The 118,762-nt window shown below is 36.3% G+C and overlaps 5 protein-coding genes across 16 annotated transcripts; 4 read left to right on the plus strand and 1 right to left on the minus strand.

Moving 5' to 3' along the window:
* Positions 1-2,214: 2,214 nt before the first annotated feature.
* On the plus strand, positions 2,215-6,286 carry LOC127803247 (probable receptor-like protein kinase At2g23200). Of its 10 annotated transcripts, none has more exons than XR_008023477.1 (3): positions 2,215-5,058; positions 5,277-5,342; positions 5,447-6,286. XR_008023477.1 is itself a non-coding variant. In XM_052339342.1 (2 exons), the coding sequence occupies exon 1, from the start codon at positions 2,359-2,361 to the stop codon at positions 4,924-4,926; it is 2,568 nt and encodes an 855-aa protein (XP_052195302.1). In that variant the 5' UTR covers positions 2,215-2,358; the 3' UTR covers positions 4,927-4,970; positions 5,277-6,286. The 10 variants fall into 10 exon arrangements, 3 of the variants coding, with proteins under 3 accessions (XP_052195302.1, XP_052195304.1, XP_052195305.1); XR_008023476.1 differs by having other exon boundaries at positions 5,281-5,342; XR_008023478.1 differs by having other exon boundaries at positions 2,215-4,970.
* A 10,045-nt stretch (positions 6,287-16,331) lies between these two features.
* Positions 16,332-67,811, plus strand: LOC127803248 (protein MRG1). 2 transcript variants are annotated; one of them, XM_052339347.1, is made up of 11 exons: positions 16,332-16,723; positions 18,559-18,612; positions 18,746-18,759; positions 19,391-19,536; positions 31,424-31,459; positions 43,792-43,844; positions 53,670-53,771; positions 55,319-55,398; positions 66,062-66,204; positions 66,430-66,514; positions 67,380-67,811. In XM_052339347.1, exons 1-11 carry the CDS (start codon positions 16,589-16,591, stop codon positions 67,489-67,491), a joined length of 960 nt encoding a protein of 319 aa, XP_052195307.1. In that variant the 5' UTR covers positions 16,332-16,588; the 3' UTR covers positions 67,492-67,811. The 2 variants fall into 2 exon arrangements, with proteins under 2 accessions (XP_052195307.1, XP_052195306.1); XM_052339346.1 differs by having other exon boundaries at positions 16,334-16,723; positions 66,062-66,231.
* Positions 67,812-68,521: 710 nt separating this feature from the next.
* On the plus strand, positions 68,522-88,337 carry LOC127803843 (probable cadmium/zinc-transporting ATPase HMA1, chloroplastic). 2 transcript variants are annotated; one of them, XM_052340412.1, is made up of 13 exons: positions 68,522-69,250; positions 71,584-71,734; positions 71,836-72,020; positions 73,327-73,473; positions 75,226-75,421; positions 77,752-77,864; positions 79,101-79,339; positions 83,173-83,278; positions 83,977-84,144; positions 85,939-86,290; positions 87,070-87,257; positions 87,363-87,449; positions 87,929-88,337. In XM_052340412.1, the coding sequence occupies exons 1-13, from the start codon at positions 68,750-68,752 to the stop codon at positions 88,103-88,105; spliced, it is 2,610 nt and encodes an 869-aa protein (XP_052196372.1). In that variant the 5' UTR covers positions 68,522-68,749; the 3' UTR covers positions 88,106-88,337. The 2 variants fall into 2 exon arrangements, with proteins under 2 accessions (XP_052196372.1, XP_052196373.1); XM_052340413.1 differs by having other exon boundaries at positions 68,525-69,250; positions 85,939-86,155.
* Positions 88,338-91,512: 3,175 nt separating this feature from the next.
* LOC127804171 (transcription factor MYB44-like) lies at positions 91,513-93,310 on the minus strand. The gene has a single exon (XM_052340965.1). It carries the CDS (start codon positions 93,095-93,097, stop codon positions 92,021-92,023), a length of 1,077 nt encoding a protein of 358 aa, XP_052196925.1. The 5' UTR covers positions 93,098-93,310; the 3' UTR covers positions 91,513-92,020.
* A 23,195-nt stretch (positions 93,311-116,505) lies between these two features.
* LOC127804773 (putative oxidoreductase TDA3) lies at positions 116,506-118,719 on the plus strand. Its single transcript, XM_052341776.1, has 2 exons — positions 116,506-117,481; positions 118,145-118,719. Exons 1-2 carry the CDS (start codon positions 116,641-116,643, stop codon positions 118,525-118,527), a joined length of 1,224 nt encoding a protein of 407 aa, XP_052197736.1. The 5' UTR covers positions 116,506-116,640; the 3' UTR covers positions 118,528-118,719.
* Positions 118,720-118,762: the final 43 nt, after the last annotated feature.

Genomic DNA, 118,762 nt, shown 5'->3' on the forward strand with positions numbered 1-118,762 from the left:
AACATTAGAAACACCTTTTCAATCATGTGTACCCTGACCAGGGGTTTATACAACCACAACTGTCGCTGATTGTATAGGATGTTCACCTCACGTCGGAAGTCGACGAATCCCATTAGCTATCACCTACCTTTATATACCACTGCACAAGAACCACAGAGTGCATCTCCCACTCGATAACCGAATGGTTCTTATTAACAACAAGTCCCTACCACCAGCATACAAGAGAACTATGTTACCTTCGGCTTAAAAACCAGTAACACAATCGAAATCAGTGACAAATCATAGATCATCTTAGCCACGTGATCTATCACATGTGTCACATTCAGTATATGTTCAACTAATATCTATTCACATATTTACTATATCCATCTCATAAATTATGGTATGCGACTCACCATCTTTTATCATTAATATCTTATACTAATCAAATACAGTAACCCATGTACCAGTCCGTAGTTGATTAATCATAACCTTCTTATGAGAAATCTAAAAACTTGGAATACTTTTAAGAAATCATTAATCTGAAAGTCCTTGTCACATATTCTTAATACTCAATAATAAGACTATCATTAGGAAATATAAGGACTCATTCATATAATTGATTGGAGATATATGAATAAAGATATAGCCTTAAAATATGAAATTATATTTTATTATATTTACAAAAATTATATCATTAGACCCATAAATACAATTTTCAGATACCATCTAAATTTAGCATAATAACACTAACACTGAGAACCACATCTTGAAGTGGATTCAGTTTCAATACAAAAATAGTTTTTGTACTTCATCCTTATATTGGGCAGTAGATATGTATTTATTTATGTATTCAATTATTAAATATGTGTGTTGTTTAAATATCCAATCTATATACGGCGTATATATTAAATTTTGTTGCGTGTATATGATACAGAATAAAAATTTTATTATTACCTATACCGTTGTACTAATGATTCCCTTCGATTATCAAATATGATTATTATATATTTTTATTGATAGCACCGAAAAATTATATATTAGTTAAGTTGGTTAGTGTTGGGGTTTTTTGGGGGGTTTGTATGTGAGAAAGTCCAAAGCCTATGTCTCATAAGGGTGAGGCCCAGTAGGATTTTTTATTTTCTTTCAACTATTTAGTTAAAAAAAAAAGGATCAATTTTTCTTTGAAACAAAAAAAAAAAAAGAAGAAAAAAATCAATATAAGGAGTGCAAGGTTTTGATCGAGTTAGTGATCAAAGTGTCATTCGTGGTTTGATTTTATTAATTTTTGATCTATAGTGAGAGGACATATGTTCTTCATTATGAATGATTGGATTGACAAATTGAGGTTTATATCTTCAATTATAAGTCATAGAATATAAGGGTTTGTAATTAAAATTTTTGATTTAAAATTGTCGAGCCCAATTTTAAACATCCTAAAAGTTAGAGCCCAATTGTAAGAGTTTGATTGTACTGATTTTTTTATCAGTAGGAGAGGAGTGTTGGACTTTGATTTGTATAGTTGAATTGTCTATTTGTGTTATACATCTTCTTCTATGACTAGTAGTCTTTTCGTAATAATTTTTATTATTCTTTATTATTATTTTGAAATTATTCAAATTAGTTGCTTAAATTATGATCATGTACCTATTGTTACGGTAAGATTTGTGGTTATAATTATCTTTTATTCATAATAGAGATTTTTGAGTGGTTTGAATTTTTCCTTTTTACATTGGGAGGATTTTTATGTAAAATTTGTGTGTCAAAGTTTACAAATAAAAAAATATAATTCTAGATTGAGGTTTTTTAAGGTTATTTTAAAAATTAAAAAGTACCCAATTAAAAATTAAACATTATTCAGTCATTTCCCTGTGGGATCTCTTTTTCTATTTTATTCTCTAATGGTGGGTTCAAAATATAAAACTGCCAAACGAATGACTAGTTGGTTGAAGACTGACTAGTTGGTTGAAGACTTGGAAGGAATTGTTCATTCGTTCAATAATTTTATACTGGTCAAAAATTTCCACAAAGAAAAGGCCAAAGTTGATGGGTGGCTAATATTTTTTCATTTCCAAGAGGATAATACAAGGAAGTTAAATTAGTGAAATATCTAGTACTAGCAAGTAAGGAAATAAATAAATAAAAACTAATTTTTCTTTAATAATAAGAGTCCTTTTCTCCTTTTGGCAAGGAGGAGCCTAGACGTGTACTTGTCAATTTCATGGCACCACCAATTATTCTGCGTGGGATGGGCACAGTCAAAAAGCTACAAGCTGATGCAAGTCAACTTCCAGTCAATGTCGTCATTCGTGTCATTTCCAGGATATATGCGCGCGAGCCTCATTGCTCCGATCACCCTTCCCGCAAGGCGCTGATTCCATGGCAATGGCAAAGCTTCGCTGCCCCAAACCAGAATTGCGCTTCTCTGTCTGTCTCCTCCTCCTCCTCCTCCTCCTTCTCCCCCAGCTTTCACTTCTCTCATCAACCTACACTGCACCTGACAAGTACTTCATCAACTGCGGCTCAGACTCCAACGTCACAGCCGGTGGCGGCCGGATCTTCGTCGGAGACGAGAAACCCGGTTCCTTGGCCCTCTCCACCGGCAAAAGCAGTTCTGTAAATGACGCCAGCTCGTCGAGCGCCGCCTCTCCTCTTCTGTATCAAACGGCAAGAATCTTCACAACCCCTTCTTCATACGACCTAGAAATCGACCAAAACGGCACTTACATGGTCCGCCTCCATTTCTACCCTTTTTCATCTCGCAAGAATCTCTTCGATGCCCAATTCAGCGTTTCGGCTTCCCGGTTCCCTTTGTTATCGAATTTCAGCGTACGAAACACTAGTACCTCGCCTGTGATTAAGGAATTTCTGCTGCCCAATATTAGCGCGGGAAAATTCAGAATCTATTTCACTCCTCAAGAACCACCTCTGGCCTTTGTAAATGCAATAGAAGTGTTTGTCGCCCCCGATGATTTCATCCCAGATTCGGCCACTCATGTCACTGCTTCAGGGGGAAACAGTAAACTCGGTGGCTTGCTTTCTCATGCTTTTCACCCAGTTCACAGGATCAACGTTGGGGGCGAAATTCTCACGGCTGATAACGATACTTTGTGGAGAAATTGGGTTCCTGATGATGAATATCTATTTTCCTCTGAGGCAGCAAAGAACAGTAGGCGCAGTGATCCGCCCAATTACCAGGATGGAAGAGCAGATAAGTACGATGCTCCTGATCTTGTCTATAATACTGCTAAAGAAATGAATACAAGTTCTGATAGGGACTACGACTTTTTCAATATAACGTGGCGTTTTGGTGTGGATAAAAATGCTAGGCATCTTGTTCGAGTACATTTTTGCGACATAATAAGCAAAAGCGTCAATGATACTCAGTTCAATCTCTACGTTTACAGCAACTTCAGTAAGGTAATAGATCCATATGAGGAGATTGGCCATCTCGCGGCTCCTTTTTACTATGATTTGGTGGTTGAGTCTGATAATTCTGGCATTATGAACATAAGTGTTGGCCCTCGGAATGGTACCCATGTTCAAACAGCCTTTCTGAATGGGCTAGAGATCATGGAGCTTATACAGGAATCAGGATCGGTGCCTGATGAAAACGAGTCATCGAAGAACTATTTGCTTGTCATAGTTGGTTCTGTGGTTGGAGGTGTGGCTCTTCTGATCTCATTGGCGGTGGTGTTCTTGTTGTGTTTCAAGTATAGGAAAGCAAAACCTGTTGAAGTTTCGGATTGGCTGGCCATCCCTCTGTTTGGAGGAATGCGTTCACCTGGCGAGAGTAGGGAAAGAACTGCCACTGTCTCCCGCTCCCCTGTTTGCAATCTTAATCTCGGGTTGAAGCTATCTTTTGCAGACATTCAGTATGCAACTAATAATTTTGACATGAAGTTGTTGATTGGTGAGGGTGGATTTGGGAAAGTTTACAAGGGAACTCTCCGAAGTGGTATAAAAGTGGCTGTCAAACGGAGCCAGCCAGGACATGGCCAGGGCTTCCCAGAATTCCAGACAGAGATCACGGTCTTGTCCAAAATTCGCCATCGCCATCTTGTTTCCTTGATCGGATATTGTGATGAGAGGTCTGAGATGATACTTGTTTACGAGTTCATGGAGAGGGGGACTTTAAGGGACCATCTCTATGGTTCGAATCGTGACAATGAGAAATCAACAGTGAGCTTTGAATTGTCTTGGATCCGAAGGCTTGAAATTTGCATTGGTGCTGCAAAGGGTCTACATTATCTTCACAGCAGTTCAGACATCTGCATCATTCACAGGGATGTTAAGTCAACAAACATCTTACTTGATTTTCATTTTGTGGCTAAAGTTTCTGATTTTGGCATCTCAAGATTAGGTCCTCTTGATCAAACCCATGTCAGCACGGTTGTGAAAGGCACTTTCGGTTATCTAGATCCTGAATATTTCAGATGCCTACAGTTGACTAAGAAATCGGATGTATTCTCATTTGGGGTGGTTCTCCTGGAAGTGCTTTGTGCAAGACGACCCATTAGTAACTTGCTTCCCGCAGAGGAAATAAACTTGGCTGAATGGGGCTTGTCCTGGCATAAGAAAGGGGAGCTTGAGAAAATTATCGATCCTTTGCTTGTGGGGAAAATCAATCCCAACTCGTTGAGAATGTTTGGTGGAATAGTGGAGAAGTGTCTGAGGGAGTACGGTGTTGACAGGCCGAGTATGCATGATGTTTTGTGGGATTTGGAATATGCGCTGCAGCTCCAACAGACTGCTAGGAACCGAGAACCTCATGAAGACAGCACGCCAGACCCGTCATGGGTGCTCCCGGTGCCTGCATTTGCTCACCTACCTTCTGAAAGCATCTCGATTAGCAACGATGAGATACCTATGGCTGGTTTCTCAGATTCAAGTCATCCAAGTGCCAGTGAAGTTTTCTCCCTGATAAAAATTGATGAAGCCAGATAATCTTGCAGTATGAGGTCTGACTTCTGGTCTTCTAAGTATGTTTGGTAAGGAATTGCTGGAGTAATCTTGCAATACTTTGTCAAATAGCTTTTGCTTCTTTCTATGGTTCAGGTTGCGAATTAGGTGAAACAGGTAAAATGTCCAAAAAAGTGGATTGTCGAAATCAGCTTAAGTATCCATAATCCATGTATTATTTGACTTTCATTGTGTCAATGTTTGGTATCTAGATGTTGAATTGGACCATAGAGGCAGCTGGATGAGATTTTGCTTTTATATTATCATCCTAGTTGTTCTTTAGATACCCTCTCTCGTGTAGTTATAACCATTATTTTGCAATCTTGTGTGCTTAGCCAGATGTTCATGTTTCCCTGAGGCTGATTCTTCGGCAATTGTGGAAAATTATCTGTGGCAGACAGGTCTAGCTTTCTCATTATTTTGGCGCTTGAAGTTATCTATCAAGGATGTAAAGAAGAACACATGTTCCTCAGAAAATATATATCTCTATTGCTGTATTTTTCAGCTGGAAGAAAAGAATTTTCCTTTTTACAATATGAACTGCCTAGAGGATGGACAAGAATTACATCTACTAAGAAATCAATGAGAAAAACAGAGGAAGAAACTGGAAGCGAATTCCCTAGTGCCCGTTGCCTTTCCTGCTCGGTCCAGATGCCAACGGGTACAATTCGTTTCCCCGCAGAAGCCGGTTATTTGAGTTGCTCAACGAGCCAGAGGGCGCAGCCTGGCCAGCAGACTCAAGTTGAGCCCCACGAACTGATGATAATGAGCCGGCGATGTCAGACTTGAGCAGCCTGGAAGAATCAGCCGGAGATGACAGAGTAAGAACCAGCAGCGTAATGGCCATTGCGACAAGAAGAGAACGCCGTCTTGCTGTCGACCTTGTAGTGGTGGTGCTTTTCAGCTCCATCTCTGGATTTTGGTTGAACATCGAAGGAATTAGCTCCTCTGCAGCAACGTTGGAAGGGGAAGGCTTGGTGCAGCGTCTCTCCATCGCCTCTGCTTGTTGAGGCTTTATATCAGGAGGCAGGGGCTCGCTAAGGACGGTGAAGCGCTTTTTTTCTTTTTTCAAATGTGGGGCCTTCTTGGATGCGTTTGACCGAAATTCTGTGTTAGGTGATTAGACGGTGAAGATGGGATCATCTCTTCCTATTTGTATTTCACATTTGAGCTCCCACAGTTCCGCCCTTCGCATAATGGAAATGCCAATCTGAACACGAGAAAGTTGACACTCCATGCGATATTAGGTAATCTGTGCATGAGTCACTTGGAGTGTGCTGTGATATCGGTATTAATAATGTGTTGTCTATTCACTTTTACACTCAGTAATTTTTGTTTTGAGTGACCTGAGTATCACAATAAGGATAACTTTTATGCATTCAATTAACATTTTTGTTCTCAAAAAATAACATGGACTTAACGCATGGAAGTGAATTTTTTAAAAAATGTACATCTGGGTGGTAGCCCAGTGGCCCAAGTGAATCGACATGTCCAACTTTGTCATTTAACCCGTGGCCAGTTGTATTAATGGGCTAAAAACGTTGTCACTGTATTGTATCGTTCTTATAGTAGCAAAAAATTATAATTTATTTTTAACAGAAAACATTAACTAATAGAATAATGGGGGTAGCGGGACATCTTTGGCCGCCCATAATGGCGAAACCTACGCTTAATCGAGTGATCTGAGGCAGCGTTAAGCTGTAAAGAAAGAAACCAAGAAGGATCACTTTTGCAAAAATGCCCTTTGCTTGAGAACCACCTGTGTTTGAGCGCTATATTCCAATATTCTGTTCTTAGCGGACGGCATAGGCGGGGACTGGACTGGCTTAGAATGAAAAGGCATTGGCTTTTTGGCATTTGCTTCTGGTCCTCTAACCTCAACTACCAAAGAACGGTTCTCAGTCAGATTCAGCTCCACTTGTCGCGATGGCAGTGGATCGCAAATGTGTTGGAAAAGGCAGCGGGAGATGTCGGGAATGGAATCTTGATGGAAAGAGCGTCCCCCAAAATGGGCTTTCGCTCTCCTCGACCTGGACACAGGAGGAGCAGTCTAGATTCGAGTTTCAGGGCTAATGCAACTGGGATGATTATTATTGAATGGTTGGCGTTGAATTACTTGAGGAATAATTAAAACAATTTTGGTTTCATGGGTTTGCAGTTACCGTTTAGTTTCTACTTTAAATTTGAATATAAAAAGGTCATATCGCGTGGAGGTAAATGTGATTATGGATATATATCTCTCGAGTTCTATTATTCGTGTTTTTTTTTTGAGTTTATGAGATTAATTTTGTTATAATTTTTTAAAGACGAATGTTAATCATTGTTATTAATCTTGGATAAATGGATTTTTCATTATTTTTAGTTATTGATAAATATATAATATCTTTAATTAAGACATTTTTTTTAAATTAAAAATAATATACCTTATCTAAAAATAAGATAAATTTATCGAAGCTTAACCATACTTATTACTTATTAGGTTATCCTTTTTAAAAATATTTTAAGGAAAAATAAAATTAATCAAATGTCACTTTATGTTTTCGCCATAAAAAAAAATACGGGTAATGCTAACAATTATTTTAAGGAAAATTATTAAAAGGTAATAAATGAACTTTATTTCCAAACAAAACACAATTATTGTATCTTATTTTAAGCATTCAAACAATATGATTGATTGATTAAAGCATTTAAAATACAATACATTTATTATTAACTAATCAGATTATTTAAATGTTAAAAGTAATATATAATAAATATATTTTTATCTAAAAAAAATATTGTTAAGTTCAATGATAGGATAATATGATTTTAATGATAATAAAATTATTTCATTGACATAAACATAAAAAAAAATAAAGAATTTCAATCAATTTAATGTGAAGAATAAATAAAATTCATGACTAAGTAACTTAAATCGACTGATGGTGAAGCTTAAGTCGATTAAAGTAAGGTAATAAATTGATATTTGATATTGCGCAAATATAGTCAACTTAAGATGAACTTAAGTTGATTGAACTTAACCAAAATTTTGATCTCTAATCTTAGGTTGATCGAGTTTCAATTGAAGTTGCGCATAATTTTTTTTAAATAAGTTAAGTCTATCAAAGTCTAACGAACATCTCAAACATACTTTGTTTCTTAAATTTTGTAGTGCATGTTCAAAAATAAAAACAAATATGTGTTATTCTCTTTTTTTTTTTTTTTTTAAATGATAATTTGATAAGTTTATATTTTCTATTTAAAAATGTCAGAACAAAAAGTAAGATCACTTTTGAAGATAAAATATAGTTTGTCTTAAGACATGTCCCTTTTGCATATTTAATTTTTTGATCTTATTGTCTCTTACTCTTATAAACTTTTTGTCTCCAAAAAATTTGTATGTAATTACATCTGGTGGTCTTCCTATACCTTTTCCTAATTTTATTTGATTTGTCTTAAGAATTCATTTTGATCCATATACTTTTCTTGTACATTACATTTAAGATTTTTTTGCAATCAAAAGTTACTTACAAATGCTAGAATGAATAGGTTGTAGCATTGAAAATCCTAAAAAAAAAATTAAATTTCAAAATTACTTTTATCCCTTATTTGTACCAGCTAGATTTTAAAAAAATAATATATATAGATTAAATATGGGGTCTCAAAGAAAAATGAACTGATTGAAAAATGATTCAAATAAAAGTGAGAGAGTTCAAGAGTTGGAAATGTGTTGGGTGGTGAAATTATAAGAATTAGTGATTTATTTGGTTTGTCTCTATTTGTAAGTTGTGTTTTTACTTATATGTTGTGTGAGAGTTTGTATTTTCTAGCAGTGTACTTATAGTTTTTGCTTAGTTAAGAGATTGTATATTTGTTATAACTCTAATAAAAAATTAGTGATATATTTTATCTAATAAAACCTCAAGTATAATCTTCAGAGATATGATTAGATTCTTAAAAGTCGACTCTTTATAAAAATTCTCGTGTTATTTATAATTATTACTGTTATTATTGCTCTTATTCTAATTGCAATCACTAAATATTAATATTATAATTTAGGAGTTTTTAACAATAATTAAAATCTTAAATTTCTGAAAAATCTAATTCACCTCTCTTAGTATTTGTTTTGAACAATAAATGTGCACTTATTATCTCTTAATCATTGCCCTTAAAACAATATAATTAACATTACCCATAGACTAAGTGTGTGTAAAAATAGAAGCCCCACTTAATACCATAGACTAAGTGTGTGTATTGATCAATTTGAATGACTTAAAAGGTGTGTTTTCAAACCAAACCATTATATATTTGAACTTATCTAAACAATAACTTATTGGTTTGTTCGATTTTAACTATAACAAATTAACAACAATTAATACGAAAAAGGATAAATATACTTGATATTTTGTTGGTTTAAAAAAAATAACTTAAAAAAACTTTAGAATTGTTTGTTAAACCAACTCAATATGGTTGAGAAAAACAACAAAATTAATGACATTTTTATTGTTTTAAATGCTATATTTTAAATTATTAAATAACAAAATTATAAATTTATTATTTACTAGACAATCAATCAACATCCATAATTTTATGACTAAATGCAAAAAAAATAATTAATAAAAACTATAGTTTTATTTTGAATTTGGGTGAACAGTTAAAATAAATAATTTAACGAGTAGCATCTTAATTTACAAACTCAAATTCAAAATACCACACACGCTAATACAATCACTTATCGTTGGTAAAAATGTAGACAGTTTATAAATCATGATTACGTTTTATACTGAATTGATAGCATCATTAGTAATACTGTTAAACTTCGCAATCACCATAAGCAGTGAAATTTAAAAATCGTCTAACATACAAACCATTCAAACAGTACACTGTTGAATTCCCCTAGTGATAGAGAGGCTGTTTGGCTTAGCCTTTTTTTTTTTTATACAGCTTACAAGTAGTGTAAACTTTAAAAATTATCTAACGTTTAGTTTGCGTTCTCTTCGGGTGCGTTCTTTTTGCTTTTTAATTTTTAGTTTTGAGTTTTGAATTCATTTTCAGTTTTCTATTTTGGTACTCTATTTTTAGAAAATTGAAAACGCGTTCTTTTTGTTATTTTGAAAAACTATTTTTCAAAATAGAAAATTAGAAAACGCGTTCTTTTTGAAATTTTGAAAATATTTTTTTAATAATATTTTATTCAATAAATTTGATTATTAAGTAAATTATAAATATTTAATGTTAATATATTATTAAAAAAATATATACATTTTAAAGTTAATGGATTTTATAATATTTTTTCCTATTACAATAATAAAATATGAATAAATAAATATGTTTTGAGTTTTGAGTTTGTTATAGATGAAAATACTCAAAACAATTTTTTGTTGTTTTGAGTTTTCTTTACAATTTTTTTTTTATTTTCAAAAATATATTTTTAAAAACAGTAAAGAGAACGCGTTTTCATTATTTTAAAAAATTGAAAACTAAAAATGACTTGAAAACAGTAAAGAGAACGCAACCGAACTTTTCAATTTTCAATTTTTAGTTTTAAATTTATTTTCAATTTTCTGTTTTAATAGTCTTTTTTTAGAAAATTGAAAACGCGTTCTCTTTGTCATTTTGAAAAACTATTCCTCAAAACAAAAAATTAGAAAGCGTATTCTCTTTGAAATTTTGAAAATAAGTTTTTAATTATATTTTATTCAATAAATTTGATTATTCAATAAATTAGAAATATTTAATGTTAATATATTATTAAAAAAAATATATATTTTAAAGTTAATGAATTTTATAATATTTTTTTCTATTTCAATAATAAAATATGAATAAATAAATAAATAAATGTATTTTGAGTTTTAAGTTTGTTTTGGTTGAAAACACTCAAAACTATTTTTTGTTGTTTTGAGTTTTCTTTACAATTTTTTTTTTCAAAAATGCATTTTTAAAAATAGTAAAGAAAACGCGTTTTCATTATATTAGAAAATTAAAAACTAAAAATACATTGAAAACAATAAAGAGAACGCAACCTTAATGTTTGAATAAATGTGTTTTAAACTTGATAAGGGAAAATACCCTTAGGAAGCGATTAGATAATCTATATCGGTAAGATCTCAATTTCGCGAAGAACAGGATAAAGATCTCGATAATTTGGAGGAAGATCCTTATCTTAGTAGGAGGATAAAAGGAAGAGGACCAGCAACGAGTATAGGATTCAATCTTTATTTTTCTCTAAGCCTGAAACTGAGATATTTGAAACTTTTGTTCATCCCGTAATTTGACTTGAACGTCATCGTAATTCCAGGGGAACAAGTCCTCGACTACATTGCAGGTACTACTTGGTCCCAGGCACAAGGAAGCTAATCGGCCACCGTATCATCAAAACTATTATTTATATAATTATGTGTTTAATTTGAAAAATTGACAAGTTATCAAAACTTAATAAAAATATTAAAATATATATGTTGCTGAATAATATAAATAAAATTTATAAAAATATTAATTTTTAATAAAAATAAATTATAAATTGATATTCAATTGATAAATTTTTTACTATTTGACATTGATAAATTATATATAATTATTAAAAAATATATAAATATATATTAAGACATTAAAAATATATATATGTTATATATATATAGATGGAGGAGGTGGAGGACACGTAAACGACAATGGAGACTACGAACGAAGGGTATGACGATGATAATAGGGATAGAGATGAAGACAGCAGTTGCTATGGAGGAGTTGGAGACATCAACGACTATGATAAAGAAAGCAGAAAAATTAAAAAAAAAGAGATAAAGTTAAAAATATTATTATTGTTTGAGGTTAAAATCATAAATTATTTAATCAACGAAATAAGTTGATAATATCATTTTATAAAAACTTAAATAATATTAAAATTTGATAATATTTATTGTCTTAAATTTTTAATAAATATATAACTAAATAAATTATATAACGTTTAAAGTTAAAGCAATCAAACAATATCTAACCTACCACAACTAAAAACTAAGTCAACCTAATAATCAATTCAAACAGCTGCCCTTGAAATATTAAATATCCTCATTCTCCGTGGGACCAAAATAAATGCGACATTGGCACTGCGGCCGCATGCTTATTCCCCCTGCGCCATCACATTATATACATACGGTAGTCGCATTTGCACTATTTATTTTTTAATTTATTATTATTATAAATATATACTAATATAATATAATGTAGACGCAATAAAATTTCCCGTGTCCTCCTTGAACACTTGTGAGCCTAGATGTTGTCAACGGTCAATGAGCCAATTATGGGTTGTCACGTGGACAGGCTTGAGGAGGTTTCGGCGTTTACTTTTATTTTTGCCTTTTTCAATCACGTGCAATGCTTCTAAATTTGGTGTAGATTCTGGCTGATAGTAGTTTAGTTTCTCAATTTTTTATTCAATAAATTGAATAAATTTAATGATTAAAATTATTTTTAAGGATCTTGTTAACTGAGGTTTATTTCTCGTTTTTAACATCCTAACTCTTCTATTAATTGGTAAAATATACATTAATGACAGAGCACTCGTTAGCAAACTTTTTATTTAGGATTCTATTTGCTAATGGAAACAAAAGAAATTAATAAACAAATTAAAATATAAAACAAATAATTTCAATTATCTTATAATAGTAAAAAAATTGTCTTCACAATATAAATAACATACTAGTATTTCAACATATATGTTCTATTATAATATGGACGCGTTTCGTATCCATTTTTATGTTTTACTCAAGTGCTTAATCAATTTATCTATAAATGTAATCTCCTTCATTAGGAGTAAAGTCGTCATTGATGTTGTACATCTTTCTAATTTCCTTTGAAATCCTTTTCTCGATTGCGTTTGTAAATATTTGATATGTTAAAATTAACAATTTTTAAATGTTGAGGGAATATATTATATTTCAAGAGCTATGATTATTACTTATGACGAAAAGAATATCCATGATGTCCTGGTAGCACGAGGTAGTGGTGGCTACCCTCAAGATTTGGAAACTCTCTAAGCTCTTTTCTGGACCAATTACAAGTAGATAATGGGTTGTCCAGAATTAAGGAATAATTCAATGACGACTTTTTTTTTATTCGTCTCTAAGCTAAAAATAATTGTTCACTCGATATATAATTACTCAGGCATTTAGCTTTGTAAATGTTACACACTGATTAAAAAAAAAAAAAAAGAGTTAGTGCCATTTGTTTATATGTTTTCAAGTTCTTTAATCATAGAACAATAGGCCTCGTTGCCTATTATTTGTATTAGACCAGTTGACAAATGTAGAAGGAGAGATGGAGTCAATAGTTGAATTTTGAGAGCTAAGTTATTTCTCCTTTTGTGTGAACCTTAAGGAAGATTTAAATAAATAAATCATTGTCTCTTGATGTTTCAGTCTGACAAGTTCATATTATACAAGGAATAGGAATTGAGAAACTGATGATATAAACACACATTTACTTGTACAGAATACAAAGAAGCTACAGACAACAGCAAGTTCGCAGTAATCTATGTATGGTTGAAAATTTTTCTATGCTAGGATCGGATCACACATACTGAATACAGAAATCAAAATAAAAGAGAAAACATAAGTTCATCATGGATTGTTGATCTCAATATACCTATGTCCACAATAACACAACAATGGGAAAAATCCACTTAACCAATAAATGATACAGATTTTGTACAAACAAGAGCTATAAACCCTCATTGTTTGTTACAAGACAAATAGGTTTTGGGAGATCTTCCACGATGAGATATCATAGGCTTTTGATTTTAGGACTGTCTTCTCCTATCATTTAAGATATGAAACTTATTATCTTCAAAATTTTTCTCATTATTAACAAAAGTTTTCGCATTATTTTCAAATGATTCTGCAAACACAATGTTTTTTCATGAATTAAAACAAGGTACAATCAAATGAGATTATAATGTTAACTATATAATTTGCATTATCCATATAAATTATGTTTTTCTTATTTTATATCAATAATTTTCTAATAAATTGAGCAAACCACATTTAAATAAGGCATTGCCAGTACAATACATTTCGTATACTTTCTGTGTGACCTACAACAATAGCAATATGATATTCTGCGTACATATATGTAAGGCATTACGTCTTAAAAGAATTATCCTTCACAAAATACATCACTTGGAAATACATTAAGAATAACAATAACTTATTGTCAATAGAAAACATCTTAGGCTTAATTTAACAGATCACATTTCAATTATAGTTTGCTCTTATGCTATTTATATATGTACTTCTTAGTAAGCTCATCAAAACCAAATAGTAAGCTATTATTTGAAATATTTCTACTGCTTATTGTCCCTCCAAATATGTGACAAGCTCTATAAAATATGGTAATTTTCTATTGCCAACATGTTGATGAACTTGTTTCAGGAAAAACAACTTTTAAATACCAGAGCAAAGATTTACCCACTTTGCTGTGCAAAACCCGATATTAACACAAACTGAAACTTTGGTTTAGTTTATTATTATTTTTTTGTGTTGTTTCATTTAATACGAATTAAAACTTAAATGTAAATGTCTCCGTAAGCTATGGTAAATTTGGAAAAAAAAAAATTATACCTATGTCATTCATTATTGGGGGTTTCCTTCGTCTTTGAGCTCGTCAGAGGCGTAGGTGACTTCTTCATCTTTGACCTCGTCACTAACGTAGGCGGTGACCGGAGGAGATACTGGATAAAGAGAGCGGACTAAGGGACATTGCAGAATACATCAGATCCAGACCGAACACGTCATCAAAATTTGACTGGAGAAACGATGTCACAATCGCCTTGATTGGGGATTCGAGAGAGAGAGATTGTACGGCTCAAGTGGGGTATTCAATTTGGGCATGAAAAGTTAAGGATAAACTAGTCATTTAACCTGAGGGTAGATATGTCATTTTTGCTTGAATTATCAAATATCTCGTCAAACCGATTGTGCGTCTTGCATTATCCTTAGCGGCCAAACTGAAATCAAATAATGCGTCGTGGTCCACCTTCACGAACTTGGCCTCAAAACTATTCAATTCTTTCACTGTTGTCTTGCATATATACAAAAGTGTGCCTTTTATAATACTGAATAACATTTACAAGAATTTTACTTGTGATATTGAAGAGAGGAATGAATAATGATGTCTGCATAGTTATCTTCAATTATGTATTTGATCATATACGATTGTATATATTGTGATTAACTCATTCACCTCAACCTCAAATATCTTGTCATTTGAACTCTAAAATAGAATCACCTTTCATGTCCACGTGATTTTCACTTAAACTTAATAAATAATTTCTAAAATCGATATTCACATTTATGTAAGCTTTCACTTAGAATAATAATAATAATAAATAAAGGAAGGAATAAATTCTCAAACTTTCAAAAACTCCAATATACCCAAAATTGTGATTCTCTAAGACCCACTAAACTTCACTAATTGATGTGGGAGCAGCACCAAAACACAAGAATAAACAGAAACTCACTCAGTAAACTCAAATCAATTCAATATAATTGAAACACTATATATGAAGGAAATTAATAATATAATCCTACCACCCCTAAATAAGACTTTATAATTCCAATCCAATTATGATCCCACGCCCACGAACCTTTTCATTAGAAATTAAAAGATAACTTAGGAAACAAACTGAAATGAAAAATAAACAAAAAGAAACAAATTAAGCAGTACGTTCCTAAAATCTAATTTCCTATCTTATACTAGTTAAATAAATTCATTAAATTTAATTTCTATGGTATGAATTTTAGATAAATAGTTAAAAAAAATGAATTAAATTATTATTCAAGTAACCTACTCTAGCCAGTGAGATTAGGACTGTGTTAGCTCGCTTCTGCGAGTATTTTAGATTTGTGGAGCATTTATTTTGAAAGAGAAGAGCGTCAGTTAGTCGTTGATTCTGGGATGAAACCTACAAGCAAGTTCACCTTCACCCTGTAGCGTACGGTGTGTAGCTCCATGGGAGAAAGAAGTGGATACAAGATAAGCAATGGGCAACGAACAGATGTGGAGACTGGACAGCATGTGTGTGGATAATATGTAAAGATAATATTTATTGAATGTTTTTGTATTGCTTGGTAGTTAGCATTATCATAATATATTATTTTAAATTTTGTATACTCAAAATAGTAAATTTGTAATTTGCAACTTTTTATTTTCTGTTGTATGAAATCAATGAAGCAAATAGCAGTTGACCCACCAAAGCTCACGGAGCCAGCCCATGAGGGTAGCGGGGAAAACTAATATGGGCCGACCCCCTTTTAACTGTGGATTTGCGCCGTTCAAACAAATGAGCCCGTACTGGCCTGTTTGTGTTTTCTTATTATGCAGCCTCAGTCGTCACGGGCCGCACGTTGTCGGTGTCGGGACTTTGAACCCCGTCGAGCCTCGCATTTGAATCGAGCGCTAAAGTAAGAAACCATCACACCAATTCCCTCTCTCTCTCTCTCTCTCTCTCGGGTTCTGAAGCACCTTCAAATTCAGGGGGTTTGTACTTTGTAGCGGTAAGAGCAGCGAGCAGACCAAAGGGGTGGGGCAGAGTTTTCCCATCCCGACGAAACCCTAGAAAGAACGCAGCGAAAGGTTTATAAGGGAATTCGTTATTCGTAAGGGAATTCGGAAAGGGATGGGGAGCCCGAAGGACGACTCGGCCACAGATGGCGACAACTCTGGTGGCGACCTCCCCAACTCCGTTCCCAGCGTCTTCTCCGAAGGCGAGAGAGTACTAGCTTATCACGGCCCTCGTATCTACGAAGCCAAGGTATTTCATTTGATTTCGTTTTCTTTTCTTTTATGCTCTTTCTTCTTTTTTTTTTTTTTTTTTTGCGGAATTGTTGTTTGGGGAAATTGCAGTGCAATTTTATATGAATTATGGGATACGAGGCTTTGATCGTGTTCTCTTATTTATTTGCCGAGGAAATTATAGTTAGAATCCCGCGGTTTATATTATTCAGTTGCAGAGAAGTATGTTTTTCCCTAAAGTTTGTTAGGGTTTTTGAGAGTTCCTTGTTTTACACAATTTAGGGGAGGTGAGGGAGGATAGCAAGTGTTCGATTCCATAAGGTTATTAATACATGTAGTATTAGTTAGGTGGAACCCTCTCCAACCATCATGAGTATTACGTAACCTGCTCAGACAAAATTGCTACACTTTACCCCTGTAAGGGGGAATGATAGGTTAATGCTATAAATCATGTTATTTTTGACTAATTCCTCCATTACTATACGATGCATTCCTTGATATTTGGCTTCATTACTAGATCCTCTCGAAGTATTTTCATTTTTCAAGGTCACTTGCTCCCTTGGACTAAAATCCTTTACCCTCCCTCCCCTACTTCCCCCAATCTGGTGGTCAGCCCACAAATGCCATTTTTCATGCAAGCCAAATCCACCAACACTTCCTTCAAGAAGATTGCAATGGTCCCTCTCCTCTTCCACCCCCATTGCCAATCCACAATTGCGGCTAACCCATTGCCATACCCACATGCTCACATAGCTACTGGCTACAGTCATTTGAAGTCAGCTCTCAACACCCACTGCGGACACTTTTTTCGCCTACAACCTCATATCTTCATCTGCTGACCTTGCAGCTACCTCCCATATCTCTTTGCATGCTATTATTAAGTCTTCATATGTGCATGCATCAGAATATAACACATATAAATTTATCAAGTTTCTTGCATGTTGATTGGTATATAAGATTTTTTAGGTTTATCAGAGCTGCAGAGTTCAGTGGTGGAAGGGGGTTGTAGGTTGTTAACCCTTTCAAATATAGAATTTTATTGTTGGAAAAAAACCAAATTAATCAATTTAGCTAATCATGTGAAATTCAAAATGACTAGAATGTGTCCATTTTCCTTAACAGAAATGATAATTAGTCATATAACATAAAAAGAACCGGCTGAGGCGCAGTTCTGATACTTAGTGATCGTTGAAGAGTGGTGTAGGTTATTTAGCCATACATTTATTGCTAACTGCTTTTGAATCTAGAAGGTAAATGTATTGAATTTGTTTGATCAGTTGTTAGAGAACTGAGGGAAAGAAAAAAGGAACCTACTGCTTTCTCTGGGTAGGAAAGATGAAAGCGATGATGCCACGGGGGTGGGAGAGTGGAAGAGAAATATTCCTTCATTTAGTAGGCAGCATAGTTGCATGGAAGTGAAAAATATTGACTGCTTCCACAGGGTCCATTGATCTGCAATCTGCCTGAATATGAAAATGGATTAGAATCATGAATTTCAATTAATAGGTAGATTGCCTTTTTGGCTCCTTAATTGTCTGCTAATTCTGGTGACATTTGCTTTAAGTTGTGTGGTTACAGGAAGCACTGTGCTGATGCTTCACAAACCTTTCAGAACATGTATATTTTGTGTGGGATTGCTCAAAACAAGAAGTCATTTGTACATCACAATGATTATTTCTGGTTGTCATATAATGTCTTTCCCTCCAATCACGAAGCTTTTTTAGAATTTTTTTTTTTTTTAATGTAGTTACTCTTAAATGCTTATCAAAACTAATAATAAAAGCTTAATAACACGGCATAACTTAGCCATTGCAATGGCTATATGCTAATCTACCAAATTCTGTTTCTTGCAAGGTTCAAAAAACTGAGTTCCGTAAGAAGGAATGGAGATACTTCGTGCACTATCTTGTAAGTTTGTCATCATAACACTGTCTATCTTTTCAGTAACTCAAAACTATGAAAAGCTTGGCATCGAAGTATTGACAATTCTTATTAATACTGTAAGATAGATAAACTGATGATATCCTTTTCTGTTTTGCAGGGCTGGAATAAAAAGTGAGTGTACATTCTCTTTGTATTTTAACGATCTCTTAAGTGCATGCAATGCCGTGAAGTTCACTTGGATAAACAACACAGTGTTTTGATCCATGACCATCTTCTCCTTGACATCTGGTTTTTGTGGCCAAGCAATAGCACATTATTAATTTTTACTCCATCAGAAGTTGTATTATAGAAAGTTAATTTTTTATGTATTGGTTCAATAGTAACATATAATCCATTTGGGGTACTTCACTTAGTAATCCAGAGATTGCTTAAAAAGGAGACAAAGGCACACCTTGATGCTCTCCACTTTTTGTGTGAGAGGAATTGCATAGTGTTTGTAAGTTATTAGCATTCCCATATTTGTTAGCAGGGATCCACTCCTATTTCTGAAATTGAAGATTTGTAATTTTATCTTGTTTCTTCTGTATGGTTCTTGGGTAATCTATATGTTCTTTAGATGATTGGGCTCCACTGTTTTTCTTGTTTTATTTTCCTGTTTCATTTCTTTGCCCCCTCTATAGTGGTCTAGTTCTGTGTTTATTTTTTACTTACCAAGAAAAAAATGCTGAATAATTAGTTTGTATAAAATGTTAAAATTTCAAATGCTGAGACAAGTGGTTGGTAAAACTTATCTTGGCAACAGTTGGGATGAATGGGTAGGCACTGATCGACTGATGAAACATACTGATGAGAATCTCCAAAAGCAGCGAGCCCTTGACAAAAAGCAGGGCGTGGACAAGAGTTCGAAATCTGGGCGTTCTGCCCAAACTAAGCCAAAGGCCTCATCTGGTAATTCTATTGCTTTTCAGCTTAACATGCTTGCTTTGTAGCTCAAAGAGCTGTTGTTTACATTGTTACCGTGTACACTTGTGCATGATGTGGCCTTTTGTGTTTGAGTGTAGTGTGTTTAAGATTTGTGAACACTCAAAAATCCACTGTGTGTATTGCTTGGCAAAGCTGCAATATGGACGATTGATTTGATTGATTATGTGTAAAGTCAGTGCAACAAGAGAAAAATGAAGAAGAGTCAGAAAAGACAAGTCGAAATTAGAGTACCTTAAGGTTCCTTCCTAATACTAATCAAGTGTGCATAGCTATTGAATTTACAAAAAGAATCCTTCGTAATAGGGCACAACCTAATTTCAGTGGTGTGGAGCTTGATAAGAGGACCCTTGGGGTTAGGCTATTAATTGATGCTGGCATGTTTGTTACTGTTGGAAGATTGGTAGGATCAAATCAGATCGGGAAGATTATTAATACTTCCTTTTACATCGTTTCCTTTCATAGCTGATTTCTCTTTCAAATTATTTCCTAGTAGATTTAGTAGTTAGTAGTTTCCTTAATTTGTTCTTTCTTTGGCCTATATATTGTTTTCATAGCTAAGAATTGTATCATTGGAGAATATATTATCAATAAACGTAGAGATTTCATGGTGTCAGAGCACAACAGGAAACCGTAGTTGCCGTTCGGGTTCTGATTCCCCTCGTTGACCGGTTCTAGCATCCGACTAGCTGACGTCGACGCTCGCATTGGATTCCCAAGCCGCCGTCTCCATCACTATTGTAGTCAACCTTAGCTGTTGACGTCGACACACACACTAGATTCTCAAGTTGTTGTTGACATTGCTACTGTAGTCAAGCCCATTTGCTATTGACGCACATTCTCGGTCTCAAAGCAGTCGTCTCCGTCACTGCTAGAATTGATCCAAGCACCATTGTCGTCGCTAGCCGCTCTTCCTGCCAACTTGTTGCTACAACCCAGCTATCCTAGTATGCCGTCCACCATTGCCATCCACTACTGAATGAAAACCTGCTTTAGCCTCATGGCGGACATCTCGCCATTGTCGACCAATTTGGAGTTTGCAAATACCTCCTCCAACCACAACAAACCCTATTTCGATCATCCTAGCTGCTTTTCTTCCAATGGGCCCAACCTTGCAGACCTCCGACTTTAATCCCGCCATTCAAATCACCCAACACAAACTCAACATGTTGAACTTTCGTGAGTGGTTTCAGTTAGTTCTTCCAGTCATTAAAGGGAAGGGGAAGATGAGCTACTTGACGAGCAAAACTGCTGCTCCATCGGTGATTGATCTAGTTGTCATGACCCTAGGATACAAGAAGGATAATTGTGTAATTGGGGCTGCTTATTGTTGTGGGTTGGTTAGAAGCATTTGGCTATTGCTCTGTTGTTGTGAATTAGTAAGAGACACTGGTGGTTGCCTCGTTTGTTGGGCTTTTAGTTACTATAACTTAAGAACAACTAGGAACACCTATAAAGGGGTTAGTTGTAAGAAGATGGGCATCGAAGAAATGAAAGATGGAATCACTTCCTTCAACTTCTTTGATCTCTCTCTTTCTTTGTCCTTTCTATATTTCTTTCCCAATTCTTGCTGTATTTCCTCCTCTTTTAGTCTAATTACCCCTCAAATTCTTCCAAATTTCCTATTCAAACCCTAGGATCGTGACACTAGCGTACAAGATGTGGGAGGTTGAAAATTCCATCGTTATGGCATGGCTGATCAACTCCACGGGATGTGGGAGGACATACCTGTTTTACAGCCCATGAGATTTGGACAATTGTTCAAGAGATGTACTCCGATCTCCAAAATTCTGCTCAATGCTTCAAAATTCGATCTGCCCACAGTAACACTTGGCAAGGGAATAGGTTAGTTGTTGAATAGTTGAACATTTTAATTATGGCAAGAAATGGATTTATTCTACACTATTAAATGGAAGTGTTTCGATGATGGTCTTTTGTATAGCCAAATGTTGGAGAAAGAAAGGGTGTTTGATTTCCTTTAAGGGCTTAACAAAGAATTGAATGAAGTCCAAGGGTGTATTCTCGGGATAAAACCCTTTCCCTTAATCAAGGAAGTCTTTGCCATGGTAAGGAGGGAAGAAAGTTGAAGGAAAGTGATGTTGGATCCATGCCCATTGGGAGAAGAGACCTAGTTGGGATCTGCCCTAGTCACCAATTGAGGAGATGTGAGCAGCCAATCTCGACCATAACGCCCAAAAGAGAACAAATCTTGGTGTGACCACTATCACAAGTCCTACCACACCGAAGAGACTTGCTGGCATCTTCATGGGAAACCTGTAGATTGGAAACCCGGAAGTCAACGTAAGCAACATGCTACTGCACATGTAGCCGAGTCCTCTTCAGACTAAAAAAATTGGTTGCAACCCCATTCACTGATGAACAAATGGAAATCTTAAAGAATTTGCTAACTCAATCCAAATCTTAATCACCTGCTCCTTCTGCTTCTACTGCCAATGTCGCCCAAAAAGGTACATCTTAATCCTTTTTTTTTTTTGTCAATTCAAGTTTTTGGCAGTGAATGGATTGTTTATTTAGGGGCCTTCGACCACATGATTGGGTCATCCACCTTCTTCTCTTCATATCAACAATGTGATGGAGAGGTAAAATTTGCTGTGGCTGATGGGAGCTCTTTGGTTGTTGTTGGTATTGGAAATCTGATTTATTTGGGTTAACACTCGACTTTGTCCTTCATGTCCCAAACTTACACTATAATATCATTTCTATTAGCAAGTTGACCGAAGATCAAAAGTGTGTAGTAACCTTTTTTCCTACTCATTGTGAATTTCAGGATTTGTCTATGAGGGAATGATGGCTATGCTGAGGAATGAAATGGCCTCTACTATCTCACTACTTCTCCTTTGAGACCGGGTCCATTCAAGAAACTTTCTTTGTCTAGTGTTTATGATTCAAATGTTTTCCTTTGGCATAATCATCTAGGTAATCCAAAGTTTACATATTTGAAGTATTTGTACTTGGGTTTATTTCTCAATAAAGATGTTTTTTCTTTCAATTGTGAGCATTGTATCTTTGCTAAACAATCTCGCAAATCTCATCCAACCCACTCTTATCATGCCTCCAAACCCTTTCATCTAATTCACAGTGACATTTGGGGGCCAGGTCATGTGCCCAACATTATTGGAGCTCGATGGTTCACGATTTTCATAGATGACTATACTCGTGTGTGCTGGATTTATCTACTGAAGGAAAAATTCAAAACCAACACCATTTTCAAGCAATTTCATAAACTTGTCACCAACTTATTTTAGTCATCTATTCAAATCCTTCGCTTTGACAATGGTAAGGAGTACTTCATCCATGAATTCAATGCCTACCTTGTTGACCATGGCATTCTTTATCAGAGCTCCTGTCCTTATTCTTCTCAACAGAATGGTATTGCTGAGTGGAAAAATTGTCATATTCTTGAAGTTGCCCACTCCCTCATGTTCAGTACCAATGTTCCAAACTAGTTTTGGGGGAAAGCTGTGCTCACTGCTACTTATCTGATCAATCATTGTCTTTCCAAAACCTTTCAATTTCAACCTCCCCTTTGTTGTTTGAGCCAAGAGTTTCCTTTTGTTTATCTCCTTGATTCCCTTCCACCCAAAATATTTGGGTGTACGATCTTTGCCCATAATCCCAGTCTTACTCGCGGAAAACTCAATTCCGAGACTTATAAATGCATCTTCCTTGGCTACTCTCTCACTCAAAATGAGTACAAGTGCTATTGCCCTTATTTTAGATGATTCTACATTTCCTATGATACCATCTTTTTGGAGAATCAACCCTTCTTCCCCAATGCTTCTCTTTAGGGGGAGAACTCAATCGAAAATCATCATTGGGATCCATCTATCTCCCTTCGAATTTCTCTTTTGCTGCCTAAGCCCATATCCAAGGATCTCTTTGTCCAACAATTTGAATCTAGTCCCAGAATGGTGACTGATCAAGGGGGAGAAGCTGGAAAATCATCTCAAGAGGAGCTTATAGTCTACTCTAGAAGACACAAGTTCCTCAAGAAAGTACACCATTGGACCCGGAGCTAAATCCAGTGGAAGGCACACATCTTGAGGAAGGTAAGTGTACAGTTGATGATCTTGATATGCCTATTGTCGTAGGGAAAGGAATTAGGTTTTGCACCTAGTATCCCATATCCAGCTATCTTACTTTTTCTAAGCTCTCCTCAAAGTTTAGGGCATTCACCTCAAAACTGGACCATGTAAAGATCCCTAAAATGTGCATGGAGCTCTTCAGGATCAAAAGTGGAAGGTTGTTGTAATGAAGGAAATGACAGCGTTGAATGAGAATAAGATTTGGGATATTGTTCCTTTGCTCAAAGGGAAGAAGGCTGTGGGGTGAAGGTGGATCTTTACCACAAAACTGAATGTTGATGGACATATTGTAATACCCCATATTACATGGTGTTAAAAATAAATAATTTTTATTATTTTGAAAGGATTTCGGGTGGTCCAGGAAACCCAAGAGTCGGTTTCGAGAAATTAATTAATGAAATTTGCCGAGTTGGCGGCAGGGAGTGCCCCCAGGACTTGGATATCCAGGGAAGAGGGCAAGAGATTGGTGAGCGTCTCGAGATGAGGATAATGATGCTGGAAGCGGTCCGATCGGGAATAATTTTCAGAATAATTTCGGTATAAGCCCGAATGGGTCCCAGTCCCAAATGGTTGCAGGGGACGTCCTGGAACCTGAGGGGACCCTAGGGGTGGTTCGGTTTTCTGAGTAAGGCAACCTTGAAGTGCTTTCGGGTCGAATAGAAGTCCCGTGCAGGCACATGGATGAAATCGACATTTTCGAGTAAAAGTTGATTATTAATTTTGGAAAATCGAGATTTTAAGTGGCTTAAGAGTAATTAATTAAGGCATCAGAGGGTTTAAGTGCTATTTATAAAAATCCTCAAGTGTAATTAAAATTCCTTAAGTGGAATTAATGTGAAATTGGGGGATTAATATAAATTATATATATATAAGTATATAAGCGCGTGTGTGTGTGGGGAAGCTTCCTAGTGTACGCCTCTGCCATTTTTGAAATGGCCGAGAGGAAGCAAACCAGGGAGAGATTAGAGAGCGAGAGCCGAGCGAGAGAGATTGAGAGAATGAGAGAAATCCAGAGAGTGAGGCGAGGTCGATTGCTGTGGCGGAGAAGGCAGCGACCAGCGGCGTCCATGGCTGGTTGCAGAGGCTTGAGAAGGCGGTGTCGATGGTGGTCTAGCAAGCGTCGATGGCGAGCGAGAATGCACGGAGGCAGCCGACGGGGTCGCGACCATCAGCGATAGAAGGCCATTGGGTCGGTGAGGACGACTGGATGAAGCTGGAGCGGCCGGTTGTAGCGGCTATGGCAGTAGTGGGTGGAGCTGGAGCAGTCGCGAGGGGCTGGTGGCGACCATGGCAGTGGTCAGCGAGGCCAGTGGAGGCTGTTGCGGCTGCTAGCTAGGCCGAAGGCGACCCAGGATGGCCGAACAACAAGCTCCCCAGGCGTGGCCATGGCGGTCGTGCTGAAACGGTAGCGCGCAGGGGCGGCTCACGGTGGAGCTGGGCGACCAAGCGACGATGGGGCTGGCCGTGGTGGCGGCTAGCGACGGCGAGGTCGGCAGGCGGAGTGGCCACGGGGCCGTCGGGTGTTGCAGAAGAAGCAGGTGAAGAAGAAGATGCAGCGAAGAAGATGAAGGAACATGGGCGAGCGGGAGGTGAAGAAGAAAGGAAGAAGAAAGAAAAAAAAAAGAAAAAAAAAAGAAAAAAAGGATAATATGGAAAATAAGGAAATAATAGGAGAAAATTCCAGAAAAATGGGGAAAAGTTCTGGAAATTAAATTGGGGCTTGAGGAGCGTGTTGGAAGCTCGAAAATGAGATTTTGGGCACAAATGGCAGCTCGAGAGGCAACGTCGGTGTGGGCGTTTTTTGAATTTTCTCTCCAGATGAGTCGAGGTAAATTAATATTTCCTTCCTAAATTATTTGCATTAAGTGAGTTAATGTAGAATAATTATTTGTTGGATTAAACCCTTGGGTCGGGGTTGTTTGGAAATTATTGACGACTGGTTTATGTCGTGGTTGGTTTTGTTTGGAGATAGTGTTAATGAGTGATTTTGCGGTGTAAGCAAAAGCAAAGACATCGGTTAATGTCTGATGTATGGTTGGTTTTTGTGTGTTTGCCTCTAGGTTCGACCGGGAAGGCTGTGATCCTAGAGGAACTTGAGATTCAGGCTGGAATTCGTGCCGATATAGAGATGAGGTTTCGAGCCAAGTAAGGGATGGCCCCATGTGGAGGTGGCCTTGCAAGTTGGTAAATGTGTTTGATAATATTTTTATGTTACATTTGCATGTAGTGGTTAACACTTGCGTGATGCGATATCTAGTGGACCTGTGGCCATATGGAGGACTAGTGTTGTGAGGGCTGATAGGTTAATGCCTCAAACCTTGGAGGGTTGTGAGGATGAGATGGCCTAGCCTCATTTGCATGCATTGGCATACATAAATATGGTTATATTCATATTTACATACATTGCACCCTTACTGAGTCTTTATGACTCATGAGGTTTACCTCGTGTAGATGTTGCAAGTCTAGATGCAAGCAGGGATGGCGCCGGGAGGCTGTTGTGGCAACTAGCGGTGTTGCCTGAGTTGTGTATTTTATTATCTCTTTTATGTAGCCATGTGGTGTTATGTATGTATACCCTTGTGAGTAAATGTATGTGCTGTTGAGCGTAGATGTATCTAATTGTTGTAATCATATCAGTGTGATAGATGATTGTGAGTCCGCGTGATTTATGTTATGTACGTATACCCAATACTCAGCAAAGTGTTATTATGCTAACTTTGTACCTGGGTCACATTTGGCTTGCTATGAGGCGGGTTGAAGAGAGGTGAAGCTCACTCGGGTTTCAGGTCTCAGTCCGCTGTGTTTTCTTGTTTGATTTGGGATCGATTCCTGAGTGGAGCGAAGGGAAGGATGAAGCCTAGTTCCCACCTAGGGCGTTTCCTGTTGAAATATAGTCCAACCCTTCAGTTGTGGTTCGTCGGGTGAGTAATCCGGTCGATTATTTACCGGTGGCGCTCATAAGTGGGAGCGAGTCGTTACACATATAGACAAATACAAGGTGAGATTGGTTGCTCAGGGGTATGCTTAGACCTATGGTATAGACTACAAGTAAACATTTGCTCCTGTTGCCAAGTTGAATTCTATTAGAGTTCTTATCTCTCTTGTTGCCAATCTAGATTGGGACTTACACCAAATGGATGTAAAGAATGTATTTCTGAATGGGAACTTGGAAGAATATGTATATATGAGACTCCCTCCTAGATTCGAAAGGGACAAAGCAGGCATGGTGTGTAAACTGAGAAAGTCCTTGGATGGATTGAAACAATTTTCCAAAGTGTAGTTTACTCGATTTAGTACAACTAAGAAGCAATTCGGCTACACTCAAAGTTAGGCTGATCATACTGTCTTTGTAAAAAGGTCGAAGGATGAGAAGAGTATTATACTGATCGTCTATGTAGATGATGTGGTGATTACTGGGGATGACACACAAGAAATCATCAGACTCAAAGATCAATTGTAGGCATAATTCAAAGTGAAAGACCTCAAGCACCTATAATACTTTCTTGGGATGAAAATTGCTAAAAAGGGCATCTTTATTTCCCAAAGGAAGTACATCCTGGATTTGCTGAAGGAGACAAGAAGGCTAGGTTGCAAACTTGTGGGGACCCCTTTAGACCAAAATTGGAAGCACAAAATTACCAGAGAGGATCCACTAGTTGAAAGAGAGAGATATCGACATCTTTTAGGGAAAATGATTTACTTATCTCTTACTAGGCCTAATATTGCTTATAGCTTCAATGTGGTAAGTCACTTCATGCATGCTCCTACAAAGAGACATTTAGAAGATGTGAGTTAGATTCTTCGCTATCTAAATAGTACTTCAGGAAAAGGTTTATTATTTAGGAAGAATGATCGACGAGGTGTTCAGTGCTATGCAGATGTAAACTGGGTAGGTTCAATTAAAGGCACAAAATCCACCATTGGGTATTGCACAAGAGTATGGGGAAATGTGGTGATTTGGAGAAGCAAGAAACAGATGGTGGTTGCAAGAAGTAGTGCTGAGGCTGAATACAGGGCAATCGCTCAAGGGGTGTGTGATTTAATCTGGATTAGTAAGTTACTGTAGGACCTATCTATTCCAATGGAAGGGCCTATGAAACTATTTAGTGATAGTAAATTTGCCATCAACATAGTTCATAATCTTATTCAACATGATAAGATGACACACGTGAGGATTGACAAAAACTTCATTAAGTCAGTGATTGATAGTGGGACATTCACTTTGCACTACGTTCCAAGAAAGTGATAGGAAGCTGACTTTCTTACAAAAGTCCTGTCAAAGCTAGACTTTGAAGCAAATGTTAGCAAGTTGGGAATGATGGATATCTATTCACTGGCTTGCGGGGAAGTGTTGGAAGATTGGTAGGATCAAATTAGATCGGGAAGATTATCAATACTTCCTTTTGCATCATTTCCTTTCGTAGCTGATTTCTCTTTCAAATTATTTCCTAGTTTAGAGATTTAGTAGTTAATAGTTTCCTTAATTTGTTCTTTCTTTGGCCTATATATTGTTCTCTTAGCTAAGGATTGTATCATCGGAGAATATATTATCAATAAACATAGAGATTTCAGTTACCATAATTATTAAATGACTTCTGCACTGGAAACTGAAATTTTGAGTGTCAAGAGTAGCTGTATACCTAATATTTGGTTGATGGAGCAAATATTTGGCTGATCATTCTGGATTTCCTGAATGTTGAAGTTAAAAAGAAGTTGCAAAATATTAATTCCGTGTCATTTACTACCTATTTTTCTTTTTTTATTTTCACACTTTGCAACTCCTTTGTTTCTTTCACTTTTTTTCTTTGATTATCACTTTCCTTATTTATCTTCTTTGATCTCCTATTAGGGAGCAGTTACACTTTACTTGGAATGTTATACCCATGCCTAACATGTATTTGACACTGATACTCATTTGACACTTTGAGATATGCGTTGCACGTACCAAATGGTGTGTGTTAATTTTTAATTGTTACTTTTATTTTTGGACAAGTCTAGAATACACAACAAACAAGCGTGTTAATAGGTGGGGACAAGATGCACATGCTCGAGGATACATTGGAGTTCTTAATAGAATTAGAATTTTTTTTTTGGGGGGTGTGGGGGAGGGGGTAAAATCTTCAAAATCATTAAATTTTTTGTTTAAAGAATAAAAAACACAATTGAGCCTAGTTACAACTCTAAAAAAGTAGCTACTTTGTTCTTTGTTTATATGGAACAATGTTGATATTATTATGGATTCAATGGTATCTTTAAGTGTAGCAGTTCTTGTTAATGGGTTGTGTAGACCTATAAATATAACAAAAAATATATGTCGACTTGAAAACCACATGATTAATTAATCAGAGTTTTGACAATTTTACCACTTCTTTATAAAAAATTCTCATTTTACTAGCCTTTTGAAGCTATTTCCCAAAATGCCACCTTCCCCGCCACCCAAGTGCCCTGTTGGAGGTGGGTGCCAGTGTTGTTGATTTGTTAACACAAAATTGCTTGTGGCAAAAGTGGTCCTGACTAAACACTTGAAACAAAAATCATCCAAATATTATCATTTGTAATGTGGCGCAAGCAGCTATTACTATGTGATTTCATTTGCTAATTGCAAACCCAATTCCCCAAATTGAATTCCCTCTCCAATTCCAAGCTCACATTGAAGGAGAAAAATTACATCCAGATGGAGATTTTGATAATTTCACTATTTGTTACCAAAATCACAGGGTGGGGTTGGCTCAACCACCCAAATAATTTCAGCCACAAAACCAACGGAAAATTCCACCATTGCACTCTGAAAAAACCACTCAACTGGATTGTATTAAGGCCAATATTATGACCATAGCGAAAGATTCATAAGCAAATTGTTCTTAAAAGGTGGTATTTTGAGAAATAGATTGAAAAAGGTGGTAATTAAGAATTTTTATTAAAAAAGATGGTAAAATTATCAAAAACTCAATTAATTGTATCAAATACTTAAACTCAAACACAACCTGTTTATTACATGGATGACAGATATGACCCATATAACCAGTTTAACTAATTAAGTGTTAACACATGACCTATATAACTCTTTTAATAAAATGTATCACGACATGACATGACCTGTCACAAATAATTCATTTAGTCATTTACACATTAAAAATTAAAGCCTATTTACATTTAATATAACTCAGCAACATGACAAATTAAATATATAAACAACTATAAATCTAATATAAAAATAATTCTATTTATATATTACAAAATTGAGAATGATTCATTGCAATATAATGTGAATTCTAATTCTAAATTTCCAGCAATAAATGGGCAACAATTTACATGAAAGCTAGATTTGAAATTATACTTTTAACAATAAAAATAAATGAAATAATTACCATCACTTGTTAGTCACTGCACACCAGAATTTATTTACATATTTTAGTTATTATACATATTTCTAGAACTGGTTATATGGGTTCTTTTGGATCAAGCAGTTTAAATGGGTCAGAGATGACATGGTTAACTTGTTTAATTTTGTTCATGTCTTTTTTGTGTTAAACAGGTCAACTCGAACCTGGCACGTTTAGTGTCAAGCTTGGCTTGACCCACACCAGCTATTTTGATGTCATCTCTGAGTCGTGTGCCTATTTGCCACCCCTATTGTTGGAGTAGTAGTATTTTTAATAGTTCTGTGTATTGTCATTATTATGAAATAAATGGTATGTTAATATTGGATTAGTGATGCATTTTTCATATTTTCAGAGGTTTTTGGTATGTTTATGAACGCTATTAATAGAAACAATACAAATAAATATCTTTTGCTATAACCTTGCTGTATTCATATCATTATTTCCCCCCAAATTGTTATATCCTGTGTCCATCATTGAATATCTGTACCCATCATGGATATTTTCTCTTATATTCTGCTTTCTGGTTTAGTATGCTTTTTACGCCATTATTTCCCTTCTCTTTTTTATTTTCTACACCCTTACATCATATGTGCAGAGAAAGGGCAACGATTTTTTTTCTTTGTATCTGATTGATGAAATTTATGAGAAGGAATGCTACATTAAATGTGGGAATGACAAGAAAATGTAATATGCTGACTGATCCAAGTAATTGTAGTTGTGTTAATTAGAGAGGAAATAAGATTGAACTGGCCAACATGGTTTGTACTTGTGCAACAAAAACAACTCACCCCTTGAGGGAAGTGATGCGCGAAATATTTGAGGGTAATGCAACGCCATAGATAGTAGATACGTTTGATCAGGATTTAGATAGTATGGTAGCATCTAGAGATGGTATGGTAGCATCTGAAATTATCTTGATATTGAATTGTCTGATCCGGGAGCATATTCTTGATTTATAAATGTTTTTATTTTCTTAGCTGTTTAGCTCATGGGAGGTATTTATATTATTTGGTTTTAGTAAGTATTTATATTATTAGCTTTAATAAGTTGTCATGTGACTTCTAAATATAGATGGATGGCAAAGATAAGAAGGATTCATTTGTGGTCAACAGCTAGGTTTTATTCCCACCGTAAACCTAGTATAAATAGCCTTTTGATACACTTTATAGGAAGTTGTTTTTACTCTAATATAACATTTCAGGTTTCCATGAACTCTAATTTTCATATCATCATTCCACCTTTGATTTTACATTGTTCTAGCCCAAATTCTATGCTTGTTTTGTTGATTCTTCCCCTGTTTTATATTTGGTATTTGCTTTATCACTTTATTTGTTGATGCTATTTATCTTTTAATGGAATTTGCAGAGGCAAAAATGGATAAAGAGGATATAAAGAACAATGGTAAGTAATTTTTTTCTTTCTTTGTTTTCCTTTTCTTTGAACTTCAATTAGTCAGTATTTTTGTTCAATAGATGGGTTCTTATTTCTCGATCTATGTGTTTTCATGTAATGTGATAGGCTCTAGATGAGAGTCTATCTTACTTCAATTAAACAAGAGAAATACAACATGAAAACAGCCTATGCTGAAAAGCAAAAATGGACTTCTGAGAGGTCGAGAGGTCCATATTCTCCCACTATTCCCACCAAGATCTCCCCCCAATATTCTCCTAGCCTCTCTTATTTATAGTTTGTTATCTAGCGACACTCCCCTCCAACGGCCCCAGCTATCAGCCATGCTCCCTTGGCTGCTCTTCCCCTTTTTGCCCTTCAACTGTTTTTGTCACTTTTCCCCTCTCCCAATATCCTATTCTACCCTTTGCTTCTTCCCTCCTATTTCTTTGCTGGTACATGTGACTAACAAAGGTCCTATCATTACTTCCGCCCATGAAACTCACCTTGTCCTCAAGGTGAGACTCCACCAAATTACCAGTTTTCCATATTTTTGTTGGCCCCAGATTTTTAAGATTAGAAGCAAATGGTGCATAGTGATAAGGATAAAACCATTGCCAAGAACAAACCCCTTCATAATAGTAGTGCATAACCCAACATAGGCCTTCTGTGTACCTCAAAACAACATCTTTCTGTATCATCTCAAGCTCCTCGGGAGTTTTGACACAAAACTTTTCTTCATAATATCTCTCTTTCCATCTTGGCTCCCTAATTTGTCCTTGTCTTTCTTGGAATTTTCAGAGTTGAAAACGCCAGACCTCTCTCGAAGCAACTCTTTCAGTTTTGTTTTCAAGTCTTACTTATTTTCGTGTGCCTCGCTTTCAAGATTTTTCTCTGCTTCTACAATAGCAGCACCAAAAGTGGACCCAGAAGACATGCGTGCAACTTTCTGTGCTCTTAGACCATTATGTAGTCCAGTCTGCTGAAATGGTGAAGGTGAAGGACCTAACGCAAGACGAGAGCCATGATATCGAGCAACAAGGACGGCAAAATCAGGTTTAACTTGAGGTTCTATATAGTCAAATATACACTGGAACACCTCATCAAAAGTGGTAGGAGATGGCTGGACCCTTCATGGCGCCACAATCATCGGTAAGATGCCCTCCTTGGACATTACCAGATCCGCCGTCCTTGACATCACATTTCGGATCTTCGTCCTCAGCTGGTTGAATGCCTTGGTTGCTTCCCGTCTCGTCTTGAACTGGATGAAGCTGTAGCCCTTGGTCTTGCCCATGACCTGGTCGAAGATGACGTTGTAGTCCTTAATCTCGCCGTATGACTCGAAGGCAGAGACTGAGGTTTCTTGCGTCGTGTCCCACGCGAGGCCGTAGACGACGAGATATGTCGGGATCTGCGGCATCGCGGAGGCGAGTGAAGAGGAAGGCGTCGGGCACGGCGGCGCCGACAAGGAAGTTAATCCGTTGGTACTTGGTGTAGGGCTCGAGAAGTTTCTGGATCTTCTCGGGCTTTGTCTCACCGGAGGAGGAATCATCGTTGGCATCCGAATCGGACTGAATTGGCATCGCAGTGTCTTTGGTTGGGACTGGAGCTTGGTATTTCTGAAACTTCTTCTTCTTCCTGCATTTCTTCTTGACGCTTTTGCTGTCATCTTGTGGTCGTCTAGTTATCGGTTTTTTCTTCTTCGCCTTCCCCTTCTTCGCCATTGCTTGAGCAGAGATGCGATGGCAGCGCCCTATGGCTTCGTCTTTCAGGTTTGCTTTCTTACTGACACGTATCTCTCTTTGTCTCCTTCGCTCCCATTGGGACCACAAAATGGCCCCTCCTTCGAAACCTAGAGTCGCGGACTCCCGTTTCTCTGCCTTTGTCAGCTGGGTTACAGGGAGGTATCGCTCAGCCTGAATAGCCCAACTATCTGAGTCATCTCCTTCAATCATCGGCATCTCCAGGCATCGACCCCTTTTGTCCAACCTCCCATGGATGTTGTACTCATCACCAGTTTCTTTGTGCCGATTTCCCAATTCCAGCGTGGCCTTCTCAATGAGGGATGACCCCATCTGTAAGCGCTCGCCAGACTGTTTTCCCTTCCTCCCTTTCTCTTGGTCCTCCCATCTCTCCTTGTTCTTCCTCTCCCGTTCTTGCTCTTCCCACATCGTTCTCATCCAAGTGAATTGTTCCAGCAAGCTCGCTACCTTCTTCCCCACCAATTGAACCTCACTCGTTATGGCATCAATTTCCCGTTGCATGCCTTCCATCCTCCCAATTCACCTACTCGGTCGTCAAGCTGACCATTAGGATCGATGATGCTCTGATACCAAATTGATAGGCTCCAGATGAGAGTCTATCTTACTTAGATTAAACAAGAGAAATACAACATGAAAACAGCCTATGCTGAAAAGCAAAAATGGACTTTCGAGAGGTCCACACTCTCCCATTATTCCCACCAACATCTCCCCCCAATATTCTCCTAGCCTCTCTTATTTATAGTTTGTTATCCAGCTACACTCCCTCCAACGGCCTCAGCTATCAGCCATGCTCCCTTGGCTGCTCTTCCCCTGTTTGCTCTTCAACTGTTTTTGTCACTTTCCCCCTCTCCCAATATCCTATTCTGCCCCCTGCTTCTTCCCTCCTATTTCTTTGCTGGTACATGTGACTAACAAGGGTCCTATCATAATGTTTAATTATATTGAGGTAAATCAAGCATGGAAGTCTTAGATTGTTCATGGAAGAGAGAATATAATTTTGCGGGAGGAAAGTGAGAGCTATCATGATACATTTCTCAATTCCATGTGGTCATTATCTCAAAGCCTGAGGTTTTGTGGCTTCTCACTTCTCAGTTCTAGTGATGATTATGTATCTGGAGCCTCTAGCTTGATGTCAGGGATAATATTTCTTCCCAATGTCAATTTTCTGCTTAACTCTTTGTCAGGCTCCTTTCCTTACTTGAAATGGAGGAAAAAGAATTAGACGCTTTATCAAGCGTGGTTGATATATATAACTGCCTAAATTTCATGTATAAGGTATATTGGAATTGTATTTTTTTATATTTCATGTTATAACTTTTTAAATCTATATGGTGTTTATAGATTTAGAAGAAGCTAATTGATACTTTCCTTGAGAGGTCTTGTGGATGGTTTTAGAGAAGAAATGAGTCTGAGTTGCTTATATACAAGTTATTGGAGATATGTATCATGGAGCAAAAACACATGTCAGAACATGTGGGGGAAATATTGAGGCTTTTCTAATTACAATTAGATTACTTAAAGGATTTACATGAAGCCCAAATAATGGATGAACCCCCTAAACATGTTCAGGTAGAGGGTGGTGGGTGCCTTGGTGTATGTTATTTGTGCAGAGAGTATTTGAGAAGAATAGTAGAATTCTTATGATTGTGAAAACATGATCGATACAGCCCTGTTTGTAGTATTAGGAGTGCATAATAGCTCTTTTCTAAGAAAGGGAAAAATATTAGATATATTCAATAATATATATGCAGAATCAAGGACTAAAATAGGAAAGAAATCTGGTTATTAAGAACTGACAGCCTGTCTGTAAAATCAGAGATTGATTTTTAGAAAATATCCTGATTTGTTCTTAGGATTTCCGAATCCATTTAGGGAATCTAATACTCCCTCTTAAGTTGGTGAGTGAATATCTTTCATTCCCAGGTTGCATGGCAATTCCTCGAACTCACTTGAAGCCAATCCTTTTGTCAACACATCTGCCTTCTGATTTTTGGATGGCATGAACATAATACAAATCAATCATGCTTCCAACTTCTCTTGTATAAATGACGATCTATCTCAATATGTTTTGTTCGATTATGTTGTACCTGATTATGTGCAATGTTGATTGTAGACTTGGTTCTCACAAAACAATTTCATCAATCCACTCTTAGTAATTTTCAGGTCATCAAGAATAATCTTCAGCTACAATAACTCACATTCCAAGAGCCATAACATGGAATTTTGCCTCAACACTTGATCTTGTAACTATATCCCGTTTCTTGCTTCTCCAAAACAAAGGCTGACTTAAGCCTAGGTGGGGCCCTAGGCAACAACTATTTTAGTGGTCCTTTACTAATATAAATACATAATAAAATTATTGAAAATTTATTTTTCTTGTTTCTTGAGATGCAAAATCATTAATTAAATTTTTGTATTCAAGTTTAGAAGGTAAATCTTTTTCAATTGACAATATAGCCAAATTACTTAATTTTTTTGTGACATAGTTGAACATAAATAAGATTTTATTAATTTTAATTTTGAAAAACTTCTTTTTGCTGAATTTATAGTAACATAAATGGTTAATAGTATCCTATAGTTGTCCATGCATTTGGAAAATAGTTTACCTCGTTTAGAAAATTTAGTATCGCAAGTGGTGTTCTTATTTCTATGGTTATAATTTCTTTTAAAACTTTTAATTCTTAAAATAAATCTAAACCATCAACGTCAAAGAGCATGTCATATTTTAGAAAATTTTCAAGATTTAAACAATTTTTCTTCAAATTATGGAAATACTTTAACTAGATTGGGTGTTACATGGACAGTAGGTTTAGGTCTATGGATAGATTAGATTTATTTGGACCAAAAGTCAAATTAGACCTGTCATATGATAGATGGAGTATATAAATTGGAATTTGTTGAAAATTGGATATCTTATCCCATCCAGTTTTTTGGGTGAGAAAATATATTATAATAAATTTAACTTATAAATGTAACATAATAGTAATTTGTCTAATTATAACTCCAGATTTATTTATTATTTTAGATTGTTCACACCACCAATGATCATGGCTATCTACTCTCATTTTCAATTTTTATATTGTTCTAAATTAGGTAGGGCGTCTTTTGTGTTAAACCAAATTAATGTGAGAAATACACTATTGGATGAAGTTTTTACCGATGTGAGAAATACACTGTTTGATACAACTTCTGCCAAATTAAACCAATTTTTCCTTGCTTGCCTCCTTTTCTCATTTTTTTTTGGGCCCCACCCTTTTTGGGGGCCCTAGTTATAGGCCTTAGTGGCCTATGCCTTTAGCCAACATTGCCAAGACACAAGATTTCCTCCTAGAAAGGTACGATAAGTAGTATTTGAGTAAACCCGCATAATCAGCATCGGTATAACCTTCAATAGTTAATCCATTTCCTGAACTAAATGGTATTCCTGTTCTTGGCATTGACTTCAAATAACTGAAAATTTTTCTCACTGCCTGCATGTGTTCCTTATTTGGATTATGTATAAATTGACTTATTAAACTCACTGCAAAAACAATATTAGGTCTAGTGTGGGATGGATATATGAGACGGCCAACCAACCTTTGATATCTACCTTTGTCAACTAATTTGCAGTTCGGATCTTCACCAATTTTGAAGTTTGGTTCAATTGGTGTGCTTGCTACTCTACCACCTAAAAGACTAGTTTCCTTTAACAAATCTAAGACATACCTCCTTTAAGAAAGAAAGTTGCTGTCTTTGGACTATGTCACCTCTATCCCTAGAAAATACTTTAGCCTTCTCAATCTTTAACCTCAAATTCCCTTGTAAGCTAGTCCTTTAGTTGCTGCTGTTCCACATTATCGTCTCTAGTCACTATAATGTTATCAATGTACACTAGAAGCATTGTAACTTTTCCCTTAGTAGTATGTTTAATGAAATGTGCATGGTCTGCTCTAATTTGCTAATATCCTATCTTCTTCTTGGCTTTAGTGAACTTGTCAAACCATGTCTTGGGAGATTGTTTGAGCCCGTATAATTCCTTTTTTACTCTATTTGTGGCAGCCTCATTAAACCCTACCCTAGTGGTGGCTTCATAAAGACCTCCTCCTTTGAGTCTCCGTGGAGGAAAGCATTTTTACATCAAATTGTTGCAAATCCCATCCAAAACATGTAGCCAAGGATAGCAAATTCCGTAGAGTGGTCATTTTTGCTACTGGTGCAAATGTTTTCAAATAATTTATCTCATAGGTTTGAGTGTATCCCTTAGTTACCAATTTGACCTTATATCTCTCCATTCTACCATCAGCCTTGTATTTCAGGTTAAACACCCAACTACATCTTATGGGTTTCACTCCTTTTGGTCTTGGCACCATATCCCAAGTTCTATTATTCTCTAATGCTCTCATCTCCTCTTCCATAGCCCATGCCCAATTCTTATCTCTGAATGCATCCTCAACTATTTTAGGAATCTTGAAATAAGCTGAATTTTTGAAAGCTTACTTAAAAAATTATTGAATCCGAGTAGAGGTATTTATACAAGTACAAAATATCTGTGCTATCCCTTAGAAAACAACAATAAATTCAAATTTAGATAACAATAACTAATTTTTGAAATGCTAGAATTATCTTCTGCTTTCAAGTTGTATATTTCTCTTGAATTTTGGAGCTTATCTTATCTTCTAGGCTGCCTCATCTTTTAAATCTTGAAGTCTTATCTTATTTTCAACCACCTTATCTTTCATTTTTAGACTTGAACACCCAATCTCATTGTCCAACACTCACCCTCAAGCTGGTGAATAAATATTTGTCATTTCCAGCTTGCCAATTAGTGATTTGAAACCTAGTCTTGCCATGGCTTTTGTAAACACATCAACCACTTGACTTGTTGTAGGAATATAGGATAGAGTAAATCCTCCCTCAGTTTCCCTCTTTATAAAACTTCGATCTATTCTCACATGCTTCATTTGACTATGCTGAATTGAATTTTTCACAATACTAATTGCTGATTTACTATCACTATATACCTTTGTTTGTTGTGACAAAGGAAAATGTAAGTCTTCTATCAGCCTTTCTAACCAAATCACTTCACAAATTCTTTGAGCTATAGCTTAGAATTCTGTCTCAGCTCTACTGCGGTCAACAACTGATTGCTTTTTACTTTTCCATGTGACCACATTTCTTCATACTTTAGTACAATAAACTGAAATTGACCGGCCATCTTCAATAGACGCTACCCAATCTGCATCAACAAAGCCCTCAATTCCTCTCTGCTGTTTTCTGAAATAACAATCCCTTTTTAGGTGTCCCTTTTAGATACATTAGGACATGAAAAACAACATTCATATGTCTTTTGGTAGGAGAATGCATATATTGACTTATTACACTCACTGCATAGGCTATATTTAGCCTTGTAAGGGATAAGTAGATTAATTTTTCTTCCAACCGTTGATATCTTTCCTTTTCTACTGGGGCATCATCATTAATTTCTCCAGATTTTCAATTCTTTTCTAGAGGTGTTCCAGCAGGTCTACACCCTAGCATATTTGTTTCTTTCAACAAATCAAGTGTATATTTTCTTTGTGAGATGAAAAGGCCTTCTTTACTATGAGCCACCTCTATTCCTAGGAAATACCTCATTGTTCCTAGGTCTTTGATTTCAAATTCAGCTCTCAATTGTTTCTTTAAACTCTCTATTTCTTGCATGTCATCTCCCATTACTATAATATCATCCACATAGACCATCAATATAGCATTCCTTCCGTTAGCTGTGTGTTTTATGAACAATGTATGGTTTGCTTGCCCCTGTTGATACCCTAATTGATTAAGAGTCATGCTGAACATCTTGAACCAGGCTCTTGGTGATTGTTTTAACCCGCATAGAGACCTCTTAAGCTCACAAACCTTTCTAGTTTCCACTTATTGCTCAAAACAAGGAGGAACCTGCATATATATTTCCTCATCCAAATCTCCATTGAGGAAGGCATTTTGAATATCTAATTGATGTAAATGCCACTCTAAATTAACCGAAATAGAAAATAATACCTTGATAGAATTCAGTTTAGCCACATGAGCAAATGTCTCTTTATATTCAATCTCATAGGTTTGGGTGAAACCTTGGACCACTAGTTTGGACTTATATCTATCTACACTTCCATCTGCATGATATTTTATTGTGAATACCCACTTACATCCAACTACCCTTTTATTTGAGGGTAATTCTACTATATCCCAAGTATTATTACCAACTAAGACTTTCATTTCTTCCAGAACAACCACCTTCCACTTAGGATCCTTCATAGCACATTGGATGGTTTTGGGGATTTCAATGGTATATATACTTGCAACAAAAGCCCTGAATTGTGGAGATTAACTTTGTGCAAGTCAAATGATTAGAAATAGGTAACACAAGATCTTACCCCTTTTTACAGTGTTATAGGAACTACCCAATCCAAATCATCCATTTTTGTAGTAGTGTTGTCCTCAGATAGACTAGGCTTCCCATATGGACTAGCCTTCGGATTCAATGGCTGACTGTGCTAAGGTTGTTGGTGGTCTTTAGGCTGCCTATAATAAATTAGAAGAGGATTGTTAGAAGCTGGGTGGTGAGTATCAGGGGCTGTTTTAGGAGCAGGAGTGAGGTTGTTTGGATCAAGCATATCAGGGTCAGGCATAGAGGTATCAAGAGGGCCAGGAGTTGCTACTAGTGTGTTGTCAGGAGTTGATGTTGATGCTCCCCCTTGAGAACATACTGTTAGCATAGAGGGAACAAAATCAAGTATAGGAAGAGGGATGAGGGGATCTCAAGGCCACTTTGCATTGGCAGGCTCCTCTAAAAAAGATGTAGGAGGATAAAAGGGGGGTGATCCTCATAGAAGGTTACACTAGGGACACGAAATTTTTTCAAGAAGAGGGACAATAACAATTGTATCCTTTTTGGGAAAGAGAATACCCAACAAAGATACACTTAAATGCCTTTGGTTCAAATTTGGTCCGAGAGGGATTATTGTTGTGAACATACACACTGCAATCAAAAATCTTGGGGGAAAGAGAAGTAAGGAGATGGACATGGGGAAACAGATCATGAAGAGTGTTAAGAGGAGTTCTAAATTACAGGACTTTAGAGGGAAGGCGATTGATGAGGTAAGAGGCGATAAGAACAACTTCCCCCCAGTAGGAATGAAGAACATAGGTAGTGAACATCATGGCTCAGGCCACATCAAGAAGGAGTTTGTTTTTTCTCTCAGCCACCCCATTTTGTTGAGGGGTGTATGGACATGAACTCTGATGAAATATGCCATGTTCAGAGAGATATTGAGTGAAGTCATGAGAAAAGTATTCTCGGCCATTATTGGTTCGAAGAACATGAATAGGAGTTTGAAACACATTCAAAATAAGTTTGTAAAACCTTTTGAAAGTGCTATTGGCCTATGATTTTTCTCTCATAATATAGACCCAACAAGCTCTAGTATGATCATCAATAAAGGTTATAAACCAACTGGTACCCGAGATATTGGGATGTTTAGCAGGACTCCAAATATCACTATGAATCTTGTGAAAAAGTTTAGATGGTTTATAAGGCTGTAGAGGATAATGAGAACGAGGTTGTTTAGCAAGAGTACACTGCTCACACTAAAAAGTTTGTTCTTTATTAATGAAAAGGTGAGGATACAAGGATTTTAGAGATGGAAAACTAGGGTGTCCTAGGCATTTATGCCACAACAGAACATTGGCATTGGCTGTTATAGTAAGGGAAACTTTATTGGTTAAAGAGCTTGGGAATTCTGGAACATCTTTTGACACATAGTAAAGGCCATCTCTTGCTTTAGCACTGCCAATCATCATCCTCAAAGATTGGTCCTGAAATATATAGTAGGATGGAAAAAAGATACACTACAATTCATGTCTCTTGTAAGTTTAATAACTGATAGTAGATTACACTGCAATCCAGGTGCATGTAGAATAGATTTCAGCTTTAGTTTTGATAAACACACCGTTCTAAACCCCAAGGTAGGAGAGGTTGTGCCATCAACCATAGACATATTAATAGTTGTGCTAGAAGGTGTATAATCCATCGTAGAATTAGCTAAACTTGACATATGATCTAATGCACCAGTATCCATTATCTCATAGTTATGAAAGGCGTGAGGTGCAAAGGGTCCTGAAGCCTGAGACGCACGAGGCTCAGCTCGCGAAATGAGGCACACCTTTTAGAAAAAAAACTCAAAATCTTATAAAATCATAAAAAACTATCAAATTATCAATAATAACACATGCATATCATTAATGATTCATTATCTTCAAATTCTAAACTAACAACATCAAAGTTGATTCATTCATTATATAAATTCTAAACTAGAAACATCATCAAAGTTCAAACTTAAAGTCTCAAACTCAAACAAGTACCAATCATCATGCAAAGTTCTAAACAACCATATAAACACTACAAGTCTACAATTAAGAAAATGTTTTAATTTTGAAAAATGCTATTTTTCTAAGTCTAGAAGATTAGTGCATTATAAGGAGACATATAAGAAAATATTTTCATTTTGAAAAGCTATCTCCCGGTAATTTCATAGCTAATATTCATTGTTGTTAAAATGATTTTTAATGAATTTTTCAAGAAATAGTAAATATGTATTTTGGGGGTGGTAAAATCGCTAAATCCCGAGTTTGTATTAAAATCAAAATTCTATTTTCTTATTGTTATGGATTTTTATTTTTTAAATATTTTTATTGAATCTAAATAGAGGGTACTTTCTTATTTACATTTATGTATTAAAGTAAATTGAAGATAAAATATAAATAAAAGAAAATATGGACATTTACTTAAACTAAAGAAATGTAATATGCTGTAATGTATACATGCTGGAATCGAGAAGAGATGAGGAATTGGGCTGCCCAGGTTTTAATTAAAACCTAAGTTTCATGAGGCGCGCCTCTCGCCTCGGCGCCTCATCGTGCAAGGCAAGGGTCTCGCTGAAATTGCCTCGCCTCGGCCCTGGCGAGGCGCTGAACTGGCGCCTTGCGCCTAGGTGCACCTTTAACAACTATGCATTATCCAAACATGTTTAGGAAGCTTTCGTGAGATTAGTGAGTACTGAGGATATCTTGTAGAGCTATTGAAGCTGTTGGCTTAGGAGTAGGAGGACTTGAGGGGTTTGTATCTGTGGTGTGACTTAGCAGCTTGTACAAGGCTTGAACTTGCTCTGCTAATAGGTTTGGATTTGTGTTGTTCCTAGGTTTAGTAGAGACTTCTGTAGCATAGGCTAATCTGGTTGTTTCTCTCTTATTTTGTGGCTTCCAGTTTGCTAGTTTTCCATGAATCTTCCAGCATATTTCTCTGTGTGATAGGGTTTGTTACAATGGTCACACCACTGCTTGTTCGTCCCTTGATTTCTTAACAAAGTATCCTCCTTTATGACAATAGCAAGTGCAGAATTTTGAGGGGACTAAGATTGAGTGTTTGTTGGGTGAGCATCACCTTTCTTCCACGAACTTTATCCAAATCTGAGTTAAGACCATGTAGAAAATAAAAAAACACGATTATTTTCTAACATTTTAGTGTATTTTGTGCTATCAGATGGACACTCCAAACTAATATTGTAGAATAAATCCATCTAATGCCATAATTCAGTCAAAACATTATAGTATTTTGTAACATTAAGGTTAACTTGTCTAGTTATACGAATGATTGACCTGATTTCAAAGCATTGAGAGGTATTCTCCAAATCTTAGTACATTTCTTGGACTGTATCTCAAATCTCTTTTGTAGTCTTGTAGAAGAGATAGGTTCTACTGATCCTTGGCTCCATTGAGTTGATAAACCATGCCACAATAATTGAATTTTCTGCTTCCTAGTTGCCATAATGTGCTGCTGTGTTTGGTGGGGTAGGAATATCTCCTGTGAAGTATCTAGCTTTTTCCTTCCCCTTGATTACGAGCAATACTGATTGAAATCACTATCTAAAATTACTCCATTCAATTTATGTTGAGTAATCTGTAGAGGTTGGTTGTCAATAGAGTTTGTAGAAATATTGGACTGAGAATGAGGATTAGGAGAACCAGTGGCTGGGGCTTTGGTTACCGTTGGGTTTGATAAGAGTTTCTGTCATGATTTTCAGCCAGCCTAGACCTTAAGATCTAGGTTACCAGGACTTGGCTTTGATACTATGAAATAAGTTGAATTTTTGAAAGCTTGAAATATTATTGAATCCGAGTAGAGGTATTTATACAAGTACAAAACATGAATAAATTTAAATTTAGATAACAATAACTGATTTTTGAAATGTTGGAATTATCTTTTGCTTTCAAACTGTATTTTTTACTTGAATTTTGGAGCTTATGTTATCTTCTAGACTGTCTCATCTTTTAAATCTTAAAGTCTTATCTTATCTTCAACCACCTTATCTTCCCTTTTTAAACTTGAACACCCAATCTCATTTTCCAACAAATCTCAATGGAACTAAGGAATGTTAGGAAACTTTTATGTTTAGGTGACAGTCTATGGTATGAGATTTAATTGGCAAGTCAGTGTTGCCTTTTTTACAAGCAGTTATTCTAGAAACCTATTCTCTAACTATTTTTTATTTTTATTTTTACTTTCAGCTGTTAACACAGTAGCTAAAGGGAAGAAGCGAAAGGCCGACTCAGGCATTGAGGTTATGTTTTGCATATTAGACACTTGTACTCTATTTGATAATTTTTGGCTTCTTTTCTTTTCATCAGTTACATGTTTGAGGAAAATTGTTTTTAAAATTTTCAATATTGCATGCTTACTACATATAAATGCTTGATTGCTATTGCTATTCACCCAGGATTCCTAGTTTGAACTGTTATTGCTCATTTAACGAGATGATGTTTGATTGAAGTTGAGAGCATTGTTGTTATTTCTGGCTCATGCTTGATTGTTATTTTATACTGGCTAGCATGTACTGCACCAGAACAAATCTGATACAAAATATTTTCAATTTCGTTTTGATCAAGTTACTGATTCGTATCAGCCAGAATTTAAAATATGCCTTTACCATCTTAAAAATTTTATGTTTCTGTTTACGTTTGAAAGTTGAAAAAGATGTGATTGTACACCTGTCTGTGTGCCTGCTTCTGCATTCCTAATTGTTAAAAGGATGGGAAAAAATAATTCTTCAATCTGATTCAAATCAATGGGATACATGTTAATATATAAACAATCTTTTTGCTAAGTTAGGAAGTTCCTAAAAACTAAACAAGAAAGTTTCTAAATCTATTTTGGAAACTATACAACTTAGGATACAACTCGAAGATAGAAAGGTATAACAATATATACATTCCTATTCTAGAAAATGGAAAGGACGTCAATTCCAATCTTGTTTTGATTGATTGACAGAATTTTGCTCTGATTTACTGATTGATTGACACCGATTGTTGACACTCCCCCCCAAGATTGTGAGTGGATATCATCCATTCCAATCTTGCATACAAACCTTTGAAACATTGCTGAAGGTAATCCTTTGTTAGCACATCCGCTAATTGATCATTTGAGGAGACATATGGAGTACAAATCAACCCTTTATCTAATTTTTTCTTAATGAAATGTTTGTCCACTTCAATATGCTTGGTTTTGTCATGTTGAACTGGATTATGAGCAATACTTATTACTGACTTATTATCACAGTAAAGCCTCATAGGACCTTGTCCTTGTTGGACCTTTAGATCATCCAATAAGATTTTTAGCCACAACAATTCACATACTCCTAAGGCCATAGACTGGAGCTCAACTTCTACACTTGACCGAGTCACCATATTTTGTTTCTTACTTCTCCATGTTACAAGATTGCCTCTTAGAAAAGTGCAATAACTCGAGGTAGATCTTCTATCCACAATAGATCCTGCATAATTAGCATTTGTGTAAGCCTCAAGGGTCATAGTTCCGCCCCTTTTAAACAAAAGACCTTTCTCATGTGTCCCCTTTAAATAGTGAAGTATCTAATAGATTGCCTTCAAGTGAGTCTCTCTAGGGTTGTGCATGAACTGACTGACTATTCCCACTGCATAAATTATGTCTAGCCGAGTATTAACTAGATAAATGAGCTTTCCAACCAGTCTTTGATAGGATCCTTTGTCAACCACACCATCTTCTAGAACTTCTCCCAACTTATGATTTGGCATAATGGGAGTATCTATTGCCTTGCACCCTAGCATTCCTGTTTAAGCTAGAAGGTCTATGATATATTTTTGTTGGGAAATGAAAATGCCTTCTGTTGAATGTGCCATTTTTATGCCCAAAAAATACTTTAAATGTCCCAAATCTTTGATTTAAAACTCATTGATTAAGCATTCCCTTAGTTTATGCATGCCTTCCTCATCATTGCTCGTAACGACGATATCATCAACATAAACAATAAGTATGGTTACTTCGCCTGTGGCTAAGTGGTGAACAAAGAGAGTATGATCTCCTTGACTTTGCCTATAGCCTTGGCCAAGCATTACTCTTGTGAACCTTCCAAACCATGTCCGTGGTGACTGTTTTAAGCCATATAAGGCTTTATTAAGCATACACACAACCTGTTCTTGGTTTGGGGAGTCGTAACCAAGCGGTAGATTCATGTAAACCTCTTCTTCAATGTCCCCATGCAAAAATGCATTCTTGACATCATACTGATGCAATTGCCAACCTAGCTTAGTAGCTAAGGATAGAAGAACTTGGATTGTATTCAACTTACCAACATAGGCAAAAGTGTCTAAATAATCTACTCAATACACTTGAGTATACCCTTTAGCTACTAGCCGTGCTTTATAGTGATCTAAAGATCCATCAGACTTATACTTAATTGTGTATACTCACCTGTAGCCTACTGGATGTTTCCCTTTGGGCAATGGAACAAGTTCTCATGTCTGATTCTTCTCTAGGGCTGCCATTTCAGCTTCCATGGCATCTCTCCAATGCTTGTTCCTTATTGCTTCATAATTTTTTTTGGAATAGGGATGATATGAAGGTTGGTAAGAAAGGTTTTATGAGGGGATGACAATTTGGAATAGGATAGGATTAATTGTAAGGGGTGTTTAGTGCAAGCTCTAGTACCCTTCCTAAGGGCAATAGGCCAATCAAGGTCACTGTTGGAGGGTGCTGATTCGGGTGTAGGGTTACCATTTACAGTAGAGTTATCATGCCTAGTGAATCCTTTGGACCAGTGGTTGGGAGAGAAAATAATGGCAGATCATGACCAATAGGAATAGGAGACTGACTTTGATCCGAAGTGTAACACCCCACCTTACACGGGTGCGTCAATATAAGGGAATTCCCGGGAATCTTTTTTTTTTCCAAGTCTGTCACGCGCGGCGCCATGAATACAATCTTCACATGCAGATGAAACACTCGTTGCATAGAATGGTCGGCGCCCGCGGTGATTTCAAGAACAATCTTCACATGCAGGTAAAAATCCCAAGAACCCCAGTCTTGCTCGTTTAACTAACAAGATCAATAGACTTAAAACTAAACGAGACATAATATTATCTAGCGGAATAATAACATCAAAACACTGTGGCCTACCACGAATTCCGTACAAAGTGTTCCCACATCGAAATACGTATTACAATGTTAGAAAATGATAACAACACTATCATGCGACCGTTCATACACATATGTCAAAATAAGTACTAACGCTTCCAAATGGTACAACGACTATCAACTAAACACCATTGGCTTCACCGGTCATGTCCTGGACCTCGCAGCAGTCCTTAGCTGGAATGTTGAATGTTCCAAGGGCATAACCCAGGTTAGATGATAAAACATCTAAGTGATGGCATGAAATAGTTTACATAATGCATGAAAGACATACGAGAATGGCATATACAGATAAAATAACATGCAACATGTCTAACTTGAGAAATCTCCCTGACATACTCAACCTGCTGTGGAAAATCCATTCCACACACCGTTGGGGTTGATCTTGCCGCGACATACTTAATCCTCGAGTGCCTTATCGTGTCACTCGATCACCAGGATTAACCTTGCCCAATTCTCAAGAAGACCCCATCCCGTCCCACACGGCCATAACACGACACGAAATCGACACCCTGATGATATGAAAACCACATGCCATGCACCGACTCTTTTATAAGTAAAAACAGTTGATGCAATATACCACATGTTCAATATGCAAATGATTCCATAAGTACATAATGAAACACCGATGCATATTATCCCAAGTTCAGGAGGGTATAACCGCTCGCTGGAACATGTTCAATACATGTAACCTAAGCTCAGGAGGGTAAAACCGCTCACCTGAACTCACTACACGCACACCAAGGCACTTCCAAGCAAATGTAAGACTAGAATCAGACCACTCACCACAATTCGGAAAAGATCGGTTTTCGCCTTGAAAAAAGTGTCACACCTCGAAAATCGTGCAATCCTTCCTTCCAACAGCCCAGTCGCCTCCTATTTACCATTTAAGACCTTAGAAATTAATATTTCTATTTTTCCTTAATTTTCTCTATTTTTCTTTATTTTTAAACCTTCCTCTCTTTCGGAAATTCATAAAAAAATTTCTAACATCAACTTTCACCAAATATTTTTTCATGAAAATTCCTAAAATAATTTTATCAAAATTACAAAATTAATTTTAGAAGCAAAACCTACCTCACGCGCCACCCAAGGTCTCGGCGAGTGGAGCCCACGCGCAGCCAGTTCCGGTCGTCTTCTCCGGCTATGGCGGGTTTCCGGCGACCTCCTTTGGTCAAAATGATGGCAGGGCCTTGAAGATCTCGATGAGGCGACCACGATGGTGCCTTCAAATGATCGAAACAGTCGCCGGAAAAGGGTTTAAAACCCAGTGCAAGTTGCGGTTCGGCGAGCCCGATTTTCCGGCAAAGTCACTGAAACTTGATGATTTTTATGCCAGACGACCCAAAAATCTCCAGAAATTCTTCCCACAACCCAAAGAACAAAAGCCCCTTAACCCCAAGGCTCGATTCTATCAATAATGAGAGCAATTTTGGCCGTTTTTGTTTTTAAAACCCTCGGCCTCAACCCCCTTTTATACTCGTTCTTGACCCAAATTTCCACCAAATATCGATTGATCTTATCCCCTTATCCCCAAATCTAGCTTCCAAGTCGATCAACTAGGCCTAAATCATGAGAAAATTGGTCTTACCCCCTTATCCCATCCGCCATTAAAACCGGTCGTGTCTTGGCCATTTTCGGCCAATGGCGACCACAAATCGCCTCATCATCACCTGGAGACCACTCTAGCACCTCTAGGCGACCTTCCCGACGCCTCCAGACTGCGGCCGGCCGGTCGGTCGGTTTCCCACTATGAAACTTTTATTTTTTTGCATTTTAGCCCCCCAAGAAACTTCCAATTGCATTTTCTCCCAATCCTTGATGCCCCTAGACTTCTCGTTAATTCCTTGACTGCCCACAAGTTCTAAACTTCTCATTTCCCTCAAGAACTTTTGAAAAATTCGTCGTTTCGACCTCCTCAGGCATTTTACAAAATCTGCACTTTTGCCCGGATGCCCCTAATCCCGTGTTTTTGACTTCTAACCTTCGCGAATCTATTGGTTTTTTCAAATATCGCTTATTTGGACAATTTTACCTTCATTGACTTGCTTTGACATAGTCTCTCACCTTTCGTTTACGTTTTGAATATTACACGTAGGCCCGAAACTATTGTAATTTCCATTTTGACCCGTAATTTCTGAAAATACTCTTAATATTAAATATTGGGTATTACACGAAGATTGAGATTTACAAAAATAAGAATCATCTTCTACAATGGTGACATCGGCTGACATATAGTACTTATTGGTAGGGGGATGATAACACCGATAGCCCTTTTGAGTAGAGTATCCAAGAAATATGCACTTTAAAGCTCGAGGATCCAACTTACCCCTACTAATAGTGGGAATATGGACAAATGAGATACACTAGAACACTTCGGGTTTCAATCTCGAACTGGATACATGACAATCAAGAAAGGATTTGGTTAACAATTGATTTGGGCTGTAAGATCCGAGGATTTGAGAGGGCAGCCTATTGATAAGAATGGTAGCTGTTAGGATTGCTTCTTCCCAATAATGTTTGGGAACATGATGGTGGAATAGGAGCACTCGAATAACAGCAAGTAGACGATCGATTTTCCTCTTAGCCACTCCATTTTGTTGAGGAGTGTAAGGACAAAATGATTCATGGATAATACCCTTTTGTTGGAAAAAAGTAGATAGGGATTGGTTGAAGAAATCCTTGGCATTGTCTGATCTAACCCTTTTAAAACCTATCCCAAACTGATTTTTAATCATATTGTAGAATGTAGGAAAAATACTACTAACTTCAGTTTTAATTTTCAAAAGATATAGACGTGTTACTCTAGTGCAATCATCAACCAAAATGACAAACCACCTTGCTCTAGAAATATTAGGAACTGATGAGGGACCCCAAATATCACTGTGAATTAAGGGAAACGGAGAACTAGTCCTTTTGTTAGATGAAACAAAAGAAACTCTTTTATGTTTTGTAAACTCACACACGACACAATGGAAACTGTTGACATTTAGACCCTTAAACAATTCTAGAAACATCATTTTAATCGTAAGAAAAGAAGGATGACCAAATCAGTAATGGTGCAGCCACGTTAGATCCTTGTTGGACTGGGCCAAGCATGACACAAGATGAATTTGCCCTTGTTTTTCCTATTCTACCTCGAGGCAGAACAACCCATCCCTAGCCTTAGCAAGCCCAATCCTCTTCCTTGTGCTCTGTTCCTGTATCTCATAGTTAGTTGAATAAAAAATAACACTGCAATTGGTATTCAATATGAGCTTTTGAATGGAGATTAGGCTAGTGAATAACTTAGGAACATGGAGCACATTTTTGACAGTGAGATGTTTATTATGAAGAACATCTCCTTGGCCCGCAATAGTGATTAAAGGACTATCTGCTAGAGTGATTTTTCTGGAACTAAGACAAGGGCTATAGGTACAAAAGTGAGGAGAGAAAGGGGTCATATGATCCGTAGCTCTAGAGTCTAAGATCGAAGAGGTAGAATGATTTTTTTCTGAAGCATATAGAGCAAAAGAATTAGAAGAGATACTTGTGAGAGCAAGAGAGTAGGGACCCCCTTTTGCGGTTATTTTTCGAGAGATTCTAAGAAGTTCTTTAGCCTTTCAATCTCTACCCTGTTAAACTCTAGGGTTTCTCCTTGTTCAGATCCCTTCTAATCCGGTTGTTGATGGCTGCTAGCCATGTACACTTGGCCTTGATTCTTTAGTAATCCACCTTTGGAAGGCTTTCCATGGTGTGCCTCTTTTTCTTACAGTGGGTAGACCATAGAGTATCTCTATCTGTAGCCTTCTTTTCCTTTCTTCCCTTACCTTGACCATGAGTTTTCAAAGAAACCAAGGTTGATGCCTCCACTGAGGTAGTCCCCAACATGACACCCTTTCTTCCTTCTTTTACATGAACAATAGAGCAGTGATCTAAAACGTAACCAAGGAGGTCGTCGTGATTAAGCCCTAGTTGGCACCCTTAGGTGCTTGGCCCGATTGATCGAGTCCAATTGGCGCCTAGCTGCTAGGTTGGGCGCGGCTTGGGCCGATTATCTCTCTCTTGTCGTTACTCTCTCAGTCTCTCTCCGCTTTCCCCATCTCTCTCGCTTTCCTATTCGCTCTCTCTCGTTGTCGATGTCGTCGTTTCTGTCTCTCTCGCCACGAATCTCGTTGTCTCTCTCTCTCTTTCGTCGCCGATCGGGCCGTTCTCTCCCACCGGTCCTTGCTCGTTGCTCGTTGCTGTGGTTTGCTGCTTGCTGTAGCAACAAACAACAAGCCAACTTCCTCCTTGGCAAGTAGCAAGTTACAATACTTGGGGGAAAAAAAAGAAGAAAAAAAAATTATTGTTCAATACTCAACAAGTTGCAACAAATTGCTGTTAATCTTTCTTAGTTGTATATTTTAATTCAATGTCAATTACTCAAATGCTTAGAAAAAAAAGAAAAAAAAATCAAATGATGTCGGATGGAATTGAGAGTACGGGAACATCGTCTGATGCCTCCTCAGTTCTTAAAAGAAAGTCAAATGCTAAGATACAGAATGACATATATGAAAATAACATCAAAATGTTAAAATTTAAAAAAAAAAAACAACATTTTTCCAAGGCGTCGCCTAGGCGCTAAGCCCCTGATCTGGTGCCTTGCTAGCGCCTAGCGCATTTTAGAACACTGCAATAGAGATAACCTCATTTAAAGAAGGCAAATCCTCCTTAGCAAGGATTTGCACCCTTACTGCATTGAACTCCATGTTTAGGCCGGCAAGGATATCATATGTTCGCTCTTTCTCCACAAACTTCTTGTGTAAGGCTGCATCTTCGCTACACTTCATCTTTAAGCACTGGTAATGGTCCAATTCTTGCCACAAAGTTTGCAATAAATTTGCATACTCTATGACAGATTTGGTGCCTTGTTTTGTGGTTGCCACTTTTGCCCTGATTTCATAGATTTGAGCTGCATCTCGAACCTTGGAGTAGGTAAGCTTGATTGCCTCCCAAATTTCTTTGGCTGTTTTTAAAAACATCACCGTGTCACTAATTTTAGGGGTCATGGAATTCCATAGTCATGACATCACTAGGGAATCCTCTTCATCCCATGCTGCACACACTGGATCTCCATCTTTAGGACCGGTTCCTTCCAAATGGATTAGTTTACCTTTCCCTTTTAGGAACGTACAGATTAATTGGGATCATTTCAAGTAGTTCTTACCGTTTAACTAGTAAGCCACTTGAAGACTTGGTAAGTCTCCTCCGGAGCCTCCACCATTGTTTCCAGCAAATAGAATCTCCGTTGTGCTAGTGCTGCTAAAATCAGCTCCATCGATTTGGGTATTTTGAGAGTTGGACATGGTGTCCAATAATGAAGTTTGAAGACGAAAAAAGGAGAATAGAATAAAGGCGGAAGGTGGCCACAATAGTCCCAAAGAAGCGACAACTATTGTCCAGGCTTTGATACCATGTTAAAGGATGGGAAAAAATAATTATTCAATCTTATTCAAATCATTGGGATATATGCTAATATATAAACAATCTTCTTGCTAAGTTAGGAAGTTCCTAAAAACTAAACAAGAAAGTTTCTAAATCTATTTTGGAAACCATACAACTTAGGATACAACTCAAAGATAGAAAGATACAACAATATATGCATTCTTATTCTAACAAAAGCAAAGTATGTCAATCCCAATCTTGCTTTGATTGATTGACAGAATCTTGCTCTGATTGTTGACACTTATTTATAACATAGTGTATACTGTGTATATTGCATTATATTATATATTGTAACCACTATAACATATCAAGCCTTAATCACACTATTTTGTAACATACATATATTATTTTTTTCTGGGAACATACATATATTACAAGAGATAATATTAATATCAAATTTTATATTTTTATTTATGATTTAATTTGAATTATCTTATTTTGTTGACAAGATAAATTAGTTTATTAAGTATTATTATTTTTTATATATAACTTATTATGAATATTTTTATTTTTAATATATAACTTATTATGAATATTTTTCCATAATTAAAATTTTTAATTTTGATAGTGATGTTTGTTTCTAATAATTTGTTTGTCATATCGTATCAATGACAACTTCATTATCTTATCCAATATGGTATTAATAGGTGTGGTATATATATTATAAATTTATCATAATGATATATCATATATCTGAAATAGTATAGGATATCCTCTAGTATCAGAAGATTCGGAACCATTACCATACTGTACCAATGAGACAACAAATCTGATACCTTGTTTGGTATGATACTGACAACTATGCTTAAGAGTGCCGTTTTAGACTTTCTGAAAATATTTCTGAAAATAACAGTTCATTTGTGGAGGTAGAAAATGTATGACATAGATGTAAAAAAATTGTCTGGTGTTAAAGAGTATACCCTGCAATGTCATTAATAGTTTTAAAAATACTAGAAATACTTGAAGAGTTAAGAGTGAGAATTTTGCTCCTTAAATGGCACAATATAGCAACAACAGGATTCCAAGATGAGAACCAACTCTGAAAGCATGAATTAATTTAATGTGTGTGTATGAAGTATGAATATAGGCAAAGCAAACTTCTTTGAATGTTTAAGATTGGCGGATTGTTTTGCAGTATTTTACTTAGTGAAAAATAAGCATGTCTGGCCTCTGTAGTTTGATTATTTAGACATATTTCAGTTTTTTGTAGGACAATTTTTTTTTTACTTGGCATGATTGACACATGTAGAAATGCGCTCTCTCTCTCTCACACACACATGCGCGTGCATGCGAACACACATCCCCACACCCATACCCACACTCATGCATGCATTGCAAGTAATGATGCACGAATACTCGCTCAGAAACAAACTTTATTCATCATTGCTGGAGATTTTCTTATTAACATATTCACCTTTATTGATCAAGCCATCTTTCATATTGATGAGTGAACCTTTCCCTTCAATTTTTCTAGAAGGATAGTGTGTCTGTGGAAAAGCTGGTGAAGATTCAGATGCCATCAGTTCTTAAGAAGCAGCTAGTTGATGATGCGGAATTCATTACTCAACAGGATAAGGTACTTGCTACAAGCTGTATGAATCTCTTTCTTCTTCCTGCTATTCCATTTCAATGCCAAATACACTTATAATATATATGCATATATATGTATATATATGGTGTTTGAATATAACTTCTGTTGATATAGAGTCCATTTGAAAGTGATAGTCTGGTAAAATCATTGTGTTTTACTTGTGGAACTCTTTTCTGTAAATGTTACAGTTTATGGATAAGCTATAAAGTAAATTGATAGGTCATTAGTAGGTTGCTGAAACATATCCACCTCTGAGTTCTAAAACAAATTACACGGACCCTGTGTTAGGTAGATTAGCCTCTTTTCTTGTACAGTCTCACCACTTGAACGGATGTTTGGTTTCTTTATACTCTTACAAAAATTAGTACATGAACCCCATTTCCCTTCTACTAACTTTTTGGGTTGGAAAGATATTCCTCTCTGTAGAGACTTAACTCTTATTTCATCTTTGTGTCTTTTTTTTTAGTTGTCGTAAGAAGTAAAAATTTATTGAGAAAAGGCATTGAATGAGGATGCCAGATTCAGGCATGGCATCCAGGCATGGAGTAGAAAACCCTAGCAAAAGATGTAAAGCTGCCTTTATGGCCTGCTACTGTAAGGATCATGTTAAACAACAAGTTCAGGGAATGTTCCTAGGCTCTAAATTCCAAGTTATAATTGTAGTTTGCTTGGGTGTTTTGTCCTAAATTTCTGATCTGTAACTCTGCCCATCAATTTATCAAGTACCGTAACTGTCCGTAACTGTTTCTTTCACATTGCTGCCCAGTTCAACTACACTATTACTGTTATGGGAATACTTTCCTCCTGTTGGCTGGTTGCTTCCTATCCATTTTGCTTGCCACCTCTTAGATTTTCTTTTTGCATGTGATGTGGGCATGGATCCATAAATTAAATATTTAGACATGCCTTTTCAAATGCTAAAATGTCATTAATATTTGAGATGTTCACTCTTTAGCTTGGACATTCATAACAGCCTGAAAGCTTTATTTTTAAATTCTAGTCAACACTTGTCTTTTATTATGTTCAGTCAGTAAAAGCTTTAAAGTTCATATTTCTTTTAAGCAATTTGTTTTACCAAATATTTGAGAACATGCCATATAAGGATGCCAATCTGGATGAATTGTAGAACACAGTTAATGTTTTATGATACACCTAGATCCCTTAAATTTATCCATTCATGCATGTGTCAAATAGTTACAGAGTTCTTGATGAACCCAGGGAGGCAAGTGGTTTGTTCGTAATTGCCTCTTATACATCTCTAGACGGTAGACATGTTATCTAGAGATGATTTGTTGATTTGTTATTCTCATCTTAATTGTTTATAATCTGGTTATGCTAAGTGCACCTCTTATTTTTGCCTTCTCTTGAACGACATGCACTATGGTCCATTGCAATTGATCACTCTCCGGGTTCTCTGTATTTGGGAGGTCGAGTCCTTGTTTCATGCTCATATGTAGAATTTATTAAGAGTGATATGATATTGGTTTATTCACTTAATTTTTTGGATGCCAATTTACTGATCTTTTATGCAGCTTGTTAAACTTCCACGTTCTCCAAATGTTGATGACATACTGACAAAGTACCTTGAATACAGATCAAAGAAGGATGGGATGTAAGTGTATCCACTACCTGCTTGAATTGCCCTATAATCTTGTGTATGTAATTGATATGAACACCTGTCATTTCTGGCTTATGCTTGTGAATTTGAAGTTCTGTTGTTCTACATACTTCTTGCATTATGATTTACTCCTTGTGCAAATCTACACTGTAACCTGTACTTTTAATTCAAATTTAACTATGTCCAATGGGTGTGATTACATGTTATGATTTATGAAGAAATCCGATAGATTAATCAAAACTATGGTACTCAGCTTTTCCATTATCAGTTTAGAATTAAATATACAAGACTCCTAGTTTGATACAAACTTATCAAACTTATCTCCTAAACTTTAGCACAAGATAACAAGATAAAATAATTCTAGCTAATCTACAAATATATAAGATCAGCATGAGGATAACTCAGGAGAGTTATCCTCCTCTTATTCCTCTCATCTCATCCACGGATCATTTTCTCAATCGTTTAGGATTGGTTATTGCAGCTTTATCTTTCAGCAGTTTAGAATTTGGTTACCAAAGTAACCCCATTTTAGTAATGAAAAGAACAACAACCATAATGGAGGAAGTGGTGTTTTTAATGGAGGAGTGGTACTCATAGTTGATGGAGATAATGGAGCCACAACCCAGGGAGTACGTGGGGTTGCTTATCTTTCAATTTAGATTCTCTTAATGAATCAGTCAAAATAAGGAGCCTTTGCACTAAAGGATCCATCCTCAATGAATCCATATCCTGCCTTCATTTCACAAAACCTTGGAGGTCTCATGTGGGAAACATAGACCTTGGCCTAGCCTAGGTTTTTGGTGCTATTGGAGTCATTAAAGATGTGGGAGCAATGGAGTCACTCCTAGCATGCCTACAGGAGTAGCCTATGAAGCAAACTGTGGAGTGGTCTTGCAAAGTGGCAGCGTCTTATATAGTGGTGGGTGGCCTGTGGAGATGCATTCTGGGACCATATTCAAAGATCATGATTTGCAGAGTTTTTTGGATGAGAAGCTATGTTGTCAAGCCAAGGGATGCTGTGAGCATCCATATGGTGAATAAGCAATACTAGGCAGAGAAGTCTTGTGGCTCCATCAAGGATGCTACAAGTGCTCAAAGTCAGTCCCATCCAACCGGTAAGGCACGACATATAATCCTTATGATGAGGTCATAATTGGAGATAGTTTGAGCTGCTCAGGTCCCTTGCACAAAGCCACACTAATGTTGGCTTATAGTTCATGTCACGCTCCTAGGGTTTACCTATTGTTTAGAATGTACTTATGGAAGAAATTGGGAATGAGAGAGTGGAAAGGGAGGGAGAAATCCAGACAGAATAGAGAGAGAGAGAGAGAGAGAGAGAGATTAGAACAATTGGGAGGTAAAACAGAATTCAATTCATTCATCAATCATCCATTCCCTAACTACTGTAGCCTATTTATAGGCTATAAACTGAAGGTACAACACTACAACAGGCTACAGTACAACAAAGGAGAAAATAGATGAATGCTTTGAAGATGATGGAGGTATTCAGCTAAGTAATAATAGAAGAGGTATATATCTATATTTTATACTTTATAGTTTCCTACTTTTTAAAACTAAGTTAATGTGTTTGTGTAAGTTTGAGTTGAATTCTAATATGTTATATGTATAATATAGGGCCAAGGAACTTGAAGCTAGATTAGATAGAAAAGGAAAAGGAAAAGTTATTGAAGACAAAGTGGAAGAAGAATTGGATTTAGAAATGATTGATGGTGAGGAAGATGTAGAGGATGGAGAGCAAGTGGATTTGGCTACGTTTGAAGACAAAAAAGATGATGAAAATGATGATGCTCTTCAACTTGAAGATGGAGATTATTGATAACTAGTAAAGATTATGGACAATGGAGTTTATTAGTAACCTAATAGTTGTTTTTTTCTAACTTGTTATTTTGAAAGTGGTTTGATTTGGTGCAATATGAATTTAAAGGTAACATGAATACATTTTTGCTATAATTTTAATATATTTTATTTATTTTCTATCAATATATATTATTTATATTTGAAATTAAAAATGTATACCGAATCTTACGATTCGATTTGATTCTTGATTCACGAATCATAAAATAGGGATTTCGATTCTCGATTCGAATTTCCATTCAACAACTATGCTCTCGGGTTATGTGGAAATACCCAATCCATCAGCCTCCCAGGTGAAACAAGGTACAGTTCATAATTGCTATCTATCTAAATTGCTAAATAGGAATGAGTGGATTGTTAACACTGGGGCCTTCGACCATATAACCAGATCCCTATGTAGCATAACTGATTACAAACGCTGTGAGAGGGATATAAATGTGACTTTGGCAGATGGTACAATATCCTATGTTGAAGGAGAATGTATGGTATATTTAGGTCCTAATTTTAGGGAGGATGATAGGCAATGCTAAGGAGAAAGAAGGTCTACTATGTGAAAGGACTTGCTGGTGCCTCTAGGTTACATAATTCTTTTGTTTCTTCTGTTGTTTTAGATTCTAACATCTATTTATGGCACAAGAGATTAGGCCGTCCTAGTTTTAGATATTTGAAGATTTTTGTACCTGTTAGAATTATTAGTATATATTATAATTATTATATGTGTGTGTTTTATTTGTAATTAGATTAAGCCCATAGGTTTAAGGCTCATTATGTTTTTATAAATAACAAGCTAAGAGAGGCTAGTCTCTTAGGATTTTTTCTCATAATTATTTTCTCACATGGTATCAGAGCCATCAATGAGAAAACAACTATAGCCGCTGTTGTGTATTTTTTTCAGCGACCGAAACCCTAACCGTCAAACCCTAACCATCACTGCTCAATACCAGAACCCCATTCTTTGGCCACCATTGGATAACACCGCCACTAGATCGGCCGACCGCCGAAGTCTCGTTGCCGCCGAACCGCCTACGCGCCATCGCCACTTGCTACCTCCATGTCCACACGCTGGCACATCCGCCAACCAATCTTTTTCAGCTTCTCCAGATTTGATTGCCGGCGACCCCTTAAGCCACTTTCGGTGTCAAAACCCTCGCCATGTCTGATTTCAGTGATGCCGTTTTTGCCGGTGGTATTCCCGCTCCGGCACCTGTTGCCCCTATTGCCTCTCAATCCTTTACTGTCTCTAATCTTGTGACAACTAATATTACCACTGTCAAGTTGATAGGGTTGGCCAATTATCTCTCATGGGCAGCTTCTGTCAAAATATGGTTCAAAGGGTAAGGCCAAGCGGATCATCTTACCACAAAGGTTGAAAGTGTGCCAGAAGCAGGGCTAGTCCTGTAACGCTGAAGATGACATGCGATTGATTAGATAACATGCAATTAGAACAACATCGCCCCAAAATTTGGTGGGAAGATTCTCATGTAAAAAGAGCATTCGTGCAGTATCAATAAGATAGCGTTTTTTACGCTCAGCAACACTATTTTATTGAGGTGTGTAAGGACAATAAGATTGATGCAGGATGCCATTAGCAGTCATAAAGGTAGTAAATGGAGAAAAAAAATACTCAGAGACATTATCAGTACGTAAGACACGTATAGAAACTCCAAACTGTGTTTTTATTTCAGTAGTAAATGTCTGAGCACTAAGTTTGTTACACATATATTCCACTCGAGCACCCTTTAGAGACTTGGTGAAGACATCTATAAGTTGATCATTGGAGTTAACAAACTCTGTAACAATAATATTTTCAACCAGATTTTCTCTAATAAAGTGACAGTCAATTTCAATATGCTTAGTTCGCTCATGGAACACTGGATTGGAAGCAATGTGTATGGCAGCCAATGAGTGTTATGATATCTATGCTCCACCTTAAGGGAGAGTGTTAGAATTATTAGTATATATTATAATTATTATATGTGTGTATTTTATTTGTAATTAGATTAAGTCCATAGGTTTAAAACCCATTATGCTTATTATAAATAACAAGCTAAGAGAGCCTAGTCTCTTAGGGTTTTTTCTCATAATTATTTTCTCATAGTACCCTTGATTGTTTGACAATAAAATGAGTGATTTCTTCAATTGTGGACAATGTATTCTCGCTAAACAAACAAAATCTTCTCATCCCATTCATTCCTATCAACCAACCAAACCTTTTTATCTAATCCATAGTGATGTGTGGGGACTAACTAAAGTACCCAATCTAACTCGCATTTGCTGGTTTGCCACCTTCATAGATGATCATACTAGTGTGTATTGGGTTCTTTTATGAAAGAAAAATCTGAAGTGTACAAAATATTCAAGAAATTTCATCAAATGGTTCTTAACATTTTTCAAACTTCCATCCATATCCTTCGATCAAATAATGGAAGAGAATACTTCTCCACTGAATTTGAGACATATTTGAGTGACAATGGTATTGTTCACCAAAGCACATGCCCTTATAACCCCCCCAAAAATTGAGTGGCCGAAAGAAAAAATAGGCATTTGCTTGAAACTGTAATGTTTTCCAGCTCTATCCCTACTTCCTTTTGGGGAGAAGCTATTCTCATTGCAGCCGATCTCATCAATAGGCTTCCTACTAGGGTCCTCAACTTCAAACTCCCTTAAATGCTCTCATTACCTCCTATCCTCTTCTAGCCCGCATGTTAAATTCCTTGTCCCCTAAAATTTTTGGATGGACAACATTTGTTCACAATTATCATTCTAAGTTACATCCCAAGTCTTTGAAGTGTGTGTTTGTTGGTTATTCTCCCACACAACAAGGCTACAAGTGTTATTGTCCTAACACTAAGAAATTTCTTGTATCTTATGATGTCTCTTTTCTCGAGGATCAATATTACTACCCTACCAAAAGTTGCAGGGGGAGATTCCTAGTGCAGATCAAGGTAGGGTTGGTTGGGATGTTAGTATTTTGCCTGAAACAGTTATTTATTCCAATCCTATTCCGAATGATGTAACTAATTCAGGGGGAGAACATCAGCATATAAACAACATATTCTAGAAAAATCATAGCTGCCAATCAAAGTATATTCAAGGAGAAGGGATCTTGAACCAAGGCAAGACCAATCATCAGCCCTGGAAGAAGGTCTAACACATGAAGAGGAATAAAGGACTGAAGCAGCAGTATCAGTTGAGGAAAACAATAGAACAAACAATGAAGAACCAGAATTATATGATTTGGATATTCCAATTGCTTGGAGGAAGGGGGTAAGGTCATGCACTAAACACCCTATTTCTAACCATTTGGTATACTCTCGATTATCCCTAGGTTTCAGGGCATTCACAATAAAGGTTGATGAGGTGCAAATACCAAAAAACATCAACGAGGCCCTACCAATTCCATAATAGAGAAGAGCTGTACAAGAAGAAATGGATGCACTAACAAAGAATGGTACATGGAAAGTGGTAAATCTACATCCGAACAAGAAAGTGGTAGGAAGCAAATGGGTATTTACTATAAAACACAAAGTTGATGGGAGTTTTGAGAGATTTAAGGCCAAGTTAGTGGCCCAAGGCTTCATTCAAACACGAGGTATAGATTATGAAGAGATCTTTGCACCCGTTGCAAAACTCAATTCTATACGTGTATTAATGTCACTTGCAGCTAATCTAAATAATGCATTTCTTAATGGGGATCCAGAAAAAGAGATATTTATGAGAATCCCTCCCGGGTTTGAAGAAAAAGGGAAGGTTTGTAGGTTAATAAAATTTTTGTATGGACTAAAACAATCCCCTAGGGCCTGGTTCAAAAGGTTTAGCAGCACATTGTATTAGCTAGGATATCAACAAGGACAGTTTAACCATACCTTGTTCATCAAACATGCTACCAATGGCCTAAAAACTATCGTAATTGTCTATGTAGACGATATTATAGTTACAGATGATGACCAGCAATAGATTAAAGCATTAAAGGGGCAATTACAACAGGCTTTGAAAGTTAAAGACCTTGGGCAAATGAGGTATTTTCTTGGAATGGAAGTAGCAAGGAGTAAGGAGGGAATTCTTATCTCTCAAAGGAAATATACACTATATCTACTAAAGGAGACAGGCAAACTTGGCTGTAAACCATCCAACACACCATTGGAACCCAACTAGAAATTCAATGAAGATGGGATAGAGAAAGCAGTTGATAAAGAGAGATATCAGAGATTAGTAGGAAGGCTAATCTATTTGTCTCTTACACGGCTAGATATTGCATATGCGGTGAGTAAAGTAAGTCAATACATGTATTCACCCACCAGTAAACACCTGAATGCAGCCTATCATATCCTAAGATACCTTAAAGGGACTCCTAGCATGGGTATTTTATTTAGAAAGATTGAAGACTGAGGAATTCAAGGGTTTGTAAATGCTGATTAGGCAGGTTCCTTAGAAGATATCAAATCAACTTCTGGTTATTGCACGAAATTATGGGGTAATCTAATGACCATGGAGGAGCAAGAAATAGTGTGTGGTAGCTAGAAGTAGTATTGAAGCAGATTACTGAGCTATAGCTCAAGGTATTTGTGAAGTGATATGGCTAGGGAAGTTCATGAATGACTTGAAGATGCCTAATATGGACCCTACAAAGACTATACTATGACAATAAATCTGCCATTAGTATAATAAACAACACAGTCCAACATAACCAGATGAAGCATGTGAGAATTGATTGGCAATTCATAAAGCAAGAAATTGAAGATGGTGGAATAAATCTGGTGTATATCCCTACCGGCCTACAAGAAGTTAATATTTTCACTAAGGCAATGACCAAACAAGGATTTGAGGTGATTAGAGGCAAGTTAGGAATGAAAGATATCTATTCTCCAGCTTAAGGGGGAATGTTGAAGAAGTTCTCAAGATGATAGAGATAAAGATGAAAGAAGATTGAACCCGAAGATAAGGCTAAATGAAAAAAGATAATAGTCTTAGCCAAAGCCTAAGATTTAGGAGAAGATAATAGTCTTAGCCAAAACCGTAAGATTTAGGAGAAAAATCATGAGAAAAATTCTCTCCAAAATCTGTTGTTATTTTGTATTTTTAATTCCCTAAACTTTAGCTAGAAGATAAGTAGTATAGCTGTATTTAAAGAAGTCCTGTAACATAGAATGTGAAGGGGAATTATTGGTGTTTACGTTTTTTATCAATTAGAGATTCAAATACTCTAAAATTGTCCATATCCAATGGATTTTGGAGGCCGAAAGTACGAAATAGGTGATTGGAGATGCCCTTCTTCGAGGGAGAAGATCTAGATGGATGGGTTTTCAGGGCTGAACGTTATTTTGCTGTGAATCAGTTGACGGACGTTAAGAAATTGGATTCCGCAGCCCTTTGTTTTGAAGGTGCTGCACCTTCATGGTTTTTGTGGGAACAAAAGAGATGAAGGGTGAGGAGTTAGGAGGAACTCAAGGGGCTGCTGAGGAATCGATTTTGGTGCACGCAGGAAGGCATGGTGGAGGAGTGATTTCTAGCTCTCCAAGAGTGGGGATTCATTAAGGATTACCGTCTTTGCTTCGAAACTCTGGCATCATCGATCAAAGACATGCCAGAGGCCATGCTGGAAGGGCATTTCATTAATGGGTTGAAACCGAACATAAAGGCAGAGATGAGGGTGTTAAGGCCTACTGGCCTTGAGCAGATAATGGCCTTGGCCCAACGGGTTGAGAAATGGATAGTGGCCTATTTGAGAGGCCCTTCTCTCCCAAAACTTCTTCCAAATTCTCTAGTTGCTTCTCTCTCCTTTTCTCCTGCCTTTTATATGTATTCCCTAGTTTGTTGCAGCCACGTGAGTTGTTATTCTCCCCTAACCGAATGTGACTCTTCTGCCCTTGTATCTTTTTCCTTGACTGGCCATGCTTTTCCTTTCATTTTATATCGCTGGTAAGTGTGACGAACAGGGGCCCTATCACATTCATCTCGTTTCAATTTGTCCTTCTGCATCCTCCTCTGTTCCAAATCATGAATGTACTGCTGGAGAATTTCAATGCAATCAATTTTCTCCAAACCTGAGCATCCTCCATCAACCTTTAACCAAATTTGAAGTCTCCATTGGTTATTCACTGCAATTAAGGCACATATTTCCTCACAATTGATTGATTTTTCAGTTGGATTTACTTGATCCAGTGTAATCATCTTCTGGTCCTGATGATGGATTGTCTATTCCTTCAAAAGAAACATATTTAAGATCTTCAAAATTTACGGCTATTTTGATTGTTTCCGTTCCAAAATATTTGGCTTCCTGATTGGCAGTGTACATCTCAGTTTCATCTTGAATAGTTACCTCCTCCAATGGTGTCACGTTGATTTTTTTGGCAATTGCTTTGGCATCCATAATTACCTGATTCAATTCTTGCAGGTAACAGATAGGATTCCAGCTTCTATTAGAAACGGTTCAGCTGTGGATTTTGAAAGAGGTTCCACTGGTAGGCTGATTTTGAATTTCTTTGACATCAAAATTTGTAGGTTATTCAGCTTGTGGGTGAGGTTAATGATTTGATTGCGTCCTTCCTTGATTTCTTTTCTTGTTGTGGCATATTCTTCCGTGATTGATTTTCTTGTTATGGCGCATTTTGCTCGATAGCAACTCGCCTCCACTTGAATCTGCCCTAACCCTTTTCCTAGATTGTCCATCCTAGTTTCCACTTGTTTCATCCAATACATGTCCACCGCTTGTCTCATTCAGAAAAATCACCTAAGCTTAGAATTAGCCTCCTCAATCGATTGTTTCTGTATTAGCTAGCTCAACAGAAGTCACTTTGCTATGCTTTAATTAATTAGCTGAGAAATAGCTTCTTGATAATCAATTGGATGTTGCATTGCGACCTAGGTATTGAATTGTACTTGTTGATGTTCAGTGTTCGTTCAAGATCCACTTCCGCAGCGCTTTCCTTCTCACCTCAACCTCAATTTCATAGTCGAGGATCGTCAGTTTAGATCGCATTTGGAATTTGCCTTCAAAAATCCAAACCTAACTATTACAAGTTCGTTGGAATCACAACAGAGGAATGATCGGTCTAGATCGCAGTTGGAATTTGCCCTAAGAAATCCGAACCTAATTGCTATAGGTTTGTTAGAATTGCAACAGAGGAACGATCGGCTTTGATATCAATTATCACGCTATTAGGGTTTACTTGGGGTTTAGAATGGAATTATGGAAGAAGTCGTGAACGAGAGAGGAGAAAGGGCGGGAGAAATCCAAACAAAGTCGAGAAAGAGAGAGAGAGATCAGAAAGAAATAAGAGAGAGATTGGAACAATTGAGAGGGAAATAAGAATTCAATTCATTCATCAATTATCCATTCTCTAACTACCTTAGGTTATTTATAAGTTGTAACCCGAAGGTACAACACTACAACAACCTACAGTATAACAAAAGAGAAAATACATACATGAAACAATTACTTCTATATCCTTGGGTTGTGATAGTTCAGAGGGTGCAATTATCCATGGTCATGGATACTGTATCATCGGTTGGTAACCGCAAAGCTAATCTAGTACATTAAATAGTGTGTTTCATTCTAGCTAAAATACTAGTTGGTACTGGCTAGAATTAGTATGTTGGTACTTGAAGTTCCTTATTCCACAAGCCTAGGAAGTACATATTGGCTACGTCCCTATATAATATAATATAAATATATATTATACTTAATACATATTGAAAATATTATATATTATAATATTTACTAAATATTGTAATGTATATCATATATTATAACTTAATATATATGGAAACTATTATATATGTTACTTTTAACATTTGTAATTTTGTGGTAAAAAATTGTGAAAAGTTAGAAACAAAAGATAATTATTGTTATGTTGTGTTTAAACACTAAAGATAGTAATTAATTTTTATATTTATAGAATTTATTCTTTTTATTTTATATTATATGTGTTATATAATCAATTGTATACTCTTTAACTTTCTTTGTAATCTGTATATTGATTTTTTTTTTTTTTTGGTTTTTGCTGGGTAAAAGTATTTGTATGTTGATTTGAATGCATTGTTATATTGCTACTTTAAATTTTTTCCTTACATTTTATTTTTGACAATAGTGATAGTTTTGTATTCTTTTATGTCATTTTTATATGTAAAATTTTATTAGAATTGTATATATTGGTATAATATATTTTTTGAATTATTATAATCATATATTCAAAATGATACCTGGTATTGTCTGCTAATATTTCCATACCATATCATTGAAAAGTCTGGTACTTGTCCAATATGGTATTGACAACTATGTAATTACCCACACAATATATTTCTTTTCCCATAAAAGTACCACATTCGTTTGGCTAATCATGTTATTTATCCCATCAGGCTTGGAGCGCTGTGTTTTGAAATGTATGTGTGCGTACTTGTGTGCTGAGTGAGCATGCTGATGTTATTATATACGATAATTGTTTTTTGTTTTTCTTGAATGTTTAATAGTGGAACCTATTAACAAACCACCCTGGGTACTCATGAATTTTTTATGTTGAACTTGGTTTCCCTTGAGTTTTATAAGACCACAGGGTATCATGGTGGAAGGATATTAAAATTTACCAATCTTACCCTACCCCCCCCCCCCCCCCCAAAAAAAAAACAATCTTTATATTTTGAGTTTGATAAGTTGTTCCCTACTATTAGAGGATTTTAGCTAGGTCTTGCACTGGCATCCTTTTTCTGTTTGCCATATCCTAGTTCCACTATGCCCTACTCCTAATTCTCTTCATGCATTGGTTATTATTTCTCTTGGATATAGGATGACTGATTTAATAAAGGAAATGTTGAATGGAATACGGTGTTACTTTGACAAAGGATTGCCAGCTATTCTCCTTTACAAACAGGAGCGGCAACAGTATAAGGAAGCAGTTACAGATAATGTCTCTCCATCAAGTATATATGGTGCTGAACATCTTCTCCGCCTCTTTGGTATTCTCAGATAAGCTATAAATGCCAATGTTTTCCAATCTCCATGGATTTCATTATGTGCCTGATTCAGTTGTTTCATTGAAATTCCCTAGCATTTTTCTTCATTTTCCAAGTTGAAATGTCATGAACTTTATATTGTTTGGAAAAGGATAAGCTGCTCTTTCCCATCTGTGATTTGGTATTTACTGGTGTCTGCAGTTAAGTTGCCCGAGCTATTGGCATATGCTAACATTGATGAAGAAACATTGGTTGGCTTGCAGCAGAAATTACTTGACTTTCTCAAGTTTGTACTTTTATCCTTTTCATTATACTGACTATTCTTAGCAAAATCTAATGTCTTGATTCTGGCAATTAACTATTTTTTTCCTGATCTTTCCGTTTTAGTTCTATAGTTTTTGATGGTGTTGCTTGTTGCAATGGATTTTACTTTCTTTAAACTAAAATAATGCATTGAACATCATACATTATGCAATGAAAGCTGGTCAACTGAAGTTGGACGGATAAGTATTGTCCATAGAATGATTCTATTTCCATGGGAAGATAATCATTACAACAATTCATTTAGTTGTATCAAGTGATAGATCATCAGAAGGTTTTTGCCTTGAAACCGATTCAATTGCCCTATTAATATTTTCTTTTTTTTTTTTTTGGGTGGGGGGGGGGGGGGGGGGGGGGTGTTCAACTGTGGCCTGAGTTGTGAATCTCCAACATGGCCGGGTATCTGTTTTTCTTATGATCACAGAATGGAAATATCACAAATTCCTGTCTTCTTTTAAGTGTTGAGTACTCACCATGGATGCACTTGGTGGTTTTATTTGTTCTCTTATTTATCTGCATTAACATGTGTTCTTTCATGGTTGTATATACTATAAATTGATGTTATGGTGTTAATTGTGTGTGTGTGTGTATTTTTTTTTTTTTTTGGGGGGGGGGGGGGGGTGGGGGGGGTAGGTGATGGATTTTGCTGAGACTCTAAAGAAATGCGATTTCTAATTTCTACAGTTTATAAATTCTCGATATTATGGTAATTGCATCTGGAGACAAACATACATTCAGAATATGGAAACGGAAAGTGTATTATTTCCAAGCATAGACCGAAGTGGCTGGCGTATCAGAATGGTTGATAAAGATCTTTGCCTTTGGTGCAGGTTTCTGCAGAAGAATCAGGCTACTTTCTTCCTTTCAGCTTATGATGGACCTGACGTTTCTGAAGGGAGTGCCAAAGGGGAAGGCAGTGGCAGCAAAGGGAAAGACAGTTGAGGCAAGGATGCTTGCCTACTGTCAAAAGGCAAAACTATTTCGCAGAATTGATTGGGACTTGCTGCTTCATACCTAATTCTGCTCTCTTTTTTTTTTTTGATGATCCGGCAGAGAGAAGAATTTTGTTGTTGTTGTTGTATCATAAGTTTAGTTTTTGGTTTAATTTTTCCCATTCTGATCTTTCGTAGTGCCGGGCATATTCATTCAGCATTCGATGAATTGTTTGGAGCTAGTCTCTGTATTAGCCCAATTGTCAATAACTGTTGTATGAATGTTGTGTCCAATCCGTTGGGGAAAAATTATAACAGCTTCTAACTGAATCTGAATCTTACCAATGGTTCAAGAGCTGACCGTCGTGAAATATATTATTTTCTTGACGAAATCAGTGAGGCATGTTCGTAGATTGTCTATTAACGGAATTCACATATCTGACTTCGTAAAATATAAAATTTTGTGCTTTAGAAGGAGGCCCGTTATGCATTTTGTTTAAAATCACACTATATTTTATGAATAATAATATTTGTATGTGAATTGATCTGTTCTATTTATTTTAACTCTTGAGTGGGTGAAATGAAAATGATATATTTTATCTAGTAAAAGATTAAATAAGCATTTTACCAAATTAATAAGTCAATTCCCTAACTCTATTAAATATCATTGTTCATATTTCATTCAGTAATTATTTTTAAGAAGATCAATTTTAGTTTAATATGTTAGTGTACATAATAATATTTATTTATAATTTTAAATATTGATTAAAGCAAATCTTTTCTCGACAACAAAAGTTCAAAATTTGTCCTGCTTTACAGCAGGGAAACAGTTTATTGGGTGTTTATAGGAAGATGCGGACGCAAATATAAATGGAAGGAATATATGTTTATAGAGTGTTTTGACCAGTGGAACGGGCAGGGGGTACGGGTAATAAGCAAAAAGAAAAAGAAAATAGTGAATCATTGATTGATTTGATTTATGGATGGCAATCATCGGCATAGGCCAGGATGAGGACATAGTGTGGTAGGGGGTGGTGTCATTAGAGAGAGTCTGTTGTTCCTCCACCCCAAGTCCAACACCAGATATAAAAGGAAGGAAAGGTACCCACCCACTACCCAGCACCCACACTTCTTGTTCCGGTCTATTTCGGATCAGAGGATGCGAACCAGAGGTTCACGCTGTCTCTCTCACTCTTTCTCGTCTTTCTTCCTTGTTCCTTCCTTCCTTCCTCAGCATCCATGATTCCTACTAGCTGCTTCTGAATCAAATGGACACTCTCCAACTCCATCTCCATATCCAACTCGGTATCACCGGTTTCCGATCACTGAATCGCAGATGTAGAAGGAGCAAAAGAGCCGATTCACTCCAACTCAACGCCTTCCCCAACCAAACCCTATTCCCTCCGCTTCTCCGCAATTCCTTCTCCCCTCCTCTCTCTCACTTCCGCTGCGTCGCCAAGGCCTCCGAATCGCCTCACCATCACGATCACCACCATCACCACCATGAAGGTCATAGCCACCACCACCACCACCACCACCATCATCAGGCCGGTGAGGTGAAGCTGGTTAAGTCTCAGGAAGCGTTTCTTCGATTTGCCGAGGCGATCAGGTGGACCCATTTGGCGAACTTCTTGCGGGAACACTTGGAGCTCTGCTGCTGTTCCGCGGCTTTGTTTCTCGCTGCTGGCGCTTGTCCGTACTTGCTTCCCCAGACGGCTGCGAAGCCTCTGCAGCATGCTTTCTATCTAATTGCTTTCCCTCTCGTCGGGGTAGGCCTGTTCTCTCCCAAATTTTCCTCATTCTGATTCTATTTAGGCTAACTGCTAGCTTATGGCTTTCTGAAAACATAAATATTATATATCTTTAACGCCATGCATATTGTGTACAATGGAGGAGAAAGAGATGATCGAGGTTGTGCGTAAGTCCTCACTAATTTGCATTAATGGTGGTTTGGTTTTGGGAATATTGAAGGAAATAACGCTTTTATGGACGTTTTTTCTTGTAGGTATAGCCATATAGTTTTAGTTGTTCAAACAAGAGAAATGAACTCTAACGAGTATATACTGAGCGAAAAAAAGGGACTCTAGATAGGTATATTATAGAATCCAAAGGTTTAGGTGAAGGGCCAATGTAGGTAATAGTGTAGAATTCTGGTGAAGCTGAAAAATAAGAGTCAAAATAAAACAAAAATTGGGAGGGTCCGATATCTAGAGGGGATCATCTTCACAGATCCAGAAAGAAGAGATTGAGAAAAAAGTACAAATGCCATTGAACACACTGAGAAACTGCATGTAGGAAGATTTGCACAAAACGTAATGTCCTCCCTACACAAAAATGGAGAAATGAGAAAGATCTTCTGCCAAAATTCTACTGTTACTCTAGCACCGTATACATTTCACCACAAAAAGGAATGGCATGCCATATTCTTCTAGTCTTGTCTTGTACATTGAGTAACCCCAACCCTGTAAGCATATTAGGTTTGACACATAAGCCAAAATCAACAATTTTATGCTGAAGATGGTAAAGACATGATTATACACCTTCTCAGCCCAATAAACAATGAAGGAGGTGGTCTGCCAGTTTCACTCTGGTCACATTTAAAGCACCAATCAGTCATGAATTAAGGTCTCATGATCATTGGCCATCCTTTTCTTCATTCATGGTTCGATATTTTGGTGTCTTAGCCATACAAGAACCATACAAATCCATCCTGAATTTGGTCCTTAAACCATATTGTCGTGACAAAACTGAATGAGGTTCTATAGAAAAATGGTTCTAAGCCAGGATGATTCTCCTTAAGTGATTTCAATAAGCATGAAGCCTAGCATAGTGGTGTAAATGAAGAACATTACTCACGAAGGGGTAATTGACCTCTAGAAGGTTGTTTGAGGTGTGGTCATGCTCCATTGATCACAAATAGTCCTATGAAATGTACACATAGAAAAGGGTCTTTCCCTGAGTGTTGCTTGCCCCACTTGTCATCACTTGCCCTCCTTTGTTGCTTGGTTTAACATGAAGCATGCTAAAAGAATTGGCACGGGGTGGATTTTCTGTCTTGGGAGGTTACGTGAGATAGCAAACTAGGGAAATAAGACAAGGAAACACAACCCTAGACACCTTTTTCTTGGATGATGAGAACATCCCTAGGCCGGGCCAGGTTAAACCCAGCTCCCTAGCAGAATAAATTTTGATAATCTACAAGCACTTGCAGTCCACAGGTATTATCCAAATTTGGGCTTTATCACTGGGGAAATTCCTACTTAAGACCTTAAGTCCACACTTTTGGAGGCACATACTCCCAAAAAGACATCTTGTTTGCCTGATTGTAAAAACCAGCAAATACTTGATGCCAAAGCCTATGATCTTACCATCTAATCAAATTGCGCCAAAAAAATTTCTTCAACTCTAAAATGAATGCAATTGGAAATCTCATCCAATTGGTGCTCAAAAATAGGTAAAACTGAAACAAGGAAGTTGAGATGCATGAGTAGTGTTCCTAAGAGATAGATTGCTAATTTTTGAGAAAGCATTTGAAATGGAAAGTCAATGTGTGTTATGGACCTATTATTGAGCATATAAGGATTGTTGTTTATTCAATTTGAAGACCTGCACAAGAAACAAAAAGTCGAGGGAAATATGAATTGAGGTCATTAAGAACATGATTGCTCTGAAAATTACAAATGATATAATTGTAAATGATTCAAGTGGTGGAATGCTCTATATATGTGACTCCAAGTAATTGGGACGAAAGCTTGCTGATTTGAATGAATAAATTTTCACATTGCCAAGAGAACCATAGTAAATGTATTCTGATAAAAGTTGTGAAGAAAAATCCTCTTGAGATTCTCTGGAGTTTATTTAACAAATAAGATACCTGACACAAGTTTTTCTTTGTCACTGAGTCTTGATCTGATTGTTCTTTTTGCTTGTCTTTTCAGTCTAATGCCATTTAAGCACAAGGTCTTGTTTGGAGTTTATCTAATATGATTATGCTTACTTACCTTATTTGTTAAATTTAGGCTGAATGTGAGGTCAATGTTCTGTTGGTTTTTGGAATTTACCTGTTCCTTTAGTAACATTTTTAATATTCTTTTTATGTCAGGTATCTGCATCACTTGATGCTCTAATTGATATTACTGGTGGAAAAATCAACATTCATGTTCTAATGGCTCTTGCAGCATTTGCATCTTTATTTATGGGAAACCCATTGGAAGGTGGATTGCTTCTTGCAATGTTTAATCTGGCTCATATAGGTACTTACCAAACTGCTTCATTCAATGGTATCTTAATACTTCTCTTTATTGTTTGAAGAAGCAAATATACTTCTGCCTGCTAATGTTTATCATGGCTGCAGCCGAAGAGTATTTCACCAGCCGCTCAAAGATTGATGTTAAGGAGTTGAAAGAAAATTATCCAGATTTTGCTCTTGTGCTGGAAGTAAACAATGATAAATCACCTAATTTCTCTGATTTGTCATACAAAGAAGTCCCTGTAAATAACTTAGAAGTGGGCTCATATATATTGGTCAAAGCTGGTGAGGTCTGTGCTTGCAATTTCTTTGTTGTTTTGAGTTTCCATACTCTTGTTTTTATGTAGTCAATTCTTTTCTTTTTCTTTTTTTTTCAATTTGAAACGTTGTAGTTGTGAACTCTCTGTTATGTTTTCTAGCATTTTGGATAGATTGGAGCAATTCAATATTGGTTAAAGCACACAGTTATTCTATTCTTGTCTTGTGGGCTAAGCAAGCATTTTAAGCTGTTGATACCTGCATGCTGCTACTGGTACAGCATGCTTGGTTATCAGACAGGATAGGGCTCAGAATGTTTCAAAGTGGAGGTATTATTGTACCATCATCATCATTAATTGTACCTCATCCTAACTAAGTCAGGGTTAGTGGGCACGGCTGTATTCATAATGTCAATTGACTTATAAAAGTCACATTGACAATACAAATTTATGCAAAAAGAACAATGTGGCAAAATTTTACATCAGATGCCCTTCCTAACGCAACTCTCAAGTGAGGGGAATAATGAGGTAAAGTTTCAACACTGTCTTCATATGGAAAAGTGTCATGAGATGGTGGTGAATGCAGATAATTCATATGATCATGTTCCATCACATAATTGATATTATGAAACCACCCTATACAACATGGAAACATGACACAGATGTATTATTGTACAAAAAAAAAAAAAAAAAAAGTGGAGGTATCATTAGTTGATTGAATAGTGTAGCTAGCATAAGAATCCTTGTTTCTTTATTTGCTTTTGTTTTGTTTCTTCTTTTTTTTTTTTTTTTCTTTTCTCAAAGGGAGGGGGGAGAGAGGCATTAAGCTTATAAATATAAATATAATTCAAAGCTCTCTTCCATATTATTTCTTATAGAAGACACATGCGAGGTACTGGCCAAAATGTGTCAGGTGACATTGATTTCTCCACTTGCATAACTGGTCCAAAGGGAGAACTAGGAAATTTAAAACTCATGACCCCCATGTTGGGGAGCTAGAAGTTTTCAAAATTTATATAAAAAACATCAAGCCTTAATTCCACTATTTGGTGTGTGTTACATAAAATTTGAGCTCACCAATCATTTCTATCTTTGACCTTATTAAAGCCCTTATAACTCATATATTACGTAAGAGTCTTCAATCAAGTTGTTTTTGGTTCTTCCCAAATTTTAAACATGCCAGAGTAATTGTCTGTGCATTGTGCATATTGAATTAAATTTCCATGAAGTTTGTTTTGTAACTAAGAGATGCTAGTCCTTGATAGTTTATTTATAAATATGAAATATCTTTCTTAAGTTAGTATGTCTTGTGTCCTAAGACTAGCTGTATTATGTTCAGTCGGTACCCGTGGATTGTGAAGTTTTCCAAGGTAGATCAACAATTACAATTGAGCACTTGACTGGAGAAGTCAGACCACTTGAGAGAAAAGCTGGGGATTGTATTCCTGGTGGTGCCAGGAACCTTGATGGCATGATGATTGTGAAGGTATGTGCTCTAAGTGTGATGTCGCATGATGTTGGATATGCTGGATGGTATTAGCACGGTTCTTTGTTTCTAGTCCAATTATGTTTCTTTTCAAATTTCTGGTAACATGGATGAAAAATGAATTCATAGTTTGTTTTGCTTGCTTCTATATTGAGCCAATAACATCTTTTGTTGCGAACTTCATCTTTTTCTAATGTTTATTTTGGAATTCTTCTTCTTAGAATATAGAGAAGGAATTCCCATGGTTTGGGAAGTGAGTGTGTAGTTTGAATAATTTGATAATCCTGTATTTCTAGATATTTATAATTTCATTGCTAATGTCAATTCTGAAAGTAGGGTTAGTCCCCGTTTTGGTGGTTTTTATATATACTTTTGCGTATAAAAAAAATTATGTTATGTCCAGATGGTGGCAATGAAAAGAAGTTACTGGTATCCTAGTACGAAAAAACCAATATTGTTAATGAGATTCAGCCAATTGGCACTTTTGAGTACAATGAGTAGTCATAATTGAATCTGAAAAATGATATAGTTTGCAAATACCTTGGTTGAGTCCTATTTAATCCTTAACATGAAATTCGAGATCTCTTTTCTCACTTTATTTGGGCAGTGGCTGTTTAATTGTGGAAAATAGGTTCCACTTTCTAGAAATGTTCTCATAAAAAAAAAAAAAATTGGAAACTATGTTGTTCGAATAAAAAATCTTAAATTAAAACAGATACTCTATTTATCAATTTTCTAAATTTATATTGACTGGTAAAAAAACATTTACTGCATGTTCCATGGATTTCTTAAAAAAAGTGTATTTTTCAATTGAAATCAATATTAAATGCATTTATTTTAATATTAGTATCATCATCGTCATTTGCATTTCATACTTAACAAGTTAGGGTTGATGGCACAATATTTGTATTGTTAATTGACTTCTAAAAGTAATCTTGACAAGAAAATTCAATGCAAAATAACAATTTGACAAAATTTACATCAGATGCCCTCTCTAATGCAACCTCTAGCAAGGGAATGGTGAGATAAACTTTCAACACCATCTCACATTGAAAAGTTTCTTGAGATGGTAGTGAATGTAGATAATTGATATGGTTGTGTTCAATTACATAGTTGATATTATGAAATCAACAGCTATAACATGGAAACATGACTCTTATATTGATAACAATATAAATAGTGAAAATATTAATTTTAAAATTGACTAATAATAAATAATGTTGCAGTATTAGAAAATACAAAAAATATTAGTATTAAATAGTTTTTTTGAAAAAAGTATAAAATAGTTGAAATATTAATAAATAGTAAAAATTTTAATAGCAATAATATCCTTAACACATTTTTTAATTTTCTAAATAAGAAAATAGTTTTCTTTATTTAATAGTTGAATGTGTTGTTTAATTCTTTTTTTATATTTTGTTAAAAAGAAAATTGGAGATAGAAAATTGCATTTTTTCCCTTGTAACTAAACATGCCTTTAGGCATGACATGGGTTATAATGATTTTCAAAAGACATAGCAATGGATAGGGAAGACAAATTAGCTAGATTCCTTGTAGTAGACTAGTGGGATAAAAGCTTGTCACTATTGCTTCTTTTTGTAGGTTATTTTGCAGATATAGGAAAGAATTGCGGTTTATTGCATTCTTACTCATATGTTATTGTTGTCTGTCGGATCATTTTCAATTTTTTCATTTTTTCCTTAAACCTTTGTATGTGGTTTCTTACCCAGTTTAGCTGTAACTTTTCTGTAGGCAAAAAAGACCTGGAAAGAATCAATGCTGAGCAGGATTGTGCAATTGACTGAAGAAGCACAACTAAGTAAACCAAAGCTTCAAAGGTGGCTGGATAAGTTTGGTGAACACTACAGCAAAGTTGTTGTATTTCTATCTGCTGCGGTTGCCTTGCTTGGGCCCTTGCTTTTCAAGTGGCCGTTTATTAGCACATCAGGTAATTTGTGGGTCTTTTCATGTATACCACAATTCTTATCCACTTTGTCTGCAGTATTAACAATTAATTTTTAAATGTAATGATAATTGCCCATAGAGATCTTATTTAGATATCTTGGTTCAATCATCCAAAAAGATAGAGAGATTAATGAGGGTGTTACCCATACAATTAAGTTAGGATGGTTAAAATGAAAAAATACAACCATCATTTTGTGATAATAAAATTCTACTAACACTGAAAATAAAAATTTGTAAGACGGTTATAAGACTAACTTTGTTGTATGGCAAGAAACATTGGGCAGTAAAGCACTAATGCACAAAAAATATGAGCATAACAAAGGTGAAGATTTTACTACAGTGGATATGCAACCATACAAGAAATGATAGAATTACAAATGAGATTACTTGTAGTAAGATCAAAGTGACTCCAATTAAATATAATATGTTTGAGGAATGATTAAGATGGTTTAGCATGTGAGAAGATGTTGATAGAGACTCCTATGAGGAAAGTGGATGGAATAGAAGAAGTTTTAGCAAAAGGGGTAAAGGAAAAAGGATGGAAACTATTAGAAGATATGATATAAGTTTAAAAGCCTTATAGAAGATAAGACCGCAGATAAAGATGATTGGAGAGCTAGAATTCATGTAGTTGGCCCAATATGGTGGGATTAAGGTTTGATGTGCTGTTATACATAATTTCAATTCCCACCTACCTAGTGGGATTAAGATTTGAGATTGTTGTTGTATATATTGTTAAGAGTTTGCCTAAGATTAGTCTTATGGCTCGGAAGAATATAAAGAATAGAAGAGAATAAGCCATTGAAGACCGGTGTCTAGGAGTAGTTAGGCGTTTGTAACAATAACTACCAAATAAGGTAACTACTGGTTAGTAGGTATTTTCTCCTTGTAACTCCCGCCTCTATGATCTATAAATAGAGGGTTGGGGTGAGTCTTTTATCGCTCTTTTTTTTTTTTTTTTTTGTATCTTGTGATTGTGTATTGCTAGAGAGAAAAGCCTTAGTCTTTGTAATCTCGGTGAGGATAGCTTGGTCATGGAGCTGTGAGTGCAATGCATTGTATCGTTCCTATTGTTTCAAGATAGTGAAAGCCATAAGCCCTCTGATCATTCTGGACATAGGATTCACCAATTAAAAGGTGATCCGAACCAAGATAAATCCGGTGTCCCTTGTGTGTGTTGTTGTTTTCTGTTCTTACTCTTGTTCTGTCTTTACCATGAGTGTTCAGTGTTTTTTCTTGAGGGTTGAGTGCGAGTGTGTGACTTGAGTTTGTTCAACATATATCATATCAATTGCCTCTCGCTGCTATCTCCACTGTACGGGTTCTTTGGTGGCATATGCAGTTTTCTTACTCATTATGAATTACTATTATTAACTTTCTTTGACAGTGGAGTCAATTTGTTTCATCCATTACTTAACCTGAAAGAAAAAAAACTTGCTTCTATTTCTTATCCAAGTTGCATACGTATAATAAAAGGGGATACGTTATGTCTTGGGTTTGTGTAAATCTTAAAGAAGCTGATATTAGATTTTCTTTTTCTTTCAGCAGAAATGTGATTCATAATTATTTTCACTTGGTGCCATGACATAAACTTGAAAATAAAGGATTTTGTGCAGATTACTAAACCCTAGCCATGCATATGGATCTAAATGCGCCCCCTAATTTTTGTTTTTGGTAAGAAATAAGAACTCATTGCAGAGAGAAGAAAATGGAGCTGGAAATATTTGATGGGAACCTTTGGGGGGAGAGAGCTTAGAATGAGATATAACCTTTGTTATTTCTTGTTGTACTTTATAATAGCTAGCATCCTTGTCAAATTTAAACTCAACTTAAAAACCATTCTGTAAAAATTTCTCTTTTCAAATTAGCATGTGCAATTGCACACTAGTGCTTCAGAGAAGAGGGAAAAATAACTCAATAGTCATACACTATCAGAAACTGTAGATGGAGATATCAATGAGGAAACATTACTAGCGATTCAATTCCATGGTGAAATTAAATTCCATCATCCTGACATGTAGATTTTAAATACTCTGTACTCATTGGTATTGCATATATTGATGGATATAATTAACATTCATCTCATAGAAACAATTGCCAATATGCAAAGGTTGATTTTGTGGAATCACTTTCATTTTTAAACCCCACCCCCCACCTTCTCAAATGGCACATGCATGCAGCAACGGGGCAACTCTCTTTCACGCTTTGTTATCAATGTCTTTATGTTTTTACAGTTCTCATTTAAATTTTTGTTTTTTTTTCTTATTTAACTGAAAATATATCTACTGTTTAAATAATCACTCAGTCTTGTAGTTTGCAGAGGTTCAGTTTATAGAGCACTGGGACTCATGGTGGCAGCATCACCATGTGCATTGGCTGTAGCTCCTCTGGCATATGCTACTGCAATTAGTGCCTGTGCTAGACAGGTATATGTCAAGGTGTTAGCATTATGAAGCCATTATGCCGTTTGTGATTAATATAAGTTTGTTTATCTCTCTCTTGGCTGGAAATCAAGGTTGAGCTTTCTTTCTTTCTTTTTCTTTTTCTTTTTCTTTGAAGAGTCTTTTTTTTTTTTTTTTTCTGCTTTTAATTTTTTTTTTTGGCTCCTTCACCAAAAATTGTGATGCTTTGGTAATCGTTTAACTGTTTTAAGGGAAGACAAAGAAAGCATACCACTATGAGCAGGTGAAAACAACCAAAAGTTTTTAGTCCTTTGCTCATTGCCATATTTCTCCCTTTTGATAACAGAGTTAATGGTTTTTGACATAGAAACTCTTTTATGGTGTGATTTCTATGCCCCTATTTTAATCAAACTTTTGAAAATTGAGTTACTTAAATGTGTTTCTACACTTACACAGCGTGGTTTTATATTTTCTAGTATTTTAAACTTAGATGAACTGTGAAATTTGGATAAGTTTGGAGTCTGAGTTTGAGTAGGACTCTGCTTAATGCTCACATGATTTTCAGATGGAGCTTTTGGAAGTTCTGATATCTAAAGGACTTTTGTGGTGTTAGTTTATTTGAAAATTTCAACTAAATTACCTGGCATTATGGTTTAAATTTCCAGTTCTGCCAAATATATATATAAGCAACTGTTCAGGATTCCAAAATTCAGCCCTAAGCTTGGTTTTCCCTTTTTTTGGTGGGGGGGGATTCCTAAAAAAAAAAAAGAGAAATGGTTTAGCCATCCAAAATTCAGCTGGAAGTTTGAAGGGAAGGAGGATAAATATTTATCATAAATTGTTGCGTGGATAAATATTTTATATTGCAATTTTTCACTTGCAAATGAACTACTTATCCTGTAACTTGAAAACTTCAAATGAATATATTACCCTACAATTCTTTAATCCCAATATTTGTCTATTGGTAGTTTGACATGATGAGTCTAAATTTCTGTTTCTATAGGCAATATTGTCCCTTGCAATTTCATCTGGTTAAGCAGAAGCTAAATTTTGTTAGTTATTTGATGGTATGAGATGTACAATATTTCTCCTTTTGTGTATTTTACCCTTGAAAGTATTAGTCATACAAACTGGTTATATTATGTTATATGCTATGTATGATGGAGCCTAAAAAGTTTGAGATTTTTGTTTTTTCATATAATCTTATTCTGGAAGTTTGTATTTTTGTCCCAGCTTTTCACGAATTGATAACTTTTGTAGGGGATATTGGTGAAAGGTGGACAAGTACTAGATGCTTTAGCTTCTTGTCAGACTATTGCATTTGATAAAACTGGCACATTGACAACAGGAAACTTTATGTGCAAAGCAATTGAACCAATCCATGGACATATGATGAGTAGTGGAGAAACTTTTGCTTCTTGTTGTGTTCCAAGTTGTGAAAAAGAAGCCCTTGCTGTGGCAGCTGCCATGGAGAAGGGTACCACTCACCCCATTGGAAGGTACTTTTTTGTTGCTAGTATTCTCCTCATGACATTTGCATCTATTAACTTTTCTCTTCAAGAAGAAGAAATTAATTTTATCTGTTATTTTCTAAGTTTTGAGAATGATGCATGTTCTTAATTCCTAGGTGCTAAGCTGGACCTCTAGATAGACATCTTATATCTGAAATCTGAATATTTTTATTTGGAATTTAACATTGCCCTTGTCTGACACGACTAAGCTGGAGTCTCTTTGACAGAGTTGAATAAGTACTGCACTGACAACTGTAAATCTACTTGCTTTATTACCTTGTGTAAACTGTGGCATTTATCGTTAACATAATATCTTGACTGCAAATATTTAATTTTTTAGCATGCACCCATGGCTATAAACACTAGGTAGGTCCCCCTATTTCTCCAACTTCGAGTTCAGCTCTGAAAAAAAAAAATGGTGAATTGGATGCCTCTCATCAACATCAAGGCTCTTCTGGTGACCCTGTTCATCATTTTATGGTTGAGCTAAGAAAACCTGTATGTCAAGGGGAACCAGAAACCTTTGTGGTATCAATTAATGTCAATTCATTTATTGCATACTTAAACCATGTGAGTAGTCAAAGAAAGAACTGCTGGATATATTTAGTATACACAATTTTATCCAGTAACTTCCTATGTGCACTTATATCACAATTATTTGATTTTTAAGGGTCAATAAAAGATATATGATGAGCCAAGTTGTTTTTTATTCACATAATTGTGTATCCACAAAATAGATTGGGATAGGGATTTATTTGATTACTCAAACATGTGTCTATCTAATGCATTGGTGAACCTGAATAATCAGCTGTTTGTAACCAATTTTTTCCAAAAGTTTTCCAACAGCTCCTGTCTTCCAGTACTTATGTCTGTTATGTCTACAATACCCGGTAATGAACTTTTAGTCATAATTGGTTTATGGACTATCCACATGAATAATTGTACTTAAGTTGTCTAGTAAAATTTCTGATCATCCATTTCCTAAAGAAAAGAAGCAAATTCAGACAAGATACCACTATTTTCTGTCAGGTTGATTTTTTGGGATTGTAGCCCAAATAATGTATGGAAATGTTTAATCTACCCCTTGTCAACTGAGTTTCAAGAGGTTGTTCGATTCTTTTAGAGGGCTTTGTTTGAAGCAAGAGCTTCAAGGCGCTTAACAGAAAGAAACAGGCAAGAAAGAGAAGAAAGAAAATGTTCTCGCTGAAAAGAAAATTTTACTGAATGAACAATGAATACAGAAATAAAGGTATAGTTGAATTTTTATATTCAGCTAACCTTGATACAACTTTGCAACTTGCAGCAGCAAGTTATAACTGCCTAACCAATTCAACAACTAACATAACTGCATAACGACTTACAATAACAAATATAACTGTGGCACAATATAAAGAGAAATACACATAACAAACTAATTGTCAATGAGGAAGCAGCCAATCTTGTCCTTATTCTTGGACTAGATTGGACCAGCAGTGATTGGGTTTGATTGACAGTAATTGATTGACGGTGATTGATATTGGTTTCCTAAACCAATGATGTATTTTCTAGAAGATAGATTGTTGTATCCTAAGTTTCCTAATAAGATTTGAAAACTTTCCTATTTTTGTTATTATTTCTGTTTCTTAGAAACTTCCTAATTTGGTAGGAAGTCTTGTATATATTTTTATCTAACCCTTCAAGGGAAATAAGATTGATAGCCATTTTTCACGATTTTCTTGACATGGTATCAAAGCCATAAGATTATAGGCGTTGTTTTTGATTTCTTCGTGGCCTTCATCAATCTTCTTTTCAAGACACTATGTCTAATACTCCAAACCCAATACTAGACTCAGCCGATTCTAGCAATACGACAAAAATTCCATTTGCTAGAACCAATTGTGGAGGATCAAGGGGAGAGTTACAAAATCTTCAAGCAAGTTATTTGATGAATGGTAAGAATTACTTAAAGTGGTCTGAATTAATCTGCACGTTCCTAAAGGGAAAAGGGTGGTTGAGTCACTTATTAGGAACAGGTCTTAAGGAGGGAGATCCAGCGTTTGCAACATGGGATGGAGAGGATTCCTTAGTAATGTCCTGGTTATGGAACTCCTGAATCAATCAATGAATGAATGAAAAGAAACCGCTTACCACGAACTCATACTAATGCTAGGACTTGTCGCAAGCAAATTCGTAAATGAAAGAAAATCAGTGTTACGGTAATGTTCTTGACAACAACCATGGACATTTGGGAGGCAATCAAGCTTACCTACTCCAAAGTTCGTGATGTAGCACAGATTTACGAGATAAGGATCAAAGTGGCAGGCATCAAACAAGGTTCAAGGACCGTTATAGAATATGCTAATCTGTTGTAGACCCTATGGCAAGAATTAGATCGTTACCAATGCTTGAAGATGAAGTGCAGTGAGGATGCTGCTTTGTATAAAAGATTTGTGGAAACGGAAAGGACGTATGACTTCCTAGCTAACCTCAATATAGACCTTGATGCGGTAAGGGTACAAATCCTTGGTAAGGAGGATTTACCTTCCTTGAATAAAGTTATTTCCATAGTGTGTGCAAAAGAGAGTAGAAGGGGAGTTATGTTAGAAACTTTCCCGGTGGAAAGCTCTACCTTGGTGTCCATGAAAGCTCAAAATCAGAGAAAAGGTCCTAGAAAAGAGAAGAAATCCATGGACAGAGACTCTCTGTGTGTGTCATGGTGCACTTTGAGGGAAAGAAATGAAAGAGCTTCTGAAAGCGTTGATAGTTATGTGTATTTTTTGTGGCTGAAGGAGGATTTATTTATTATTTATTTTCTGTACTTCCTCCTGTGCCTCCTTGGCAGATGAGGTTTCTTGTTCGTGGGTCTTTGGTTGGCCCCGCCCCCGCGTTAATACATTTTACTTATAATAAAAGAATAAAAGATTTCTGCTTCAAAGGAGTTTTTATGGTCTTGTAATTTCCTTGGCTTGAATAAATTTTTTCTCTGGAGAAAACTATTGTTTAATAATTGGAATAATTTAAATATTTCTTGGAAGGAATTATAGAAAAGATGACAAATCTTGGATTGGTCAATGTTGAAAAATAAAGCCTCAGCTGTCTGTGCATTTCAATGGGAAAAGAATTAGGTTTTATAATATATGAGAATTACTGAGATTTGACCAACTTAACATATATTGTAATTGCTATGTACAGAATATTTCTGGTATATTTGGTAAGCCTTTGAAATGGCACGGGAAGATTTTCCCCCCTTCTAATTTGGCAGTTGGAATCATGTGCCATTAGAGACAAAGTTACTCTGATTATCATCAATTGGTTGTTGGTCCATTCCTATTTTTGTATCTGTCCTAGATATTTTTGTCATATAAAAAGGATGGTTTGATTTCTGCCCTTCTGGGGCATAATTTGCTAGAAATTGTTGTTTACAGCTGTGTGCATTAGGTCCTACATGTTGTGTAACCAAACAAATCATTTGCAAGGGATTTTCATTGTCTTTTATATCTTATAGTAAAAAATACTTGCCCTTTGTTCTGATCGTTATTCAATTCGTTGAATTCAATATTTCTGTGCTTTTGGTTATCTTAAAAAGAACAGGAAGAAGAAAATATGCTTATGTTTTGTGTTTATCTTCTATGGGGGCATAGAGTTAGGGAGAGGGCATGTTATCATAGTATCGAGAACCTATATCTCTATTGATTAGAAAATATACTTTGGGCATTTGAAGTTTCTTGATTTTAATTTCTTTTGTGCTAATTAGGTTCTTATGTAATGGTTGGACTTGGACAGGATTCAATCTTTAGGTTTCTATTGGAGAACATTTATCACTTATTATTTGCTTGTTGCAGAGCTGTTGTGGACCATAGCATTGGGAAAGACCTGCCTTCTGTTTCTGTTGAAAGTTTCGAGAACTTGCCTGGTAGAGGTCTTTTTGCCACATTATCTAGCGTTGAGGTAACCTTTTCTGCCCCACATATTATGGCTTCATTTCTGGAGGAGCTGTATTGATTATGTTTTACTTATTATTTCAACAATAAATTTTGTTTTAAGTTTATACTTTCACTTTTGTGTAGTGTTTCTGCATAACCATTGTTTCTATCAACTGAAAATGTGGCATGTTGGTTGATCATAGGCTAATAGGAAGCCAAGTTGCCAGTATATTTGTAAATCAGTAGCTCTAGTATTAATGTGTATTAATCTGCTCAATTAAGTATAAAAGTGTCTTGTGTAACGGATGATTTTTTAATTTAAATATGTACCAATTGCTTAATAAGTTCTGGAGAGGTATTTAGGGATTTTGGTTTATTGGTATAATTCTTGAATGTATATGCAGATAGTCTCTTTAGGCATGCTTCTTTAGTAACATTTACTCTTACTTACAGCTACAGGAAAAAAGAGAATTCCTGAGACTAGTATTGTGTACATTCATTTTCAGCATTGGTTGTATGTTGGCTGTTTATTAGGTCTTGTTCAAACATACTTCTCGTATCACCAATCTCTGTCCATCATGATATTCTAGTTATTAAATTGTTAATGGTGATTGTCTTTGCTTCTTTTAATACAGATCCTTTTTTTTCATTCTTTGGTTTTAACTTTTCATAATAACTGCCCATCAGTGGAATAAGTCAGATATTGTCATTATTTTGTTATAGCCAGGATTTGGAGGAGGGGAACTGCTGAAAGCTTCACTTGGTTCTGTAGAGTTTATAACTTCACTTTTTAGGTCTGAAGATGAATCAAAAAAGATTATGCAAGCAGTGAGCACCTCTTCTTATGGAAGGGATTTTGTCCGTGCTGCTCTCTCTGTTAACAACAAAAAGGTGATGTTATTTGTTGTTTGAGAATATTGATATGCTTGGTGTTCAGACTTAATTTATTGCGGTATTCAGATGAGTTTGAGATATGGATTTCTACTTTTAGATCATACTTTATCTGTCTTTGGATAGAGATTTAAGAGTTCTTCTAATTGTCTTACTCTCGAACAAGTAACTTTTTCAAGCCCCCCCAAACCAAAGAAAAGGGGAAAAGAACAACAAAAAGTTGATTTAGTAACTCATACTTTTATTGAAGGATTAGCAATGCACCTGTTATTATGACAGCTCAGAAACCATCTTTTTATTTTCTTTTGTTTGCTAAACAGAAACCTTCTTCTTTTTCGTGTTCCATTAATATGCTTCACACCCTAACATACTTATTATAACTTACAATAGTTTAAAAACTTTGGATAAAATTGTCAATGAATGAGGAAAATGTGGCCGTACCAATCTGAGAACTGAGTTTTAGGTATTCCACACTGCCAATGACCATATAAATGGTTCCTTGTATTATTCACGCGATGATAATGTTGTAGTAGTAAAAAACAGGAAGCTCTATTAAGTGGAATTTGGCAGTCAGGATATGATATGAGAGGACCTATTTCTCAGCATATGGTAACCTTAATCTTAGAGAAATTTTCTTTACCAAAAAGTTTCATTGTGGGCAGCCTAAGTTGCATGAGATTTCTTACATCTTCATCAGTCTGCAATGCACCATGTATGAGTTCATGTGCAACCCTTGGCACGTAGATAGGAATGTGCACCTTGTCATGGACTTTCAAGTAATGGAATTGCTTCTTGTGGCTTAGCTTCACCCCCTCACTACATGGATGGTGAAGGCCTCTGACTTAGCACCCCATCATTGCCCTCTTAACATGGGGAAAATTTTGGTGTTCTATATTTGGTTGGTTGATACCTGTGGCATCTCCTCAACTCTATTGTCTGCCTTCACCACTGAAGCTGCAGACTACATAGCTCAGGCTTACCCAACCCTTCCTCCAAGCAAAGCCTCCTCCTCTCTTGTGGGTTACTTTGCCTTGGCTAGTCAATAGATAAAATCTCCAACTACTGGAAGAGACATGGTCTGATAACACCCCTGTACGATTGACCACATCTCATCTAAGAAGCACAGGCAGTTGTGTAAGTGCCGCTCGTGTTTGATACTATTACTCAGTGGACCCTTCAATATAGTTATTGGCCACTTGTTCAAACATGTTCAATTATTTTGAAATGTATTTGGGGTATCAGGAGGACCCTCACTTGAGTTCCATTTTGTGGCAGAGAGGATAAAACAATCGTTGATCTTATCATGTTTATCAGAAAATAATGTAGGAGATTGATAAGCATTAGTTTGAGATGTGAACAGTGAAGGAGAGAGCAATATCTATCTTCAACATATTTGTTTGGGAGTGCCTGAGGTTGGTTAGGTGAAAGCTTAACAGGACTTAAACTTGAGTTTCTTTGTGCCTTAGCTGTTTTGGTGTTTCTCAAGGACATGACAAATAAATCAATATAAATTACATTCATCAGCACTTGCCACGTGAATAATCATGAAATCATCACTTAGGCGAGAAAAAACTGGAACATAGGAAAGTGCCCTTTAAATTCCTAGCATTTCCAACTTCCTTCCAAAGAGAATGGAAGAGAAAACTGATAATAGCAAAGTGCATCTGTTTCATTCAAGGTGTCGTTATGTAGGAAAAGGTGTTGAGATTGTAAAGATGCTCCTAGTTAATTCTAGTCACATTTTGAAGCCAGTGCAATCTATAATGTGAACTGAATTTGCAAACATTGATTCAGGTAACGCTGTTTCACTTTGAGGATAGACCTCGACCTGGAGCTTTGGATGTCATACAGACATTGCAAGATCAAGCAAACCTCCATGTCATCATGTTAACTGGTGACCATGAGTCAAGCGCACAGAGAGTTGCAAATGCAGTTGGTATCAATGAGGTGCATTGCAACTTGAAGCCTGAGGATAAGCTCAGTCATGTGACTAGTATCTCAAGGGATACAGGTGAATTTCCACTATCCTACTCAACTAAGCAGCACTCTCTCTCTCTCTCTGGAGGATTTTTCTTCTGTGTTATCAGCTTCTTCCTAATAACTGCAGAGGCATCTATGACATTGGGAGAAAAAAAATTGTATATAGGTGTGTGTCCATGTATAACAAATTCTAATTGTTGTTTGATCTATGAATGTGTTTGTGTTTTAATTTCCTTTTTTTAAGTTTTTGGAACTTCACGTGCTTCATCACTATGCTGATATATGTGTCATGGCTTAAACGGAATGCATGAGGAAATATGTTTGTTTGTTATGTCCTTGACCCTGTTGTTACGTGGACTCTTCTATTCTTTTTAGTACTCATATTCATTGGATATAAGATTTTATAATGTGTTTGATTCATCTACTGAAATTAGGCATCTGTATTTGCCTATTCATAACAACGTCTTGTGAACAAATATCTAATTGTGTTTGGATAATATCATTTGACCCCTATCATTTGGAATATGGAATTTTGAGATTCCAAATTCATTTTTTGGATACACTTTAATTGAAAGTGTTGGGATGTGGGTTCAAATCCATCTTAGATTGGACTAAAAAGTAGAAGAACTAGAAATGCAAGCATTCTTAATTACAAAATTCAAACGACATCATTTGAAGTATCTTAATCCAAATGCAACCCTGATAATTTTGGCAGTACAAGGATTTCTATCCTAAAATGTTTACCCTTCCCATGGCAGGGAGAGCTAAATCCTCTTTTTCTCCTAAAAATTTTATATAATTTTTAGTACGTCCACAAATTAGAACATTTTATGTCAGCACCTAATACAATGTGCACTCCTGTTTAAATACTCATGATATGCAAGGAAGGCATTGGTCTAGGCAACTTGGAAGGTTAACTGAATAGTTCTTTCAACTATCTTGCAGGCGGAGGTCTTATAATGGTGGGTGATGGTATTAATGATGCCCCAGCACTTGCTGCTGCAACTGTAGGTGTTGTGCTGGCTGAACGCGCCAGCGCAGCTGCTATAGCTGTGGCAGATGTGCTGTTGCTGCAGGACAATATTTCTGGTGTTCCATTTTGTATTGATAAATCCCGTCAAACAACTTCTCTGGTATTCAATATGTTCCCGTTATCTCTACATTTTGTTGTTTGCTGTTTTTTTATTTTTTTTCACGATCTCTTCCATCTTGCTATTGGTCTTCTTTTGTACTTTCAGGTCAAACAAAATGTCGCACTTGCCTTATCAAGCATCATTTTGGCATCTCTTACATCAGTCTTGGGGTTTCTCCCATTATGGTTAACGGTATGAATAAAAATGATCGCTCCACTTCCCTAACCTTCTTTCTCTTTGTCCTGTTTGCTTTTGTCTTTAATGTATGACGTGATCAGTTTACATCGAGTGACACTTTACTGGCCAAACCTCATTTGCATATGTGCATTTCATTTGCACTGCAATAGGAATTCCAATTAAGAGCAAGAATTACAATTAAGTGTGGTGCCAATTACTGATTATGTAACATTGATTGTATTTTACTTACAATTGGTTCTTATGTGTTTTCTCATCATGTATATGACTTGGACTAGATAATGCTGTTTTATTTATCAAGGTATATAAAGAGTATTACTACCATAAGGAATTGCTTGAATGTATGCATTTTTTCTGTTCTACATATACGTTCAGAATGTAATAGATATTGGTTGCTGAATCTGCTACTCTCCTTTTTCACTTTGTTTATCATTGTTGGTCTAAGAGCTTCATTCTTGTATCTGGTATGTATGCAGGTTCTTTTACACGAAGGTGGCACTCTTCTTGTTTGTCTCAATTCTGTTCGCGCTCTAAATAACCCTACGCTGTCGTGGACCAAGAATCTTCTGGACATGATTGATAAATTTAGAGCTGTAATTACATCAGGAAGGTGGGACACCCACCCTAGCACCATTCAGGCTGCACCCCTGTAACTTAGCTGTGTCTTTTTGCCTACTTCTTTAAGGTGATGGTGTCTTTGTACTCGAACACTGCTAAGTCTTTTAAAGACTGTAAATAGAATGGAAAAGGGCAGTTATATCATGTAGAGTTCAAGTGTATCCTGTGAATGTATCATTTTCTTTTGACTCGTAGAAAGATTTGATTGAAAAATGGTGCGTTATTGTAATGCATACAATTTTGATGATGCTGTTTTTTTTTTCCTAATTCTTTGGATCCAAAAGCTACAATTGTGGCGCTGAAATTTAATTTACTTATAGGGCTTGAGATATATCCATGGCATCGGTTCGTTCTTGAACTGTTTTGTTATAGTTTTCTAGTATTTGCTCTTGAGATTCTGCTATCATTACTTAAAACATTGAGTACCTAATGGGCCATTGGGGCTTCTTAGAGCCTCCCACCCATAAATTTTAAAGAGTAATTGAGCCGAGCTCTGACCCAGGCACTACTAGTCCGCAAGGTTGCGAGCCTAGTTTTGGAGTAGATGGGCTAATGCTCTATTTAGTGATGGGGTGGTGATGACAAGTCAATGGCATTATTTGGTAATGGCACGGTTAAGGGCACGACAGTGTCCAGTGTATGTATGGTGGCTAGAAGATGGATACGATACGTTCTTTTTGCGAATTGTTTTCACAATTGAAATTTTGAAATCCGAGACATTCCAATTGCATATTTATTGTTACCCAGTCTCGTTGTTTCTGGTTCTTGGTTAAAGAGGGTAAGGTTGTCTTTGAGAGTTTTGGAAGACTGGAGGAATGGGAGGAAAAGGAGTGTTATTCTTTGATATGTCGAATGTTTAATGAAACGAATTCTTTTCTTTTCTTTTCTTTTCATTTAGAAGTTTAAAAAATAAAAAAAAAAGTAAAAAGAGTCATAGTAACAATAGATTTGTCATATACTTCTTATATTTTATTTATATTCTTTAACATATAGGGGCTAAGGGTAAAAAAAAAAACAAAAAAGAAAGAGAGAATTTTTGGAAAAGAAAGGACTTAACAAGACATTTCCTCTGTATTTTAGAGGGAGGAGGAGGGAGATTGAGTCCCTGTCCCTTTGATCTCTTCTTATCCTTCTAAATAATGAGATCCTTCTTGTTTTTAGTATTCCTTGAGAAACCTTCTTAACTTGATATAATACAAGACAACAACTATATATGTTTAAAATGTATCATTCTCTCATTTTCATTTGGATTCATTAATTTTCATTTTTGTTCAGGATTCAGGAAAATAAAAATTAAAAAAAAAATATTGTTTGATTTTTGTTGTGAGTTGTCAAAAGGGAATAAAAGTGAAGAAGATGATAAAACTCACTGGATTTGGTGTGAGTTGCCTTTAGAACGACTGAAAAACACTCGAATCTAATTGCCCAACTCTCTTGTTGCTAGAAAACCCATCGATTGGGTGCAGTTGTCAACCATGGCTGTAGTGTCATTGGATCTGTTGTGGAAAGCCTACAACTCGTCGAATCTACTTGAATCGTCGCGAGAATGGCCAAATTTGGTAAATTAGTTGTTGGAGCCACTTGACGTCGGAAATACCAGTAAGTTTAGGTGCGATCATTGGCCAGATTTGCAGAGTCGCCGGACTTGGTTTAAAAAATCTGAAGCCTAATGGAGTGAATCTCGCTGATTGTTGGAAACAAGAGTTAAGTCACTAGTGCAGTTCCAGTGCAGGGTCGTCGGAAATGTTGCGGTGTCGGTGCCAACCGGCGGTCACGAGAAAGAACGCCTTCTCCTTTTAACGGCTCGTCACGTATTAGAAGGAAAAAAATGTTGCCCAGTTACCGCCACTGCAAACAAACAAGTCATTCCCCAGATTCTAGATCGCTCTACGTTCCAAGAATATGTTTATCTAATTGTTTCATTTGTTGTGAAAACCAACAGATCGGTAACAAGCTAGCTTCCCCAGTCAAAGTTTGTTTCCTCACGAAGTCCTTTTGAATGAAGTCCACTAACTGTTCGATCAAATGCCCCAAAGAAGGTCAATGCGTCTTGTCCAGCCATTGTCGTACCTTCCTGCCGTTGCAGCCTTGCAGTTTGGTATTTAACTTGTCCTTTCATGACAAAACTTCTTAATTAACTAGGATTACCCAAAAGAAACCCTTACGTTTTCTTGATGTATATAGGTTTACTTGTTTTGACTTCACATACCTTTTTTGATAAAGGGGTCGCGCCTTGTAACAATTTGAAACAGCAGGATGGGTGCATAAGAACGGGCCTTGTCATTTGAGAGAAAGCGAGGATGAGCCGCAAGACCAACCAACCAAACAGGAGGTACGGTTGCGTATAGGGTAGTAGACGGCTGTTGGGGAGTGGAGTCATCCAAAAAATGCTTTCTGCCATACCTAAACTGATATAACCATAAGACATTCAAGATAATCTGTCTTCTTAATATTCTCTGCCTCGCCAGATTTCTGCTCATTTGGGTGCAAGACCAAGTACTGTTTGCCTTCAATTATCAGACCCGCAAATGTAAGAATTAAAGTGTGACCACTTTTTTTAATGTCATAATTAAACAGGCAAATATAAAAAGTTATTTATCCAGTAATTTGGACTAGAAATTTATAATTTCTTGTAATTATAGAGTCAAATACTATGGTTTTCCCAAGACTTTGGAGTAACGGAAACATATATGTAGTCTATTTGTCAAATGAGATGATATGTGTGTTTGAAGCAGAGGGTTAGCATGATTCTTGTAAAAAGATGATATGAAGTTTATCTGCCTGCCAACTACTATTCCTGTTTTCTCTAGCAGCTAGTTTTGGGTCATATATGAATCTTTTGGTAGTGATTATATTCCTTGCTACAAAATAACAAAAGATGCAGAATGTAAATTGTGCCACTTCTCTTTTGGTAGTGAAAATGGTAAATTTAAGAGGTCTTGGGAGTGAATACCACGTGTACTCACATCAATTTGCTATCTGGAAATTGCAAAATGCTAGCCAAAGGAGTGAAGTGAATGTTCATTTATAATGGCTAGTTTTCCATGCAAAATGCTAGTTTCCCAGGGTGCAAGGGAACTACAACTGCTCTCTGCTTGCTAGCTAAAGATCTGTCTAGTTATTCTCTTTATTTTTAAAAATGTTTTTTTTTTTTTTAATTTGTTGGGGTGTCAAGTCTATTCTTTCCATAGGCTGTAAAAATCCATCAAAGCTGTCATCTTTGGAATTAATCCTTTGCAGATCTGAATTAGTCTCTCTCTCTCTCTCTCTCTCTCTCTCTCTTCTCCTGCTGCCCTGAGGAGGTTGGCTGGCTTCTTAATGTGCAGTGGGGTAATGGCAATGCCCTCTCTCTTAGCATTATTCCTGGAATTCCTTCCCAGAAGAACCCAAACAACCATTCCAAACGGGTAAGAAAATAGTTGCAGCAGATGACAAGATTCACTGCGTACTGAAAATTCGAAGAGACTTTTTCTTTTCTTCATTCCCAGCTCTGGTTGTTCTCCCATTCTCATCTCTTTCTCAACATTCATTTTTGTTCCCTACTGCTAATAAAAACAGAACCCCTCCCTCCATAAAGATTATAGATAGATGGGTAAAATTAAACTAAGGGGTAAAATTAACAAACAAAGAAAAACAAAAAAGATTTCTTTTCTTTTTTTTTTTTTTTTTTTATGATCCCGTTGCTACTACTTCGCTTCACTTCAACCAACCATCATCACCCTTTCTCGTTTTCTCTCTGTGAATTTGCATTACGGTCTCTCTCCAGTTTTCTCCCCATTTTTTCTCTATCTCTGTACACTGTCCAATTTATTTTTTGCTACATTTTCCATTTCCTCTAGTTTCCGGTCGCGAGCGACAAAGCTAGGATGGATCGTCTTCCTCTTGTTCAGGTTTCAGTTGTCTTGACTCAACTCCTTTACGTTGATTCATGACGACATCTATTTTGATTGCTACTCGATCCTACTGATACCGATACGCTTCACCACGGCGTTCCTAAATCCTTCGCCACTAGCCTGTTGCATACAAAATCCGCCTTGGCGTTGCTGCTGCTGCTGTTGCTGTTCGAGCCCCGCCATGTAGTTCCTCACCTCCGTCCTTATCATCTCCTGGATCACCGCCCACAGCTCTGCACTGAACGGCATAAACGCTTTTTCATGCTGCGTTGTGACTGGCGCCTGCTGCTGCACCGCAACCGGCGCCGGCATAACGTTCCGTTGACTCACCGTAGCTGGCTGGACTGGCATCGTCATTGCAGCCGCTATAAGCGATGGCGCCCTGAACTCTGCTTGCTTATTATTCTGATAATTCACCGGCACCGGTTGCGTCGACACCGCCGTCATTGATGGCGGCAAGGCCGGCAATAATTGAACCGGATTCGACTCTCTCGCGTGATTGGAATTATCCGGCGAATCAGCTCCGGGAAGCGAGAGGCTGAGAGAAGTTAGAGGATCGTTGGCCGATGGCGACGTTTCGACAGGCGCCGGGAACGCACCGCCAGTTCGCGCGACATGGCGGTACATGGGAGACATAGCAGGAAGGCTCGAATCGCTGACGTCAGATCCGGAAGGGCTACCAGGACTCAAGTAGAGACCCGTAACCGGAAGGGCCGACCCGGCACTGACGGATCTCTTCAGCGGGGGATTGGGGAAGTCGTCCACGTTGACACCGTCGTCGGTGCTCATAGACGAGCACTTCCTCTTGAGCGTGGAGTTCCAGTGATTCTTGATGGCGTTGTCGGTCCGACCCGACAGGAGGCGGGCGATCGTGGCCCACTTGTTGCCGAACTTGGCGTGAGCCCTGATAATGGTATCATCTTCTTCGGGAGTGAAGGCCCGGTGCTCGACCTGAGGCGACAACTGGTTACACCATCGTAACCGGCAGGACTTCCCGGATCTACCCGGTATCGACTTGCTTATCAGAGACCAGTTCCGGGGACCGTGTTTCTGGACCAGCTTCTGTAACATATCGTCCTCTTCGGGGCTCCACGGACCTTTGATCCGATCCACATCTTTCTTTGCACCGGCCATGGATCAGAAAAGCATGCAACTAAAAATTTAAAAAAAAAAAAAAAAGTTCAGATTCGGTGTTGCAGGTTTGGATTTTTGGACGGAGAGAAGGGAGAGGGAATGATGATGTGAGAGAGAGAGCGAGAGAGGAAGAGAAGACGAGGGGAGAAGGCGGAGGAGCGGTTGGGATATATAGGGAGGGGATGGAGATGACCGGTGGAGCCGGTTGAGCAGAGTGGGAGGAAGGCGTTATGGGCACCGCTTCTTCCAGGCAAGCGGTTTTTCTAGGCTTGTGGGATACAGCTGGCGAACGGACACGCGTCACATCTGAGCTGCACTGATTTACACATCCATCCCTCATTTCCTTGAAACACCTCCCCCCTTCCCCTCCCCCCTTCCTCTTTTTTTTTTACCTCACTCCCCTCTCCAGCTGCGTGTCTCTCAACCTCATTCTCTCCCTTTTATTCTTATTTCTTGCTCTCATCCTTTCCTCTCTATTATTATTATTATTATTATTAGGATTTGTTTGATTAAGGGATAAAAAATGAGGTAAAATTTTGATTTTATGAAATTTGAATTCTCACTTTATCCCCTAAGAATTTCAATTCCTTGATTTAAAGAAAAATCTTCACTTTTTTGAATTAAGATGGAATTCAAATTTTATAAAAAAAATTATTTGATAGAATTTTAAAATTTAGATGAAAAGTAAAAAATATATTTATTGTAATGGTGAAAATACAGACAACAAGGAGAGGAGGAAGAAGTAATATATGTCTTAACTAATGAGGAGGAGGAGGAGGGGCGTGGAATTGACCCTTCATAGGGTGAGGGTAAATTAGGAAATTGAAGTAAATTTGTTGGAGGGTGAAAGTGGGAAGAGGAGTTGTTTTCACTGTTCTGGAAGTTATTCATAGAGAGAGAGAGAGAGAGAGATGGTAGAGACAGGTCATCCAAGTCCCAACCGATATTATCGTCATCTATTATTAATTAATTAAAACCTTGGGAGAAAGTTTAATAACGGTTGTGAGCGAGAGAGATTGCTTGAATCTGACGGAGGCAATGCTAGCGAACCAGAGAAGAAGAGGATAAGCCCACACAGCCCATCAGCTTTGACTGACACAATATAGAGAGAGAGAGAGAGAGAAAGTAAGGGGGCCAGCCTGGACACCGTTTTCCCATTTCCCTTTTCTAAAAAAAAAATAAAAACTAAATTCCGATTTCTTCTTATCGTCAACACACACACACACACACACAAAAGGAGGCCGCACGGAACCGCTGAGCTGGCGCAAAGCGACAGAGGCGGTCGCCGAATCGGAGGGCGAATCATTACTGCTTTTCCTGTCAGTCCAGCCTGTGCCACCCCCAACGGCCTTCCCCCACTTCCACCGGCGCTACCCGGTCACCCCCCCTTCTCCCCCAACGCCCATAACCGTATTTCTTTACCCGTACGGATTCCGGTGACCCCCCCCCCCCCGAGAGAGAGAGAGAGAGAGAGAGAGCGACTTTCCTCCCGCTTTCGTCCCGACCTATTAATTCAACATATAATCCGTTAAAACTAATATAAACTTTCCGTTATAAAAAAAAAAAGAAGACTAGAACAACATGAGATTAGAGAAGGTGGGTGGGTGGGTGGTATTAAATGAGTCAGATTTCTTTATCCTGCAATAAAGAGATCCGTATCCTTTTCGGTTACTCGTACATCGTACCTACTACCAAATGCATCCTCCCTCTCCTCTGCCTCTTTTGTTTGGTATATATATATATTGTATACGATTCCCGTACTTGTATTTCTTCTTCTTCTTCTGCTCCGTCGGTGCCCCATTAACCCCATCTAATTTCCAGTAATCCCACTTTCTCCCCTAATTTCCACCCCGGGGGGGGGGGGGGGAACAGAATAAAAAAAAAAAAAAATGGGAAAAGTGGGTACCAGAAAGCCAAGTGTATGACATGATCGTCCTTCAAAGCTTCGTAACCGTTAGGCAGGGGACAGCTGTTGCACGGACCACTCCTCTACTAACCCTTTTTTTTTTTTTTTTCCTTTTAAATCTATATATATATATATATGAATTGGGAGAGGGTTTTTTCTTTTTTTTTTTTTTTAATGTGGGAGGTGGAGTGTCACGTGCCTTGGCTCGGGCTTGGGGAGGCACACGTGCGTTCTGCATCCCCTGTAGCAGCACAGGAATGGGATGGGATGGCGCCCCAAATGAACAAATTAATCCCTACCCGGGGTTTATCCATATCTAGAGTGCGATCCAAGGATATTCGGGTCATTTTATTTATTTTCTCTGCATGCTTGCTTGAACCGACTGTCAGTCATGGCTTTGGGGGGAATATATAAGAAGATTAACTTGCTTCTCACGTGACAGCGAAAGATCGTGGAGGTTTCTGGGGGGGGGGGGGGGGTTCTTACCGGTTATTTTATGCGAACGTGATCCATCCCATCCAGCCTTCATCAATCCCACGCCTACAGTGCCCATTGGCTATTGCCACCAATAGGCACAACCACTCCTCCATGCACTTGTTTCTTCTACATCGGCATCGCCAGCCACTCCATAATGCCCCACAAGCTGTGCTGTGCTGTGCTGTGCCTGTGTTCCTTTTCACCGAAAGCAAGCATACATAACTAGCTAAAATCTCTATCTTTTAATAAAACAATGTGGTTTTATTAAAAAAAAATAAAAATAATAAAAAAGCAATTATAAAAAGCTAATATATATATATATATATATAAATTCTACACCACAAAGGCACAAACAGGGCCGTACCATTGTGCCAATCTCAAATAACGCCTACATAGTATAATTTTTTCAACATTTAAATTGGAATTTTTCATATTTGCCTTATCCATAAAAATATATATATATGTGTGTGTGTGAGTGTGAGTGTGAGTGTGAGGTGAGCTTAATTATATAAAAGTATTTGATAAAATTATAAAGTTGATATGAATTTCGATTATAATTATTTAGTAAAAATGCTAAGTTGAGTTAGAATTTGAATTTTAAATAATTAAAAATAACATAAAAATTGCAATTATATATAAATAAAACTAAATATGTACAACGTATATTTCAACAAATATGTGTCTAATTTATGATCACAAAATATACAATTTAATAAATTTATTCTATAAAATTATTTTTAAGTAATATAAATATATTTATTTAAACATAAAATAACAAGAAGTATATATGGGTCTTTATTAGGCCATATGAGGAACTAAAATTTATTTTTATTTATTACAAAATGATAAAAGTTAAAATACGTAAAAAAACAAAAAATGGTCTCTCAACTTTAATTTCACTAAAATTATAAGATTGAGTTATGGCTTAATTTTAAACTCATTACATTTTTAGGTCAAGGTAAATGAGTTTGAATCTACCAAACATGACAAATTGATCGTTTGGGGGGTGCAAAATCATGTGACATGTTCCAATCAAATAAATTAATTAATTAATAGTATTATGATAAGTGTTTTAATTTTTAAAAGGTTTATTTAGTATTATTGTCTTGTTCTGTTCAGTCACGTCACTAGTGTTGTGTTTGTGTTGTAGTGTAATGTAATTAAAAACAATGTTAATATGCCCCCAGCACAGTCAAGTGCATGGTAAATGAAGGGTTTGTGAAGGGCACTCGTGTTGAAGGTTATTAGTGTGGGATTAATTTTTGAGGGAAGTAATTTTTTTTGGGATAATTCTTGATAAGTGTAAGTAGACGTAGTCTCCAACTCTTGTTATTTGGGCATATCTCGTGGTTTACTTTTTTCATGATGACTCAAAGATGAGTTCAGCGAAAAGTGCAAGTGATGACCCGTAATTAAAAAAAATTAATGTTAATATAAATAATATCTAGTATTAAATGTAATAATATCTTATTAATATAGAACTTAAATAATAAAAATGTTAGTCATATTATGAGTTAAAAATTTGTTAAGAAATAAGCGGACTTATTCTCACCGACACTGCTAGAAACTTGATAATAACGAAAGGATTGCATTCTGTAACCTACAGTTGTTTTATCTAACGATGATTATGATTTATTTGTGGCATTTGTTATGAGTCTGGCTGGGAATTTAGTTGCGGACTTTGACATATTTGGTCACATCTACTAAACTATCAACCATCAATCAATGAAATAAACTATAATAAAAATGATGATGCATGGATGTGCAGTGCACCTCAAAAAATTGGTGGCCTCTGCCTCTGCCTGATTAAAGATCAAACGTACCCATAATCAACTATCTCCCCTCTCTAGTTCCCAATAAATTCTATTTTAGCTTGCATTGATCATATCTTTTTCTTTTTTTAATTTTTGGTTTAATTCAATTCTCTTTTAATTTTTCACTAAATTTTAATAACAAAAACTAAATTTTTAATAAAAATCAAGGTTTAGTAATTATGGTAACAAAAATAAAACATAATAATTAATTTATTTATTATAAAACTTTTGAACTAATAATAATGTAGTTTACCCTATATTTATTCTATTTATTAAAAAAATTAAAATATGAAAATGACGATTTTCATTCTTATTGGCTTAAAATAATGTCTACGTAACTATTTTTATTTTATGCATTAGATAAAAAAAAAAAGTATATAATTATTTTACTCTTAATTTTGAGGAATATGAGAAGAGAATTTGAATTCGACGGCGAAAGCATCGTCGTCCAGACTCCAGGGACGGGAATAATTGAGGACATTAGGGCACGTGGAAAATAAGGCGGTGAAGTCGTCCCGGTCGTACAGCGACGGCGACGGCTGTTTCCCAACCGTTAAAAGACCTACACGTGGGCCAGTTGAAAGCCGCCACATGGCAGGTTCAACCTCAGACAAAGGCATCCAGCTAATGCCTGTCCGGTTGCTAACCGCCACATAAAAAGCACGGGGTCTGTTGGAAGTGGGCCCCACATAGTGTTTTGTCGTATTGAAGATGAGGTGGCGGCCAGACGTCACCACCTCATTGCTTCCATCTCGGCCTTGCTTTTGCTGTCTCCTTTTGAACCGTCAAGTCAGATAACAAAGCAAGACAGGGGCCACGTCAATCGTTTGGGAGTTGGGAACCTTTGGCCTTCTTACCCTTTGCCAGCTATATCGCATTTCGCATTTTATTCCCTTTGTTTTTATTTTTTATTTTTTATCTACGATGGCTTATCCTCCACTTTCAATAAATTATTATAACAATATATTTTTCATTTAATTTTTTTAACGAATGACCTTCTAATTTTTTTTCTATATTTATTTTTCACTAGGCTCTAAGTGATATAAAGTTAATAAATAAATTGTTAAATATTTTACATTTTTTATTTTTTTAAATAATTAAAAGTACATTTGAAAAAAAAAAAATGAACAAGCTTCTAACATTGAAAAAATTACTACAAATTACAAGAAAGCAACATGGCCAACTCTCAGTTGTATATTATTTATGGTCCAATATTGGTTGCGTGAGTAACGAACACCTGTTCATTAAAATAATAATATCTATTTTGCTATAATAATCTTTTTATTTTATATTTTTAAGAAATAAAATAGAAAAATCCCTAAATAAAGAACATACTATATATTCCAAAACAAGCAAGGAAGGAAGGCTTGCATATATCATTCATATACAGGGGTAGTTTGGGTACTTGAAAAATGGCCCGAAATTATTATATTTCTAATAGTAATAGTGGACGGTAGACAAAAGACTAACATAATAAATAATAATATATCACAAGAAGGAGGAAGGCATGGCGTGGGATTAAATTAAATAAGAAGAATACTTAATTTATGACGTATGAAGGCTGGTGAACGGCGGAATTTATTTAGGATTAATTTAATATATTTTTGTTCCCGAAAAAGACAGCATCTCTGGGCATTGGGATTCGATACAGACTCGCACTCGCACATCCCACGATTCCCGCCATCGTAAGCCGTATGCGTCCTTTGGTACCCTCTTTTTGCTTCCTTCCTTCCTTCCTTGCCCTCGTGCACCTCTTATTATACACGCAATCAGGAGCACAATTCTCTTAACTCCCGGCGCACGGTAGCCTCTGACAGTCTTCCGCTCCCGTCGAGTAATCCAACCCGGCTGTATTCCCACCAGAATATATTATGAAATAAAATTCAATTACTTTTATCATTTAAACTGATTTATTGGTTTTTCCACAACATAATGGTTATAATAATAATAATAAATGTTTTAATTTTTAAACAAGAAAATATGTATTTATTACATAGTATTTTAATTATAAAATATTTTATTAATTAATAATAAATATATTATATTTTTTAACATTTATATTCAACTAATAAGAGTGTCTAATAATTAAAAATTAAAAATAATAAATATATATATATCTAAAAATAAAATGTATTTAGAACGTTACTCTTGTTTTAAATAAAGAATCACCACTTATGCTATGTTTGGAGAAGGAGTAGCGAAGGGAAGGGACAGGGAGGAAAGAAAAATCCTTTTCTTTGAAATTTATATATGTTTGCCAGCACATGCACATATAAATTTAAGATTTAATAAAAAATAATTGGTATTAAATTTAAATTTAATAAAAAATAAGATTTAAGAAATCAAATGAATTTGTTGGTTTAATTTGTTTTATTTAAATAATAATACAACAGTTCATTAATTAGTACATTAATATTAATAATTATTAGTTATAATTAATCATTAAGTTATTTAGTTTTTTCATAAATTACCTTGATAACACAACTTTTAAAAGGTGGTATTATCAATACCACATGGACATGGCTACTGCTTGATTAATGTATTATATATCTATTATTATTATTATTATTATGTTTAAATATTTAATTAGGTAGGTAGCTAGAGCTAGAGCTAGGGCAGAGCTGAGAGAAATTAATGGTGCCGTGCCATATATCTTTCTTTAGAAGGAATAATCAGTGAATCTAACTAAAATCTGGGGTTGGAGATAAGCTAGCTTTTCAAAAGCAGTCCAAATGGAAAGGCATGGGTGGCCTTAATTTATTCGATGCACAGATTACTAATTATTCCCAAAGGGCAAGAAAAGAAAACCAAGCCGCCTAAACCCTACCTCCCACTCTCCCAGCTGATGGAAGATCCAAATCAATTCTATTTTATTCACTTGTTAATCACACGGTTCCGGCTTCTGGCATCACTCTTATTAATTAATTCTTCCAATGCATGTTCAAAAGTTAAGGTAGGTTTAATTAATTACATAATAATAATTCTTTCTTTCTTTCTTTCTTTCTTTCTTTTTAAAAAAAAATAATTTTTATGATTTAATGATACATTAAGCATGTAAATTACGATCGAGTAGTACGCAGTGACTTGTGGTCTACTAGAACATTTTATTCAAAAATAATAAATATAATCACTATCTATTTGAACACCCCCAACATATATATATATATATATATTTAGTTTTTGAAACCCAATTCTATAATACTAAAGAAGGATTTGTTGTCCCCAAGGCATGGACCAACTGGTAAAAGAAAAATACATTGAAATATTACTCTTTGGACCCTCGAATTTCGTGTTCGAGCCATGCATAGATAAAAAAGTTCAATAGTTAAGACGATATTGAAAATTGAAAGATCGTTCGACCACCCTTATGTTTGCAAAGAAAAGTTACGAGTTGAATTGACTGTTGGGTATCTTAATTTATATTTTTTGTTAAAATAGTGAGATCGAGCAATAGGGATCTCGTAATGGTGGAAATTAAAAAAAATATTTGTTTTAATAAAATATATAAGTTTGAAGAGGTTGAGATTAATGATGAATTAGGAGGGGGGGGGGGGGAAGAAAGTGGGGCCCACTTGAGTTGAGATGAGGAATAAGATATTGATTAATTATATGGTATTTAGCTAGTAGAGTTCAATAATTGAAGGGCAAGGCAAGTCGCCATCAAGGATTCAACATCAGCTAGGCATCACAGTTGTAAGGCAGTAAGTCTGATGATGGATCAATAATGGACGGCAAACGACCTCCTCCTGGCATGCCCATCAAATTAGGCAAAGCATGGATGGAGGAGGAAAGGAAGCATATTAGTTGACGATTACAAAGCTGGTCAAAAGTTTTCCCAAACATTAAATGGAAATCATTGCAAAGGTTAAACCACAGATGGGATGGATGGTTCCTTTGATTAGACAGTTCCAGTTGTTCATCTATAAAACAAAACAAAGGATAATGCAACTCAACTGAAATATTATTATTATATCTATACTAAAAATAGTGTTGAGAAGGTAATGTTTCGTAACTGAATGCGACCACGTTGAGTTTACTAATCTTAAAAGTAAATAACAAACATGAGTCCAACCATAAATTATACTTTAAAGTAGTGTTTGTTAATTAAATTATAAATAAAAAAAATAAAAAATATTTTAAATAAAAACACTTTCCATTATGTTTGTCAAATTTTTTAGAAAGAAATTATATAATTTTTTATTTTAAATTTTATAAATAAATTATTTTAATAAAATTTTATCTTATTCATTTTAACAAATACTAATTAAAAGTAAATCAATATCACATATTCTTAAAAAAATTTAGCAACAAACACTTAACATGTGACATAAATTATAAATGTCATATAAAAGATAAAAACAAATAATAAAATAAATTTATGCATGTTACATATCTTCCCAAATTTAAAAAAAAAAAAAAAAAAGATCTAATGGGTTGCAATACAAGTCATGGTTGGAGGCCTCCTTTAATGAACATTAGAATTCATTCTCATATGACTTTAATTATGAGCTTTTCCTCTTCTGAGCTGCGGCCATTTAATTTGGGAGTCTAATCTTGTGAACAGCCAATGTGTGCTCTTTAGTTAAAAGAAAAGTCTTGGCCAAAGGAGGAGATTGACATCCATTAATGTATCCCAAACCAACCTTCCATCCATCCTCTTCCTCCTTAGCCTTCCTTCCTTGTGTTACTTACCCTTTATTACTTCTCAAGCAAGAACATCTATGGAATCTAAGGTAATACTTGTTATGAAAAAATAATAATATTTTAAAAAATATTTATATTATTTAACTACATTATACATATAATATAGTTGCGAGACTTATCTTTACCAGATTTCAACCTATCATGTTTGAACTTTTATTTTTTAATTTCTTTGAATTTGTCAAAGATAATTTTCCTCAATTTGCAGAGCTTTCCTTTACGTGTCAAACCATGAAGCATTGTTTGACAACTTCTTTGACAATTGTTGAAATTTTGCTTGTTGAGAATATTTTTTTTTGGCTGGAAGTTGGCAAGTTTTGAGCAACAGGTCACTGCGATTGCCCACTTTTCCTTGTATAGAGGAACTCGTCCAACCTCTTTCACTACTTCACTTCTTTACTTTTTTTTTTCCTCTCTAATATTTTCTATTCCTCACTCTTTTGTATCAATATTTGTTAGGTTTTATTTCCGCTACCTTATACTATTATTACTTTATAGCTTGTAGTACAAAGAGAGCTTGTTGTATCCTAGAGGTAGCCCATTTTTTATATTATTATTATTGTATGTGGCAAAATCTACCTTTTATGACAATAACATTAAGCCTTAAGCCTATTTTTTATCATCATTGTTTTGTTACTTTTTTACTATCAATTTTTACAACATCCTAAAAGGTAAATGGCTTATTTCGATATCAACAATTTTATCGATAACACCACCAATCCAAATAGTGAGGAAAATCCCAACAATGTTTCACCTCTTGTCCCACCCACACCATTGTCGTATGCCAAGTCATTTCTTGATATATCCAAAATCGAGGTTTTTAACAACAACAATTTCAAGTCGTGGCATGGAAGAGTACATTCAATAGTTGATGTTCATAGAGTTGCCTTCGCATTAACTAGATCCAAACCCAAAGATTATGGCAAGCAGTTGGAAAATTGGGTGTATGCCAATAAGGTATGTAGGTACACCATCATTAGTACCTTATTTGATGATTTTTTTTTTTACAAGACGAACTTAGCATAAACTCCCAAAATTTTCCTCCTACCTATTTAACATGAAATTCATCATACATCACATATGCTAGACTAAGTGTTCATCAAAGTAGAAGCAGAGTCGAACCTAAGCATTCATCGAATCATAATGGTATTACATGGCCATTTCAAAAACATAATCCATAATACAAGACTATTCATTAATGAAACATAAATTTCTCAACATGATTGAAAATATAACATGACTAGAACTTATTTAGATTGTCCATGAAAAAGCAACATGTAGGGAATATTTTTTTTCAAATCCATGACGCCTTTAGTCGTTACATCTCAACCATTTGTGTGCCTTCGCTGCAAGCCCTAATTGGAAAGTTTGAATGTTTCAGGGGCATAATCGACGTTAGATGTTTAATCATCTAAGTAAGAGTACATTATTCATAACTCATACTAGTATGCAAACATGCAACATGTCATCAATTCTTTCGTTTGAGTCGACCGCACCCAACTGCTATTTTCCATTTTCTCTTTACCAAGTCGGGGTGTATGGGGGCATCTTTGGTAGAGTAGCGACACCAATCCCTAATTCTAAACCCATGCAATGTATGACTAATGATTTCATCGTATATATATATATATATATGTATTTCATTAACAATACATTTAAATACACTTTACATGATGCATAATATAGCAGAGCATGACAACATGATACTTGCATGAAACTAAATCAATCTTGGTATGACCACTTACCTTAATTTCATTTTTTCGAAATTTCTCGAAGAATGTTCTGACCTAAAAAATGGTTCAAATCTCCAAATTCTAAAGCCAATTTTTCTCCTGATCAATAAATATCCATGAAAATCAATATATTTCTAATTTTTCCTAATTTATCGATAATTTTCTTAATTTTTCTCTATTTTTCTCTCATTTTTTCTCTTCATAATTCAAAAATAAATACCTACTCATATAATTTCCCATTTTTTTTCCAAAAATCCTAAAATATTTTTCTAAGAAAAATAAAAAAAATTCAAAAAAAAAAACTAACCTTACACGTACCCCCACGCGCTGACCCACACACCTGAAGATTGACTGGCACTTGACAGCTATGCGTTGGTCGTCTTCCCCAAAATTTTGGTCACTAGCAATGGTCCAAATCTGGATTTTCTTGCACCACTCAATAGCCCTCTTCAAATTGGTCCTGATGGTACCTTTCTTGGCTTGAAACTACAAACGAAAATGCCCCGAAATGAAAAAAAAAAAAAAAAAAATAGTCCGCCTCCAGCCGACTTTCTCGAACTTTCGATCACCTTCAAACACCCTTCAAATCACCTCAAAAACCCCTCAAATTCTCCAAAAACGATCCTCACACACTTAAGAACAAAATCCCTCTAACAAGAACTCTTGATTTTCTCTCAAACACGAGCAATCGGAAGTTTAAACTTTGATGTATTTAGCCCTTTCAAAACCCCTATTTATACCCATTTTTAGAGCCTTAACGAGCCATACCTAGTTTAATCCAAGCATTAAATGCATGATCCGACCATACCCTTCCCCAAATCACGACGATTTGCTTGATTTTTCTCTTCCCTAATTTGTTGGCAACCACGACCATACCTCGTCGTATCTGTCAAATCCTAGCCATTCTCGATCACTCCTCGGCCTATACTCGATCTCAATCAACCCCGCTTGCTGTAGGGCCCATTTTCATGCCCTCAGACGACCTCAAGGACATCGGCCAGAGGTTGGTCAGTGATGGCAATGATGGGCAACGGCCATGGTTGTTCTTTGTTCTTCTATTTTCCTTTTTTTTACACTTTGACCACTCTTAATTTTAAAATCTCTTCTAGGCCTTTCCATGAAGCCTATTGAGCTCCCGAAAATTCCATAATGACCCTTAGAATTTCGTTTTTCACTTTACATTCTCCGAGTTCCGTCTTACCACTTTTTAGCCAATTTTTTAAAAAATACACTTTGACTCGAAACTTATTCAAAATTGCATTTGATCACGAATTCCTTTGTTTTACCTAAACCTTCATTGGGTTGTCCCTTATGCAAAACTTAATCCTTCTCAGGATTCTATTTCCTCTTCAAAAGTCATTTTCGATTATTCGATTTTCTAGGTTGCATTATAGTTGTACCGAAAACAATCTATGATTTGGTTCCTTTCAAAGTCAAAAATCTTTTCTCGAAATGCTTGTTGACAACATACCTTTCCCTTTAGATATTCACATTTCAGGATATTTCCTTTCATTGATTCGGCTGACTAAGATTGACAATCTACTTTCTAAATTTTTGAATTTGACTATTCTAATGCCACAAATTAATGGAACATTTCATATATTACTCATTTCAAACATGGGATATTATAGATATGGGGTTCCATGATCTCCAATTATATCGTTGAAGATGTCAGCAAACATAAGTTCGTAATTGGAAAATACTACCGATGGGAGATGATAGATGATAAAGACATCAAAGTCCAAATCAACGAGTACTAATAGTTGCTGGAAGATCTGAAAGCTGAAAATATCAACTTGCCATAAGAATTTATAACTAGGTTGTTGATTGAAAAGTTACACGAGTCCTAGAATAACTACAAGCAATAACTCAAACAAAAGCACAAGCAATTGTCGCTGTAAGATCTCATAGTCTACATCATCATTGAAGACACAAATTGGAAAGAACTAAAGGTTGCTAAAGCAAACAAATGAGATTGTTTCAAAGGCCAACTTGTTCAAGGGAAAGGTAACGACTAAAACAACAACAACAAGTATTCCAATAAAAAATCTAAATCTGATTTCAAATCCAAAGTTACTAACCCCAACTTTAAGAAAAAGAAAGGCAATTATTTTGTTTGTGGGAAACCACGTCACCATGCACCTCAAGTCGAAAGAGAGTGAGAAATGAAAATTATACTAAAACCAATTTGGTTGAAGTAGATGATAATGAAATAATAGTTGTGATCATTTTTCTAGTGAACCTCGTGGCCAACACGAATGAATGGGTGATGAACTCTGGTGCTACTAAACATATTTGTGCAAAAAAAAATATTTTTTCCTCCAACATACCTGTAGGGGATGGAAAAGAAAATGTGTAGCTGGGTGACTCAAGGACTACACAAGTTCTTGAAAAATGTAAAGGTTCTTCTCAAGTTAACCTCGAGCAAAACTCTAACCTTGCAAGATATGCTACATGTTCCAAACATAAGAGCAAACCTAGTTTCTGTTGCTCTTTTGGGTAAAGTGGGGGTTAAAATGTTATTTGAATATGATAAAATTATAATGACAAAGAATAATATTTTTGTACGAAAGAGCTATTGTAATTAGGGCCTACTTGTTCTTAATGTTTCTAAAGTAATGAATAATAATACTAGTTCTTCTTTCACTTATATGCTTGACTCTGTTCGTTTGTGGCATGGTGGACTAGGACATATTAGCATTTCATATATTAAGAAAATGCAAACTTTAGAATTAATTTTTGGAATTAGTGACTCATGCATGAATAAATGGGACATTTGTGTTGAAGCTAAGCTAATTAGAAAACCATGCATTTCTGTAGAAAAAGAATTTGAACTATTAAATTTGATACATGCTGGCTTGAGAGACTCGAAACAAACTATGACTAGAGGTGGCAAGAGATATTACATAATCTTTATTGATGATTGCTCTATATTTATGAAAATGTATTTGCTCATAAACAAAGACGAGGCTTTTACCATGTTTCTTTCCTATAAAGCAAAAGTAGAAAATCAATTAAATAAGAAAATTAAAAAAGTTAGATTAGATAAAGAAACAAATATATAATGATAAATGATTTTTGTGAGAAATAATAAATTATACATGAAATTACTCCTTATTTTCCTTAATCTAATAGTACGTAGCTGATAGAAAAAATGGAACACTAAAAGAAATGATGAATGCTATGCTAATTAGTTCTAATGCACTTAATAATCTTTAGGGTGAAGCCATTTTATCTGCATGCCATTAAAAAAATAGAATTCCTTATAAAAAAACTAGTAAGGCTCCCTATGAGTAATGAAATGACTATCCTCCTAATTTAAAATATTTAAAAGTATGAGGGTGTTTTTCCAAAGTTATGCTTCAAGAACCTAAGAAAAGAAAAATAGACTCTAAAACATTTGATTGTTTATTTATTGGTTATACTAATAATAGTTTTGTACATAAATTTATAGTATTGAAAAGTGATATACTTAGATACAACATTATTGTTGATACAAAAAATGTTAATTTTTTTTTAAAAAAATCCTTTGAAAACTGATACTATTTCTACTTTGCCTTTTGAAAATGTTGATTTATAAAATGCTGAGTCTGATTTAAAAAGAAGTAAAAGACCAAGAAAAGAGTCTACTTTGGAAATGATTTTTATACATATCTTGTTGATAACAATTCTTTAACTTATTTTGAAACTATAACTTCTTTTGAAAGTCAATTTTGAAAAAATACTATTCAAAGTAAGATTGAGTCTATTTTACAAAAATAAATTTGGGTTTTGACTGATTTGCTTCTAGGGGCAAAGCCTATGGGGTGTAAGTGGTTTAATATCGATGGGTCTATTGATAAATATAAAACAAGATTGGTCACAGAAGGGTTTACTCAAAAACAAGATATTGATTATTTTGATACTTTTGCGTTAGTTACTCAAATGTTATCTATTCGTGTTTTAATTGCTTTAAGCTCTATTTATAATCTTATTATTCACCTGATGGATGTTAAAATTGTTTTTCTAAATGGTGACTTAAAGAAGTGATTTACATGGTTCAACCTGAAAGTTGTGTTGCTCTTGGTGAAAAGAATAAAGTTTGTTAACTATTTAAGTATTTATATGACTTAAAATAAACTCCTAAATAGTGGTATGAAAAATTTGATTTTGTTTTAATTTTAAATAATTTTTTTTTTGTTAAAAATAGATAAATGTGTATATAGAAAATGCGTTAATAATGATTATGTGATCATTAGTTTATATGTTGATGATATACTTAGGGACTTGCATTCAAATTGTAAATAAAACCAAACAGTTTTTAACCTTTAAGTTTGATATGAAAGATATGGGAGAAACTAATGTAATTTTGGGTGTTAAAATCATAAGATATAATAGTGGCCTAATGCTGACTCAAGTACATTATGTTAAGAGGCTACTAAAGAAATTTGGACATTTTGATGTTCAACCTTTAAGTACTCCTTATGATGCTAATACCCATTTAATTAAAAATAAATGTGATAATGTAGCTCAATCTAAATATGCTCAGATTATTAGAAGTTTGATGCATTTAATGAACTTTATTAGACCTGATATAACTTATAACGTGTGTAAACTGAGTAGATATATACAAAATCCCAATTGTGATTATTGGTCTGCATTAGTTATACTAATGAGATATTTGAGAGGTACCATATTGGATTATGGTATTTTATATATTAGTTTTTTTGTTGTATTAGAAGGATACAATTATGCTAACTAGATCTCTGATTCAGATGAAATAAAATCCACTAGTGGATATGTGTTAATCCTTGGTAGGGGTGTAGTAGCTTGGAAATCAATCAAATAAACTATTATAGCTAAATCTATCATGGAGTCAGAGTTTGTAGCTCTAGAGTTGGTTGATAATGAGCTTAAGTGGTTGAGAAACATCTTAGCAGATATTTCGTTCGGTGTGAAACCACTACCATCTGTGTTTATACATTGTGATTGCCAAGCGGCAATAGCCATTACAAAAAATAAATCTTACAATAGTAAGAATAGACACATTTGTTTATGACATGACGTGATAAAGTAGCTGCTTAAAGATAGAATTATTTCCATCAATTATGTGAAGTCATAAATAAATTTGGCCGATCCTTTAACTAAACACTTGGGTAGAAAATTAATAAATGAAACATTGAGGGGAAATAGACTCTTTTCAATTGAGAAAAAATAATAGTGCTGGTAACACAACCTATGTGATTGGAGATCCCATAAATTAGGTTCATATAGGTAATAACAAATCTTATGTTGATTTCGGTGAAACACTATTATTTTTGTGATATTCCATCCTATGGTAAAATTGTATTAATTAACTGTAATGTATGAGAGTTGAGTTAAGCTCTTAATAAATTTCATATCCCTCATGGATGGTATATAGTATTATGGTATACACTTAATGAATTTGCCTATAGAGTGTGGAGTGAGGTCACTCTTCTAAAATTTGTTGCTAAATTTCTAGAGGACTCATGAATTACCACGCGTGCACATGACTTATTAGCGGAACATTGTATTAAACAACAAAGAGTTGTAGGGGTGTAATGTGAGCGGTGTGGGATTATATTTTACAATAAGGGTTGTGGTTCATAGAAATTTTAATTTCACCACTAATCTTATAAATTATAACTCATTTGTTTTAGGTCTAATTTATATCCCAAAAAATATTAGTGTAATATCCCAAAACTAATCAATGTGTAAATTATGTTAACTTAATTTAAAATAATATATAAATACACATATACATATATATATTCATAAAAATAATAAGTGAAATTTATTAAATTAAATTAAACTAATTAAATTGTGTATTATTTTGTGGCTGTGGGCGATGCTTGGAGGCTACGCCATTTCTGTCAAATGGAAAGCAAAGAAGAGCAGAGGAGAGACAGAGGGAGTGAGCAGAGAGTAAGAGATAAAGATCGGGAGAGGGAGAGAGAGAGAGAGGGAGAGAGATAGAACGAGGAAGAGAGGGAGCTGGTAGCCATGGAAGCTCCGTGTGAGCTCGGCCATGGCAGCCGAGCGAGGAAGCAACAGCCGAGAGGGAACGACGCGAGCAGCGGCAGTGGCAGCAAGCGCGGTGGCACGCGGAGGCCGGCTAGGGGCGGGCGAGGGCAGCGCTGGTTGAGGCGGCGACTGGTGGAGCTCGGCCGCGACAGGCGGCCGCTGGTGCGCTGTTGCAGGAAGAAGAAGGAAGCCGCGGCCACGCGGAAAAAGAAGAAGAAGGAAAGAATAAGAGAAGAAGGAAAAGAAAAAGAAGAAAATAAAAGAAGAGGAAAAATATGAAAAATAAAGGGATTTTGGGATTTTTCGGCAAAGGAAGTGATCAGGTACGTGGGTAAAAATTAGTCGAAGCATGTCATGTTTAAATTATAAATTTTATGCTATTAAAATTAATTAATTTGGGTCCCGGTTGTGTTATTTGTTAGGAAATGATTTAATTTGCCTCGGGAGCTTGAGAGAGGTCGGAATCGGCTAATTTCAGGCAAGTTCCAACCCCTTTCCTCGTGTTCTTTAATTTCCGTGAGAAACCCTGTGATTTCTTGTATTTTATACCCTCCCTTCGTCTGCTTCGGCCCGTTTATTAATTATGGAATTTTGAGTCGTTTGATTTAAATTTAATTTATTAAGCTGATTTCAAGGATTTTATTAGCGTGATTTAATTTAAAATAAATATGAGACTCGTTGAGATATTAATTGTGATGCGCTTACGTGGGATTTTAGACGGCTAAATTAATTATATTACACCGTAGATTTATTTAATTAAAGCCGCGATTTTATTTATTGCCAGCGAACGTTTACTTCGTAGCGGGTGTGCAAGAAAAGCAAGGAACGGCCGTGTAAAGGCAAGCTCTTAACCCTCTCTTCTTGATCTTTAATTCCCGTGGAAGACCCCATGATTTCCTGTATTTTATCACCTCCCTTACTTTAATTCGGTACCTTGCCTTATTGGTTGAACTATTATTCATTTGTTTTAATTTAAATTAAATCTGAGGCTTCTATAATTTTACTCGTTATGAACCTACGGGGGTTTGTACCGCCCCCATTCCTTTTGGGAATGATGTTGAACTAGTTTGGGGACTAGGTTCCTAGACGTGAGGGTTTATTTACGATTTTATTGGGTTTACTTACAGTTTTTCTCAGATTTATTTATGGTTCGGTTTGAGCTATCGAGCAGTAGGGCAGGGGTCGGTTGTTGGTGACGTTAGGGTAGACTATTGTACGGCCCTGATGTGGACCGTCGAGTGGACACCCCTAGTCACTGGCCGTTGACCGGTGCCGGGCACTGCTGACTAGCTCTGCCGGTATGTGATTTACTGCATGATTAGATACCTTGTATTACTGTTCATGATTTGATATGCACATGGGTACGGGATGCTTGTTGGGATATTCAATTATTGAGTATGCTTGGACATGGACATTCTAGTTTGGTTAGGTTGCATCCAGCGCGAGCATATGAATGGCGTGTGGTTTACTATGTGAGCGGAGCATGGCCTGATGCCTGGATGTATGGGCGCCTTGTATCACGTTAATGCTCACTACGCCATTGCATTTCTATGTGCATTGCATGGATACTGGTAGTATTTAGTTCTCGGACGGGAGTACCGTTCCGAGGGAGCCTATGGCTCGGTTGTCGAGAGTACCGACGGATACAGGTGACGGGAGTACCGGCCTGGGACAGCGCGCGCAGGTTTGTGGAGACATTTGTTGCCTTTCAGGGCAGCGGCAGGTTGGTATGGGACTTGGGTGCCAAGTGTCTTATGTGGGCCCCAAGGACCGGTATGTGCTTTTATTTTGTTATGCTATTGAGCTGTTGTGTTGTAGCGTCTCATGGCTTGTGTGTACCTGGGGGTTTATTCTGGGGTGAGATTTCTGATTTTGTGTAGCCTTCAGCCTTTTCTTCCTTATGCTTGCTGAGTCTCTCGACTCACCTTGCTTTCCATCATTCCAGGTAGTGGCGGTGTGGGCCATAGCAAGGGAGTCAGCTTTAACGGCAAAGTCGTGGTGTGTGGTGTACAGGCAGTCTCGTCAATCCCTATTCACTCTGATGTCTAAGTAGAATTTACTCTATTATTTCGTACTGTGCCAGGTGTTTTCTCGAGTCTTGTGTATGTTGGCACAGGAGTTTCTGTTTATTTATTTATCTTGTGACCGCTGTGTTAGCGGGGTACCCATAGTGTATGCATGTCTTGAGCTTTGCTTCCGCTATTCTTATTTTCGTGTATGCATGCCGGGGTGGTCTTTATCTCGTGTTTCATTATTTTTCTCCTCCCGTAGGCACTCCCGTTCGGGTAGTCCGGGTGGTTGGGGGATCCGGGCGGGGGTGCTTACAATTAGACCCAATGCATTGTGCTCAATTGTGATAACCTAGCATTTGACAATTTTTTCTCTTGAAAATATTTTGAAATATGTGGGGGATTATTATGAAAAAATAATAATATTTTAAAAAATATTTATGTTATTTAACTACATTATATTTATAATATATAGTAGGGGATTGTTATGAAAAAACAATAATATTTCAAAAGATATTTATGTTATTTAACTATATTATATATATATATAATATAGTTGCAAGACTTATTTTAACAAATTCCAACCCAACTTTTATTTTTTAATTCCTTTGACTTGTCAAAGATAATTTCCCTCAATTTGCAGAGCCTTCCTCTACGTGTCAAACCATGTAGCATTGTTTGACAATTCCTCTGACAATTGTCGAAATTATGCTCGTTGATAATAATTTTTTTTAATTGAGAATTGGCGAGTCTTGTGTGATGGATCATTGTGATTACTCAATTTTTCTTTATAAATAGAGCAACTTGTCCAGTCTATTGTCACTATCTTACTTCATTACTTTTTTCCTCTCTAATACTTTCTATTACTCACTCTTTTGTAAACATTTTTCGGATTTTATTTCCTTTATTATTCTTACTACTTTGTATTATTATTGCTCTTTAATTTATGGTATAAGAAGAATTTGTTATATCTTAGGAGTAAGTCACTTTTGATATTATTATTATTATTATTATTATTATTATTATTATATATAATGAAATCTATTTTATATCACGCAAAATCTATTTTTTAAAACAATTATATCACGTCTTAAGCTTAATTTTTATCATCTTATTACTCTTCCACCTTTCAATTTTTACAACAATACTTCTCCCCACTTTGCATTAAATCTATGCTTTCATGGCAAGCTTTGTAAAGTTAATTACATGATTTATACAAAGCCAAAATGGGTTCTTTTTGGCCGACCAGTTCAACCTAAAACAAGTGTCTTATATGTATACATGTCAAATCTATGTGACTTGTCTTAATCAAAGATGGGTGACAGTTAAGAAAGTTCCCACACTGAGATTAAAACGCTAAATTCTAATCCATAATACTGAAACCACTCTCTCTCTCCAAAGATGGGTGACAGTTAAGAAAGTTCCCACACTGAGATTTAAACACTAAATTCTAATCCATAATAATGAAACCACACACTCTCTCTCTCTCTCTCTCACACACACACACCGCTATATATTAATTAATGAGGCTGTTAACAACTTTTCAAGTAGTCTACATACATATGGATGGATGTTGAGAAGTGGATCGATGTAGAATTCCATAAATATACAACATAGTTTTCAAGGCTGAAAGTTGCAAAACAGTTGTGGAACCCTCGAGGGGTCCAATTATTTTTGTACCATGGAGGAAGCATTGAAGACTCATTCCTTGAGAGGCACAAAGACAGTTAGAGAAGCAAACAAAAACCCCATATTGGACTTTACATCTAAAGGAGCTTTAGCAGAGCCCCCACATCTTGAATTTGGGCAAACCCACAGCCACCCACAAACCATGGGGCTTTTGTCAAACCAGAGGTGGAGCCCTCTCGCTGTCCCTTCTTCTTGTGGCCTCAAGTTAGGTCACAGGTCACTCTCTCCCCCACACTGGAACCCTAAATCTGGGAAATTAGTTTTTACTTTGCTCTGCAGCTCATGAATGTGACTCATAAGTACTGCCCTCGATGCCTAGTAGTCCCCGGTCCTCCTCCTACTGAAAATCCAATCCATCCATGCCATTATAGCCCCTTTGGTTCTCAGTGTTTGCGGCGTGTTCAATGTGGGTGAGATTTTTAGGACCCATCTTGGATCTTATCCGAATATGCCCAATTAACTTTCATCTATTTGCCATTCTTGCGAATTTTTTATTTTCATAAACTTTAAACTCTAAAAATTATTTAAGTAGAAAATATCTTTATCAAATTTTCCTTTTTAAAAAAAGAAGAAGAAGTTAACATTTGACTTGATTATCTAAAATCCCTTTTTTAGTTTATATGTGTTTAGTGAATGATTGAAAAAATATTTTTAACAATAAAATTACTAAAAAAATATATTTAAAAATACTTATTTTATTTAAACTCACATAATTGCTTTTGTTTTTTGAAAAAAAAAGGGGCACTTTTTTGACCTCTCATCCCAAACTTTCAAACGAAATGAATGGAATAGAATGAAAGAGTTAAAAAAAAGTAATATAAAGTTTGTTACTCTTTTATTATTTTGAATAAAAGTAATAAATGTAATATAATTTTGATTCGCTAGTAATGAGACATAATATAGTAAAATAATGAAAGACCTATTCATGCACGTGGACTAAGGTTTAGTCAAATAAATTTAATAAAAAATTTTAAAAAAATTACGAGAAAAACTTAAAAGAGAGTTTTCAAGGAAAAAAAATTTAGAACAAAAATATCTATTTAATGAATATATACTGATGCAATCACGATAACCTTAAAAGTTGAAGTTAAAGCATAAGAATAAAGTATCATACAAAAAGGGCACGAGGAACCCTTTCACTTGAGAGGTTCTAGGGAAAATGTCGACTGACTCCTGTGAAAGGAGTTCTGAGAAAGTCATAAGGTCTCCTGAAAGAACCTCTTGTGGGATATTTCTATAACCAAAAGTGTAAATGGACATATTTGAAAATCTTTTTGAGAATCACACAGAGAATAAGTCTTATCTATAGAAGTTCAAATTCTAGTTGATATCGAAATACTTAAAATGTTTATCAACAATCCCGCAACTTTTATATAAATAAGGGAATTCTTATTTCATAAGATAACACTTCTACTTATTATAAAGCTTTGTTAATTCTTATAAATATAGAGATTTGAGTTAAGCATCAGAATGTGTGCATGAAGAATATCTCAAGCTCTCTAATCGTTTTCTTTCTTATAGAATCCCAACGACTTAAAATAATTTCTTAATATTTAAATTCTATTATTATATCCCTACAACAAATTCTTATAAATATTTTCCCTAACAAAGAAAGAATATCTTACTCTCTGTCCAGTACCCCTCGGCCCTTCTGAAAATAGAAAAAAAAAAAAAAAAAAAAAGGCACCAATATTGGAGCCTGAATCACATCAAAGAAATTTTCCACACAACGTTTGAAATTTTCCTCAACATGTACTTGGAAGCGTAAGATTTTTCAATGCTTTTCCCGGCAACCAAACGGGGTCTAGGCGATCGTAAAGAATTGTCTTATGTAAATGGTTCAGAGCATTGATAGAGATGCAGTTATTGGACGGTGGGTTTGGTGGTGGGGGTGGGCCGGGTCCAGTGTGAACGGTGAGATAAAAATGTAGGCTGGCTTTTTCTCCAGACCTCAGCCCGTGGGCCCCGCCCGCAGTTTATTCTTGTTGGCTTCTGCCGGTGGGCCTTGTAATTAATTATTGGGCTTTGGTTTCTTCTTCCTTCCCTACTTATTAATTAGCTTTTATTTATCATATGATAATGTTTTTCTTTCCTTTTCCTCATTCCCGGCCATGATTAAGTGGGACCCAAAGGGTGCACTGATTGACCCCTATGGTGTAACCTAGCTAGACAAAGGAAAAAAAAAAGAACCACGAGAACAAATTTAGGGGCTGTAGTTGTTAGTTTTGGAATTTCTCAAATATAATTTGTTGTTGAAGGAAGGAAGGCTATGGATCAATGAACATGTCAAGTAGATAAGGAGCTTTTTAAGATCATGCACAATAATTAGGGCAAAATAATTGGATTAGACCCCCTAATAGATATTGAAGAGGCTAAGGAGTAGTTGAATTGGCAAGCACTAAGTGGGGTGTAGCTCCATTCCTTTTATTAGTCAGTGACAAATGCAATAATTTCACCTAACTCTGCTCAAAATTTCAAACGACACAAAAGAGAGAAAGTGTACTTGGCTAGAGAATTCTTGTCTCCTTAGTGTGATTCTTAAGCTGCCCCTGGGGTCCTCACAGCCTTAGCCAAATGCTAATTAGCCTATAACAATATATAAAATATATAGCTTCAGCCTTCAACAGTTGGTGAAACCAATAGGACTACAAGTGTTGGGTTAAGATAAAAAAGAGTGCTGGGTTTGGCTGTGTGCCTGTTATTCGATTGGCTTATGGCCTAATGTACAGCTCATATCTTTGTCCCACCAATGATGAATATGTTGATTGCTGCAAGCATCAAGCATGGTCAGTACAAGGGTTTCCTTTTTTTCAAGAAGCCCATGAAGAAGTGAAGCAGGCTTAATAATTTATGGACTTGGGCCACGTTGGGTAGGTCAAGGCTGTACACTGTTACTGGCCAACTACAATGGGTTTGGGCCTTGTTGTCTGGGCTGGAATGAATTTGGGCCAATCTCTAGGGCCTTGACCTACAAATGCTGTTGGTTAATGGCAAGCCCAAAACCAAGTGCCTGAAATTGAAGCTCAAATGGCTTGAGTACTTAGTACCATATCTCTAGAGTCCTCTCGCTTGGATATCAGGTAGCAGACTGCACCGAAGTGCATCTTTTGAGTTTGTCAGAAGTTACAGGAAACACCACGTGTCGGCTGAAGACGATGAAGTTTAAAATAAAATAAAAAAGTCTGAGAATATGGTGCTGCACGTTTTGTCCTTGGCACGAATTCCGATTCCACAGGCATTGATTAACTCATCATCGTCGCCGCCGTTCATGGAGGAGCAGCAACAGCATCGAGTGGTGGTCTGTGGCGGCGGAGTCATTGGAGTCTGCACCGCCTACTTCCTTGCTAAGAAGGGCGCAGCCGTTACCCTTCTAGAGAAATCGTCTGTGGCCTGCGCCGCCTCCGGAAAGGCCGGCGGTTTCCTCGCCCTCGACTGGTGCGACGGCGGACCCCTCTCAGCCCTCGCCCGAACCAGCTTCAATCTCCACCGCTCCCTCGCCCAGGATCTCGACGGCGCCCAATGCTACGGCTACCGCCCCCTTACGACTCTCAGCCTTTCCATCACCGAATCTCAGCAGCACAACCAAAAACGTAACCAATCCGCATCCCTACCTGCTTGGGTTGACGGGCCGGCCGGGAGCCCTAGGACCATCGGCACTGCCGAGACCACGGCACAAGTCCACCCGCAATTGTTCACGAAAACGCTGCTGTCGAAGGCGGTGGCGGATCACGGTGTCGAGGTGGTGATCGGGAAACTAGAGAGCGTGGCGGTGGAGGGCGGCCGGGCAAGGTCGGTGGTGCTGGAGGGCGGGCGGGAAATTGCGGCCAATGCGGTGGTTCTGGCTCTTGGGCCGTGGTCTGGAAAGCTGCCGTTGTTGTCTTCCATTTTTACAGTGTATGGGCTGAAGGCGCATAGTATAGTGCTGGAGCCGAAAGAAGCTGATGCAATCTCGCCTCACGCCTTGTTTCTCAGCTATTATTCGGCTCAGGGAGGCAAGCCCATGGATCCTGAGGTCTATCCTCGTCCCACTGGTAGGTTTTACGAACTATTCCCTAGGAATATGTGTATATGCACACCACCTGTTTGGTTAAATGCGTGGAAAGTGGTGAGAATGTAGATGGCTCCAGTGGGATATCTGCTTGTTACTGCGAAGATCTGGCTAAAGGAACGAAATTTAGACATATAGATATTATATTCTAATTCAACAATGAAAGAAAAGAACTTCAATTTCTATGCAGCGGGAACTCGTAGATGGAAGACTATAGACTATTAGAGTTGATGTACATGTGCTTTCTACACATTTTTATCAATTAAAGTCTCACTTTTTTTTTAATTTGGATGAACAGAATGAAGAACATATTGAGAGAAATGATGAGATTGAAGTTCAATGGGAGTATTATTATTATTCTTGGTAGGATTAGAAAATGATATAATAAAGATGTAGGTGTTTTCAATAGCAAAAACAAAAAAAAAAAGAAAAAGAAAAGAAAGATGTATATATTTCATTAATTAGGGGAAAAAAATAACCTTTTGGTTTGATTGTTTATACACGAGGTAGCAAATTAATTTGCTTTTCTTTTCATTTCAGACATTCTAGGATAAATCTAGCACTAGTGGTCACTCTAATGGTTCTGGATCATGAAAATCTTCAATGCAAAACGATGATCTTCTGATTAAATGGATTGAATTGATAGGGGAGGTGTACATATGTGGAATGTCGGCTCGAGTTGAGGTGCCGGATGATCCAGAAGAGGTGGCGGGCAACCCTGAATCAATTGCGATGCTTAAGAGGGTGGCAAGCAATGTGTCAAGCCATTTAGGGGAAGGCGAAGCCACAGTGAAAGCAGAGCAAGCTTGCTTCCTGCCATGTACGGATGATGGTGTGCCAGTAATTGGGGAGATTCCGGGGGTAAAGGGATGCTATGTGGCAACAGGCCATGATTGTTGGGGCATTCTGAATGCCCCGGCTACGGGAGCTGCCGTGGCTGAGCTTGTGTTGGATGGTCGTGCCAGTATTGTTGATCTCAGCCCGTTTAGTCCCGCCAGGTTTGTCGGTGCCAAGAAAAGATCGATGTAGTTTTCTGTTGATGAATTTGCTTACCGTAATAATGAGATAGTGTAAATTTGGATCTTGATCAAGGGACTAAAATTTGTGTATGCTTGGAGAACTAGCTCCTCGTGGGGTAGAAATTTGTAATTTTGCCTGTACTGGAAGGACGAAGATTTGTGGCATTAGAATTTTATTTAACATAATGATCAATTTTGAGTCCCTGGGTTCTTGAGCACTGGTTTAAGACTGAAGCATGAATGAA

Source organism: Diospyros lotus, chromosome 6, assembly GCF_014633365.1.
Source record: "Diospyros lotus cultivar Yz01 chromosome 6, ASM1463336v1, whole genome shotgun sequence".
Classification (NCBI taxonomy): Eukaryota; Viridiplantae; Streptophyta; class Magnoliopsida; order Ericales; family Ebenaceae; genus Diospyros; species Diospyros lotus.

Excerpts from the sequence above, each read along its gene's own strand:
- LOC127803247 (XM_052339342.1), top strand. The coding sequence starts at position 2,359 with ATGGCAATGGCAAAGCTTCGCTGCCCCAAACCAGAATTGCGCTTCTCT.
- LOC127803248 (XM_052339346.1), top strand. The coding sequence starts at position 16,589 with ATGGGGAGCCCGAAGGACGACTCGGCCACAGATGGCGACAACTCTGGT. Across the intron at positions 31,460-43,791 it reads AGAGGATATAAAGAACAATG|CTGTTAACACAGTAGCTAAA; the intron begins GTAAGTAATTTT and ends TTTTACTTTCAG. Across the intron at positions 55,399-66,061 it reads AGATCAAAGAAGGATGGGAT|GATGACTGATTTAATAAAGG; the intron begins GTAAGTGTATCC and ends TCTTGGATATAG.
- LOC127803843 (XM_052340412.1), top strand. The coding sequence starts at position 68,750 with ATGGACACTCTCCAACTCCATCTCCATATCCAACTCGGTATCACCGGT. Across the intron at positions 73,474-75,225 it reads ATGGCATGATGATTGTGAAG|GCAAAAAAGACCTGGAAAGA; the intron begins GTATGTGCTCTA and ends ACTTTTCTGTAG. Across the intron at positions 87,258-87,362 it reads CCCGTCAAACAACTTCTCTG|GTCAAACAAAATGTCGCACT; the intron begins GTATTCAATATG and ends TTGTACTTTCAG.
- LOC127804171 (XM_052340965.1), bottom strand. The coding sequence starts at position 93,097 with ATGGCCGGTGCAAAGAAAGATGTGGATCGGATCAAAGGTCCGTGGAGC.
- LOC127804773 (XM_052341776.1), top strand. The coding sequence starts at position 116,641 with ATGGTGCTGCACGTTTTGTCCTTGGCACGAATTCCGATTCCACAGGCA. Across the intron at positions 117,482-118,144 it reads GGTCTATCCTCGTCCCACTG|GGGAGGTGTACATATGTGGA; the intron begins GTAGGTTTTACG and ends TTGAATTGATAG.